Source organism: Pseudopodoces humilis, chromosome 4, assembly GCF_049639895.1.
Source record: "Pseudopodoces humilis isolate 2021_Gansu_Grassland_sample_001 chromosome 4, ASM4963989v1, whole genome shotgun sequence".
NCBI lineage: Eukaryota > Metazoa > Chordata > Aves > Passeriformes > Paridae > Pseudopodoces > Pseudopodoces humilis.
This window is the reverse complement of record NC_142203.1, coordinates 24,036,056-24,180,234: the sequence shown is the minus strand read 5'-3', so window position 1 is coordinate 24,180,234 and position 144,179 is coordinate 24,036,056. Positions and strand designations below refer to the sequence as shown.

At 37.0% G+C, this 144,179-nt stretch overlaps 1 protein-coding gene across 3 annotated transcripts; it reads left to right on the top strand.

The window, feature by feature from the left end:
• Positions 1–27,555: 27,555 nt before the first annotated feature.
• KCNN2 (potassium calcium-activated channel subfamily N member 2) lies at positions 27,556–100,023 on the top strand. 3 transcript variants are annotated; one of them, XM_005528107.3, is made up of 8 exons: positions 27,556–28,764; positions 28,946–29,041; positions 48,808–49,226; positions 73,989–74,130; positions 87,104–87,214; positions 89,585–89,712; positions 94,207–94,276; positions 96,016–100,023. In XM_005528107.3, exons 1-8 carry the CDS (start codon positions 27,556–27,558, stop codon positions 96,301–96,303), a joined length of 2,463 nt encoding a protein of 820 aa, XP_005528164.3. In that variant the 3' UTR covers positions 96,304–100,023. The 3 variants fall into 3 exon arrangements, with proteins under 3 accessions (XP_005528164.3, XP_014112553.1, XP_087910595.1); XM_014257078.2 differs by lacking the exons at positions 27,556–28,764; positions 28,946–29,041; positions 48,808–49,226 and adding an exon at positions 57,257–57,286; XM_088054469.1 differs by lacking the exons at positions 27,556–28,764; positions 28,946–29,041; positions 48,808–49,226 and adding an exon at positions 57,269–57,319.
• Positions 100,024–144,179: the final 44,156 nt, after the last annotated feature.

Genomic DNA, 144,179 nt, shown 5'->3' with positions numbered 1-144,179 from the left:
AGAAAAAAAAAAAAAAGAAGAGAGAAATTATGATCCAAAAGAATCAGTGTCTCCTGCCTCCTGCTCATTACAAAGAGGAGTTATTTCCAAGGCAGCTAAAATGTCACACAAGAGTGTAGAAAATTAATGAAGAAAAGTTTTGGCAGAAAGATTTAAATTCTTGCTTTAAACTGCCCAAATGAGACATCAGTGTACAGAAACCCCAACTGTGAACAAAATTAATGCTTCACAGCTATGCAAATTTTTAACATGCATAGGAGGATAATAATATGATTGAATAGTTCCTCTGCATTGTAATACTGCCAGTGACTGTTGGATCAAAGACAATGAAAAAAACTTGATGATGTGTATCACATTGTGATAAGCATCTATTAATTAGCACACACTTTTGCATGCCAATGTATTCATAGATTATGCATCTTGCAAGAGAGTAACAATGGGTCTGGAAGAATTGTATATGTTCAGGATTTGGTTTTGAATTACTGAATAAATGGTGGCCCAGAGTGTTCATCTGCATTAGAAACTTTCAAAACAATTCTCACCTAGGCAATACCCTAGCAAACTGGATTGACACATCAAGTATGTTGGATGGATTGCAAAAAAGGTTAATGCTTTCTTCCATGCTTGTACAGAGCAACCTGCCTGAGGGAGAGAGTGCATAGAACACGTCTGTTTCTTTTCCCCTTATGTGGTCAAGAGGCATTCAATGGGGAAAATTGTGCAGGGTGACAAAAATGAACTGACATCTTCTAGATATGCAACCCATGAGGGCCTCAAAGAGAAGTACTTTTCTCTTTGCTTCTCACTTGCTTCACTTGTGGGCTTTGACTCACTCCAGAAGAATGCAGTGGTCTTGTTACCAAAAATTGGTGAAGTAAAACTCTTTACATCAATGTAACATTAAGAAGCAGACATTCTTTATTCAGCCAGATACACAAGAGGATTTATACTCTGAAACTCTGTACATGCTGAGTACAGAAAAGGCTCCCATTTGTATACTGTATTTCACATACATTTACATTGGTTTTCCTGGAATGAATATGTAGATGATAATAGTTTCTTCAAAAATCTTTAAAATATGTTCATTCCCCTTTGTGCATGTGTTCTTCTGTCCTGGGGATCTCTTTGGTGGTCCCTGGTGGTTTGTGAACCCAAAGCCATACCTGACAGCTTGATGAACTACTTCTTCAAGGTTAGGAAAAAGCTGGTATAAGTGGGCTGGTTACTCTCCCATTCTTCTTCTTGGTTAATGTTTAACCTGATTCTACAGGATAAGCATTGTGTGGTTCCATGGGCTGGTGGTTTTTGAAGAATAGGCATTGTGTTAATCCACCAAGTGTGCAAACAGTTCATCAGTCTTAGAGGACTCCTAGAGATGGATGTGCCTCTGGAGCATGAAAACCTGCAGTGAAAACAAACTAGGGCTTCACAAGAACAAGCTGAAAAGGGTTTTGACATGTCACATTGTATGACTAAACTATTTCTACATTTTAATTCATTCATAGATGTATATGCACTTCACATACAAAATTTACCACAGTCCTGGATGAAGAAGATATGTAGCAAGATTGCTTCAGACAGGTTGCTCTTTGGGTAGTTGCAATGTCTAGTGAGCTGGAGATAAAGGGGCAGTTGTCTTGATGTAGTGGTCTGTTTCATTTTTGATAATTAAGACAATTTGAGGTGCATATAAGATCATGGTCTACTAAGTTTTTTTGATGTAATTTATCCTCTGATATCTATTATTTCAGACTTGCCTGGCCTCTCCATGTTGAAGGCTGATTTAATATATCTCAACTTAGTTTCCTTTAATTTTTTAATGCTTTTCTGAAGACGTAAGATTTTAGATTCAGCAGTAACTAGAGAAACTTCTGTTAGTGAGTATTGCTATGAAAGTCAGAGAGAATGACAAGACTGAAATTTGAAAGAAGTTTGCCAGTAGTGAGTAGCATAATTTTCTCAGCCAAACTATGGATCATTCCTATAAATGTTATTGTTTCCAACAACGTTATGCAATTTCCAGTGGAGGAGTGGGGAAAAAATGTTAACAAAGATAATTTTGTGATGATAGCAGGGACGGAGGAGAATTTTAGTGGGTTCTAATCAGAGAGATTACCTATACCATTTATTAAAGTATTTTCAACTTTGAGCTTTTCTTCAGGAGTAGAGCAGAAAGGGTGAACACACAGCTTTGTTTACTGTGGGTATCAATCCAAGTCTATTACCAGAACTAACTATAGTTGGAATAAATAAAACCATTTGTTACTCTAAATTAGAACCATCAAAAAGAAAGAAATCTATTGTTCTGAGGCATTGATGAATTTGGCTCTAGGGGTCATTGCCATCAGCAGACAAAAGCTGACACATTGTGCTGCACTGCACGTTGTGCTCCAATAGGCATGCAAACACAATGTTGTTCACTTTGCATCATTTGCCATTGGTAAAACGCCATAATCCTGAAACACTGACTGCAGAGAACTATCTGTCCTTGTGCACTTGTAAATGGAATTTAAAATTGTGTCACATGTGCCATTAAATGGAACTTTCAAGTATGTCACCCCCACAGAGCAGCTCATAAAAAAGAGTAAGGCGGGAACAGTGCTGGATTATTTTTTTTTAATAAATTTAATTAAAAGTGAAACAACAATGAGTTTGGAAAAGGAGTCATCCCTCCAATAATGTGTCAGGAAGCAAAGCACAAAGTAGGTCAGGAAACATAGGTTTTTCTAAAAAGTCGGTGCTATGCTGGAGAGGCAGGTGAGAGACAGCAGTACTGACTCTGGTGAGAATGACATTCATTGTGTCGATTAGGTCTACAGCAGAAAATTAATGACCTAAACTTGTGAGCCGCTATACACACTGGGCCAAGGACATGTCGTGAACTTTTCTAAAACTAGTTCAGCACAGGACATGAATACTGAGCTCTCCTGGACCAGCAACAAAAAATACAGCTAGAAGGGACCTTTTAAGAGTATCTAGTTCATTCTCAACCTCAGAAACTCTTCCTGAAATTTTCCTGGCAAAAAAAAATTTCTTCTAGAAGATTCTTTCTTGCATAATACATTCTGTCTGTTATGAGAGAATCCATACTATCCATACTATCATATACATCCAGGAGACATAGGGAAATACTTATTTATTAATTTTCTCATTGAAATACTTTATTAATTCTCTCATTGAAATGTAGTGTCTCAACTAAATAAATATCTCCATCATTCCTGATTCCCCCAACACCCTGAAATTTTGTTACCAGTTGTTGTTGCTCTCCTCTGAAAGCTTTCCCTTAATATAATAGTTCTTTAACTGTGGTGCTCAGAGTAAAGTGTTTCCATTAGTAAGGTTTTCACTTGTGTTAGTCCTTAGTCAGTTTGACTGCTGATAGTCCTGTTAATAACTCAGATGATGCCATATTGGAAAAGTATGAGTTGTTAAAGCCTCTTTGGTCTGTGAGTCATTCTATTCCCAGTTCCTTTCCTACAAAGCTGCTTCACAGATGTTCTTCCAGTTGAACTTGTGCAGTTCACTATTCCCACAGAAACATAACACTGTGCACAGATTATCTCCTTGACTTATCAAGATAATTTTACATTACTTCTTTCTACCAAAGTGGATGCAATCTTTTCCACTTCACACACACACACACAAACATATTAAGTGTGCAGTCTACTCAAGGGTTCAGAACCATTAATGTAAAAACTCAGTTGATAATTTTTTACAGTTTGATGGTGAAGCAATAAGGACTACCCCAACTATTATTTTCTAATCAATTCTATATTTGGTTCACAATAGCTCCCAACTGAACTGTATTTCTGCAGTAAAATTATGGAAAGATCATGAAAGGCAGACAAAACCCTCCCTAAAGTAAGAGGTATTGCATCTACTCTCTTTTGCCCATCTACAAAGCTTTCAAAGACTTTTTTTGCCCTTGAGGAGATTGTCTTAGAGGGCAATGTATTTTCCCTCTACTTGTAGCTTTTAGGTTAGAGAGACCGATGTCAGGAATGCCAGAAGGGAATTGCCTAAGAGAATTGAGTATATGATATCTTGAGGTCTATTTCATCCCAATTTTCTGTGATAGAAAGACATTGCTGGCTAGATTTTTCTTTGGCACTCTGCTAGCTTTATGTAAGCCTGATGAATACAGCCTCCAGAGACTTATCACATAAAACTCAATTATATGTGCTCCAAGAAAGAGCTGGAAGAAAGATATACTGGGTAGTTAGGGAAAAATATATTTTGGGAAGTGGAGACCCATTATTTGAGTATACATCTCATCCTTAATAAAGGATTGAGCCCACAGTAAAATCGTAGTGGAGTCTCTGCTTACGTATCTTCTTGGCAGTTGTATACTTTGTGCTTCACCAATAAAAACAGCTTGTCAGTTTGCACTGGACTCCTCTCTGCTCTGCTGTCATTTCCTACTTGCAAAGCCACCAACAAGTTTCAAGCACTCTGATTCTGAAGTTTTAAAACTGTGCAGTTTAAAGCAGAGTCCATGGAGTTGCAGGAGACATTGGCATATCCTAATCTCAGACCCAAGCTTGTGTCCACCTGTCTCTTTGCAGAGCAGTGTTGTGACATAACTCTGCACCACCATTTCAGAATGGACAATGGGTGGAAAGGGAGAATTGTGAACGATACTTTAAAGAGAAATGTTTCAAAATGCATTGAAAAGAGACATAGCAACTGCTTTTATTTGTGATTGTCAGAATAAGGAGTATGGAGAGGATAAAATTGTTTTGTTTTCCATTTTAACTGCATATGATTACTTTTTGCTTATGTCAGTGTTTTTTACAGCTCAAATAATGTTTTGTACCCACCTAGCCTTGTTGTTGCTGTTGTTATTGTTACTACCCTAGCAACTCAAGAACTTAATACTATTTGATGTGTACAGTTTAGAACCTGGACATTTGTCTTTACCAAAATTCATATTTTGATCAAGTAGTAGTTATATAACAGTGCATTTTTTGTTTTAATCCAGCTCTTGCATTGTACAGGTAGTGAAGTTTGACACCTTGTTTCCATGTTTTCCACTGCACAAACACATTAAACAAGTGCACATAGAAACTACATGACAGTTATCTTAATACTCCCAGGAGACTTAGGCAGAAAGACTGGATTGCACAGAAGATAGGCAGAGGAAGAAACCGTAGGGCAGGGTATGCCACTTCTGAAAGCTGAATATTTTCTAAACCATGTACTTGTCAACACTGGTTTCCTCTATCGGTAAGAAATATAATTTGTCTGTTTCTTCTGGGGACAAAATGGCAATTCTTATGTCTCAGTAAATGGGAATTGTAGAATATGTTATTTTCCTGCTGTAACTAAGAAATTACATAGTAAGCCATTTTGACATAGTGGGCGTTCTGGCACTCTCTTAAGAAGCTGGTTTTTTTCTGTTGTTTCCAATGTTTCTTCATGGTCCAAATGGTCTATTAATTTTGTCTAACTACCTCAATGACTGGTCTTAACAGAAAGACTGCCTGTTATACTGAAATAAGTGGAGATTTGATTTGTAAAAAAAATTTTTAAGCTCTCATCCCTACTTCTGCATATGTGAACACATGTACTTAAAATATTTGGACTAGAGATATGAGCATTTGAATACTTGGGATTATCAGCACAAGTACTGGCAAATAAGTGAACTCTTTGTGGATAACCTTATACTGATTTTTTATAAAAAAATTGCATATTTCTGCCCTTTTCTCCTTTTTTTGTCTTCTCAAACTAAACAGTGAGCAAACTCACTCTTCCTAAATATTTCTGTAACTAAATGAAAATGTTTGTTTATAATGTAAGGGATAACATGATCTTATTATTGATTTTTCAATAAATGTATTAAGTTTTTCACCCTTCTTGTGCAGAGTAATTTACTCAGGAGCTACCTAGGTTTGTTTGGCTGCTGATATAGGGCAGTTTACCCCAAAAGTGAGTAATGCTTTTCTTGCTACTATTGAGATGTAGGCTGCTATGCTCCTAGTTTGACCTGCTACCAAAAGAATGTAACTTTCAAGAGCAGCCTAACACATTAAAAATATGAAGGCTTATACCCAGACCTATAAAACTATTCAGGGTTATACCCAGGCCTGAATCTATTCTCATTTATGGCCTTAATCAAATCATAATATAATATGAAATGCTTACATCCAACTAACTGAAACTCTTGCTCACTGAAATATTTCCAGTGTATTCCAGACTTGAGCTAGAGACACGGATTTTTTCCCGTCTTTTGCTCAGGATATTAGAGAATGCCACATACCTTTTGTTCACTGTGTCAAGTCATTGTGAAAGCTAGGATCTGCTGTGAGTTATCATCCCTGGAAAGACTGCACTATCTGCATAAAACTACATCCGTAACTATGGACAAAATGTCCCAGGGCTTCACTTGGTTTCTAAAACTTTTGTCAGTTACTGCGAAATTCTTAAAACTGAATTATCACTTTCAGGAATCATATGTGAAATAAGAACAGTTTTTCTATCATTTAACTTGCACAAAGTAAGCAATTTCATAGAATATGCAGAAAAGTTTGACTAAGTACATCATAGTAGACTCTTTAGTTTACAGTTTTGTGAATTTGAAATCAATCCAGGACTACATCAGTTCCATTCTAGAAAATAATGCAAGTCTAAGGAATATCAGAAGGAGTTTCATGTGTTAAGCCCTCTCAAGCATAGTGCCAACTGGAATTATTTTGTTAAAAAGGAGCAGGAGAGTAAGGGGGTGGGGGGGAGGGGTGGATATAAATATTCAGTCTGGATCAATATTAAATGAAAACTCCAATTCACTTCTGCAGTCATAAGGTGGGAGATGTGACTATTCCTCTAGAATCTTACAGTAACAAGTGTGTTGTGGGTTGTCCTGTCTGGATGAGGGTCTTCGATATGATGCACTATGACAAACTTGATCTGTAATAGCTGTGTTTTGGGGGACTTCTTAATTTATTTTTTTGTTTGTTTGGTTTTTTTTATTTGTTTTTGTCTTTCTTTCTTTCTTTCTTTCTTTCTTTCTTTCTTTCTTTCTTTCTTTCTTTCTTTTCTTTTCTTTTCTTTTCTTTTCTTTTCTTTCATTACCTACTATACTTTTTAAAGTGCACCTACTTGAAAAAATTTTCAAAATATCATTAAAGTGCAGTACATGTATGATGATTTGAATCCTCCTCCTAGAATTGCTACCATACAGTCATATAAGAAGGTTGTTGAGTATGTTCATAGTTCCATTCCAGGGTAAATACTTATCTCATTTATATATCAACAGATAATGCAAAGACTTTCTTAGCTTCTGAGCTTGTCACAGCTTCCTTCATGTGTACTTGCATGTAATGCTTTATATACCTGAATAGAAGACTAATGATTGTAGCATAATAAATAATGAAATCAGAGACCTATGTAATATAAATGCAAAAGCAAGAGGCATCTGAGAAATCAGAATGCTAGGGCTAAAAGAATGAAGTCTTTAATTGTAAAAAATGCACCCAGCAAGTCAGGGATGGTATGAAAGCTTTGTATGAGTCTATCTGCTTGCAGAGCGGAGCTTGCTAAGTAAGGAAGTTCTTAGCAAAATTGGAAAAAATTAGATTTTGCTAATTAGAAGCAAAATCTGACATTATTTTGTTGGAATAATGGTGGTTGAGGCCTGTGTTTCTCTGTTTATACAAATATTTATTATTTACATTATGTTATCAAATTAAATTCCAAACTGTTTTAGTTTATTTTCACTTTGGGAGAATTAGCTGGGAGCAAAAATGTTTAATTTTTATCACATTGTAATGGTTTGGGGGAATGGTTGAACAAAATTGCAATTCATACCTTTAAATATTTATCTATCTTGGGCTCTACAGCTTGGATGATACTTAGTTTAATCTGTTTACGTTTGACTTTATTTTTAGGTGCAAATATCTTGGGTCAAATCCAGCTTTATTCATGAAAGGTACTGAACTCTATCATCTAAATCAATGAATACTATAAACACTGATTTTAACAAGATGCAATGAATCATACTTTCAAGTGTTCAGCCCATCTCAAGGCTTATCTCATTATGTGATTAATCAGGCAGAATTTGAATTGTAACATCTTTGCTAATGTAGCAAAATATGCACTAATGGTAATGAAAAAAAAAAAAAAATTCCAGGATCTTTTCAGGCTGAACAATGTCTTCCTGACCTCCAGCCAGTTTGTTGTTCTAGTGATCTTAGAGAAGGTGAAGAAGACAGAGTGGGCTGTTCACACAGTGGCGTAGCCAAGCTCTGTTTGCTCATGTGCAAAGATTGTATGTGGCACTAGGGACAAGCTGCCCAGGTCTTGAGACAAGAACAATGTAACTGCACTGCTTTTGCAGTTTACAGACTGTAAACAAAAATGTTACAGGAAAGTGAGATGGGACTGGCTCACAGGCAGAAAAATGTCTGGCTGTGCTACTGCAGTTAAAGGAAAAATGGGAATTATATCTTTGTAGATGATGTAAAAACATTTGTATTTTCATGAATTGACTGGGAAACATGGCTGAGAAGAAAGGTGTATTTCTGTGTGCAATACCAGGTGAGGGTCAGTGGTTAGGGCACATCCAGTACACATCTTGTGTCCTGGCTGTGTGCTGAGATAAGTTTCTCTAAGAGGCTTGTCACATTGAGGAGTGCTGAAATATGACAGGATAAAGAAACATAAATTCACCTCATCAGTGTCTGTCCCAAAATTTACCAAATTTCTCTAGCTGAATAACTTCAATGTTGTGCAAGTCTCAGCTGTAACAACCAGTTCCATGCATTGAAACTGTCTACATTTATAGCCTTTGTTATGCAGGTCTATTAACCTGCACTGAACCTTGTTTCATCCAAAGCAACACCCAAATAAATTATTCCGATGAATGATGTCCTAACTTTTCACATATTTCTCTCTCTTCATAGAGTTTCATTAAGTAAACTTAAAGTAAAGTAAAATTTCTTTGGCTTTCACATATTTATAGCTATTCACATCTGCCTGTAGAAGTGGCACACCTGTGGCTAAACATCAGAAGACACCAAACCTTTATAGAAAAGAAAACAGGAAACATTCTTTATTAAATTGGTGATGATAATAAGGTTCAATTATTTTACCAAAATGAAAAGTAATTTCTAGAGCTGATAACATAGTGTGTGTATATAGTCAATCTCAATAATTGCTAACGTATGTATTCAAGCTAATATTACTTATTTACTGAAAATTTAAAATGGGTTTGCTGTAGTTGCACCCCCCCCTTCCCTCTCCAGATTCTCAGCTTATTGTGGGTCCAGTGAATTTTGTTTTCTTTACAAATTGTGCCCTAATTATCATGACTGGAAGACAATGCTTGACTCAGACAGAAGCCTTGGAGAGCATTGAGACTCTGGGCATTTTAGCACTAATAGGGTAAGAGAGCCTTGGGCTTGTTTTTTTCTGCCGTTCACCTTGAGATCATAAGTACAGGAAACCAGACCATGGGACATGCCCGAGCTGACTGGATAAAAAATTTGTTCTTCCTAAGTCAAAGTAATATGCTCTCAACAATTTCACTTTCTCAATTTTGATCTATCAAATTAACAGATACACAACTCTAGTGAGAAAAAAAAAAAGGGAGGGGGGCTGAATATAATCAAACACATGCAAATAATCAAAATTCAACCCAGGGAATATTACATAAAAAAGACAGAATCAATTTTGCTGTTAGCCATCTCGCCTGAGTCCAATAAACACATTTTACAAAACCCTAAAGCTTTTGTTAATGAATTACAGATAAGATACCTCAAGTGAACCATAGATATTTTGTGTTTTCTTTCTTATTAGAGATCAGTCACAAGGAAAATGTAGGCAGACTCTGAAGCACTAGAACAATGTGGGCATGCCCAAGAATGGTAACATAGGGGAGCTCAAGATTGCAGCTGTGCTCTGTTGCTGTGTTGATACACAGGATACATAGGCATACAAGATGAGGGAGATTTTTATATCCCCTCCTCTCATTGTCCACCTGAAAGCAATAATGAAAATGTGATAAGTATTCACAAACATTCATCTGGGAGGCCTTCTAGGGTCTGTTCAACTCTAACCTACAGGACCTAATCCACAATTATTTTAGCTTCCTCTAAAAGTTTCCTGCACCAGAAAACACTGCCATACCTTTGTTGTACAGCTAACACATAATCTCACTTCAGCACAGAAATTAGATGTTACTACATCAGCCCCTTTAAGGCAGTGATCTGGTAGGCTTTCATACTGCACACATTGCACAAAATCTAGAGGACTGCAGTTTTCATGAAATGTAATAACCACAGACATTGCTGTTTTCCAACCACAGCTGGAAGAGGTAATGGAGGTGATGCTCTGGACTAGTATAGGACAAATACCAAAGTCTTAGACAACAGGAATCCCTGTCCCACTAAATACTATAGGCTGTATGCTTCTTACCTTTTTCTTTCCCAAAGACTTTATTCAATGACTTGGCAGGAGAGACATACAGACAGTAAAATATTATTCTGGGAGGGTTTCCAAAAGATAGGAGATGAATTTCTCATTCCAAGGCTATGATGCAGAAGGTAAGATGTTGATTCTGTTTCTGGCTGTCTTCTACATTGACATGTTCAGGAGAGGTTTTGAGTTCTTAACTGGAAAGAGATATTTGTCTCTGCTTAGTAACCTGGGGAACAAGACACATGTATATTTTTTACACTTGTGTTTATCTATTAGCTAGCTCTTATAGGTCCTCTTCGGGAATCAGTATCTGCACAAGAAAGCCTAGGTGCTCAAGGCTAATTCCCCTACCTCAAAGCGAAGTTTTTGCAATGCTTAGAACTGTGACACCAGAGAGGCTTCATGACATCACATACTAAATGTGACAGAGAGTAGAGAACACTGATACCACTCTAAGAGAGGGTTGATTCAGCATCTGTTGAAATTAATATCCTTTTACTTACTCTTAAAGGCATTTGATCCTACTGAGTATTTGATTTTCAGGTGAGGAATTTGTCTTACATACTTCAGAAAACAGAGAATTAAAAGGAAGTCTCAAACATAGTTATGTTAGGGATTTTATACAGGGTCTGGTATTTCTCCTTGCATCAGCAGTAGTTACATAAAGCAGGTAAAAGTCCAAGAATTTCACAGGCCTGCAATGGCTTTGGAAACACTCCTTTTGGTGATTTCAAATATTTTCAAGGTGTGATACTTGGATTTTCAGCAACTTCTGAAGACCAAGACACTGTTTGAAGTGTCAAGTATATCTGCCAAGAAATAATAGAACCAACTTTTAAACTCATTTTTGAAAGAAAGAAATTAATTATTTCAAGAGATATAGAAAAATTACATTCTTCAGCAAAGCACTTATAAGGAAGCACACTGATGAACTAAGCAAATTAACATGAGATATTCATATAGATATGATGGGATAAACCCCACTCACCATATTTTGTTATCCAGATCCCAATTTAATTTATGAAGAAGAGAGCTAGAAGAATTATTCAGTTCTTTGATGCCTCTGTATTTTTCAAGCACTTTCCCCTAAGTTAAAATCAAATCCTTTGTAACTCATCTGCAAAGTACAAATATTGTGGGAAGCAATTTTGAAGTAAAAATACACCTTTTTCACAATACTATATGCTGCAAAAGCTGTAACTACATCTAAAATAGATTTTTTTTTCTCTTTGGCTTAGCCATGTTAGGAAGTACAAAAAAACAAAGTGAGTACTAAACAATGTCCTATATATTTATAGACTGGCTATATATAGTCCAGCTGCAAATGCTGAAGTTCAGTTTCTAAAGTTCTTTTACTTTTCTAAAAACGCTATGAGATAAGCAACATTATTTTTATGTAGATTGCTAATGCTGCTCCTGTTAGATGAAAGACAGAGAATTCAAAGGATAAATTAATATACAAAAAATATTTGACTTCTTCCATTAACTGAGTATCTTCCCTACTGAGGTGCTTCTCTTTTTGTAACATCAGCATTTCTCAATGCTGTTCTTTCTCTTTCAATAATCCTACTGTATTGTTCCCCTTCATATAACTGAAATCAATATTGTCAGCTAAAACTGCTTCCTAAATTCTGTTCAATGAAAAGGAGTGATAGAAGGCAGTGGAATAGTAATTAAATCCTAAAATTTTAATTTTTTTTTTTCTCCCCATGACAAATGAATGTTAGGCATAAGATTCCTTTTGGAAAGGTGAAGAAAAATGTTGCATAAATATTATTGACCAGCTGTCAGTTAAAAAGTGATTCAAGGACCCTAGTCCTTCTGACCTCCATTGCTTTGGGGTTTTTAAAATTAAATCAGTCTGCAATTGCATATAGTTAGGTATAGAACTCAAGCTACTACTATAGCTTGAGTAAAGTTATACAAAGAGGAGGAGAAACCTTTATGTGTCTCACCCTTGATGAATCTATCATTTTGATAAAAATCTATATCTGTTTCACTTTAAAACAGAATTATCCAGCTAATTCAGTCATGAGGAAAGTCTTCCTATAAAACCCAAGCAAAAAAAAACTTTTTCAGTATTTATTTACCTGGATGGTTTGCTGGAGGAGTCTCTCTGCCCACTGACTAATGAACTAGCCACTTTAGCAGCAGTATTCCTGACACATGGCTCACATCCTCAAAACAGGAAAAAGAAAAATATGCTGTATTTCAGTGTATTTTTTTCATATTCAGCTGCCATTTCCCTTTCTTTTATTTATTTACAGTAGAGCCTTCATAGAACAACAGTAAGATTGTCAGGGGTGCTATGCACCCTTTTAGTACCTACAGATAAATTCTGAACATGTTTTTACATAGAAAAAAACCACAACTGTTGAAATCAATGAGTTTGAAATGCTTTGATGAAATTACCTGGTATTTTGCTTCACTAAATGATTATGTAAATTTTAGTTTTGTGCTCTTGCAACAAAATTAGTCTATTTTAACATTTAAATAGAATTTTATGATTGGGTAGAAATGGTAGTGATTATTTGCTGAAAAGACAACTTTATTTCAGAGTCCTCTACAGATTTTGAAAATCCAAATGTATTAAATGGTTGTCCCCTGTTAACACCATTGTGTTGACTTCATCAAGGAAATCCATTGAATTTTTATATAGGACATCTGCTGAAGGGGAAGAAAAAATATATTTTCCCAAACTTGTATCAATTATGTATATGTTACTACTGTATTTTAATATAGTTCTTACTCATTTTTGCAGTTCCAATGTCAGGTTTACTGGTCTGTAGTGTCACTTATCTTCCCAGGAACCTTTACACTGTATTAGCCTTTTGCCAGATATCTGGTGTTGATGTAGTCTATAGCAAGAGGTCATATATTCCGCAGTTAGCTGTTCAGCTACTTTATCCTTAAATGCATTTATAAATACTGGCTGATATTTCTTCCTTTATTTGTTTTTAATATATCCTCTTTTACTGCAAAAACAATACAGGACATGTATTCAAACTGTCCATTTTTTTCTTCTTTATGGGGTATTGGTGAAAAATCAGGACTCATGGCTTTGAGGTATTGATCATATCTACTACTTGTTTATACAGATGTTGTCCCTTCTGGTAGCCATATTCTCATGTCACTTGTTTTTGGGAATGCCCAGGACTAAAATCTTACATATAATGACCAGCTAAGCACCCAGCTCATGTCTGTATCGGCCTAGAACTGATTTTAAGTATTTTTTCTACCTCTGTCTCACCATCATGGCCAACTCCACTGGACATCTTTACAACTTGCTGTATAATTTCTCTCCTTCCCGCACCACTCTCTTCAGAACAGAAGTGTTACTACCTGTTTCCACAAATTCACTTATTTAATAATCTTGGGAGACAGAGGTGTCCCCAGCATGTGAGAGACCATGCATAGATCTCTTCTGTGTGATAAAATTTTAAATCCCGCTGAGCAGGATCGCTAATTGCCAGAATATAGAGTAAGGTTTTTTCAATTACTCTTACTGTTGAGCAGAATAATAAAATAGCCACTGCAAAGCTCTTCAGACTAATGGCTGAGGAAGTCATTTGGGACTTGGAAAACTTTATTCCAATCCCTGTACTAATGAGTGTTTAAAGTTCATTCTATTAAGTGTTTTATTTCAGAAAACCCTTTAAGTTAGTGGCTAAAGCATAGAGCTAGGACATGCACATTAAAACTTATCAAGCAGAAGGAGATATTGACCCTATTTTTTCTGAAACCTGGGCATGTGCTGAGCAGGTGAAACATTGCACAGGCACTCCTGCATCCTGTTTATCCTTTCTTCATCTCCTCTCCATTTTTGCAGGGAGTGGTGGTGAATTCTTTGCCCCAGGAAAAATTTGGATGTGGCATCTAACTTGGGTACTGTGTGGTAGCATCTCACTTCCCTGAAGTGCCAGCATCCCTCACAGAGCATTTGCCTCCTGGCTAGCTTAGGTTCAGGTGTTGCTTCTCTATTGTACATTTAGGTGATTAACTCTTCAAGTATATTATGTAAAGTTTCAAGTTGTAATCAGCAGGTAAAGAGTCCCCATTATATTAGCAGCTAGACACCCAAGAACAGTTATAATGTTGAGAAATACAGCATTTACAGCTACTGGTGATATGGTGCACAGCTTTTGAACCTCTCAGGTCGCAGAGGTCAAATGATGCTCTGTGGAGCAAGGTCTGTATTCACGAGTTAGGAGTTTCACTGATTAACGATTTTAAGTATGTATCATTTATGTCCTAGAATAATATAGTTCATAATTTTATGAAATTATTGTCAAGACATACAATATGATAGGTGAGAGATAGTGTAAACCATGATTAAGAAATCCATCTACTAGGAAATTTTCTGGAAGCAGAAACTTACAGTATGCAAGCTAATGAGCAGTTATTCAAAATAACAAATGTGTTCTAGGATATGTAATACTTGCCTACCTTGAATAAGCACCTTTTCAAATTAAATTCTAAAATTAAGAAAATGCAGTACAAATATAAAATGGCAAACTAATCCTAATTTGGATTATTTTATAATAGTTCCTTCTTTTGCCAGAGGTCTTGTGTGCTTCACTGATCTTTTATCGTTTCTCAAGTACCTGGATTATTATTACATCTTTACCCCAGTTTGGTCATACATTAGTGCTCCTTTGGCTCACTGAAAAAGACTAAGAGGACACAGGCAATTTAGTGGCTGAAAATCACCCCTTAAACACATCACTCTTGAGATAATCCAAGCATGCAGGGATTCAGACAAAATGAATGCAATGCAAAAGGATCAAGTTATAAAAAAGCTGAAATTCTCCTTGCCAAACAAGAATAATTTTATTTATATAATTGTAAAATATGGATCTTTACCTCCGCGATCAACTGGAAACACTACGGCAATAAATATTATTCCTACATGCAGGAGCTGTGGGGAAAAAATGCAAACAGTTTATTTTTTTTATTTGTTAACTGCTTATTTAAAGTTAAATGCCTATTCTTGTTTTTCATCTTGTGATCTCATTCCTTCATATTCTGAGATTCATCAGTGATCTCATTTTTTCATATTCTTTCAGTTTGTCAAAATTTGTAGGATTTCTTTAGCAAAATAGATTTAAAGGTATGACTTTGGCATAAGACATATCTAGAACATTTCTAGAACACAAAATTGTTATAAGGTAATTCTATTCCTGGAGATTCCTAGAAAGCTCTATTGTGTCAGGCATGTATACAAACCAAAACCAAGGATTGGTTTCCTGTAAGAAGTAGACATAGTCTTATGCTTTGAATCTCCTTGCCTGTTTCATTCATGAAAATGTTCACAAAATAAATACATTCATGCAATCTTTTTACACAGAAATACAAGGGTACTACAGCAGCTGGACAAACACAGTAATATTGTGCAGAGTTCTTCAAATTTCTCCTTGAAAGTTCTTCTCATCTAGCATGGCTTATTTGTATCCACTGTGATATTGTTACTGAGAAAGAACTCTCCAGTTTTCCAGGGCATCTGATTTCATTATTAAATGCCTGTTTTCATATATTTTCTTTCTTTCCGAATTAGTCTAATTCCAGTAATCTACTTTTAATGTATCTTATTGATATTATTTTAGAAAAAGTGTTTCACACAGGGGAATCACCTGAACTTGCATTGGCACTGTGACACTGTTTTCTTCAGGCCTGGAATACTTCTGCCTTGTATTAAAAAATAAAGTCTTGTACAAGAAATAAGAAAGAAAACCAAATCTGCTAGCACAACAGTAATTGGCTTCGCTTTCAGAATTCCTAAGCACTTGATATAATTGTTGATTTGGCAGAATACATCAATAAAGAAGTTCCAAAATAGCTGCCACACCATCTCCAAGAGTATGACATAGGTTGCAGAGTACCTGAGTCATATTCTTCACAGGTATAACAGAACTAAATCTGTCCCCTTGACTGCAGTGCTCTGTGACAAGTACTTTTAGAAAAACGTGAACATTCACAAGCCTCCTGAAAAGTAAACTGGGTTAATCTTTACTCATGCCTTAACAGGATAGAGGATGTTAAGAGTGAGCTCATCATTACTAATCCTGTGCTCTATGCTTGAACTTTGGAGATAAGCTTGGTTGCAACCAAAGACAAAAGCTAGGAACCTTAGGAAACTACTGCTTTAATGTAGCAATAAATGAGGAACTTTTAATATTCTTTTACAAAGTCACTTGAGGTAGGAATATTAGACATCACTGTGGGTAACTCAGTAAACAGCTTCAGTATGCTGTCACTGATAAAGATGTATATAAAAATAATAAGATGGAGAATAACAAGAATAGTTTAATAACTTGGAAGACACTGCAGCAGTGTTCTGTTCTGAAATGCTGTTCTGGACATTCCTTCTTAAGAAGGGTGTTTCAGTTCTAAAGGGGTTAAGAAATGGATAATTTCCATTGACCAGGTATAGAAAACACTTTTGAACAAAAAATTACTTGGACTTCTCAGTTCTTAACTTTTTTGAGTGGCCTTCTCTTGTAAAACACAATGTTATAAGAGTAGGTGGGTTTTTTTAAATAAAAAGGACTAAAAATAAAATGCAACAAGAACAAAAGGACTAAGACCTGTGCCTTCTTTCTCTTATCAGAAAAGTTAGCAACAAGTAAATGAAATATTAGAAACAAGATTATTCAAAATTTATAATGTGAATCTTTACAAATTACTATCTTGGTGAGTCTGATCTCTAAAGTCAGAGAGATTAGAAAGTGGATGGGGCATCAATTTAAATTTATAACTAGTGCTTCAAATAAGAGACCTTGGAAGAGGGATCCAACCTATTATCTCATATAAATCACTTCCAAAACTTCTACAGGGCACATCTGAGACCAGACAGGTCTGTGCACCCTGTCAGCCGGCTGCATACTGGAGATGCACTGGGAAGGGGCTCCTACCAGAAGCAGAGCTGCTTTCTTGCTCTACATTGATGGATCCAGCCACATCAGCCACCAGGTTTCTGTCACCCACAACATTTAAGGTCAGGCTGAACACATCCCCTAGCAAGGGGAATGGATTGTCCCCTTATCTACTGCCAAGTCCTAAGCACTATCCATATACCAAATATCTGATTAGCTCCCATCAGGGATAGGATACTCCCCTAAACTTGGGGTCTGGGGTCTGGGCTCTGCCTTCTCCTCACAGATGACAAAGAGGGGCAGTCCTGGTGCTCACAGGCCTTATCTGCTTTCTGTAGCTGAGAGGAAGGACATTGCCAGGATTTGCTGAGGACCTAGATCAAGCTTGTAAAAATGACAAGATATTTTCACTCGTAGGACTACTCTTAAAAGAGTAAGTACTTTCCACCAGTAAGACACTTTTCACTGCTCAGGAGTTAAGCTGAAATGGTATTTGTATTCTACTTAGATAAAATGTATTCCCAGAATTTAACACTGGCATTTAATTACTGTTATTCTCTCATTTTAAGAAATTCAGATATGGTGACCCTCAAATCAAGACAATTTGTATACATATTGTATTTTTGGCCAAAACATCACCTCTCCTTCTTTTAACCACACTTTTCAAACCCTGTGTCTCAGATATTTTTTTTAAACATCTGCTGTCACATCTATTTAGGAATTGCAGATTTTTTTATCCCTCGTTACCATTTTTCCACCTCACATAGTTCATCTCTATAGTTCCACTATTCCTTCACAGTGACTGCTGTCTTGTTTTCATTTACAGCTTTGCTGCCATAAGTCACTTTTATACTACAGATCAGACACCAGTAAGCAATACTGCTCGACTTGAATGGCTTTACTTGCTTAAAAAGAAATTGTTTGTGAGCATACTAGGGGGCATTTTCATGCAAGTTCACACTTTGCATCATAATAAATAGAAATTACACTCTCCCTTCCAGTGTGTGACTGTGCAATCACTTCCAGTGCTTTAGCATCCAACTTCCCAGCCTGCCTGGGAAGTTATTACTATTATTACATAAGTACACATATAGATACAAACATATTGGCAGAGTTTGTGCCCACCAAAAGCAGCCACCCTTCTGCAAACGTAAATCACTGAATTTCATTAGAAAATTACATCTATAATTGTATGTCTTTTTATTAATGCCTCCTGTATTTCATTTGCTGTAGATCTATCATCCTCACCTAGAATCTGCAACTACATTTGCCACTGTCTTTTAGGACAGCTTTCAAAAGCAAGTCTTTGGACTATGTATACTAAATATATGTTTACCTGTGCAAAGAGACACTTCTGTAGGAAGACATGAGCAAATGTTAGCCAGCATATACATTTGATCTGTGCAAATACTTGCTTGTAGATATGAAAGCATTACACTCAAAACAGTTGAACTAGACTGAAGGAGTAAAACTGAATAGCTTATTTTCCACAAAGCAATTAGGTAATTTAGGTTCACATCAAAAGAGGTTTAGGAATTCTTTTTAATCCCTGATGAAACCAGAAACTGGAAGCGGTTTTGTGGTTGCAAAAAAAAGAAAATAGATAAACACATAATTTCATAGTAGGTGCCATTATTCTCTTTATTCAGTAATCCTACTGCTAGACTAAGCCACCCATGACCTTGCAAACTTCTGCATTTGTTTGTGAGATCCAGCCCCACAGGGCAGCACAAAATGGTCTGAGCAGAGACATTCCTGTGCCACCCTTTTGGTATTTTTGCACATTGGATAGATAGGTATTCATCCCTGCAGGAGCAGAAAGCACAGTATTCACCTGAAAGTCTTAGCTGCCAGACCTCAAAGGCCTGAATGCATTCTATCATTTTTCTTGTTTAACATTAAATTTAACAGCCTCATAAGGGGATATGCAAAACCTTCTGTTCTAATCCCCTCATGCACAGAAGGAGACATGAAAAGGACATGACATGGAAGCACTGCTTAACAGCTGATTGTTTGAGAAAGCAGAGATGGGCTTTATTTATTTTTATTTTGTGAATAAACACAGACAAACTTTTTATCATGTGCGGTTTTTTTCATTAATGTCACATTTCACATTAAAATAAATTCACATCACAAATAATATTTGAGGATATTTGAGTCAAATATAAAGTATTTCTTCCTTTTTCTGTTATGCAAAACATGCTCATAAAGCACAGCTCATGAAAATCCTGGTGCTGTTGAAAAAGAAGTTGCCAAAGCCGAAGTGGCTCTTCAGAGTAAGTAAAGCATGTGTAAAAGAGACTTAAAATTATTTCAAACTAGAAGCTCCACTTCTTGGAAAAATTGTCCTGTCAGTTACGTAGCATATGCATGAGAAGGGCAGCAGGGCAAAAACTCATCCAAACTGACATATGTATATTAGCTGAATGACAAATGAATTTGATGGCATTAGCTTGTAGTGAATGCTCCTTTTCCCGCATACCTAAAAGGAGAGATGGAATGCTGAATTTAATAGGCAAGAAAAACAGTGAATACAAGTTGGCATGTTTTAAAGTATAAGCAATCCTTGAATGTCAGATTAAACTCCCAGACATTGTCAGTAATTGATAGCAAATAAGCCTCAAGCCCCAAAATTTCACTGCAATTCTGAAATTACTTTTAGGATCTAGGGTTAAAAGGGTTGTGTGCCTCCCTGAGCATTCAAATACTGATACTGCACTGAGGCAGACAAAGAAGCTTGATCATGAGAAAGTCTGGAAATGGCCAACTGGCTCCTGTGGCTCCTCCAAAGTGAACAGCACTAGATGTTGCTGTGGTTTGGTGAGTATATGCACACTGCTTTTCGAGAGGTGCCTGTTAAAGGGCCTCTCTGCACTGCCTGGTGCTGGAGGGGGGATGTTGTTCCTGTTCCTATTCTGATGAGAGTGACTGATTTTTGTCTAGACATGTGTCTTGTGTACTTTCCTGCTCAGTGACCCAATGAATCATCTCGAATTCCATGAGTAGACAATTGTCATGGGAGGAGATTGGTTGCTTCTTCCCTCACAATACAGCTTGATTTTTAGGACCTGCTCTCTGAGATGGAGTTCATCCAGGCTGGCATGAAAGAAAATAACTTTTTCTTCCCTACTGTGTTTAAGCAAAGAACACCCAGATATACCTTACATTTAAGAGGTGAACACAAAAGCTAGTTTTACTCAGACCAGCTTGAACACTGATAAATTTTCAATATTAGTAAAATTTTCTGAGAAATAACTTTCAGGTCATACTTTGTAAGAGAAACAGCAGAGATTTCATAATTAAAACAGACCTTTTCCACTTTGAACTTGATTTTGGTCTTCTGAAAAGATAAAGAATCTAACATGCTGGTCAGGGTGAAGAAACCACACTGTCCATATGTTTCACATGTTTGCATCTGACTACTCTAATGCAGAATATATTTTGAATGTATGAAGATGTATAAAATAATAATTTTTAAAAAGTATTTTTCTGTTGATAAATCATCTGGTTATCCAAACTTTTTTAAGCAGTCTACTTGTTTGACATATTTTTAAATGTCACTTTGCTAACACAGGAGATACTAATCTCATATAATGTGTTGCAGAGATATCTTTTACCCATCTGGAAGGAATTAATTTTAATTCTATAGAAATTCTATTTTCTGAATAGGGTAGGATTTCATTTGATAAGTTGCTGTGGTTTAACCCCAGCCAGCCAACAAGTCCCAGGCAGCTGCATGCTCAGTACCCCACCAGAGAGATCAGGAAGACAACGGGAAGGGTAGAAGCTAGGAAACTCCTGGGTTGAGATACAGTTTAGTAGAGAAAAAAAATCCATGTACTCAAGCAAAGCAAGAAAGGGAATTATTTCACTGCTTCCCTTGGGCAGGCAGGTGTTCAGCCATCTCCAGAAAAGCAGGGCCCCATCACGTGTAACACTTGCTTGGGAAGACAAATGCCATCAATTCAAATGTTCCTCCCTTTCTCCTTCTTCCCCCCACTTTTATGTACTGAGCATGATGTCACATAGTCTGGACTATCCCGTTGATCCCTTGGGGTCCCCTGTCCCAGCCATGTCTCCTCCCAGCCTCTCAGGCACCACCAACTTCCTCTCCAGCATGGAAGTACAAACAGCAGAGAAGGCCTTGTCTCTGTGTAAGCCCTGCTCAGCAATAACAGAAACATCTCTGTGTTATCAACCCGGTGTTCAGCACAAATCCAAAACACAGACACTATGAAGAAAATTAACTCTTCCCCAGCTGAAACCAGCACAAAAGTCTTAAGCCTTTTCACTGTAAAATTTGTTTCTTTAACTAAAACTGTCTAATCTTTTCTTCAAAAACATAGCAAACTTTCGGTTGATTAATATAGAAATAAAGGACAAAGAAAAGAATTGCATTCCTTCAGGGAATGCAAATTTTATAAAACTTCCCATCAAGTTCTGGAGTATCATATCAAATAGTTGTTTTAGTTGCACAGCTTATCCAGCCAGAACCAGCTTGAAGCAGAGGCTGTTAGAGTAACTCCCTGCTTTGATAAATGCTTCCCTGTCTTCTACCACCTCACCCAGAAGTGCTCTCAAGTAACGTAAGTGTCCTGTTTCCTTTGCATCAGGGAAGGGTGAGAAGGAGGGGTAATGTGAAAAGTAGAATAGGGGAGAAAAGAAAGTGCTGCAGACACAGATAGCTAGGAAGGAAGGAGGTGCTCTTCCTCGGCGAATGCCCTGCTCCTATTCCCAAACTCACTTCTCAAACCAGCCATCTCATAAATTAGAAAAAACGAGCACATAATCAAGCGTATATTGAGTGGGAAGGGTAACTGCAGGTAACATAAAATTGAACACTTGCTTTCATCTTTTCCCTGCTTCCATTAGTTCAGCAAGTGCATAAACTTTCCAGACCTGTTAAAGAAATTATTTCTGTGAGCAGGACCACAATGTACATTGATACTTTTGTGTACTATGATCACATCTAAAAAACCTTAGGTGTGATGATGACAGCAATAAATAAACAGACTTCTGTGAGAAGAGATTTGAATATGCTGCGGAAATTGCAGTCTTTCAGGGTATCAGGATTGAGGAAACAAATAAAAAAAAAAATCTCCCAGTAAACACAAAGAAGCAACCTTATATTTTATATGTGTTTTGAACTGGGAGGGCTACTGACTTGAAGAACCTACCATTAAAGATTTGAAAGCACTATTACACACCTGATAAAAGCAACGTCCATCTTGCACAGTTTACAGCCTAATAAGGGAATCTGTTATTAAGTAACCTTGAAGAAACCTTCCAAATAGAACAAAGACAATGCAAATCTATAGCAATTCTGTTTTTAAAGCTAAACAGGGCACTGATGATAAACTACCTATGGAAAAAACACCCCAAACCTTATTTTTAAAATATGGACAAATTTAATTTTTTTATTTAGAACCATTGGCTACATGAACCACAAATGACATATTTTATTGAGAGAAGAAGCATGGCTAACATCCACCTCTGCAAGGTATAATCTTATATTTAGATGTAACTGCTGTCTCACTGCATTTGACAGGTCAAAATGCTACAAAAACTACATTCTGCACACTGAAAAGTAAATTCTTACACTTGATAATCCCATGCACACTAAAAGTCACTGTTCTCTTGCATAGGCTGAAATAGAAAAAACTGCATTAAGTTAGCATTTCAGTAATTGTACTGAGTTATCTGAGTTCTATTATAAAACTGCACCAATTTGTGAGAATAATAAAAGGCAGTCTGATTAAACATAATTTAAGAGTCACCTGCTAAGGACCTGTATCAGCTGGCTAAAACAGTATTAATGTTGATGCATTTGGCTAGCTAAGAAATTCTTTAAAGGTGGCAGTATCCCTTGATAATGACAAAAAAGCAGAGGCAAAAAAGGAAGTCACTAGGTTTGTGTGACCTTCAAGTACTATAAAAATATCCAGAAAAGTGGAAAATATCCAGAAAGTGAATTAAGTGAGGAAATACTTTTACCAGGTATTTTTTGGAGCATATTCAATATTTCAAATATTTATAATAAAAATAAGAAATGTTTTTAGTAAAAAAAAAAAAGTCCCCCGTCCCTTAATGCCCCTTAACTGGAGGAAGGGCATATAGCAATTCTAGATATTTCTTAGGCTACATCCTACGAATGAAGACATCCCCTCTCTTGAAAACTTTTGTTACTGTTTTAGTTAGACCTGTTGTTAATCCAATGTCCTTATGTGCCATATCCTACATATCCCAGATTACAAATTAAGGTTTTAAACTAGAGTGAAGATGCATTTTTATTGGTGGTGTTGCTGGAGAAGCTGAAGAAAATGCAGATTATTCAAATTGTGTAAAATCAAAAGTAGAAACAGCAAAGCATGCAACCTCCTAATACATAATTGCATTATCTGTATGGAGTCATAGTATTTTCCTTCTCCCATTAATGTGGAACATTATCAAAAGGTCTTTGAAATAAGCATAGGTACAGCAGAGGTGGTATTCCAGTTAGGGTATATAACTACATGACACCAGACATTGCTGGGGTGAATGTCAGAGGTGTCTGGTGGGTAAAAGCCCTGACAGATGGTATGGAAAAGGTAATTTACACCATGAAAGGTGGTTCATAGTTAGTTCCCATGCCCATCATCTCAGCAGCTATACTGCAGTCATTTGGTAGGGTCTCAGAAGCATTTTTACTTCTATACAGATACCTTTGAATGATCCTATATTAATTACCCTGTTCCTGCTGGCATCACCTCTGTTTTTATTAATTTTTATTAATGTGATTCTGCTTTCACTGAATGGCACCTTACAGTGTAATATTGAGCTCTGCAATGCTTGTTTGTTGTTGTTTCTTTTTTTTAATTGGACAAGGCTTTTTCCTTAACTGCTTTCTAAAAACCCCTAAGTGCTGTGAAGAATATGTTCTAAGAATAGAATTTCATAGGCTTTTTTTTTTTTTCTATTTTGTCTCCTTTTATTTACTGTCTTTCTATATTTTTGATCTTATTATGAACGCAGAATTCTCAGTTATTTTAATAGGAGTTTGGCATTAGTAGGAGCGATAAGGTAACAGCCAGAGTAGCTTTCTAGTATCTTTTATTGTAGTCTGTAGGTGTTGAATCTCTGTTGCATGTTGCTATGTGAACTTTTCAAATGACCAGCCAATACATGTAATTTCAAATACTTCATAGTGGCTTTTAGCCTCTCAAAGATCTAATTTTTCTTGTGTCTGTTGTGTTTCCTGTCCTGTTGTTAATACAGTTTTGCTCAATATTGCTCAGCACTATTTATCTTGTTCTTGCAATTAGAGAGGTTAGGAAAAAAAATCTGTTTTTTTTTTAATATCTCCATTAATCATAATTATCAAGTGAGATCTGCAGTAACTGTTTCTCTCTTACTTTATATTAAGGTGTGCATGCACATGCGTGTAGACACACTCCTGTAACATCAACCTTTTTGGCACAGCAGAAACAGGCCCAATGACAATCAGTAAGAGCGGTTCCACCCAGTATACAATAAAAAGGTAGGAAAAAACCCAAAGCTTGATTCCAAACAGATAATATTTCTATCATAAGCATTCACTGCCACCATGTTAGCATGATTTAGCAGTTCTGAGCTGCCACACTAATTAGTGGGTGGCACAAAAGAATGTAACAATTCAGTTTGCATGAAGAATATATTTTTTTTCTGAAAAGAAATTCACTCATTCTTGAAAATGAACTTCAAAATTATTTAACAATGGAAGATAGAAAAAAGAGATAATTTCTGTTCTTTCTTAATTTTAATTGTTTTATTAATCATTCTGTAGAGAGAAAAGTTTGCCTTATTTAGCTCTTTAAATGCAAGCTCTCCAAAATTCTTAGTTTATACCTTGAAATTGTGATATCCCAGACAGCACAATGAAATTGAAGTGAAACCCTGTTTAATCAGTTTTCTAACAAGCTGTGTGATGAGTATGACCTCTTGTGTTAGACATGGGAATATTCATTTTTTTATTCACACAATGAAACAACCAAGCAAGTAGACAAAATATCTAAAAGCTTGTAACAGCACTGTCTTTGTATTTCAACAAATAAACAAGATAGCAGGAGTAGAGGTATAACATTTGAGACTTGCAACATCTATATATGAATTAGAAAAATAAATGCAATAATTTCCCAACACAGAACAAAGATATCAGATATTTTAGTATAACAGGACTTTAAAAATATGTATTTTTTCTTCTTCACAATTCAAATACAAGCTTCCATGATCAGAGTAGATGAAGTTACAGGACAGAATCTTGGTGACTTCTAAATAAAACATGGAGATTTACAAATTTCTTAAAAGGCTTTTCAAGGTTAACTAGGTCATGAGAATTTATCTCCTGGTAAAATGAAAGCTTAGAAGAAAGTACCTTTAAGCAAAATTAAGGACATGGCATGAACTGAAAAGAAAAGATGAAACCTTGCCTATCTAATCTTTAACTAGTTAACAAAACATGTATTTTTAAAGCATGCTGCAGCAAGACTTTTATTGATAGAATAGCAGAAGCCCAGGTTCCCTGGGGTTTTAATTTTCAAAGATTCCTGAAATTCATGTGTGTTTCAAAACACAGGCAAAATGGGACCAGTAAAACAGAATTACAGCACCGTGTTTTTTCAAAGAAAATGGAATATATGAAGCTGTGCTAAACAGCCTGTTCATTCTTAAAAACAAAAGCACTTTTTATCTTGGCCACTGGTACTCAGGGAAATTAGTGCAATATTGAACATCCTGATACACTTTCGTGTAACTTAAAAACTAAAGTATTTTATCATTTATACAATGAAGTATGTATGGATGTTTATTCAAAAAACAAAAAAAACCCCAAAACTTGGTTTTAAGACAAATTTTTATTTATCACAAGACATTATAATTTTGTGTTTCATATATATTCCCACTTATGAGTGCTTTTTCAAAATACCAAGCTATGTAAACATAACTAAATTTTGGTCTAAATAATTTATCTATGTTGTAAACCATGTTATTTACTATTTTAGTGAGTGTTGTTTCATTGTGTGGGTGATACAAGTGCTTGCTTTAAAATTAACAATTTTAAATTAACAATTAACAATTGTTACATTAACAATTAACAATTAAAAATTTTACAACAGAGCATATTTAAAAACTTTGTTAATGAAACTGCCTCACTCATCTTTCTAACCTACACCTTAACTAAAGGTTTCAAAGGAAATTGAACATCACAGGAGACACAGAAATTACAAGGATGCAGGCTTTTATCCTAGAAAGACTTGGTGGATTTTGTCTTTAACATTGCTGAGAAATCAAAGATGTAAGGAAATCTTCCACGCTATCAAATATTGTCTGGAGAAAAAAAAAAAAAAAGGGAAAGAAAAAATATAAGAAGAAACCCCCTCTTTATAGTCTTCCCTAGTTGACAGGAAAGACACATCTGTAACAAGGTAAATTACTTCCCGTTTTCATAATTCTTTCCTTAAACAAATGCAGAAAGGAGAATTTACCTGGTGCAGGCATTGCTCTGCCTAATGGAGCTACCAGAGCGGATTACTCAGTGGGGGCTTGGGAGGCAAAGAAAGGGGAAAAGGCAAAATGGCAGCAGACAACCAGCTTCAGGACTGTGCCGGCAGCACACGGCAGGGAGCCAGAGTCGTAGGGGAGCTACTCAGTGACACCGGTCCCGTTTCACCGTAAAGCTCCTGCCGACCCGGCGGAGCAGGTCTCCAGCCCCCGAACCAACCCCTGCTGCCGCCGGCCTCACGCCCCGGCTGCGCCTCTCCCTCCTCCGGCTGAGGGAAGAAGGAGCAGCCGGCAGACGCCGTCCGTCCCCCCACCCGTCCTTCGTGACAGGCCCGGGATGTGCCGGGGAGGGCTCCCCGCCCCGCGGCCGCGGCCCCTTCCAGCTCCCCGCGGCCCGGGGCGGCGGGCGGCGAGCGAACCCGACGCTGTGTTTTGCAGGGCGGCGGCGGCGGCGGGGCTGCTGGACAGCTCCGGAGCGCGACGAGGCGCCCATGTTCCGGAGACGGCGCAGATGTGAGTGGGGAGCCGGGGAGAGCCGCCGGGGAGAGCCGCGGCGGAGCCCCTTCGCCGACAGGCGAGGGCGATCCCGGGAGCGAGCGCGCTCCCCGCCCCCGGGGAGCCCCGGGTTTCCGCGGCGGGGGGGGGGGGCGAGGGCAGCCCTCACCTGCGGGGGGCGGGAGGCGGGATCCCCGCGGGCGGGGGGCCCGCGCCTCCCGCTGACGGCCCGGCCGCTCCGCCCCCGCCAGGTGACGTGATGCCCGTTGTTTTGGTGCGCCCGACCAATCGGACGCGGCGGCTGGATTCTACGGGGGCCGGGATGGGCCCGTCGTGGCGGCAGCAGGACGCTCCCCTGCCGACCGTCACGCATTGCGCAGGGTGCACCACCGCCCGGTCCTCCTGCGGCTTTAACGGCCCCGGCATGGACCCGCCGCGCCACTTCCCGGCGGGCTTCGGCCCCGAGCAGCAGCAGCAGCAGCAGCAGCAGCAGCAGCAGCAACAACAACAACAGCAGCAGCAGCAGCAGCAGCAGCAGCAGCAGCAGCAGCAGCGCCCGCCGGCGCCGCCGCACTGCCAGCAGCACGGCCAGGACAAGCAGAGCCTTCTCCAGCAGCAGCAGCAGCAGCAGAGCCCGTGCCTCCAGTGCAACAACTGCGCCTACTACGGGGCTGCTGCGGCAGCCGCGGGGGATAACCTGCCCCTGCTGCTCCGCGCCTCCTCGCCGCTTTCGGGCGCCTTTCGGACGCACTCCTCGCCGCTGTCTTCCGCCGCCTCCTCCCGGCACGGCAGCCAGCTGAACGTCAGCGAGTTCACCCCGTCCAGCCATGCTGGCGCGTCCAGACAGCCTCACCAGTATTCCCAGTACCACCAGTGCCATAGCCTGCAGCAGCAGCAGGCAGCCAGTCCCAGCAGCAGTGTCAGCAGCAGCAGCACTCACCATCACCATCATCATCACCATCACCATCACCACCACCAGCAGCAGCAGCGCCGGGAGAGCAACCCCTTCACCGAAATAGCCATGAGCAGCTGCAGGTACAACGGCGGCGTCATGCGGCCGCTCAGCAACCTGAGCTCGTCCCGCAGGAACCTGCACGACCTGGACTCCGAGTCGCAGCCGCTCCAGGCGCCGCTCGCCAGCCCCACTGCCGCCGCCGGCGCCGGCTCTGCCCCCGCCGCCGCCAGCCCCGCCGCCCCGGAGATCGTGGTCTCCAAGCCCGAGCACAACAACTCCAACAACCTGGCGCTGTACAGCTCCGCCGGCCCCGGCCCCGGCACGGGCAGCACCAACAACGGCGGGGGCAAGTCCAGCAAGAAGAAGAACCAGAACATCGGCTACAAGCTGGGACACCGCCGGGCTCTCTTCGAGAAGCGTAAGCGCCTCAGCGACTACGCGCTCATCTTCGGCATGTTCGGCATCGTCGTCATGGTCATCGAGACCGAACTCTCCTGGGGCGCCTACACCAAGGTACCAGCTCGGGCGGCAGCCGGTCCCGGCGCCCTCGGCCCCCGCCCCGTCCCCGTCCCGCGGTGTCCCCACGGTCCGGTGGCGCGGTGCCGCCGGCCGCCTCCTCGGGCCGGGGTGGCGGTGGGGCGGAGCGGCCCCCGCGCACGGGTCTCTGAGGAACGGCGGTGTCTTTCTCTTGCAGGAGTCTCTGTATTCCCTCGCTCTGAAATGCCTTATTAGCCTCTCCACGATTATCCTGCTCGGGCTTATCATCGTGTACCACGCAAGAGAAATCCAGGTAACGTTTCCTTCTGTGGGTCGGGGAGCATTCCTGGCTTAGGTGCGGGGGTCCGAGGCGGTTTTTGCAGGGGAGCCTTGGTGGTAAGTACTGGACACGTCCTGCCGCTTCAGAAAGCAAACGTGGTCTCTGCAAGCCTGCCGAAGTTGGTGAATGGACCTCAGCCGTGGAGACGGGCACCAAACGACGGGCAGAGAGGAGCCAGGAAGTTCTGCCTGCTAGGGGCTGTTGCCTACGGTTTTGCTATAGGATCGCTTAGCCCTCGGGTTATAACATGCTTTCTAGGTGATGCGTCTGTCATCTCCTGTAGCAGATGTACAGCAATAGACTTTTATTTCCCATTGCCTAAATTTCATGCTGTGCGTTTTCTCTTGACGGCAAGGTTAATTGTCTTCATTGTGCAAGGTATGTAATCTTCAGTGAGCTGTCTGAGATACGAGTATACTTGAGGAGAGTGTTTAAAAGGAGGGGGGACATTGATGTTTGATTTGTTTTATTTAATGCTGCAGTGTCTAGGAATGTGACCAGAGAAAAGTGTCAGGAAGGATAAGGCTAAAGGTAAGAGGAACATAATGGTCAAACCTATAGAATAAATCTCACAGATACTTTCACAAGTTCTGTCCAGGTGACTTAGTCCTAATTTCAGTTGTAATTTTTTTTGACCGAGAAATTAAATGTGGCATTTCAGCTTAACTGAACTGTACAATGGACAGAATTCAAAGTTTTGAAGGGAAAAATACCTTGCTCATAGATACAGTGCTTTTGTTTTTTCAGATTAGAGACTCGTTGAGTGAAGACTGAAATGTCAGGTTTCAAGGGCAATGAAGACTTTTCCACTGGTACCAATCAGTTAAATAAAAAAAAAGTTGTATAGTACAATTCTTCAGCGCAAAAGAATGCTGTAGTTTCAACATGAAATTGTACGTAGTCTCCTACTTAGGGTAGAAGAAACTATTGAAAGTATTGAAAAGTATTATATCTCTGAAGACTTTTTGCCAAATTGAGTCCTGTTGTACAGTCTTTGCACATGCAAAACTTCTTTTCCTGGCTCAGAACCCAGTTTTTCTGAATTAATGTCAGAGATATTGTTTAATGCTATTGTATTGAGTAAATACAAGGTGTTCCGGAGAGAGAGCAAATTTATAAACTACAGGAGTACTGATGAACAGGTTTCTTTATCAGTATAAAAATAAGTATCAGTACTGCAGTGTGGGAGCCTTCTCTGGTGTATCTTCCCACAAATGTTTCTTCAAGCATGAATAGCAAAGCTGAGAACAGGTCATGTCTAAATGTTTAAAATATTGTATGCATTTTTCAGAACCTTTTAATGGAAAATTTTGTGGAAGATAATGAAATAGCTGTAGGTCCATACAGGTCCTCCAGCTTATACTGAGTTACTCTAAGATTCAATTGTTTGTTGAGTTTTTTCAGGTAAAGATTTAGAAATTTATATTGTCTTAGGAATCAGATCCCTTATGGATCAGGAAAAAAAAAAATAATTAAAAAATTGTCATTCCATTTGGTTGTTTTTTTAATTGATTGTTTTAAAGATTTTCCTCATATACGCAGCTACATGGAAGGAGTTGTGCAATCGTATGACTTAATCACAGTTAATGTAGTTTTCAGTGCTTCCTGACAGAGCAAAAGTATAGCTGCCTGTAAAACAGCAATACCCCATGTTTTTGAATGAGAAACACCAGAAACTGCAGTAGTCATGACAGTGCCTGGAGGAGCTGCAGCTTCAAGGGGTTCTGTCATTCACATCAAAAATGAAAAGTTCTCTGCTTCAAGGAGTTTGTTAGAAGGAAAGGATGTAGTACCCTCCATAGCTATCAGATAACATCTGCTCACTTTTGAATTTAAGCATAGTATGTTTTTATGTACACACTTGACTTATAAAAAATAAGATAATGAAAGTGCAGGGCAAATGCTATGTCAATTCTATGGTAATAAAATTTTTGTTGCACTAGACACCTGGGGAAAAAAAGTATCTTTAAAATCCCTTGGCTAAGTACATAATGTGCATAATGTTCTCCAGGCAAAAGAAGATACTGTGTAACTCTGATAATGTAATGTTTTTTAAATAACCGTTAAAACAGACTGTTTTCTGAAGGCAGACGTGCCATTAATTCAAACAAACGTTCTGCTCTGTGTAGAAGAATGAATAAGGTCTGTAGAACAGAGCCCACAGATGTCTGGTTGTGTCCTGGACGACTTTTTGCACCAGCTATTTGTCAGTCCTTTTCCTGTTGGAACATTCTTTTCTGATTATTATCTGAAACATACTTAAATATTTGTTATAGTTTAAATAAGCAGCAATTCACTGAGAGAGGGAAATTTGTTCCGTAGAGCAGAAGAAGGTGTCTGTATTCAGATTGCATCTGTGGTGCTTTTCACACTCTGGTGGGAGCAAACCAACCTAAGCATAAGTAGATTTTTCAACAAAGCATGAGGCAAAAAAATGTTGGGAAATAAGGAGCTGACAGTTTAGTAATTATTACTGATGGCAGGATGAATACTGACAGAAACTCCCCATGACCTAAAATGCTGGCGAGTAGAAATCAGCTTTTTCCTTCTTTTCAGTAGTCTTTGACCTTGATTTATTGGTAGGAAGATTAAACAGCCATGCTGCAAGGATGTCCATGGAACAGTGCCTAGCATGCTGTATAGCAGGTGGCTTTAGTCTTCTATTGAAGTGACATTGCTTGTATGTTTTATTTTGAAAACAGTCAGCCAGTCAAACCAGTCTCTAGAGTTTGCCTGTCCCAGACTTGCTGCTTTTTTTTAGGGAGTTGGAAGGGAAGTTTATAAAGGTTTGCCAAGATTCTTTCCAAGCCGAGAAGTGATGCAGCAGCGTCAGACAAATGAGTTTTCTTTTGGTCTTTTCCCGCGGTCGGACCGCGGTGGTTGTGCGGCGGGGAGCTGCGGTGCCTGGGGCAGGGTGGTTCAGCACCGCGGACAGCTCCGCGCGGAGCGCCCGGCTCGGGCGGCGCATCCCGCCGGGCCATCGAAACCTGGTACCTGCGCAGCTTTCTCCGGGGCTCCCCGAGAGCTTACGCATAGCTCTGCACCTGGCAGACCAAAGTCTCCAGAAGAGGGGTAACTGCAGTGTTTAGACACGGCTAGCTGTAGGGATGCTGGGTAGTCTTTGTGAAATACTGGAACTGTTCAAATATGTTCCACAAATTCGTTTTCAGTAATGGCACTGTATTATTTATTCTGTATAACTCTAGGAGTAAAAATGTGAGCTGTTATGAATTTTAATAAATGTGAGTTACTGTTAAGAATACAATGAAATTCAGTTGAAAATGGTCGGGTTCAAATGTTAATTTGTAGCTTACTTTATCATTTCCAGAAAAGAGGATAAAAATTGCAAGCAAGTTTTATTCAGTCCTTCCCTCTTCTCGAAAAAATCCTAATGAACAACAGTAACAGAGTTGGAGTTGAGGCGAGTGATAAGCCTAAAATGTGTGTTCACTTTTTATTCCATGTTTGTCATGCCTGTAATGCTACTAAAAACATTACACTTGGGAGATAATGAAATACACATTGCTCTCTCTCCAGGCCTGTGTGGTTGTTGATTCAGTTCTTCAGAACAAGTGCTTTGTGTTTGAAAGATCAATGGGAAAAATGTAATTCATCATTATCCCAGCCAAGAACAGGTATTCCTCTGACTGTTACTCCAGTTGAGAGTTTAAAGAGTTGAAGGAGGGAAGAGCTAAAAAGACAGCATTACCCACTTATCATAATAATTTTTGATGTATTAATTATTCACTTCATGCATAAACAGTTTGTTACTTAATACTATTTTACATAATTAAAGCAGAGGCAATATGTAACATAATTAAAATTGTATTCTTTAGAACTTACTGTTCTATTCCACATTTCTCCAGTGTAATTCGATCCGTAAGTAAAATGGAATTTAAGAAAGTTTTAAGTGGCAATTTACATAGTAAAGCTATAGTTTTTCTACCTTTATTTAAAAATGGACCTCTCTGCCTATCTCTAGTATGTTTAGAGGTAGAAATTCTTTTTACCTGCACCCTGAACTGCTACTGATGCTTTCTTGTACTGCTAAGAGCAAAAAGATTCTGTGAGACTGCCATTCAGAGGTCTTTAATGTCCTTTGGTGGGCATTCCACCACAGTCTAGTATTTTTTGAGAGATGGTGGTCAGTGGAAAAATATATCCACTGGAAGGCTTCTTTAATGCTGGACTGCTTAGTGTATCCTTTCTGTAAATAAACATACTGCCTGTCCTGAATAATAGTAACCTGAGTATTGATAACCTGGGCAGTCTCGGACAGCATCTGAGCCTCTTTTCCTTCTCCCTGATACAGATGCTGTCATTCCTGCAGAAACATGAAAGTTGTTGGTAATTGTTAAAGCAAATAGAAATCTTGCATGTGTGTGTGTGTATGTGCGAGAGAGAGACAGAGAGTGTGTATCAGCTGAGGTTTTTAACTACTTTTAAAATGTATTGCTAGTTCATATTTTGATAAAACACCCGTGGAAAGGCTTGCAAACTCCAAGGTTAAGGTTAAACTGTTGCATGCATAGCAGAGCCTCACACTGCTGCAGGGAAAAAGTACCATCAGTCCCAATGGTTCTGAAGTGGTGGTAAAATAACGTGTGGCAAAATAACATGCTCCTCATAAATTTAGAATGAAACATTTTCAGTCTTTGTTACTGTTCTATAAAATTACCACAGCCAAGAGCCCAAATATCTTGCTGAAGAATCAAGAATCTTCTTTTTCCTGTGCCTGAAAACTTGAAAAAATGGAACAAGCATTATCAGGTAACAGGAAAGAGTGGTAGTAAATATATAATACCTGTTTATTGTGCAAATACATCCCATAATGCATGATGATAATAAACACAGTTTATGGGAGTTTCATTATTTTGCTGGCATTAGTGGAAAGTTTTGTGATAAAAACTGTGCGCTTGTGAGCAGTTAAGCTCCCTTACAGTTTCTTATCATAAGAAGTAATACTTATTCTACAAACCAACTTACTTATTTTTTATTTATCTGTTATTTATTTGTTTCTATCCATGACATCATTTTGCCTTCACTGGAGTGGTACATGTGCATTTTATTGGGTTGCTGGCAATCTTTTCACTTCGTGTGGCGTTCAAATTGTCTTTGCTTCATTGTATTGAAGCATCAGGAATTGCTCACAGAGACTAAATCTTCAGCTTAAGAAATTAATTAGACTAAGAGCACAGAGAGCAAGTCTGATGAAAAACTGTTGAAATTCAAGAAATAAACTCAGAGTGTTACTTAGGCTGACCTGAAATCTCTTGAGAATTAGTGATTTTTTTCTAATTATTCTAACAGATTTTGAGTGAAGCAACAGCAAAACTCATTGTGTGGCAGTTGATCAAGGATATGGTAACTTCATGTGCAGATTCAAAAATTCCCCTCTACCAATTAAACTTAATACACATTTCACTTCTGTAATGAACAGGAGAAAATCACACAGGAATCCAAGGACACTGTATTTGACAAATTAACAGCATATCTGTCAAGTTAACACTGTAGAGTATTTTTATGAAAACAGTTTCAATTCTGTTCAGTACATTTTTGATTGTGCAGATCCTGTTGATGCAGCAAACACTGCAGGTGCCCATTGTCTCTGAAATGCAGCAGTGCAATGCATATGGCATGGGAGGCAGACTCAAAAATCCTTTAATGGTGATCAGCCTTGGAAGGGGCAATAAAATTCAACATATATTATGCCTCCATTTCCATCAGGCTTTATTACATAGTAGAAGGAGGTGGTAACTGCTGGTCAGTATCACTGAGTGATTGGTCTGGCCATATTTAGAGTTATCTATTTATATCTGATGTTTTTCTGACCACTTTTTAATGAGGCTGTTAGAAGTTTTTCAAGACATAGCAATGTGTTGTAAGGTGTGAGAAGGTATGTCATTGCCCCTGGTGGAGGAGAGTGATCATAGAGAACATTTGTAACCAGAGATCAGATTCTAGATTTGTGTAAATTGTGTAGCTTAGCTGACATGAACACATACTCTTGTCTGCAGTGTTAGAGGCATTCTGCATGTCCATCTTAATGTGAAACTATTGTACATGTCAGATCTTTCAACTGTGGTACCTTCATATTAGGAAATTCCATCAGGTACTTGACTGCAGCTCTTTTTCACCTGATTATAAGTGAAAGTGTGCCAGAACTGACGAGTGTACATTAATGCTTTTGTTTGTTTTGGTTCTGGTTCGTATATGATCTACTAAATGTGGTATCTTGGGCTTTTGAGTTTGTATTGAGATGTATTTGTTTTGAGTGAAGATCAGAACAGGAATGGCTGCTGTTTAAGACTTTGGAGAATTAAACGGTTCTCTTTCAATCAGCTGTTTTCACCATTGATGAAAGTTGTCACCTTCCCTTAGCAGAGGACAAAGTACTGCTCTGAGCCTATGAAGCTCCTTTAAGATGTAAATTACCACTAAGAGAAGAGGCTGTAATTGGTCTTGTAACTAGCCTTCAGGTAAGCTGGAAATATTGATCACTGTAAATAAATTAATTTTATGAACTGAGAATAAACTATGAAGTTTTCAGGAATTTTGTGAGGAAGTTTTCACAATCTTTGTTCTATGGAAAAGAAAAAAGTTGCATATCATGATAACATGCACACACACAAATATAATTTAACTTTTGTTATGCCTTTTTTTTGATAACTTGAATGATATTACATTGAAAAACATGAATGGAAAAACTTCTGTTCAATAGATGTGATATGAGAAATACATAGTGAAATAGTTGAGGATCAAATCATTAACACATAATGAGTGCTCTAAATTGAAATGCTTTAAAGATCCAGTTAATTTAGATATTCACAAATATAGATCCCTTAGTGTGATTATTCTTTATAGAGAAATATCACAATGTATTTTTGATTTAATTGTGTAAATTGACCTTGTCCCATTATTTTAATGAAAGCCACATTAAGAAATTTCTTCATTCATCTGTCAGAAGATCAATGAAACTGCCATGAGAACACACTTTACAGCTTAGAAATAATCATTTTATAAAGGCTGCAGTCAAATATGAACATTTTATATTTTAAACTGGTGTGTCTGAGCCCAGGCTTTTGCCAGCAAAAGTGTTCAGTAAATATCATGCCTAAATATTTTCTTAGTTGCAGAGTATCACACATTTGTAACTTACTGATTCATTCACTTCTTCCTGCTTGAATGGTCCCTGCAATTGTGCCCTTCATCTGTGTGAAAACAATAGTTACTAAGGATAGTTTTATATTGACAGTTTATAAAAGAGTGTGATTATTATACGTTCCGTGAAGGAGTCAGAGGAATGGGTTATGAAGAGCAATGTAGGTATCTTCTAAGGTGCTTCCTTATCTTGTTTTTTGTTGGAGACAGATTGATCTTTTGGAATTAAATTCCTTTTGAGGAAATTCTAAACTTTTTCATGATGGATGGAAAGACTCTTTTGTGTTCTATATAAAGTACAGCAAAAGAGTAAGCCTCAAATAACTTTAAAACATAAAGTCATGCTCTTCATCCTGTTAAGAGTGTGCTCTGGGTTTGTTTTTATTTTCCCTACAGAAACATATTAAACAAAACCTTGTGTCAAAGTGGCAGATTCTAAACTTTTATCTATACTGATACTATAGAGTTATATTGATGTATAGCGGAGAGCGGGGTTGTCTGTTATATGTCTGACCAACAGAACTGTTTATGGACTTCTAATTGAATACAATCACAAAGTTACTGAGAGCTGCAGGAGCCATGAAGGTCAATAACAGAGAGTTAAGAGTCTGTATAGGTGTAACTCTATAGTTTGTCTTCAAAACCCAAGCTTTTAAAAGGGTATATTTGAAATAAAAAATAATTGATAAATAAATATACAAGGGCTCATATCTATAGATTTTATTTTCACCTGTGGCTAAAGAGCTTCGTGATCTTTCTTATCTGTATTCTGCAAAAAATAGTATAACTGTGTGTCTTCCATAAACAGCTATACATTAGTTCTGTGGTTTGATGAGTAGGCGTAAGATAGTCCGAAAAAAAGGAAAAGTTTTTATAACAAATATTTATATTGTAAAATTATATAATTGCAAAAGACAATTACCTGGACAATTTCTCACTTTTTTCTTTTTTTTTTTTTACACATAAGGGATGTTTTTTGATGAAAGGAAGCACTGAGACTAAGAGTTCAAGTGCTGTGGAAGTAATCTGGGAATGGCTTCAAAGCTAGACTTGAAGCTCGGGCTTGCCTATCTTGTAGTCTTATGCTCAGATCAGTCATTTTTCATGTAAATAAGACATTGTAATTGCCATCCATCTATGCCTATAATTTTCAAGAATTATATGCCTGCTTCAGCAGGCTTTTTGCAGCCCCAAAAACTGCAATATAAAATTAATGCAGTGGTCCACAATATGTTCTAATGAGATACTATTATTTATAAAGCATTTTATTCCTATTAAAAGTTTTTATTCCATCTTTCATAGCTCTGTAAGTTCTGTGGCATTACTACAAGTATACTCATTCACACCTGCCCTATAACTGACCTCTTATGGTAGTGTCTTTCACTAGAGTAATACATTATGAAGCAATGCTTCATTTTCAATCACTTAACAAAACAAAGATTCATTCTAGTTGGTGAATGGTATTTCTTGTTTTGTGACATTTGCTGCACTTTTAAGAATATAATCTGTTGCAGCCAGAGAATAAATTTAATTTGATTTTAATTTAATTTAATTAAAAATGGCACCATAACTTTGATTCAGTCTGCACCATTGCATCCACAATGTAAATAAATAAATAAATAAAAAAAAATAAAATCCACATACATGAGAAATCTGAATTCAGTCTGGGAACATGGAGAAGACTGAATGTCCAGGTGTGGCTTGACAGCACAAAATAAATTAGCTCCTACCTTAAGAAATAACAAAAAGTATTAGAAAATAATGATCCTGAGCATTCATTGATGGCATCTAAGTTTAATGACATTTTCATCAAAATTATTCTCGCTGTGTTTCTGATACAGTATTAGTTACCATTTTATACCAGTCATGCACATTTGACTTCAGAAGAGGATCTGTATTTGGGAGTATCTAAATTAGTGTGATCTTTAAAGCATTTCAGTTTAGAGCATCCTTATTATGTGTTAATGATTTGATCCTCAATACCTTTGTTATCATTAAAATATTTTTTCAGGAGGATTTGAAAACTCTTGAACAGACACTAATTTATGAATAAGCTAATGTTCTCATAACCCACTTCCCCTTGGTCATTTCTCTGCAGTAGCAATAAAATTCAGCAGCTACTATAGCTAGATTGTACTAGCTTTTTTTTGTAAATTCCCTTGTAGCATACTACCCATGAATTTTTCTTGGGCTCTGCATAAGACTTGGGCTGATACAGCAGAGATTCCCATCCATCCAAATTCAAGTATAACTGAAAAGGTACCCTATGGCAGCTGCTACAGAACATGATCCTTATCTGAATTGTGTCTTGGGTAAAGTGGGTGCACAGTAAGACTACCCCATTCTTTTGTCCTTATTCAAGATTAGTCTTAATGATAAAGCCAATAATTTGCATTCTGTTGTAATTTTTGCAATATGATAGTTTAGAATAATTAAAACTTTATGTGGTATGATAGACAAGTGCTAGACCTGTATTGCCAGTTCAGTTTCAGTGTAGTTTTAAGGCCGTTTAATTTCACAATGTTTCAAAAAGATATTGATATGACTGCTCATGGCCAGCCTGATTTTCAAATTCAGTTGTCAGATAGGTAAACAGTTCTCGTTTTTTTGTTTGGTTCTCTTTATCAACAGCCATATATGAATAGACATTTGTCTATCTCCCAGCAACAGAATGGGATGCAGTGGAGTCAGATGTGAATTTTAACAGACTGGCTGTCAGCTGGCAGGACATTCTTCTCCCCCGTCATTTGGAAGTGGGAAGGAAAAGAGGGGACAGAGTTTTGTTTTATATACAGCTTGTGATGAGAGATGTCAGCTAATCCAAAATTAATAGTCCTTGCATTTCACCTGTGCCTTTTGTATGTATGTTGTGGCTGCTATGCTAACTCCTGGACGTAATTTTTGCTGCTCTGGTATGTCCCATTGAGCATAAGGGTTGTGAAAATAAAGCTTTCTGAAACATTTTGAACAGCAATTTTATGTTTAAATTGTGGACAATAACTGCAATCAGTTAATAACATTCAAACATGTTTGATGTATTTGGTTTTCAGAGATATTAAAAAAACAAGTTGCTTTGAGAACAGAACATCTTTTACCTGAGAGCTTCTATAAACCAGACAGATTTGATGAAGCTATAACATTCAAATAATTATTGGGCAGCAAAAAACACTTTGCGTACTAAGATGTAGGCTAAGGCAGTTTTTTTCTCTGAGGAAGCAGGTGCACTCAATTAATATCAGTCAAGTAAAACAGTATTTTACCTATTAAGAAATACAAGTAAATACCTGTAAAGAAACTTGTGCCTATGTTTATTTAACCTGATGTTGAAAACTTTCCTACTTAAAGGTATTTTAAGTTGATCTTTGAAGCAATTTGAAGACTTCAGCTGCTATATGGTTTATCTAGAAGCCCACTTTAGGCTTTCAAGAGGAAAAGATATTAAGTACATACCTTTTTTATTGCTCCCTCTCAAAATTTTACTTGCCAGGATGAATTACATAGACATTTGCATAAGACCAAATGCCTCTAAACACTTGGAGTTAGTGTGTAACTATGTTTATTAGGAATTTTAAATACACAAGTACTTTTAACGCCATTCTGCTTTTCCTTTTACACAATATACTTTCCCTTATTTTAGTAGTTATGCTTTAGGACAATACTTGGATTTTATATTTATATATTTGTAGTTGTTTTGAACACACACTTGAATGAAGTTGTGGGTTAAACTGTGTTTCCAGGATAGTAAAAACACTTACAGGGACTTCATGATTACTGTGATACTCACCCATTGTCATTTAAATAAAAATGTAATCAGTTTAAAAACCCCCAGCATTCAAACTTTCTCACATACCTGAACTATTTATGTACTAAGTAAACACTAGAGGATGAAATGAGAAGACAGATTCTTGTGTTTATGATGTGTTGGTACCCATTATTTCCTAAAAACAATTTCCTGTTTTAGAGTCACTGTCGTGCTCCTTTGGCAGAATGAAAGAGTTAGGTCATCTTATTTAGCCCCAGATTCAGTGTTTTCTTCCTTTAACTTCTGTCTCCCCTGCAAAAATACTGCCAGTTTCTTCAGGAAATACATCCTTTTTTTTTTTCACTGGTTTCAGTTTTACTAGTAGTAATGAAGCTGATCATCCCTGAAGAGAGTGAGGCTTCTCTCACAGTGGCAGATGGCAGAGGATTTGGGAGATGGTATTTTCTTCATGCAGTGATCCATAGAACAAATTATTTTTCATACTGAATTAAGAAAAACAAATCCTAAATGAAGAATTGTAAAATAATTACTTAAAATTAATAACATAAATATATTGAAATGTAGATTTCTTCCCAGACTTTTGCATCTGCAGGAATGTAGAATTAGAATTACTTTATTTCTCAGGTACTCAAAATGGAGAAAAAACATAGCACAGACTAGCACACAAACTATGTTTCTTGATACATACATTCTAAAACTTAGTTCTGCAAAATAGCAGTTACTTTGTAGGAAGACCCACTGTGTTCTTCATATACAAAGTTTTAGAACTGCTGCTCCAGTGCAAAGCTAAAATCACCCCATACTTTGATTGTCACTGTTTCCATCCTTTTACTACCAAGTTCAGTGTAGTAGTTGAAACAGTCCTAAAAGACAAAAAGAAATTTTTGAAGAGTTTTTTTTGTTGTTAGAGATTATTTTATTAGCAGGGTTATTTGTTCAGTGTGGTCATTTTTTTATATTTGTGAAAGTAGACCTAAGCAATCCATTTACTTTGCAACTTTCCCTTTTAGTTGTAATAAAGCTGGCACAGTTTTTGTGCACTCTTTTAGCAGGGAGAGTGCACCAGAGCATGCCAGCAAAATCACAGGGCAGTGAAGGTTGGCAGCTGATGGAAGCTCAGAAAAAAGTGTGATGTGGCTAGGTTAGGTTACTGGTAGGTTTTTTAAAGGCTTGGCTATGTCCAAATAACATTGCTCAGTCCTTAGAGATGCTCCAGACCCCTCAGCACTTTTTGGCCTCCTCTGGACCTTCTCCAGTACCTGCTTGTCTCTGTTGTACTGAGGGGCCTAGAACTGGACGCAGCACTCCAAATGTGGCCTCCCTAGGATTGCTTAGAGGGGCAGGATCACCTCCCTGTCAACTTGCTGGCCACACTGTGCACCCCACAACACTGCTGACCCTCCTGGCCACAAGGGCACAGCCAGCTCACGGTCAGCTTGTCATCCACCAAGACTCCCAGATCCTTCTCCACGGGGCTGCTCTCCAGTAGGTCAGCTCTCGACCTGTGCTGGTAACTGGGGTCCTTCCTCCCCAGGTGCAACACCCCACACTTGCCTCATTAACTTCCTCTAGCCAGCTCTCCAGCCTGTCAAGGTCTGACTGAATGGCAGCACAGCCTTCAGGTGTATCAGCCACTCCCCCAGTTTTGTTTCTTCTCTGTTAATATTCTTGCACTTCGGTGATGCTCAGAGCTTTGTTAAATCATGCTGCTTCTGTATCTGCCTGGAGGACATTACTGATTGCCAAAGCCAGGCACAAGAGTTTTTGGAAACTTCTGATGCTGGATGGAAGCCTTCTACATGTGGTAACTTAAGGAGCTTATTTTGGTAGTTCTAAGCAGCACAAGGGGTAGGATCTGAAACATTGACATAATGAAATAGCCATTAAATTAAGAATATTGTTAAAATGAAGGAATACCTTTCATAGACATTGACAAGTAGAAAGTTCTGTTTCAGTCAATTCAATTGAGTCACATAGTGGCTTATTCTGCTGAATAGCTCAAATGAATATAGTCACCCTGAGTGGTGGACTTTTATTTATGGAGCCATGATTTGTTCAAAGGTTCATAAAAAATAATTTAACTAAATATCTCTTTGTTGATTACAGATCTGAGGAAACTCAGCTGTGATTGTTCAAGCAAGATTTCAAACAGAATTATATTCAGAAATTTTCTTGTGAAATATCTGTTTAATAATGAAAGTTAAAAAAATGGTTTTGTATTAATTTTATTTACAATCTATTATTAATAGTAAGCTCATTATCTAATTACTTTGATTTTTTAAAATTTATTTATAAGCTCTTGATGACATCTTAGCTCCATCCATAATTATGCTTTTCTCAGGGGGTTCTTCTCTTTATCATTGGGAAAGAATCCTGATATCTTGGAATGTGTTTTCTACTTTTTTATTATTTTATAGTGCTTGGGTTTCTATTCTTAATACTATTACCTGCATAGAAAATTGTGGCATTATCAGGAGCGTCTTCTTTGGGTGCCTAAATCACATATATGTATGTGGAGTGACCCATATGAAAAGAAATTTTGTACATCCCAGAAATTGCTAGAGCTATAATGGTCCGTTGGTATTGTAGGCTGTTGAGGGGGAGGAGCGGGTGTTGAGCTATTTTGTAGTTTGGGATGAAGAGTACAGCTGAAAATCTGTACAGTACCATTTAAGAATATAGAGGAATGCTTCTGAATATCTTTAGAGAGAGAAAGCTAAAAAGAATACTGTCAGCATGTGGGTTAAACCAGGAGGGAAATATGGGTAGGTGGAATTTAGCTTTGTGTGCTGATGCAGAATTTAACCCTATGTTATTCATTGATTCTAAGTTCCTTTCTTTCCAAAAAATCTTCAGTTTTAGTAATGATCTGAGGAATAGATATTAAACAAAAGACACAAACCTGGTAAAAACATTGTTTAATGCACATTTGTTTTTTGAAATGGCTGTGGTTACTTGTGACCTGTCAGAGTAACCAAGATGTACTGTACAGAGGTATTTTTATGTAAAATTTTTGGTACTGCATTTCTGAAAAAAAAAGTCACAAAGACTATAAATGTCCTGAGCCTCTTTTCCACATCCCTTCCCAAGATGATAACATTATGCAGCATTTGAGAGAAGTATTTTGGGCCTGTTCAGCCACCAGGACACATGAACATGAAGTTTGCTTTACATACATGCTTTATTAATATCAAAATATTAATCATTATAGAAAACTAATTTTGCACAGAGATGTCAGATTTAAAACTGCTATGCAAATAATAATACTTGTGCTGAAACTAAGTATCAGACTTTTAAAATCTTCTGTTTAAATTGGGATGTTTGCTGTTGGGAGGGGAATATGTGTGTGTATGCACCTGTACATGTATAAGTAACAGAGCAGTCTGGCTTCCTCATTTGAATGAACTAAGCATGTTTTATTTGGTAGATAGCTAGACCTTGTGGATCAATTTCTAGTGACCTTCTAGGTAGTTTGGTTTTAATTCTGGATGTGGGAAACATTCTGGCAAATACAAGACAGCCAATTCCTCATGTCATTTTGTGGAAAAACATGTTATTTGCCTTCAGTGCTTTGTATTTGCAGAAGGAGTTTGATGCCTCATGTATGTGTTAAACCCACTAACATATCTGATCAGGGGCATTGTGCTTAGGATGAGGAGTACAGCAGCTTCCAGGAACTCCTGTAGGCTCTCCAAGGTCAAAAGGCATTTGGGTAACTTACACACCATTTGACTACATGCCTTCCAATGATGTAAGAAAGTAATTTCCATCTCTGGTTAGAGGCAACTGTGCTAAAGGCTTAAGATAGCAATCTCCCATCACAACTTGAAGATTATTTTAAATAATTTTTACTTAATGAGGTGCTGTGGGACAGTAATTTGGCTTTTTGGAGTAGTCAGACAAAAAGAGTATCTTCTTCGTCTACCATAATGTTTTTCTTTTTTTGATTGTGTGAATTATATTTTGTATACTACACACTACAGAAAAATATTGGTAAAATAAAAAAAATCTGCTAAATCATCAGTCCCAGAGCCTATATTTTGCTACTCTGAATCATTGTCCTGTCAGTTCTTTTGTAAGATTTAAGTGACTCCAATATTTAATTTGGGTTCTTAAATTAAACAATTGCAACAATTTGCTTGTAAGTAAAGTTGATTTCTTTTCTCCAAGGAATGCTTCCAGCACTACAGCTAATGCCACTTTATCACTGTTTACTGCTTCCCTTTTACACCTGTATTAATATATCCCCACAGTACAGCAGAATAGTGATACAGTTCTCAGAATTGTTCTTATGCCGGTAAAGGTATTTTTAAAACATGACTGGTTTATTTTTTCTTTGCATTCACCTACATTTAGAAAATTAACTTTTCTCCTTTTGTTTCTCTCCTTCAGGGAGTCTCTGATCCAATTTCCCATTGTGTGCAATCTGTCTATTTAGAATGACTTTCTGTTTTTTTCTTCTGGTGTTATATGAATGTAACTCTGTAACACACAAGTGTTACGTAAATATATGCATACCTGTCTATATACATATCCATCATATTTATTTTTATGCTTTTAAAGTGAGGAATTACAAATATCAAGTTTATTTGAAGTTAAAGATTGTGTCTTACATTCACATACAACATGCTAGAAATACATTATTTAATTCCAGGTGAAAATAATTTCAGAATTTTACACACAAAATGGAGACGTAGTAAAAGTATATGAGAGTTCTGTGCTTGTATAAACGTGCAGTACACTGATTAAGTTCTTGCATTCAATTTTAACTCTGAATAATTACAAAAAATTTGAAAATTTTGAATAGGCATAACATATGTGACCTTGACTGAAGTTTGGCCTTCTCTGTGAAGTGCGGGACTCAAATTACAGGAAGGTGTTTTCACTCTTTTATTACATTCTCCTTTTATTGGTAGCGTAATTCTCCATTCAGATGAGGTTTAGTATCTCAAAATTAATACATGGTTGTTACAGCCAGATTGACTGAAATCAGCCAAGAGTATGCACTTTGAATTGTACTGTTCATCTGTCCTTTCTCTTCTCCCTTCATTTATGTTCATTACTTGCTGGAGTGGAAATGCCAAGCACACAGGCATGCACTAATACTTCTGTGTCTTCCAAATTAGAAGTGAAGCTTGCATTTAGTAGATTGCATAATTGCAAGTATATAAAATGTACATGAAATCCTCTACTAATTTCTGTGTGATTTTTTTATGTCCAAACTTAATTGTTATCCACAGCATGTGGTCGAGGCCTGTTTGTGTTCTGGAGCATTTGATATCCATCATGGATATGGTGATATACATATCCATGTATAGATATGGTATGATATACAGGTTTGAACCTAGGCAAAGGACTGCAATGAGGTCATTGTCATAAATGTGATTTTGAAATGTTAATATTGTTATGAAATAGAAATGTTTTTACTAGATCTTTGACTTTGTAACATCTGGTAATTTCTGCCTTTCATTTTTTTACCTCCTAAGTACCATTATGTGACAGCTTAAGATATTATTGCTTTAAAATATTAGTTTTCTTAGAAGAAATAGCTAAGGTTAATAAAGGAGGTTGAGAAAGATCTTCTGTACCCATAAGCATAACCCATTCCACTGAGAATTGCAGAGAAATTTCGCTCTATGATGCGTGTTAGGATTTCTTATGTTGTTTGTTAGGATTTCTTATACTGACAGTGACTATGTCATCAAGTATGTATTCCATAATGACATCTCAATGTGTTTAAAATAGTCATAAAATAACATTATCTGTTATGAAAATGACAAGATCAAATTTTAATGCCTGTGTTTAACTCAACATTCTTCTGTTCTCATCTTTTAAATTGAATCAGTATTGAAGGTATAATTTTTCTTGAATTGACTTTCAATTATATAGTAATTATAATATAGAATATAGAATATAGAATTCTTTTTGAAATCTATGAAAAGTATATGTAAAAAGGGAGGAGAAAAGACCATTGCTTTGCTTTTTTTCAGCAGATTTTGAAACTTTGTAGCACTGCCACTTTGACATGTATTTGATATGTATCTTACAATTGAAATATTAAAACTATTGTAAATTTATTCCTTTCTTTGTAAACCCACACAGCATTCAAGAGATCTGATATTATCTATACTTTTTTTCAGTCACGCTGGTTACTATTAATCCGTATTCTAAGTGTTCTAAATACCTAGATTTCTTCATAACTGATGTAACACTTCTATGATCTGACAGCATTTACTGGCTAATCAAAAAAATCAAACACACTGAAGCTTTACAGTACTTTGAAAGTTGGGCCCTTCATACCAAATAGTGCATTTGCTAAGTGCAAATCTGCACTGTTTTGGTATGACAGACATACAGACAGACATAAATTGGCCTTCCAGTATCAATTCGTACATCTAGTATCTGTAGGTTGCAGAGGGACTCATAGGTAGAAGAAACTGTATGTGCTCATGGTGCATACATTGAATTCACAAGTGTTTATTCCCCTTCATTCAATGATTTTGTATGACTCTGTCTTCAATAACATTGCGGTAGAGATAAGAACTATATGCAAACATGGTGAATTGATCTTGACCAGCTGTCAGACCCCCACCCAGCCATGCTTTTGCTCTCCCTCTTCAACAGCACAAGGAGAGAAAATAAGATGAAAAAGTTTGTGAGTTGAAATAAAGACGGGGGAGATCCCTTGCCAGTTACTGGCACTGGCAAAACAGGCACAACTTGAAGAAAATTAATCTACTTTATTGACATTTAAAATAATAGGATGGCAGTCAATATACTGCCCCACCCTCCTGTCCTCAGGCTCAACTTCTTCATTCCCAACTCCTGTATCTTCTCCTGCATGAGTGCTGCAGGGGGCATGGGGAATGGCAGTCTGCCCACAACATTCCTCCCAGTTACTCCTTTCTCCTCACACTTTTTGTGCTTCCATGTGGGTCCTCTCAATGGTCTGCAGCCCTTCAGGGTAAATCTGCTCCAACATGGGACTTAGGTGGGCATTAATTCTTCTAAGGAGAATCTGCTGCTGTGTTAGCTCTCCACAAGCGAGCATTTCTTCAACAAATACCCAGCTTGCTCTGGAGTGGTCACCTCCACGGGCTTCAGGGAGTTTCCTCCTTTATTATGGTCCTTCCTCTCCATGGGTTCCTATCTGTTCTGTGCCTGGAGCACCTCCTCCCTCTTCGTCCTTCTCTGACCTTAGAATTTCCAGTGTTCTTTCGCACTTTTTTTTCTCTTACCCCTCACTGCCTGGGCCATGTTTTGCCCTGTCTTAACGATGCTTCTACTGAAGCACCACCTGCTTTACTGGTGAACTCAGCTGTGTCTGCAGTGGGTACATTGCAGAGCAACCCTGACCGCTTCTTGCTGACACCATCCCTGCAGCCATCCCTAGAGCCAAAACTTTGTCACCAGCACCCAGTGTAATAAGATGGAGAGAAAGAACATGAGGGATAAAAAGCAGATCCACAAAGACAGAAATTTATTTTGGTTTGTTGTGTTCCTTACTGTGGTTAACTTTATTCTTTTAATATCAGTTCAACTATAGTGAAGTTAATTTGTGATTATCACTTCTCTAAACAGTTTCAGAAGAGCTCTTTTATGAAAGACAAATTGAAGATATTGTGAGGAGGATGTAGAGTGTTTTTTTGATCACTAAAAAATACATACAGGGAAATCAAACTTGTATATATAAACATAAAAGAAGGAAGGGGGCAAAGAGCAGTGCAGATGAATGGGTTTTTGGTGTGTATATAGTGTTTAGTATGCTGAAAATACCTTTCTTACATTAGGGAATGCATGATGTACTTTGCCTTCTCACCCATTATTTTTGAATAATCTAATTTTAAAAATTCTGTAAAAGTTTATTTTTTATCTCTTACCTGTTTACTGAACAGCCTTGTTTAGATTCAAACTATAGTTGAAGTGATGGGAAGGTCTTCTGTCTGAAATTGTATCTTCTTTGTACATATGGGTTTTTGTTCCTCTTTAAAAAAACGTGTTTGTGAGGTCTTGCATATCTCTGCTCTCAACTAGTGACAAGTATTGCTTGATTAGCTATTTATTAAATCATCAGGCATAATTTGCTAAACAGTTTGAAATGTTTTAATACCTTTGTTCCTGGGTGACAAGCTGAAGGCCTTGATTGTACAGCAGCCAACATGTGCATTTAATTTTCAGCTGCTAGTGGACATCAGATGGCTACCTGGGCTACTCTGATATTTGGTGGCTATTATTTTTCTCATTTTCACTGTGAGATATCATCTTGAGTCTTTGTGCACTTTCTTATGTATTTTTGTATCTTACATTGATCAGTATTGATGCCTTGAAGAAAGCTTGGATACTTCTACAGAAGCTATAATAACACCTTGGCTGAAGCTTAACAGTAATCTTAAGAAATACTTTTAATTTTTAATTTACTTCTCTATTCAGAAATAAGTTAAATACTTCTCAGTTTTATAAACTTAAAGATTGATTTTCAATGGACAAGGCTTAATGGGTGCAAACTTTTTTTTGAATAAAAGATTACAATTAAAAAAAAAAAAGAGGAATTCTTGGTTAATAATGGATGAAAAATCCATTTTCACAGTTTCATGTGCAGTTTTAAAAATAGTGTATTAAAAAATTCTTTTTGTCTTGGCCAGAGTTATGTTTTCTTCCATGGTGATGTAATAATGTTGTTTTCTGAGATGGCTTTTTTTGTTTTGTTGTTATTTAGTGGTCCTTGGCAGCATAGAAAATGATGGTAATTTAAAATAGAATTATAACAATTTTTTTAATGATGTACTGAAGTTAACCTTATATTTTATTATTTCAGTTGTTCATGGTGGACAATGGAGCAGATGACTGGAGAATAGCCATGACTTATGAGCGTATTTTCTTTATCTGCTTGGAAATACTGGTGTGTGCTATACATCCCATACCTGGGAATTATACATTCACATGGACAGCCCGGCTCGCCTTTTCTTACGCTCCATCCACAACAACAGCTGATGTGGATATTATTTTATCTATACCAATGTTCTTAAGACTATATCTTATTGCCAGAGTTATGCTTTTGCATAGCAAACTTTTCACTGATGCCTCATCTAGAAGCATTGGAGCATTAAATAAGATAAACTTCAATACCCGTTTTGTTATGAAGACTCTAATGACAATATGTCCAGGAACTGTACTGTTGGTATTTAGTATCTCATTATGGATAATTGCTGCATGGACTGTCCGAGCTTGTGAAAGGTAAGGTTGTTTTTTTGTTCAGTTCTTTCTATTTGTCTTTCTATTTCTCACTCCTGTTTTGTCTCTTAGACTTTTGTTAGAAAGGGGCTCCCTAGTTCTTGATAATTTGAGTGCTGCTTGGTCTGTATTCTGTGACAGACCTTGTCAGGTGATTGGCCTCATAATGTGAAGGACTTCTGCAAAGAGATCTGCGCCCTACTGTTTACTGTAGCACTACAATTTGATTTCAGTGTGTAGATATATTTAACACAGTGGACAAATACTACAAAATGCCTTTAAGAGCAGTTAATATCCTGCATTTACACCAATTTTCATTTATTTTCTTTGTAAGATAAATGTAGTGAGGATAAGGTAGAAAAAATAGTCAGTGAAAATGCTTGGGGGATGTGTAATTTGAGTTTTATTGTGCTGGAAAAAAAAAAAAACAGAATGCAAAATGCAGTTGAGGAGTTGGCAAGGTCAGTAAAATGGAGCAGAAAGAGCACTTACAGTCATATAACTCTTCCTTTTTTCCAGTGAAAATCATAAGTGCATCTGAGAGTCAGACTTCTAATTTCAGCCGGTTTTCCAGCCTCCCTTTACCACAGACTTCAGTGTAGGTGCAGAATGAATGGTTATCCATGCTGACAACTTGAAATTTAATTTCTCAAATACAGCTTTAACAAAAAAAAAAAAATAAATGGGCTTCTAATTGGATAGGATTGCCTAGGGATATGAGATAGGTTAACTCTAAGAAGACAATTAGAATGATTCTCTATAAAAGATTTAATGCCTCGGACAGCTCTTAGATTCTGGAAGTGATTTTTCCTTCCTTAAGCTGGAAAATCATCAACATATTTAAGGCATTTCTCCCACTGTTTGTTGACCATTTCGTTTTTCTTATTCCTTTCCATGTCTGTTCATTTTAGAATGAATTTAGGGGAGTTACTTGTGACAGCTAGATGATTCAAGTCAGCAGTTAAATCAAACACCATTATGCTTTTTAAAGTTTCTCCTTGCATTCCTTTCTTTTCAGCTTGTGTAAGGAAAAATATCCAGTCCTGTAAAATAACTGTAGAAATCATGTTTTTGTAGTTTTATTGTTAAAATTGCTTTGCATCAATATTGTTTCCATATATTACAGCTAGACTAATAGTTTAAGAATATTCTGAAAATACTGTGCTAAGAATGACATATTACAGTTTCAGAATATTCCCCATAGTGGCAGTGGAGGAGTACCCTAGATTTTTACTCAATTTATAGTAGCTGTATTTTCGTTAGCATGTTCTTATTTCAGATGTAACTGACTTCTGCAAACTCTCTCCTCTTGATCTCATATTCTTCACTTCTCTTCCCACCAGTTTTCTTTCAATACAATTGCTGCTGAGGAATTTTTGAGTATCTAGTCAGGCATTTCTCAAACTGTTGGTTGTGAAGTGGCTCTGAATAACTTCAGCATCCATTGCTATCATCATTACATGTAACTGGTTGATGATGGTCATGAGGATGGTGATGATGATAGTGGTGAAATAATAATTTTTTATTAACTTTTTTATGCTCGTGCATTCAAAATAAGCTAGTACTGCTCAGTGAAGATTACTGAAAAATATTTGCTACTGTCTGATACATGTCTTTAAAACATATTTATTTGTTATACAGATTGCTGGATAAGAATGTATAATGTATAAGTAATACTAAAAATAAAAGAAACAAAGACCACCTCACCCATTTTCCAGTCGGGGGAGTGAAGACCACACTCTCACAAAAGTTTTGATTTTCTTACTTTGCTTATTTATATATAGAAAGTGACACACTTCTTCATCACTGTTGTCCTGGGAAGATTATTTGGTTAGGTACACTGAAGTTAGGGTTGCCATAAGATGAATTTTCTTCAACTCTCTGCTAAGTTAGTAATGGATTTTCCACATTTGCAGTTGCTGTCCTTGAACTGACTGTAATAGTGTGGGCAGTAGGCTGAATAGCCACAGAGTCCTCTAAAACTGAAACACAATTAAAACTGAAACATGCAACTAAGAGCAAGTTAAATATAGGAGTGCTAGGCTAATGTATCTCTAGCATTATTGTCTTCTGTTGCTGGTTCTCAGTCCAAGATTCATATTTTAAAAAAGGAAAAAAGTTAATTTTATGTTTCAGAAATATGAAAAGGAATACCTTTTGGATTTTGGAATTAGATACTTACGTCATTCATGCTAGTTGCACAGCCAGTTTTGTGGGTTTTGTCCCCAGTTTTCCTTTGTAGGAATATGTCAGTATTTTGCCAAACAAATGATGATGATTCCAGTTACTAGTCCACCCATCAAAACCATTTAGATCCATAGCCCATATAGAAGTATGTGCTAAGAAAAAGTTCTCAGAAGAAAACCTCAAAACCCCATGCATTGGAATGCTTTTAATATTCTGCCTTCTGAAGTTAAATATCCCTTTTTTGCATAGTTGGAGGCAGATACAATAGGCATTTATCATGAGAAAGGACAAATATGGCCACCGAATAATTTCTGTTCTGTGTAAAAATCATAGTCCTCAAAAGATGTCTCCCAAGGTCTTTATGGCTTTGTATTGCTTAGATGCTGAAAGTTTAGTTTACACAAATAAGGTACATTTTTTCCCAACCGCTCTTGATCTTTTTCTTAGTTTTAACTTTTTTATTTTTTTTTTGTAGACTATTTTATGTACATAAAATGATCCTGAAAATAAATTCTGTCAGTAGGAGTGTTTTCTATTCCACTTGACACTATAGATGAAAACATGATGAATTTTGATACATCAAACAGAAATTAGGAATTAGGCAGCAGCCTCATAGCTTTGGTTTGTTTTGGGGTGATTTATATTTTAAAAAATTTGATGGTGTTAACTGTTTCTTTGCAGGACTCTAGCACCTTGCTCTAATTCTGTCACATAGTAGCATTACATAAAAGTTAGCATTAGCAGTATTTCTTTGGTGTTTTAAATCTTTTAAATGATCATCCAAATTGGAACCAAGATGATGGTGGTAAGACATAATAAATTAAAACATAAAGATTTTGGAACAGATAGGAAAGATCCTCATTCTGTTCCATGTTCTCAGTCAGAAGTCACAGGAGGCTGTGTCCTTTATTGTGTAATTATGTGTGCTCAGCAAGAGCTGTTGCTGCTGAATGACAGCCTGATGTTCAGATTGTTTTTCTATTCAAAGTTAGGTTTTTATTGTTGCAGATGATCCTGGGAATAGGAAGGGAGATTGGAAACCCCACATTTTATAGTGAGGAAGGTAACATGAAAGAGCATCATTATCCATCTCTTGAAAGATAACCTGTGGAGACAGGTCATGGGTAGAGCCGGGCAAGTTGACTGTCTGAATAAAGGCTTCACTGCATTAATGGTCATCTGACTGATCACTTGATACACACTGAACTAAGGCAGGACATGTGTCTTTCTCACTGCCTTAATGACTGTATAGTTAGCTCCCAGAATGCTAATTATAGCGAGTGACACTTTGGGTTGGTGAGAAAGGTATTTTCCATTATTGCAGTTTAAGGTCATGTATGAGGACAAAATGTGGTACAGAAAATGGTGGTGGACAGCCAGCTGAGTATAAATGGACTGCTGGGGCTGCAGAGTAATCTAGATGAGGGAATTTGGGAGGTGAGGTGGGGAAAGCATGAAGTGTTGCTATATACATAATGTCTGTTTTGAGGGGAAGATTGCATTGCATAGGTTTCAGCATCTGCTTTCTCATTGACAGTAGCAGTATATTGCTGTTTGTCATCTGTAAGCTTCATAATAAAAATCTAAATTTTTTATTAGGTCTGAAAAGATTTTTGTGTTTATAACATCTCTGAGGCACATGATCTAGAACACTTATGAATATGTTACTTTCATATTTGAATTATGAACCCTACAAGCAGATTAATTTTTGCAGTTTCCCATACATATGTTGTTACTGAGAATAGATTTGTGAATGGATATCAGTTGTTTATATCAGTTATAATAGTTTGGTTTCTCAGGAGAAAGAAAGTGACTATGTTTAACAGTAAGTCATTGAAGAATCTGGCGAGTTTGCTTCTACTCTTCTGTAGAATGAGTGTCTCTTCTGTGAGAAGTGGGCTGCTTTTCTAGGTTGTGTGGAAGGCAGTCACTCTTCATGATCTGGTTTGGTTTGGTTTGTTTTTTGGAAAGGAAGAGACAATATTGTCTTCTGAATACACACATGGGTATAATGTGCCCACGTACCAAGCAGTATGAACTACAAATGCCCACACTGCGCTGTTGTATGTCCAGATCACATCATGTGCCTGGCATTTCTATGGATTTGCAGAGGAGAACTGAGAACAGAACTGGATTTTCTTCTTCCGCAGAGAGAACACTTTTGGCATTCTTTGATGTTCTATTTGTTCGTCTCTTTAACTTCTGGCAATGAATTCAGTTCAGTTTGAGCAGTTTGTTTTAGTCAGCATTTCTTCCTTTTGTCAGTTTCTGCTCTGTATTCTTTCCTTGCTTTAGCAGAAACAAACTCAAACAAAAAACACAGACATATGCAAAATCCCATCTGTGTATGATGGTGAAATCTTTTTCTGCTTTCTTCTCATTCTTGTTTTCTACAAATAAATGTCTGTCTTATTTCTTAGAAATATGATACCATTACAAAGTTTCCAGTAAGCAGCTCACACATGACAATTGGGAGGCAAATGTTAAGGATTCATTTGATACAAGCTAGTGGATACACTGACACTTTCAGTTGTAATTCATGAAGGAAAAAATGTTTCTTAGCTATCTAATTTCCTCTCAGTATGTATTTCAGTTCTTTGCTTGTCTTGAAGACCTTATCTGATGTTGTACATTGCATGCATATTTACAAGGCCACCTTTTAATGGAAATTGTTTTTTGCGTTCTCTGCAGTGCCAGTGTGAATATTCTTGTTCTTAGTTTAAAAAAAAGCAATCAAAACCCCCCACAAAAAACCCAACAAACAAGGAAACAAATCTGCCAACAACAAATCAAGCCTGGATACTTAATTTTTAGACTATTTTTAGGTTCAGAAGGTCAGAAGCAATGACATATGATTTTTATTTTTTTCAGTCTCATGACTGTCAACATGCCAGATCAAATAGTGTTTGTGTATGGACAGTGCTGGCTGTTTATCATGGTTCTTTACCTTCCCTTGGCTCACATCTCACTGGAACTAGAATGTGCTCCTGATAGTCGTGTTTCTTCAGTGGTGGCAAACATTAAATGTTAAATATTCAAAACAAAAATATTCAAAATAAGCAAAAAAAAAATATTCAAAATAAGCAATGATGACCTGTCATCATCCTGACTTGCACCTGTACTGTGAATGAATGATTCTCTGCCTAGTAGTCTTAATTCCTGGTTTTACACACTGAGTGTAGCTTAACTTTAAATATTAGGTTACTGTTTTATAGTATTTACATCTCAAAACAATTAATAACTAAAACATGCAACCAATTGCATTTTTGTTGCAAAATTTATAAACAGACCATCAGATCCATTATTTTACCGTACAATGAAGGCAACAAGGGAATCTATTCACAGAAGTACATTGGTGAATGTCTGACATGCATAACCCAGATCCAAAAAAGAGACATTGATCTAAATGAAGTATTCCTTTTCTAGGTGCATCCAAAAGGATTAATAGCTAAGTAATATGTTATTTTGCTGCTTGAAAACAAAACAGTTATGTGTATTTAAAGGGGGAAGCAGATGCACCTGTTCTAATGCATGTAGAGCTTGCTGTTCTTTTAAATTCATATTTTCCTTCCCTTTGAAAATGCTGTTTGCATATTCTCAGCAAAAGAACTTTGGGAATTAAGTAAGAATACTCTTCAGTTTGTTCAGGTTATTAGAATTATCCTTATAAATATGGAAAGTAGCAATAACTGATGAAATTTCACTGGATATAGTCATTCCTTCACAAAAATGTATCAAGCCAAAGGAGATCAGTACTTCTGTAGACCAAAAATAGCAGACCTCACTTTGAGGAAGGGAGAGCAAAAGACAAAAATTTTAAAAACAAGAAAAAAAAAAAAAAAACTACTTGCTTAATTAAAGGAAAAAGTACCTGTCTTTCAGATTAACTAGAACAAGAAAACTTTTCTTAGGTTAAATTCCCTTTTATTTTCAATGGACTTGAATGTATATCAGTTGTAGAATAGAATGAAGTGGAAAAGCTCATGTATAGTTAAAAAATAGTAAGCAAAGTGAAAACTGTTACTCTAAACAGGAAAGTGTGAAAAGAATGAAAATACAGGGCAGTACTTAGCCGCTTTCAAGGACAAAAAGGTTTGCTTTTTTTTAATTAATCTTGGATCTATAAAACATAATTAAGACAAGAGTCTCTGATCAGCAAGAATGGTTGTATGCTCTCCAAATTCTTTCAAATAAGAAAGCAATTTATGGATTCTTTTTTCATCATTGTTTCATTACTGGATCCGAAGTTACATATTCTGATCCTCATATTTTTAGATGTGATAATTGAATTTTTCCTCTCTCTTTTGGCCAGTATTTTAAACTATTCAGAATATTTTGCTTCAAAATGAGTAAAAACTATTTGCCATAGTACACCAAAAGCAGTCCTTGTAAAATAGGACCATACTGAAGCAAACATCAATGTCTTATCACTTCAAAATAGAATTTGTTGCTCCAATAGTTTAATATCTTCGAAAAGTGCACCCTGAAGTGTGAATTTAAGCTTTTCTACTTGTTTTCTTTTGCTTCTTGGACAAAGTGAGAAGTATAGAGCATGGTTATAGCTTCACTTTGAATAAGCTTCCAATATAATGACTGAACTCTAGCCTTAGATATTGAAGAGTGGCTTCTATTGGAAATTTACAGTTCAGTCCTAAAAATTCAGATTTATGAGGTCAATATGATAACATAAATAGTGTTGTGGAATTATGCAGTTCAAGGGAATTAGTGGTTTTATGGCAGGACACATGAGGAGGTTCATTTTCCTTTTCTGTGATTTTGCCCTTTTAATTTGTTGTCTCAATAGCAGATTTTTCTTGCTTGGATAGTTGTTTTTTTTTTCCTTAAAAACTTCAAAATCAGCTATGGCTTTTACTACAGCTGTTCTGGAGACAGTGATTTGCAACCTCACTTAGAAGTAGTAAATATTGGTGTGTGTCATCATTTACACTTGTGTTCCCCAAAATAGTGATATTATGCTAGTTCAGAAATCAGGCTGATCAAACTAGAACATTTCTGATTGAGGAAATAGAACGTGAGTCTACTTGCAGTTACTTTTTCTCTAAACCAGATTGATATCCAGTATTTCTTTTTAAGCCTTGTTCTGTGATAAATGAAACCCACTGACAAAATTCCTGTGGCTTTCCACAAGAGTGGTTCACTGAATTGAAGTACATTAATTGAGTATTGAAGGCATCAGTGCAATGTGTGTTGGACAAGTGTCTTGGATTGTTTAGGTTGCAAACTTCTGTGTCAGGGGTTGTCTTTGAACTGTGTTTGCACACTGCACAGCACAGTGTTGTCCAAGAATAACACTTACACATGTAATACTGCAGTACTAATAAATGTAGTAATTTCTAGTGAGGAAAAAAGGGAGCTAAACCTTTCTGAAGGCTAGTGGTGTTCAGATGAAGATGATGCCTTCATGTGTTGATAGAGCAGTTTAAGCCAAACTGTTCAGTTTTGACAAATGCTGACTGTGCTGACAGCTTGTGCTAAGAACACTGCCCAGGCAGGAATTACTCCCTGCTAACTGGTTTTCCCTGTGTACTCCCTGCCTCAAGTGGAGAAGGCTGAGGCAAGAGCTTCTATGGTTTCACTTGCAGAGGAAAATAGATGTTTGTGTCTGTTTGGTGGTGGGACCTGCAGATCCGGTAAGGTCAGTGAAGCTGTGCTCCTGCCAGGTGTGTGTGGGCCCCTTGCTCAGCGCTGTGCTGCAGTCTCACCTCAGGCTGCGTTGGAACAGCCTGACACTGAACATGATCTCTGTACTGTACTTCGTGTACGCTGCTTGTGACACAGGGCTTAAGTGTATCTTCTGTTGCCAAGCTTGACAGCAAAAGAGACCAGTCCCTAACCACTGGGAAGATGCAATGAAGGTAAAAAGTGCTCCAAGTGTTCAAGATTAGCAGGTACCTAAATAGGATAAGAACATAGAACCAAGACAAACACACAGAAATGGAGGGTGTCAGTGCTGTGGGACTACAACCTGGTTTGAAACCTGGTGCTGAATCTGTGGAAGCCAGTGGGCTTGCATTAGCTTAAAGACCTTTGATGATGGGGCTAAAATGACTGCGTCTGCCTGTGTAATCATGCAAGTCATGTCAAATTGTTGGCATGAGCCTTGGGTACAAACTTAAGTATCAGGAATTGTATAAAGGCCTGAAAATCAGTTTTGCAATGTTTTGCATTTTTGTTAGTGGGTTATTTTTTGTTAGTGGGTTATTGTTTTTGAAAAATTTATTCCATGAATTAATTAAATATTTACAAATAACTTTGACTTGCAAAAGACTACGTAAAATATGAAAATATCAGTAAAAACCACTGTATGCTGTCTTTAAAACAATAAAACCTATTCTAATACATAAACAAGAATTATTAAATCTTTAACTGCTGAACAGAAGATTTTTATTAATATTAGTGTTAATGTAGTCTTCTATGATAAACATGGTCAGATGAAAGTGTAGGAAAAGTATTCACTCAACGTGAAATGAATGGGATTCATATTGGGGGTATGCCAGACTTCATGATTGTGTTTCCCAGGCTTGGGAGTGCAATGAAACATTGTTCACCAGTGCTTGTTTTGTTTGCTGACATTGTAAATTAGGCCGTTGTTCATGTTAAAGACATCTTAATACTTATAAACTTGAGTAGATACAAATGTAGGTCCATAGCGTTGGTTTTGTCTCATTAGACTGGCTGCATTAAAAATATCTTGAGTTGTAGGCAGTTTTGGAGTGTCAGACAGAAAGATTTAGAAACATGGGACTTGAAAATTCTGTGTAGGACTGGGTAAATTTTTGATCAATTGAACTTAATTTTTCAAAGATCAGGCTTTTCTATAAGGCAGGAGTGCTAAAACTTTGCTTTTCCACAAGCAGCACTGCAATCCAAGGGTTTTCGCTTAGTGGACCTGTTCTTCAGTTTCCTTGCCTATAGTGTTGTGATCCCTCTTTTGCAGCAGTTTATTCAAGCTTCTCCAACAGGTGCAAACAGACCCTACAATTTTTACTTACTAGTAAAAGTGAAAATAATAAGTAAATATTAAAATTAAAAATAGTAAGTAAAATATCCTAAATCTTTAGCTGGAATTTAGTGGATTAGTAGACTAAACCTTAGGACACTGACTAGCCCAGTAAGACACCAAAAGAGCTTTTTCTGGCCGTGGAGGAGTGAGCTAGGCAGTAAAGGTCTATTCTCCATGGCTCCCTTTGTGATGCTGTATTCCCTCCTCTTGCCATGCTCCTTTGGTGTTTATCCAGATACGATTTCTCCAGTCATGGATGGGTGATCCTCCCAGCTTCCAGTGAGGCCAACAAGCTTGACTGGCCCTCTATTTTATTTTTTTTTTTTTCTTTCTTTAGGACTTTACCTTTCCACATTGGGAATGACCTAGAATCCTTGAGCTATAGACCATACCTCTCAAGAAGAGGGGATATAGTTCCTTTTAGTTAAAGCAAAAAATTAGTGATTATTACCCCAGTCATTGCTGCCACACGCATATCCATTTTAGAATATGATGAAACACTTAGGACTTGCTGCTTGAGCACAGCAGCTGAACTTTGATTTTATTTCTTTTATCTTTAACTCCTTTTATCTTTGGTTGCGTGTTTCTTTCATAGGAAACACCCAGCAGCAGACTAGAAAAGATACAAAGGACATGGTTTTAAAGTAATGAGCTTCTGGTAATTGCACAGTTAAACAGAAATGTGACTAAAAAACTTTAAAAGTTTGGGACTCAGGTGTTAAAATCTATATGGTTTAACCTGTAACCTGGTGATCTCCTAAATTGTTAACTTCTGCCATGAAAAATTCATGTTCAGGAAGGGGTGCTGATTGAATAACTTTCGATAAATTATTTAGGAGATAACAGTTTTGTGATATGAAAGTGTCATTTTTTTTTAAGAAGATGTTAACCACTGCCTGATCATTATCTGTAAAATCTATTATCTTTCTAATAGACACAAGAGATACCTAGCAGGAGTACCTTGTCTTATTTACAGAAAGAACCATGAGCCAGTCTGTGTTTTAGATGTCCTATATGGTCTGGATATTTTTCTTCATGAAGCAAAGCATCAGAGAGTGAAGATGCATTGTTTCCTCAGCTGCTGTATAAAAGTTAAATTGAAGAATTTTATGTAGAAGGAAGAAATAATATTTTAGTCCCATTGTGACTTAATACAGCTGGAGGGGAGAAGAGGATTTTGGCTGATCATGTTTTCTTTTTTTTTGGCTGTCACGTCTCTGGTACATCCAGGGTGGATGTAGGACATGAATTCTAAAGGAGAGAAGCTGTTCCTGTGGTCAGCTCTGGCAAAAAGTACGGCAGAGCATGGAAGGTATTTTGGTCATAATCAGTTGTGCCAGCAGGGTCAGTTGCTTTGTTTTGAATTCAGCAGTTTTCTACAGTACACCAGAGGGAGAAACTTGGCCATGGGTTTGTAACACATGCTTCACCAACTGCTGGGCTTGCAGTGGGATTGGAGAATGTGGAGTGTCCTCTGGAGCAGGTGCTGTCTGGAAGTGCAGCCATCAAGCTCCAGGCTTGCTACAGAAGGATGACATTAATCTTTATTCCTTGTTCTTCGGTCACTGCATTCTTTGTTGTTATTGAATTACCTGAATTTAACACTTTGTAGACACTCTAGTTTAATTGGCTTGACCTGAGAATTGTCCAGAATATGTTTATGACCTTAGTGTCATTTCAGGAGCTAGACACTGCATTTTTTGGGCAGGCAATAGTATATGTGGAAAACAACTTTGCAAAATCTTTTCATTTAGTAATAGCCTTCTAAAAAAACAGTGTATCTTTTCACTGCATTTCATAAAGGAGATACTTGATGTTCTGATTCCTTGAGTTAAAGGTGATCCCTTATTATTTTTTACTAAAAAGAATGCAGTGGATGTAATTGGCGAAGCTTCTCACAGTTTGAAATCAGAGATACAGCATTCCCTGAAACTGAACAGAGATTTCAGATCAAGTATTCATGCCCAAATGTCTTTTCATTTTTAACTCTGTTTTTAATCATTCATCTCTTCAGAAAATCATGATACACCTTCAGACTAATGAGCTTCTAAAATTGTAACCGTGACTGTTAAAACTTTGATGTTAAATTGCAGTCTTTTGCAGTAGAGTCTTTCCAAGGTGTTCAAAGGCAAATTATATTTTACATTTAGTTAACTGAACACCTTGATATTTGTCAGCTCTCAGTAATACCTTCTGCACTAATTTTCTTCCTTTCCCAAGCCTACAAGGATTTAAAAAAAAAAAAAAAAAAGGTGCATGATAATTCTTAATAATACTGCTTTAGAGTGGTATTTTCTCCTTACAGGTAGATCACATCAGTTGCCTTCCTTGTTCCTTGTGTGCTTGGAGGCAGAAGACCAGTCAGTGTGCCTCAGCAGATACTGTTGTCCTTCAGTGATTGTATTCCTGATGCTGTGGAGTATGATTTCGCTTGATTTTTAGAAAAATCACTTCTAGCACAGCTAATAGGCCAAGAAGCAGATGCTGTGTCCTGATCTAGTATCTGCAGGAGACACAACAATCTGTACCAGGAATTACGCATTCTATCTGTTTATTTTCTTTTTTTTTTCAAAGGAAAATAAAAATTTAGACTACAATAATATTAGCATGGTTTTAGTAGGATCAGCCCTAGCACTCTTCATTGAGGTAAGCGGCAGTAGCATTTTTGGTAGTACAGAGCACTGGAGTGAAGGTTTTAGTATACCAACAAAAGTACGCTAAATATATACAATTAAATTGTAGAGTCACAAAAGAAATAAACAGTACATTTGTTTTTTAGTGGTAAACTTCATTATTTACTGACAAAGAAGGTGTTCTGTTTATTGAAAATAGCATGAGCTAGAGAATTCAACCTACAATTCTGTTGTGACCTTCACCAAAGTCATTTAAGCTCTTTGTGTCCATGTCATGCATAGAATTATATTGACTGTTACTGCTTGATGTGATGTCCCTTTTTTGAATAACAAAATTTATTTGAACTTGGCGGGCAAAGGATTCTATTCAAGTGTGATTGCAGTGCTGATGTTTTACATTGCTTCAAATTATTGTACAGGTAGAGATGCAATCTAGATATACTCATTCTGAGAAACCAGGTGAGAGGTATGAAAATAGAGGAAACGTTGTTAATTCTGTCTGCTTACATTTTTATTTCTCATGCTTTTGGGAAAGATATTCAGAATACATAAACCATTCCTTGCTGAAGTCCTTGTGGCTGTACCACAGCTCCACATGTACTTCTCCAGTCAGGACTCCAGAATCTTGAGAAAAAATTGACTGAAGCTGTACATCATGGAAAAGAAAGACTCTACATCTCATGTATTTTCCAATGGTCTTTAATCCATATAGTTGGAATTAGTTTTCCTCTCCCCCTTTAAGGGAGCCACAACTGATTTTTTGGAACTCAAAGGATGCAATCTAGAGAAAATCAAGGGGTTTTTCTTTTAAGCATGAAAGATAAATTTTCTTTTAATCATATCATTTTTTGAGTCCTCTGATAGGTAACACTTAAATGTAGTTTAATTCTTACAGGAAAATTTTTCTATGTGTATATCTACCTATCTATCTGTCTGACTGTCTATCTGTCTATCTATCTATCTATCTCATATGCTTGTTCATATTTTTTTAACATGAAAGAATTGTAACTTCAGAGATACAGCTTAGGTATAACATGGCCCATACTCTACTCAAATGAGACAAACATCTACAGTTCAGTGTGTAGTTTTCCTTTTCCAAACCAAATATGCTGAGATCTCAGACCTGTTTATTCTTTAATGCCATGGACTTTTGCTAATGCATTATAGTGTCTTTGACCTGAAAGAAAGTTTTCATTACTCATTTAAAATGAGGGGGGAAAAAACTTCCAAATAAATAGTCTCTTTTTGCTACTTTTTGTGATGCTCAAATTATAATTTCAGATACTTTTTATGAAGCAGGGCAGCTGAAACAGTTAAAATACCAGAAAAGTTATAGCTCCCCCATCACATTTGGAGATTTTAAAAATGCTTGTGATTTTTTTTTTCAGCTGAATTTAGTTTTTCTTGTATTTGTAAAGTCTTGCAAATGAATGGAGGAGGCTTAATAGCTCCCTAAGGGCACCATTCTTGCTAGAGCTAGACTTGCTTGTACATATTACACTTCCTCTGTATTTGTCCCATCAGCAAACTCATCTCATCTCTAGGGCTAAGAGAGCACTGTAAATTAGATTTCAAGTTTGTTTAACATTTCATCTGCCAGCTTATTATTACAATTTAATGCTAGTTTATGTTGACAGCCTTCATGAAGCATTCAACACTCTGAAAGATGAATAATTAGTAACAGTTAAATCTAGTTTTCCTAGCAAGCCAGTGTAGTTACAGCCAGCAGTCCCAAAGCTGAATGTTCCCATTGTGTACATTCTCACTTAAGCATGACTCCTGATTATGTGCTTGCCTGTCTAAATCTTGACCAAGGAACTGAGTTGAAGCATGAAAGTCACACAGATAACTCACATATTTACTGAATGATTCCCATAGAATGGTGTAAATGGTGTAAACAATAGGCATTAAATAACTCCTGGTTTATTAAAGGACTCTTCCAGCATGTTCTACATATAGACTTTAAGACACATGATTCAAGTGTAGATAGTGCAGAAGGTAAGTTCTGTTGCCACACTGTCTAGAGTACTCTCCTCCATTAAAAACAGAGCAAAAATATGTGGTGATTTTTTCTGCAAATGTCATCTGCTCAAGTTCCTTCAGAGCACAGAATTGCATTCTTCCTTCAGTACTTCATTGAAAGCAGTTAAAATGCAGTAAGAAAGTCTTGAATGAAGGCCAAGATATCGGGCAACACAATGGTTTTGGTAAAAGAAAAAACAACATATCCGTAGAAAATACTCTGTCATGTTCATAGTCTATAGAGAAAATAATACAAGATCCTTTGTTTTTGGTAAATGTTTGTCATTAAAATGAGAATGATCCCTACAAAAGTTATTCTGTCCTGAAAGCAAATGGCAAACAAACTGAATATACAAGCTTTTTTTGCCTGACAAGAAAAAGGTTGGATTTTGCTCTTTTTAATGACAAAAGGTGTGAAAAAAGTACAAGGTTCAGACTTCATATAATCTCTATACTCTGATAGTATGACAGAATTTGGTGGCAACATGTCATGGCCTAAAATAAAGTAAAGAAACCATAATTGCATCTAGCCTATTTGACATATTATGGTGAAGCCTTTTCTTTTTGGTTGCATTTAGGTGGGCAACACATCTGTCGTCAAATGTGACACTGCAGAGGTCTGTATAAGCAAATGAGGATGATGTTCCTTTATTACCATCGCCAGAGTAAAGTACTACGTGTAGCTCTATTTCCTTTTTCCTAGCCTATCTGAAATTATGGTATTCTCTCAACTTGCATTTACTTTGAGGACCTTGTGGCAGAAGTCCTTTCCGTGGCTGGGCCGTGTAAACTCACTCTGCTGTGAGGCATACAGTAACGGAGCCACAAGAATGTCTTCTGTGTAGATAACCTCCCTCAATTCCTGTAAATGAACATCTCTATGTTAATCACAAAAATTTACTCCAAAGTATTTTCCTAGCCTTCTGATTGGTTTGACGAAGAGAACAACATTTCAAAAGGGAGAGCCAAGGGTTTTTTTTCCTTAAATATTGATAATCCCATGCTGAAGTTTCATACATAAAAAGTAAGTGGAAAATATTTGTTACAAGTGCTTTCTTTGTTTCTTTTCCCACACAGTAATCCATAGTTATGTTTTTATACTTTATGTTTCAGAACATTAATTGTAGTCCCCAGTACTTCACTAATGAACTATTAGTGAGATCTGGTACAACCTTCAGGTGACTCTCGAAGGTACACAGACTTTGGGTTTGGAATTGTCTGTAGAAATATTCATTAAAATCTGTTTAGTTTCAAGCAATGGCTTACAGAAGCTAAACTGTAAATACAGTCAGTCCTTTTTATAAAAGAAATTAAAATATTATCAACAATAAGTTCTATTTCGCTGATTTAAGTTAAACAAACAGCTGCAGCAGTGTTCCTGATACAGTGTCCCCAATTCTGAGGAACTCAATGAAACTTGCACTGACTGCAGGCTTCTGCTCTGATCCAAACTAAGTAAATTCTGTCTATTTTTAAAAATGTTTACTTGTAAGGTGCTGTCTCATTTGAACCAGTTTTATTCTCCAGACTATCCAGAACATACATTTTGATAAATCCAGTATTCTGTTTTTCTGTTCTAAAGGAAAGGGAATTGGCATGGGTATTTTATTTTATTTTATTTTATTTTATTTTATTTTATTTTACTTTGCTTTACTTTACTTTACTTTACTTTATTATTTTTTTATTTTTATTTTTATTATTATATTTTATTTTACTTTATTTCTTTTTATTTTATTTATTTTTATTTTATTTCTTTTTATTTTATTTCTTTTTATTTTATTTCTTTTTATTTTATTTCTTTTTTTATTTTCATTTTATTTTTATTTACATTTTCATTTCATTTCAGTCATCTGTTCCCAATGTCCATTATGTTAGAGAACTTGCATATCTTGGTAAAATTGTTGATATACTAATGAAATTTGGACAAAAAATTCCCAAACCAGCAGGCTTTATGATAATGAGCTTATACTTCATTCCTTCTTAAAGAAGGCAATACATCAGCTACAGAACTAGTAAATTTTATGATGATAAATTAGTCCCATTAGAGAACAATGCCTTCAGAGTGCTCCATTGTCAGAAAGTCTTTTTGAAGAATTCACCATAATCTTTGATATACAATTTCACCTTCTGCTGTTTTCTCCCCCCCTAAAATGCTAACTTTTACCTACTTCTGCTGTTTTATGTCAGAAAAAAAAAAAAAAAGAAAAAAAAAAAAGGTATGTTTCATTTAAAGTCTGGAGTGATTAATTCTATTTCTACTTTCTAAAACTTCTATTTCTAAAGTTTTTCTTCATCAAACTAATTCAGAATCTTTAGATATCAGTTGATTCTGATAATCTCAATTAAAAAAAAAATTCCTTCTTCTGAGAGGGCTTTAGGTATAAAATAGTAACAGGGTATCTCCAGAGGAAATGCAAAATGCAAGATAAGGGAAAATTTTAGAAGGATTAGAATTAGTTGCCAGTGAATATAATGGATGATTCACCGTAGAGCTCATTAAGAAACTCTTTGATTTTGAATGATTCATATTTCTATCATAACACAACTTTAGCCAGTGTTTTGATGGACCTCAAAAACTTTAAAAAGCAAGCTTTAAAAATAAAATTCCTTCTTATTGTGTTGACAAATTTTGACTAATTAATGATTGGATTATGTAAAAAGTATGGCTGTAAGGAAATATGCATGCATATATTTAAAAACAGGATTAAAAGGTACTGAAAAATGGGAGTTTTTGCTCAAGCTTGCTTATGTCACTTCAGTTTCCTTTCATTTTAATATATTTTACTATCACATTAACTGCAGTAGCTTATTTTACAGAACAACTTCTGATAAAGATGATACACAGAGCTACAGAAGGAGCAGCTCTGGGATATTTCTGATTTATTTCTAATATTCAGTGTGTTTGCAGTCACTGTCCTTTCTGGATCACTTGTTGAATTTTGCTTTCAAAGCAGATTTAATGTTTACTCAAAGTGTGACTTATCAAGGATTTCAACAGACATATTCCTTTTTTCATACTCTGTCTTAAGCTTTTCAGACAGTAGATCTCTCCACTGGCTTAAAGACTCATTTTTTTAATATAATTTTAAATTCAAGTATCTTCAAAAACATATCCTTAGATACTTTGACAGCCTGTACCCTAACAGGTAGAACAGTGAGATGAAGATGCTGATGTAAATCAGCTTTGTGCTTAAGAAGAGCCTGACAATGAGTTCACTCCCCATGGGCAGTGCTCTCCTTATTAAGCTGCTAAAGTAACAAAAGGGTATCAATAACTCATTTTTCCAGTGCTTTGTAGAAAGCCTGATGTATTTGCTTGTTCACTAAGAATTTTTCCCATGTTACTTCATGTTTGGATATTGATGCATTTAAGAGGCTATTTTGCTTCTTTGGGAGATGCCAGTGTTTTTGACAAAATGAAGAATTTTGGTCTTAATGCAATTTTGTTATGTCTAATTTAAGACAATTATTTTTAAACATTGATGTCATTATAGAGGACCTTAAGTTCATTGGGCTCTAGCCAGAACTTTGGGCATACTGGCTAATCAAACTGTGAAGTTGGGAGCTGAGAGCTCAGAAGGTGAAGGCCACCAAAATAATCATCAGCTGTAACAAAAAATCTTCATCCAAAGAGCTTGTCAGAGAGCTATGAAAAATTAAAACACGATATTTCTCTTTCAAAAAGAAGAGGCAAAAAATGCTATGCCGGTAAGGTATTTTATGCTGTGACCAGTTGTGCTCTGCACTGGGAAAAATACTGGGGTGTTTTTTGTGAGGACCAAAAAGTGATATACGATCATGGAATTGTGGAACACATTGTAATACATGTGCCAAAGTCCATAAATAAGGATACTTGTTCATACCATACTGTTTTGGTGCTGATTGCTACTCCTGATCCAGCAATTAATACCAACCATTAGAGCCTCATTTTGCCTCTTAAAGCTTGAGCTATATGAGGCATGCTTCTGCATATGCTTCATATGCTAATTCATATGAAGCATACTCTGCAGAGTCTGGGTGTGTGTATAGGAACTGGAAAGGCTACAGATTTGAGTTTTTAAAATCTCAAGGCACTCCTTTGAAACATGCAAACTCTTTTTATTGATGACAGAATATTAGCAAATGTTAAGAAACTAAGCTGAGAAAAGCTGAATTACTGAGCCTGCTCTGCAACATGATGAAGATAGATCTTTTTGAAGGAAGATGATCTGAATATAATAAAATATGTTATTCCAAATACTTCAGATTGAGCAGAATTTTGTACAAAGGATAATTAATGTAAGTTTTTTGAAATGAGAAGAATCGGTCACGGAACCTTTGTGACAGCTGCTACTGTTAATCCCAGCTTTCCCCTCTGAGAGACACAAAGGTATTCCTACATGCTTTACTCTCTGTTCTGTTGTGCACATTTAACTTTATTAAAATGAGCCATGTTTAGGCACCGTGAACCTGATTGTTTTTCAAAACAGATTATATGTTTAAAAAACACAACCGTAGGCAAAGCTTATTCAGGTCTCTAGGAGTTAAGAGTTTGTTTAGAACTTTTTGTACAGCTTTCCAAGAGCTTTAAGAATATTCATTATTCTGCTGAGTCACAACAAGTCACAACTTCAGTTATGCCACTGCAGGAACAAAATAGCTTGAAACTGCTGAAAAGAACACAGTGGGAGTACGAATATGCCTGTACTGGGGGATAAGTACCAAAACTGGGGCTTGAGGAGAGGTGGGTGTGTTTCTTAATTGAGGCAAGAAAAAATTTTCCTTAAACTCTGAAAACTTTGATAAGAGACATTATTATTTTCACATAGTCAAGACCTTCTGGAGCAGTAGTTACCACTTGCAGGATTATTTTTTGATATATTGGTACTGAGCTCTCCTGTCTTATTTCTACTGGATTGCTGTCTGTCACAAATTTAAAGCTTTCCCAATTTCATAATACTTACAGAACTGATTCAACAGATTCTCCTTAACATTCTTAACACCATTATTAAAAGCATGTTAAAAAAAAAAAAAAGAAGAAAAGAAAAAAGAAAGGTACTTTTAAGGAGCTTCAGCAGCCTTTTTGCTTGTAATATAATGGCTTTTCTTGGAAAGATGGAAAACCTTCCTATCTACTACAGCTGCAGGCAGGTATACTGATTTAGCACAGAATCACCTCTCTACAGCACCATTGAAGGCAAGGCCTCCACCAGTGAAGGACAAATAAAAGCTCGGCACCCTTAGTAAAAATGCCAATTAATCTGTATTTTTTTACTTGTGGGTTATCTGTTGCCCAAGCATTGATGGGTGCGTATTTGACAGCAGCTAGGGGTAATTTTATGTCTTCACCCTTATATTTAAACCATCATTTAAGTTAAAAAGTAATGATAAACTTTCTTAAAGCATACTATCTCACCCATTTGATTTTGTGTTCATTTTTCTCTGCTATGTCCTTTTGTTTTCTTTTAGATTATATTTTTCATTCATCTTACCTAGCATAATAACATATGTCAATTACATAGAATACTTCACAATTCTTTGTTTTATTAGCTTCCTGTAAATACCCTGAAAATGCTCTTATCAGAAAAATCGTGAATGTTTTTGGCTGTGGTAGAAGCAATCCAGTCAGCTGACTCTTACCCATTACTTTTGATTGAGTTCACAACTGCTACTGTTGTGAGTCAGTCTTTGAAATGAGGGCATTTGTTGTGGTGTTTTGTGCGTTCATTAAGCAGTTATTGTGACCAGAACATTTTCGCTCCTCTTCGTAAATATTTGGGAGACATCAACAGATGTCTTAGAAAAAAAATAAGGAGCAGCGTATATCTTTCCAAGCTGCCCTTCTAATCCTAAACCCATCAAGGCAGGCAAAATTTCTTCCATTGACTTCATCAGGTTTGGAATTAGCCCCACTGTTCCTTCCATGTGCCATTATGGATTTCTTCTTTCCTTCCTTTTAAACAGGAGGGAAGGGAGAAGGAATACAGAGACGCCTCTGTTACCTTCACAGATAAAATGCTGCCAGTACTAACCATCTAACTAAGACTAAAAAGGCAGTCAGTAACAGAATGGTCCGATACTGTGGGGGAGCTCTAATAGCTCTTATAGTTAGATCAATCCGTTTCTCAACAGAGCCTTGACAAGTTTCTGATTTAATGGGATAAGCCTGTTTCCAGCTGTTAATGTTAAGTCTAAAAGATTTTAAGGTTTGACAAGAAAAAACAGCCTGAATTGCCATTGCCAGAACTTTCTTCATGATTATGGTAAAAGCAGGCCATTTTCTTCCCTACAGAAATGGTCACCTTTTCAATCATTTTTAGTTCTTTCCTTGATTTGTTCAAGAAGGTAAAACCAAAGATAGCAGAGTTACCAGAGGTTGTTCATGGAGGCAAGAGTAACTGAATTGAAACTGCTGAGTGTGAATGAATGCACCAGCAGTCAAGCTTAATGTTATACTAGATTACTTCTTGCTAATCTGTTTTTATGATGAGTGTGTCTTAGATGTACAGATATGAATGTGTGATAATTATGTGCAGCTAAAAAGCAGATGTTCTACCAATTTAATGGAACTTCATTGCATACAAACAGGGAAGAGAAGCAGTACTGAAAAATCATGGTACCAACATGAAAGCTGTGAAAGCAGAAGAGACTACTGTTTGATAAGGAATTTAAAATATTTCTTTGACAAACAAAGCCACTGCAGTATTGTTGCCTGAGGATTATATTTATATTTATCTGAGATGAGTTGTAAAACCCTCACTCAGTTTGGCTTGAGAAGGAATTGAGCCATGCTATTTTTTCACAAATATAATCATTTAGCTATTTTTAGTTTAAAGTAGAGTGGTGTCAAGACTTATATATGCTGATTGGTGAGAACTGCATAGTGGTGTTTCACAGGATGATGATTGCCTGGTGAATAGTGTGTTCCAGCTGCAGCACTGCCTGCCTGCTGACATATCCCTTATTAGGAAAGAAGTGTGATAAATAATTCTTACGCCTATGTGACTTCAGCCAATGATTTTTGTACACTGCAGGAATATGTAGCTTTTCTAAATGACCCCTTATTCTGTGGCTGTGTGAGCCTGGGTATAATCATCAAAATCAAACTGCATATAAATGCATTTTTAATACAGTTTTAAATACGAGTTCATATATTCAAGTGATTCACTATCTTCCTTATGCAAATTTTTATTAAGAATAATAGGCGTTAAATATTTACATGAATATATTTGTTGTGACTAATTTCAAAAAAATAAAAATATGTATAAAATTAAAAGTCTTTATATAAATAAAAATTAATGACAAAAAATCTTCCATTTTGAAATTTGGTTGATAATGTCAAGATTTTGCTTTGTGTGAAACTGATCACTGAAAGGAAATCTTAATTTCCTTTTCTTTAATTCTGAGCTTTCAGGTTTCCTAGCTTTTCACGGTAAAGTGTTTTCCTGTTAGATTTCAGAAGTCTCAAATATAGAGTGAATGGATACTTTAGGAAAACTGCAGTTGAATACCGGAATGTGTTACATCCAAGCTGTCTTTCACAGTCCAGCTGGAATGAGGAGATGTTTATAGTGGCTTATGATGACAGACAGAGAGTGAGACAGCTCTGCTCCAGTTCTGGTGTGGCTGGCTTTTCTTCTCTCTATAATGTCCACTGGAATCCAAAGGCTCTCCAGCTCAATAGTGAAATGAGGGATACAGTTGCAGGAATGGTTTTTATGAGGTCTTCTGGTGACTTCTGGTGCCACACATTAGAGCTGAGTTTATAGAAAAACATGATAAAGTTTAACGCTGTTTCCATTTTACTATTCCCTGCATAAATGGAGAAGTTGAGTCTGATGCTGGGATAACTTTGAAAGCAAGTCTAAGGGCAGTGGGTTGATTTCTTTCCCCCTTCTTAAAACAAAGCAATTAAAATTCCTGTAGTATTTATTTTTAGCCATTTCCCTGACTGTACAAGTAAGATTATGCAGTACTGCTTTCTTAAGATACTGCTTTTCCTGCTTTGATACAGATGTAATATTTTTTTTTACCTGATTGTGGACACAGGGTAGCAGAAGACTGTCCTGGTTTTGCTGGCTCAGGATTGAGTCCCAGGTGAAAGTGACTTAGTAAAGTACTTGAAAATCAATGCTGACACAACTGTAATCTTACAAATATCCAAAGCGTGTAGACATCTACCAGAACTGCTAATTACAGGCATTCAAAAATCTTAAGTGAGGTTGCAAGAGAAATATGAGACAAGAGTAAACCAGCTTCTTAAAAATGCGGCAAAGAAATGATAGTATTATCGTGAGTGTGATACCTTCTTATATTGCTGTAATTTTACTTACAGATTTTTAGCTTGAAAAGGCAGCCCTTCAGCTTTCCATGTACAGCTGCAAAAGAGAAAGTTTTTCTGTTGTTTGTTTTTTTTTTAATATTAAATTAGGTAAATCAGGTAATTTATATTGCTTTACTGTGCTTGAGCAGTTGCAGCAATAGGGAGGACATGAAATAGCCTTTGTTTCTTAGTCACATTGAATTCATTCATAAGTACTGGTGATGATTTTTATCTTAAGCATGCAGCATTTGATTGCTGAGCTATAGCCTTAAAATCATAACTAGGTAAAATACTCCAAGTAGGAAATTCAGGAGGCCTGAGGTAACAAGATGGAAACATTTAAACAGGTCCTTGAATTGTACTAACAAATATTAATGTAGATGGCTTTAATGAATAGTTCATCTAGGGAAACTTAATTGTCTCCATGTCTCCAATGAAACTTGAAAAACTTCTGGTGTGCTTTTTAATATTTATGTCACATTTTCTAAAGAATCTATGAGTAGGTTGGCTTGTATGTTTTCTGACGTGGGTAAAGGAGGATAAGCGCATAAAGGCTCCCTTTATCTGTTTCCCATTGTCATTCAAGGCTAAAGAAAGTAGTTTTGACATTCCTTATGGGTTATTTATTTCTGGAACTTAGTGAGTTGTCTTTGAATCTTCTGTTTTCAGACATATGAAGCGTGGAAATGATCAGGTTCAAAATCCAAAGACAGGCATTAAAGAAATGTATTATAAATATTTATGTGAACATTTATTTGTATTTACCTGATTTGCTAATCTTAGAAGGCCTTAATACCTTACTACCTTTACAAAATACTTAGTACCTTTAGTACCTTCGTGGCTTTAGTACCCTTCTGTGAAGTTTATCCAGACCCTATGGACCATATCTCTTACTTGATACTCTGTAGGGATTAGCATGATAGGTACACAGGTTTTGTTCTTGCCTCCTGCATGGGACAGTTGCATCCATATATTTCACAGCTGTTACTTGCTATGTTTGTTAAGTGGAGGCTAAAATCCATAACGTTTAGCGCAGTCCAGAAAAAAAACCCAATGTCAGATTGTGTTCTGCTATATGCACATATATCTATTTATCTCTGTGGTCATGAGTTAGTCTGCTGTTCTTTTTTTTAACTCTTTTTGCCATTGTGCTTATCATTTTTCATGTCCTTAGGACCTCCAAATGTGGGCTTTTACTACATTGTTCTAGGTTTTGTTCTAGGCAAAACACAAAAACTTGCATAAAGTATGTGAGAGACGCCCCTGACACCAGGAGAGAGGAAAATACAGACAAAGTGTGAAACAGACTTGATTGGAGTGATTGCTGTGGTCTCTGGCAGTCAAAGAGCTTTCATGTTGCTGTAATCATCAAGAGCATAGGTGGAACTTGGAAAATAGTGTTTTGCAGACATTTATGGTGAATATCTCACAAGTGTGAGAATAGGGAATTTCCTGAGTGCCTGTGGGCTTGCTCTGCATTCTCGGTCTGTCATGGAGATGAGGTCCGGAAAGGAAGGAAACAGAAGCAGTTATTTCAGTTGTGGGAAGCAGGTTGTTTACGGATTTGTGAACTAATTAAATAAGTGGCCCTCTGTGACCCCTTGTGAGACACGGATTTAGGGACTGACTAAAATAATACCCTTGGGGAATCTAACAGCGTTTAGTTAACCTGAGGCTTCACAGCAGCTGCAGGAGTGATTGCAACCTTGAGTCTGCAGTGGCTGCTGCAGATAATCTCTATGGCAGAGCTGCTCTGTCCAGGGAGCAAAATTCCACCTACTTTAAGCTATTAAACATCTTTTTTTCCCACCACAGAGTGAGTGGTGACAACAGGTTTTAAAACCTAAAATGCATTTTCGCCTTCTATTAGGTATATACGTCATATGAAGACAACATTATTAATCTGAATTTGGAAGGTTTTGGAAGGGAAAAATTAACATATTCTACTATAATATTGAAACTAAGTCAACAAATAGCACATCATGAGATTTCATGTAATAGTTGACTTAACATTAAAGTGAGTTTTTGCTGTATTTAAGGTAAACATCTTTTGATGGTGAGAAATACAATGGCATACCTTTTTATTTAACTTGAACTTCTAGGAGAGGGAAGACCATAGGTTGTCTAAGTCATTTATGTGTTAGGTCAGGATTGGATTTCTGGTCATAGACTTATATTTAGGACAAGGAGATGAAGGTGTACTCTTCTGTCTAGTTGTGCACACAACCTTTTCTGATTCTCATATTTGCCTCAAACTGCAGCAACTATGGTAGACTGGTGTACTGCTACTGCAGAGTATTACCAGGACTTGTACCCCTGGTGAAGAGATTCTTTTGAAAACAAAATGATTTTTGCTACTTTACTATAATAACCAAGTACTGAATTATCAACCATTTCTAGTACTGGTGCTATTTTTATACCTTCTGATTCATTACTGTTGATGTAATTGTATTTGAGTTATATTTAATTCCTTACAGGTGCTTTTAAAATGAGATTGTATACAAAAATGGTTGTATGACCAGTTAATGCATTTTTTTCTGAGAGCACATAGTTTAACAAATGTTTTCATGATAAAGAAATTTTCTTCTTCTTTTCAGATACCATGACCAACAGGATGTTACTAGCAACTTCCTTGGAGCAATGTGGTTGATTTCTATAACTTTTCTATCCATTGGATATGGGGATATGGTACCAAATACATACTGTGGAAAAGGGGTCTGTTTACTTACTGGAATCATGGTGAGTGATTTTGTTAATTGGATATGAGATTACATTTGCTGTTAATTAATTTGAAATTAAGCCCAAAACTTTTGCTAGTCGTAAAGAAGTATTTATCTGCTGTCTTGTAGAGTGTATACTTAATCAGACCATTCCCATAGTCATTCATTCCTGGTAATGAAATGGACTTTTCTTCTTTAGGCAAAAATTTAGTAGCAGTGTAATGAAATACAGAGAAACAAATTGCACCCTGACGTAATTCATAGCTTCAGAAATCTCACTGAAGTCTTTCATTACATGTGAAGATATCATATCATCTTGATCATATTTAGGCATCTGTAATTGGACCAGTGCTAATAATGGATCTTCAGTTCTGACTTTTGTTTCTTAAAATTAATCACAAAGAAACATATTGGTGGCTAAACTCTTAAAAGGCTTTTGTTTGATCATAATTTTCTACTCTATTTCTTACAAGTCTAATAACATATTATTCATAGCAGTCCATTGCCTTAAGTGGAATTACGTTGTGCAATTTGCATAGTAAGAGCTTTTGCTACCCTTGGTACAATGCAGCAATTGTTAGGTCATGCATGCTCAATATATATTTATTAAGTGTATTTAACGTCTAGTTTTAATTTTTTGCACTGCACTATTTGGCCAAAGTTGGGCAGGGAGTAAGGCAATGTAATGCTGGGAAAATTTACGCATATCTGCAGTAAGTTAGATGTAAACAAGTTCTGGACTCTGCCTCTCTTATTTGTATCAACTTCTATGTAAATGTCCCTGTGAATGAGAAAGGCTGAATGATTGTCATATATGTACTGTATACAACAATACAATACATACTTGCTTCTGAATTTCTGCCATTGATTATAAGTAATGCAGTTCCAACATCTGTCTCTGTTAAAACAGCTATATTGGAATTACAGCTGAAAGCAAATGGTATCAAAGCATTGCCCCTTTTGAGCAGACAGGTTGATAGAATATTTATACTAAGTGTATATTTTATGTCCAGGGAGTATAAAAGGTTGAGGTTTTTTTTAATGTTTAAGGATTTTTTTAAAGTGCTTAAAAAAAATAATTCTAAAGAAACCTGATAGGTTTCAGTTTATTGACCTTTATTGATACAGATTGATAAAGACTTCCAGTATATTTTGCAAATGTGGGAAATGCATATCTCCTTAAATACAGGGTTTGCAGTGGAGTTGAAAGGTACAGGCTAAAAGCAGAGGAATGGCTCAGAGGGCTTTTTTAAAGGCTGTTGGCTGAGCTCAAATCTGCCATCTTCTGGGGTGTTTGCCTTTACTTTTTTCTGTGTTGGATAGTGATGCCAGAGAGAATGAAATGTAGTCAAAAAAATCACTAAGAAAAGGGATGGAGAAGCAGTGTTGTCACCTTGAAGTGCAGGGATTGCAGAATGAGAACAGAACCCTCATATAAAGCGACTTCCACTTCTGTGAAAAACTCATGTGGATTTATGCTTACCATTTTCATACATTGGCATCTCTTTTTTACAACTAGTAGCCTTGTAAAATATATGGATGACACCTTCATGTCTCTGATTGGGTTTTTTTTAATGGTTATAAGTTCTGCAGCTGCTCTGGAAGAACAAAGGCTCCAATCAGGATGTCATGATAATGAATTTGTGGTAAACATCTTCAGAGACAGAAAGCATTCTTAACAAAAAAACAAACCAAGTAGTTGCTGTGTTATGATAGGTAAAACAGTAGTGAAAGCCTCACCATTAATTGCATCAAAGTAATCTTTGAGAAAAAAAAAACATGGAGTAATGAGAAAAAGTCAGATGTTGGAATTAATCTGGGTTTTTTGGGGCTTGTGTTTTGTTTTGTTTCGTTTTTATAAAGGACCTGAGACTTACGAAGTGTGGCACAGTAAATATAATAATGAACTCTCTTCTAGCCTAAGCTGCAATACTGAAAAGCTTACAGGTCTTGAATATCATTCTTTAAAACCAGTTACTCTTCTGAAACTTGTACAGTAACTAATTAATGTTTGTTGTGGAAAATATAAAATCCTAAAAGAACAGACCGAGTGATTTTTATTTCAATGGGAGCAATTGATGATCTAATTAAAAGACACAGAAGGGTAATTGTTGAATGGATGTAGTAAAATAAAAGTGTATTATTTGATTTTAACAGGTAAAGTGTAATTCCCTATCATCTGAAGCAGCAAATGCATTGGATTAGTGTGATCAATGCCAAATGAGTGTTCACTTTTGGGTAGGGTCCATATTAAAAAGGATGGAAGGGGGAATAAATAGAAATACCTGTGAATACAAGAGTAGTTACATAGACCGCTGAAGAGTTAATATTGGCTTTGTGGAACTGGTGGCCCAAGGTAACCTCCTTTTGTGTCTTGATCCCTATGAAGGAAGAGCCCTGGTGCATGTCTATTCTCCCACTTCTGCCTCAGGAACTGCAGTGGAAATGGGAGTGCTCAGGCTGTACTCTGCCTTGTACTCCAGCCTGGGGAGTGGACATCCTGCAGTCTGGGGGTGGCACCGAGTTGTGTTGGTGATTGAAATTGTAACAAATGCTGCCTTGGTCACTGGTGTCAAGTGACATCTTTTAAACTCTACAGATGCGCACTGCTGGGAAATAGGAAAATCTTTACATGTGTTCAGGTTATAACAAAAGGAAAAATGCCTTGAGAATTGTTGGGAGTGAGATAGGAAAGACATTTGATTAATGTGTTAGAGAAATTGAGAAAAAGAAACTAAAAAAACCAAAACAATTCCCCAAAAAAAACCTGAACAAAAAAGGCAAACAATGAAAAATTTGAACAATTTACATTTTGATCTTGTAATGCACTTAAACATATGAAACTTTCATAAAAATACAGCGTGCTAAAAGAGGGATCAGTGCAGAGATGTTTTAAAGTCAAGCAAGTGAAACTGAACTGGATGCTTCAACTCAATTACTGATCTGTAAGTCTCATTTTCCAATGAGACTTTACTAGGCAGCAGTAGTAGACTGTGGTCCAGGTGGACTATAAATCAATAGCAAACATATCCTGTGCCCCCTGTATACCTTAGGTAGGTCTGCAAGAGTGTGATGGATGGATACACATACAGCTGCCATTCTCAGAACAGGATGGAGAGGAAATAGGGAGACCTATGGCAGCTTCACCGTGCCATGCAGCTTGTTTGGTGTGCTGTATTTGCATGTGTTTTCTGCGTACTGAGGATGCCCACCCAAGCAGATCTCTCAGATGCTCATCAGCAAGGTGATCTCAGCTACAGGTGGAACTCTTTCCTTGTATGGTTTCTAAGCAGAACTGCTTGTGTAGGTGCTGCTTCCTCTTTCTTAATGACTTTTTGTAGCTAGGGCCTTGGAGTGGTTTGCAAAATTTTCTTTGCTTTGCGAGGAGAATAGTGTAGTTAGCAAAAATTTAAAGGTGAGTAGAAGTTGATGAGAAGTGTGAGAAGGTGGGGAAAGGTGCATAACTATGGACTGTTTTTGCAATGCTTTGAATGCTTTTGCAGTTACACAAGATAAAAAATAGCCACCAATTCTTCTGACTGCAAATTCAAGGACCTGTTACAAGTTTTAAGGACATTTTTCCTTTTAGATCCAGTATTATGTAGTGAGGTGGTGCATTTGTTGTATGATGCAAAGTTTATGATGCAGAATCTTCCTGCAAAGACACCCACCAACAATTAGAAGCAGACATGTTGGCCAAACCTACATTGCTACAAATAAAATGGATAAATTGCAATTGTCCTGTCACAGGATGCAGTTGGTTGGGTATAGCTTGATGAAGTTTGCTTTAAATGAAATAGATGTTATTTCAAAGTGTCTGCCTTGCTAATGTGGAAATTACATTATAATTGCTTCTCTTGTTGAAATGAACCTCAAAGAGATTGGTAGGCCTTTGAAAAAAACCAAATAAATATGGTAAGTTTCTTAACTGTATACAATAGCTGTGGACAAGATTAGAGTTCTTCCTTGCAAAAATTTTAAGTGGAATCTTTTAGGTACGGTATTTGAAGACTGCTCATGGAGGTGAAGTATTCTTATTAGAGTAGTTGCAGTGCAGTCATTGTATACAATCTGGCTTTAGGGACAATAGTTTTTATTAGTTCCAATGGTGAATCAAAAATTAATAAGATCTCCTTTTGAATCTTCTCATGCTGAAGGTTTTAATGTCCTTTGGATATCTACATTTTTTTTCTAAACAATCGCAGTTTCTTTCCTATGAATCACTAACAAAGTGATGAGGACGAGGTGTTTCTGTTGTAAGAACAAAGGACTCTTCATCTAAGGCTTAATTGTGATGTTTGTGGAAATGATAATTGTAGGCAGCCTGGTCTTAACCAACAAATACAGAGAACTAACTAAAAGAGGAACATGGCAGTTAGAGTGGCAGTTTCTAACTGTCTTATTTTTTGTTGGTAGCAAAATCCGAACTGTATTATTTTTGAAATGTAATAGTTGCTAGATTGTACGAAAAAGAGGTGAAGAACAAGTAAATTCTAACTGCATAATTAACATTGTCTGCATGTCTTCGGGGATGAATCCTGAAAAAGAGAAAAATAAGGTAAACATCATATTTGATCAAATATAGAAATTATTTTATAGAACTTTATGGATAATGTAGGAAAAGCTCATAAATTATTGTGCATAATAATGTCTAAAACATTGTATGATTTTATAAAAACTTTTGTTTAATTGTGTAGTGTGTCGGAGAAACAACCGTTTATAAAATACAGAAATGTACTTTGAATTATACTCTAAAATCTGAAAAGGTACAATCAAGTCTAGTTAGAGCACTGTGGTCAATAGTTCTGTGGATAAGAGTATATTTCAAACATCTAGAACACTACTCAGGGAGTACAGAAAATATGAAAAGTTTTTCGTGTGAATTGATATAATCTCGTGTCCATGTCTCAGATATATGCTAGAATATCATTCAGTTGATTCTGATAATTCAGTAATAAACATAAGTGACGTCAGGATTTAGAAAAGAACATGTTTGTTCCTTCTAGCATAATACAACCTAAGTAGACAACGTATTGAGCAGAAATTTCATATGGAGAAGACAGTTAATGATGCCTGCATTCTTAGGGATAAAGCTTTTAAAAGTTGGGCTGCTGTGAAATTTTCAAGCTCCTCTACTATTGTTGCAACACAACAAATTACAAAAAGGGAAACTTTTGTAGGGAATGAAGGTGGTTTTGGATTATTTTATGTCTCTGGCTTGTTGGAACAAAATTTGTAGCTGAAGTAAAGAGTTATAAATTATCAAAAACAAGTTGAGAAGCTTCAAAACATGATCCCTTAAGTAGTGCTTGAGAGGACACCAGTCTGAAAGGTATGAGAATGGCAGATGTTCTACTCCATGTGAGTAACTCCATTTTCAAAACTAGAAAAATTAAGAGAAAAAAACTTCTTCAGAAGGTCTTTAGTTTGTACTAGTAGAGCAGGTTTGGAGTGTCAGAGGACACAGGAACTGTTTCCCACTTACGTCTAGTTATGGATGCATTTCAGTAAATTCAAAGCAGTTGTCTCATGCTGTCATTGTTTACATAGGTGTGACTGGAGATGATGACTGCTGCAGCAAAACTTCTTTGTTCTGAGAAAATGTAATTTCATTTGTAATTTCAATAACCTTACAGAATACTGCTAATACAGCAGTTTTCACATACTTCTACACATATTCTCATGAAACGTTTGTATTTACAACACAGGTGAAGAACAAGAACATCACTGGTAGCTTTCATCCTGAATTATTAAAGTGATGTTTCCCATCAGCTTTATAGGCTGTTAAGCCTGCTCACTTAATGAAATTGGACTTCAAACCTTGTCCAGCAAAAAGTTTTTTATGCATTTTGGGATTAACTGTCCAGGGTTGTTTTAGCTGTTATGACTACTGAAGGTTTACCAGAAACCCAGTCACCAGGGCATATTCAATTGTCAGGCTTTTCTCAGTTAACACTACAGTCTTTTATAGGTTTCCCTGTAGAAGAGACATTGTCTTCATGTAATAAATCATTATGTCCTGTGCTTTCCCAGGTGTCTCTCCTAGTACCCAGCTTTCAATTCTCAAGAAGTTTACCTCACCCTCACTTATGACTACCCGTTCTTACATGTGACAATATTTAATCAATTTCACATTTATATATAGCATTTAATGGTCTTCAGAATTTTTTTTTGCAACATTGCTAAAAACATTATGGACTAATTAGAAGCAAACAAACCTGCTCATCTGCTCTTATATATGTCAGAAGTTTAAATGTTGCAGTAAAATTCTAGATGTGATGCAGACAAACTCCAATGAAGACAACAGTAGACAGGCAAATATTGAATATGTGAAAGTATAAATAATACAAAGCTATTTTAGATCACCCTTTTGGCTGAGATAGCACAGTTGTTGTCCTATTACTCATCTTATTTAATTTCAGTCTTTCAAGGTTATGCATCTCTCCCCGTAAACAGTGACAAATGCAAACCAACATTTATACAGCATCATTTCCCTAGCCTCTTTCTGTCTTGTTTTGGAGATGTTTTTTTTCACTTCAAGCAACATTTTTTTTAAATTTTTTCCCCTTTCCCTGGTGGTCATGTATGTCCACCTTTGAGACAGCCAAATGAACAAAATTCCTGTTTAAATTCTTACAGGATTTTCATTTTATGCAGAGCAGCAGGAGGAATGTTGTGCCTTTTCTGGTGCAGAGCTAAATTTCCCACCAGAACCATATGTCTGCAAAGCGCACCTTCTCTCTCCCTCAGTGGATCCCAAGGGAAGTGAGCAAGAAATGTGGCAACTGCCTCCTTTCAGCTACAGGCAAGTATAGCAGGACATTTTTGTGACATCTACACCAGTAAAGATGGCACTTCACTTTCAGTCCAGTAAACCAAAGATGCCAGGTGACTTTCAACAGAGACACTGATACATAGTGCTGCTTCCCTTCTCACCAATAACACCCTCCGGGTGGTTGCAGGAGCAACTCAATTCACTGTTGTCTTGTAAAGGTATTTGAAAACCTTATCAAAAAAAAAGGACCAAGTGACAATGCCAGAGGCATCTACTGAGGGGACTACAGGGTTTCTCTACTGACCTTTCAGCTGCTTTCAGTTCTAACTGAAAAAAAAAGCAGCCAGAGCCAAGCTTTATTTGCCTTAGATAAACCCTTGGTTGAGGAGTTGAAAGCATTTCTCTGGCTATCAGTAAAACTGGGTCTTGGATGAGAACGTTAGATGTGCATGCTGGACTGCACTTAAAGTCTGAGCCCTTCAGTTTTGCAATCACTGTTTGCAGCGCTGTGAACCTTCAGTCTTAGCACTTGTGAGCAGTAGTAAAGGCATGGTCTTGATCCAGATTCCATAGCCACATTTTCATTGTGTGCTGTGGGAAGCACCAGCTTTTTCCCTGCAGCTGCCATGGCTGTGTCAGCTGTAGTTTACTGTAATGTAAAACTCTAGTAACTTTTGGTTAGTCAGCTTTGCTATGGTGATTCTGCTGATACCAGCAGAAAGCTCAGTGTGGGTTGCATAAGTGAAGAGGACAGAGGATTGTGATTGTACTGCAAAAGGCATCTCAGCTGGTATGTAGTGAGTATATTGATGAATAACTTTGACCAGGAAGAAAAAGGCAAAATCAGGTCTGGTATGATATGCACACTAAAACTGGGTAATACAGACCTACCACCTTTATTAATTCTGATTTATATTCCTATAGCTCTTCAGGACTCCTGATCCTGTTGGTACCAGTACTGTATAAAGAAAATAGAAATATATAGTCTAAATTACTGAAGAGTTTTCCATTCCCATAGAGCAGTTAGAATTGAAAACATGGAGGAATTGTGTAGGATCAGAACAAGTGATCTTGGCTTACCACAGTCTGTCGTACCTTCACTGGTTTTGCTAGGCTTTGTAGTAAGTAAAAGCCTAAACAAAGAAGGAGAAAGTTTTAAAAGAAAACTATATATTAGATTTATATGTTTCTAGGAAGCTTTTACTAAGTAAATAGATGATGCAAAGGATCTTGTCTGAAAGAGCTTATTAGAGCTGAAATCCATGAGGAGTCACAAAACATTGCAACTGAGGGCAAATGTTCTGTATATGATGCTATAGAGAAGGGACTACATCAACACAGAGCAGAATAACATTCTAAGAATGACAGGTAAAGAAAATAACCTTTGCAGCAGTCTCTGAGGTGTCTAAGACATAGTTTGCTTTGTTAAAGCAGTTGAAAGGAGGCTTGCAGTAATTCAGAACTAAGTGCCAAGAGGAGGGACTTTGCAGAAGATGGGGAAAGTTGCAATTTTTGATACCTGAAAGTCAAAGACATCACGAAGTAATAGTCATTCTTTTTTCTGAGGGTCATGTTTAAAAATTTTGTTCAGTTGCTAAATTTAAAGTATAATTTAAAATACACTTAATTTCATCTTTCTTCTCTTTCCCTTTTCAAATAGCACAGGCTTGACATCAATGTCTGATGATGTAATTTTTCCCCCCTCAATTTAATCCATCCTTCCATTCAATTTTTTTAAGGAGTATCAATCATCATTTAGGCTTATGTAACAGAGAAAATGATAATCCTACTAGTGTTTAACAACTGCCTAACCATATATGAGTAAAATGCCAACATACACTTCCACTTACATTTCTATCAAAGAAACTCACTTTCTAGGCATCAAAGAGGACTAGAGAGGAAAATGGCTTTCACAGACTGTTGCGTGCCTGCTCGAGCATTTGAACTTTAGGTATCATTCTTTGTCCTTAACAGGAACAGCATATTTAGAATTAAAGATACAAAGAATGTCCTTAAGTTGCTTGCAGTCACATCAAATTGTTTTCATAAGGGACAACAGCTAAATAGATTGTCAATCAAAGTGAGTTCTGTCCTGTGTAAATGGTTGTGAGCCTAATGCTAAAGGTTGTACTGCTCATAAATGCAAATTCTACATCAGCATCAGAGATCTGATGCCACTGTGAATTCCAGAGTTTGTTGATTTGCTCAGCTGAAAGACTGTGGATGTCGTTCTATTAGGAACGGCGAGGAGAGAACGACACAGACTCTCAAGGGAGTCAGAACAGGAGAATTCCCTAGTTTATTACTTTAGACTTGTTTTATAGACTGGTTCGTGGAAAGTACAGAAAGGAAATTCTTATTGGTTAGTAAATCACTACATCACCATCATTGGTCAGTGGTGTACAACACCCTCTGACTTTCTCTTGCCAAGAAAACAAGAGACAGACAAACAGCACCTGCAAGGGCTGTTTTCTGTCTTTGAGGATTGTTTTGAAATCCTCCCATGAATTTCTCAGGCTAGCTCTCAGGCAGGACTGAGAAGCTATGCGGCCTGCAGTTTCTGCAGGCTCCCTGCAGCTTGCTCCAGAGCTAGCATCCACATGTGGATATGTTTATTTTCAGACTTCTTAATTCTACTGTAAACTAATATGCTACACTTCATATCAAGCAAGAAATACTGTACATTCAGGATGAAATTCATCTTCTGATCCTTGCAAATAGGAAATAGGCATTGCTCAGCTCATCACCTAATCTTGCCTGTTCTTAAAACTGTGATCTTTAGGGGCTTCTCATGCTTTACTAGATAATTTCATTCATTCAGGTTGTACATGCTTTCAGGAATAGAAGAAAACAGAAGAATTCAGGTACATCGGCTTTTAAAATGGGTGATTGCTGGCAAATGCTGGATCACAGTGTACTTGAACACCATCAAATTAATGGATGATTAATTCTGTTATTACCTGTTTCCACTAAGTGGAGCAAATGAACAATGTAGTCAGACCTTAGCCTTGGCTTATCAATTTGCTTACACTGCATGTGTTGTAATAATTTCTGTCCTAAGTGCCCTTAAAATCAGGCTGCTTACCAAGCCAAAACACACTGCAAGAGCTCTGTAATGCAGGAGATGGACAGGCAGCTGATTAAGGAGTGTGAATTCCAGATAGAATTGATACATGTTTTGATACCTGAAAATTCCTGCCTTTTTCATTTTCTTCATCTTACATATAATTCTCCTGAGCAAGGGCTTGGAGCAATGATTTATTATTTACTTCAAAACTAGATTAAAATAATGATGTTGAAAGTTATAAAATGCAGTAATCAAACATAAGACTTGGTAGAATTTTATTCTCTAGAAAACGCCTCCTGCAGTTGAAATAATTATTAGTACTTTTACTTAGTTTGGGTAATTTTAATAAGCAAGTAGCTGATGCATTACGTAGTATTGGTATAACAAACTGGGCATATAAGCTGACCTACTGATTTTTCTGTGAATCAGCATATTTGAAAAACATGGCAAGCATCAGACACACAACACTACCATTTTTTTAAGTAACTATATTGCTTCCATTTAATTTCTGTAATTTTGAATCAGTCTCACTTTATTAGTACTTTTAAGGATGTTGAGCTCTCTAGGGGAGCCATGTAATGCTACAGGTTGCTGTAACAGAAAATATTAATTAGTTTCTTATAGTTCAAGTGGAATTTTAGTCTATGTCTTAAGCTGCTATGAGTGATTTTTTTTTTCCCCTTCATAGTAGTGTGAAATGTAAACATGCAGGTAGTATAATACTTCCTGCTTCTGTAGAAATACTGAAAGAGCTCATGTTCATGTCCTGAGATCCCATCATATACCACAAAACCAAGAGGTTTAAACTGGATCTAGAGTACCTTGCCAATAAGCTGTTCTGGAGATGAGGAAGATAGCTGTACATACACATCATAGAGGTGGTTGTCACAGCTTGCCAGTGACAGTATTGCAATGCTGCAGGCAGTATATTTTATATGAGACATTAAACTCCCACTTATGACAGCATTTGGCCCTTACAGCTGATGTGCCACATGGAAAAAGCATGGGACTTAATCACAAAGGCTGGAGTGATTTTGCCTCAGACCAAACTCTTTTGACTGCCACCATTCCTCTAGCCTTTTTGAGGGGTATTGGAAAAGAGCTTCTAGTGTTTCTCTCCCCCAGTAAATTGGCTTAAACAGGTGTTTTGTGCCAGTTGGGTCTATATTAATAAGCTCATTTCCATCCTAGATTTCTTGCTGTGAGCAGGCAGAACTCCGGTTATGTCATTAAATCAACATCTGGCTCTGGTTTTCCTGACATACTGAACCAAAAAGTGTCTGCTTTTATCTTCATTTCCTTGCTATTATATGGGGTAATTTATTTGCCTACAGAGAAGTCTTCTGCATATTAGCATTTCCCTTGACAGGAAGAAGACCTAAAGAGCACTTTTTCTGTTTTCTGGGGAGATAGGACATGTTAGAGTACCTTCTGCCTTGTGCTCTTTTCAGAAGGCTCATGGGCTTCTGAAGTGCTTAGCCTTAAGCTGTGTGGGCTGTATTCTTCTTTTTTAACTGTTAATGGTGTCTGGAAAAGTAAAAGAACTTTTAGCACCATTTTGATTCATGGAGAGAGCAAAACTTCAAGTAAATTCCCATAAACTTCCATCATCAAAGACTGGACAATAGAATAGAAAATAGGAAAGGCTTAGTATTGAGGACAGGAAAGAAGCAGGAAATGCAGCAAAATTATGAGGGACTCATCTGAAAGATTGCTGAGAGTTGAGGATGGAAGATGAGAACTAATTGCAGAAAATGAGGTGCTTGAGAGGAATTGGATGGGTTTCTTGGAAAAATCTGCCAGGGAAATGGAGAAATTATTAATTGAAGGCTTTCACAGAATTCATTGTGTGCTTCAGTAAGTACACAGAGAGACAAGATCCAGATTTTTAAGGAAACGTGGAAAAGGGTTTCCAGTGAGTTAATTTATTTTGCAGTATCTATGTGTTTATTGATGGATTTTGTATTTTGAAATTTTTACTGAATTTTCTGGAGAGTGTAAGGCAGTTACAGATAAGGGGCATAGAGAATAAATTTATGGAAGAAATACAGAATTAATAGAAGAAAGCTCTCTGAAAGAAAATGTATTAAGCTTCAATGAGAAACAATGAGAGATTGTTTTAATTTTGAGAGGAACTGACGCAAGTGCCATAAGAGCTACATTGGAATGAACCTGCAAGTTAAACGTAGCCTCATGTATTTAATGAGATATTTATACTTTTTTATAAAGGGCCTGTAAAAATTTGTTTATTAAAACAAAATATTAAGGTAGCAGAATTCATAAATAATTTAAAGGAAATTATACTTCTAGATGTGTATAATTGACACTGCTTATTATCTGTCTCATTTTAGCCTCCTTTCTGCTTCACTTGCCCCTTAAAGAAACGTGTAAATTTGTGATGCTGATAAAGGCACTGTCATTCCCAAGAGGCAGGCACCTTCTGGAATTAGCCTGTTGTGCACTTGCATGCTCATATGTATACATGCATGTGCATACGTATCTACAGCACAAATTAGAAAATTGGTATTTTCTCCATCCAAGTTTAGAAGGCATGGTCCTGTGTATGTGTTCTATTTTATATGGTAATAAGATAAGCAGAAATAATATAGGAAAAGATCACTGACAGACTCAGAACAATAGGGAAATATACTAAAGTGAATAAATATTAATGTTACTATTATTTTTAGGCCCTACAGAAAATCCTAAGAAACTTTTCTTTTTTGTGTGCGTGTGCTATATACTAATCAATCTTATTTCTTCTTTAGCAGTTGCTGTAACCTTGAGAAAATTTTTACGAACAGGGTACTCTGTAACTAACATTCTTGGCTTAAAAAGTTGTTTTTATAAACCCCTTTATTTATGCATTATAAATGGTATGTGCTCAAATTTTCAACCCCTGAAGGAGAAAAATGAGCATAACATTTAAATTATGCCATTCACTAATTATTTTGGTGCCTTGACAGTTTACCAGCCTGTAAATGATGACTTTTCATAATACTCTGAAATGAAATAGCTGTAGCATGTTCGCTGAGTTTACCTGGGATGAACCACCTGATGCCTGCCATACTTCTACAGGAAAGGAGAAGTTTCGTCTAAAAACTCAGCAAAATGCAGTAGTAACATCTTGGGGGTTTGTTTTATTGTTTTCAGGGTGCTGGGTGCACTGCACTGGTGGTAGCTGTGGTGGCAAGGAAGTTAGAACTTACCAAAGCTGAGAAACATGTGCATAATTTCATGATGGACACCCAGCTAACTAAAAGAGTAAGTCACACTTTATATTCACATCTGAAAAGGAATACTGTATATTAATTTATTTCTGCATTTGCTTTTAAGTAGTCTTCTGCTTGGTACCCTTGTTAAACTTTATCATGGGTGTTATTTTGCAAGATTAGAAATTGAATGCCTTGAGTTCTCTAAATTGAGGGCAGCTGCAAGTTGTCAGCAAACTTTAAGGATTTGAATATTGTATAGAGGGTCCTTGTAACTGGAAGGTATTTTGTGTTAATTAGTTAATAGTCTAGTTTCACAGCAGTTAAGTGCTGTGAAACTAGGCTATTGTATTAAACCAAAAGCTTTTGTGTGGCTTATGAAAACTTTTTTTTTGTAGCTAAAATAGGTGAAATGATAGATAAAAACAAAAATTTCAAGCTATGAGAGATATTCTGAAGTAAACAACATATTCAGGATTTGTGAGTGAGGCAGTCTTTCCAACTGCTTTTCATACACAATGGTTTATTTAACAGCACACAGTACTGAAGGGCCGTGAAAGATGTTTGTATATATTATTTTTAGAAGAGACTATTTTTTTTACAAAATAGAAATCATTGGTATTTGTAGAAATATTTTAAATGAAAGAAAATGCAGCAACCAAGGCAATAGAAATCCTTTGCAGAAACAAACAGGTCAGTGTTGAGGGAACAAGAAAATGAGTAGTAGCTGTACAGTCCACTCAACTTGTTTAGTCTTTGTTACTGGAAAGAACCAATGTGGAGACAAAGGTCCTTGTAATCACAGTGGGAACTCAGCAGAGTTTCTCCTTACTGAGGGTGCTGAGGGATGTCAGTGCCCGAGATGGAGACAGTAGTTCTGCTCCAGGTCAGGAGGAGGCTGGATGCCCATGCAGCTCTGCACTGCCACAGGTCCTGTGCTGCAGAGAGCCCTGTCTTACCCCCACGTGCTGTGTTTCTCAGAACACTGCCCTGGCTATGCTGGCTCTCATTTCTGTGCTGCTCACCACTGACCGCCTGTATCTCCTCTTAGGAGTCACAATGAGGAAAGACTAAGGATGAGTGGGAAGACAGTTCTTATATAGGTATAAAGGGTGTCTGACAAGGTACCTTTCTGAGCTTGTTGATTTACATTCCTGTTGTGGTCAATTAAGGTCTTGTTGATACTAGACCACAGGAAACAATTTGTCCCTTCCTAACACAGGTACTTTTCTAGCGGTATCTGACAGCTGAGCCCAAACTGTGCCTCAGAGATTGGCCAGATTTTGAGTCTGGTCTTTATTTATGCCTCTTGAAGTTTATTTTGTTCATCCGTTTTTCATATAAATCACAATGTTAGCCTAATATTTTATCCAAGTGGTGCTTTCATAGCTTCAAACTCCTGAAACTCAAAGCACGTGAAAAGTGAATCAAGCAAACAAATCCGAGATGCAAATCAAATCACAAATCCTGCAGATGCTGGAGAGCTTTCCTCACAGCCTGAAGATAGCCATACCTTGTGGAAATGCTACTTAGGGATTGTGAGGAGGTCACTAAACCATGGTTGTGTTTTCAATGAAAACAGGACAAGGTTCTCCAACACTTAGCCAATCCAATCTCCAACAATCTTAGCCATTTACTTAGCTCTGACACTGCAGTTACTGGCATGATGTAAAGCTGGAGGGAGAGAAAATAAAGATGAATAATTACGACAATTTTTCTTTCCAAGTAACCTAGTCATTCGGCCATTAATCAACATTGCATTCAAATTATTTATATGTTTTTAAGTGTTCTTGAAAATTTTGTAGGGTTTAGTAAGAGAACTGTAGGTGCTCTTAACTTCACATTTTATGGAAAGCCTCATTTAAAAAAAGTCAAAGTACTTTTTAAATAGAACTCTGCCCACATTAATTGACAACATATTTTTTTCATCTTCTTGGAGAATGTTATTAAAAAAAAAAAAAGAAAAAAAAATAAAGGGAAAAAGTGCTCAAACAGCTCTGGAAGTTTAAAAGACTTAAATTGCTTAGAGAACTTAGTAGTGCTAACCATAGAACAAGAAAGAAAGAAAGGTTATAGTCCTATTGAATACCCCTAATTAACATACAGATAATGCATTAGTATTTTTTCACTGTAATTTATATTGCCATAAACACCAAAGAGTTCCAACTTTTTGAAGAGGAAAAATTATTCTGGATGCAGAAAGATTTGATCCAAACATCACATCTATATTAAAAGGAAACTGCTCTGCAGTCCCCTTAATCCTGTTGTTGCTATCTTCCCTCAGTGCTGCAGCTTCATGAGGTACCCACTTCCCACAGTTAAGACAGCATTTCAAAAGCTTTAGGAATAGCTAATAACAGAATAGTGAAAACATAACACAATACTACTTTTGTCAGCCTGGTGTTTTTCTTTTTTTAAACAGGTGAAAAATGCAGCGGCCAATGTACTCAGGGAAACATGGTTAATTTATAAAAACACAAAGCTGGTTAAAAAAATTGACCATGCAAAAGTAAGGAAACATCAACGCAAATTCTTGCAAGCTATTCATCAGTAAGTACTATTTTGCTTTGTTTTTCCTCTCAAGGTGTTTTCTCTGTTAGTTTCCTTCTCTCTCAGTCACTCTTAGTCCCATCCTGCCCCCTCCCTCGTCTCCCCCCACCATTCCCTTCCCTTCATAGAAGATAGAATCTGGAGGTTGATTTTCTTTCAGAGTAAGACAAAGGTTTTACTGTATTACATGTTTACAATAAAATAAAAAGGTACACTAACAGTTTATGCCATATAAACTGGTCAATGTTTTTCAGAAGTGTCTCACGCTTCTTGAATTGTCTAAGACTTGTTTTTGTTTTTTGCCACTGAGACTATCTTTTGTTTTTATGCATTTGCTTCCAGGTAGAAAGATGCAAGCTACAATAGAAGAAGGAATTTTTTAAAAAAAAAATCTTTGTATTAGATGCTTTAATATTTTAAAATCAGAATGATGTGACAGAAGACAGTATGTATGTAGTGTTTAATGAAAAGAATATTCATCAAGTATCATTTCATGGCCCACCAGCATTTAGTTGCTTCTTTCCACTGTATATTCTCAGTGCACAAGATCAAATGTTGGTATGTCAGCTATGACCCCTGCCATCTGTTCTAGAAAATGGGAGTGTGTGCCAATAGTTGAGTCCATTGAACACCTCTGGCATTATTCAAGTGAGTTCTTCCCCTTTACTTGAGGGTTTGAAAACAAGCCTGAGACCTAAAACTGGTAGTAGGATTAAGCTGTGCCATGGTATTACCAAACTACAAGTGTTTATCTAAAATTTACAGTATGTATTTGTCATAAAGCACATCCAAATGAGCAGAATTGCACAATGGTTACTATGGGAGGAAAAACCCCAGAGTTTTGTCCTCAGGAACCAGAATTCTTTTGAGGAACAGTCAGGATCTTCTTGTCTGTTCTATCTGTTATCCCCAGCCATCCTGAGGGAGCCCTTTGTACAGCTGATGAATATAGTTCCCATGAGTTACAGGGAAAATGTAGATAAATTAAGTTTAATTTCAAACTGATGGTTTCAAAACTTTTGAGTGTAGGTCTGTACCTGAGACAACCACTGAAGAGATGTGAGGGAAGCATCCATGATGAAAAGAACATCTATGCAGTGTCTTGCAGGAGAGACAGGAAGGAAAGGCTGGGTTTACTCATTTCCTATTAGTAAATTTAGACTAACAATCATTCTCTCTCTCATAGCAATGTTTTAAAGCAGTAGGTAGCTAAGCTTAAGCTAAGAAATATTCTGTAAGCCTTGATTACTGTATTACACTTAGCAAACTTTCAAGATAAAATGTTACTGTGTCAGTGTGGAAACACTTTGTGGAGTAAATAGACAACAGAAGTTAAGGTGTTTTTATGTGTATATAAAAGGTATATTTTTATATAGCAGTTTGGCTATCCTGCTTAGCTTAAAGGATTGGGAGGTGGAGGGGAGTGGCAGGGGGTCTGGGGAGAGGATGGCATGTCATGTGCATCCTTGCTGGACTTGAATCCTTGATTGTAAAGGTTAACATTAACAATTTAACTTTACTATTTATTTTGTGTGTGTGTGTTCGTGTGTCTGTGTGTGTATGAGCACATATGTTCAGAAAAGAATCTAAAAAGCACAGCAGGCTCGATCTCCAGCTTTTTATATCACTTGAGCTCAGAAGAACTTTGCAGGATATAAAGTATGTTCTGCCCCTCTCTTAAAAATTAGTTAATCAGGTGGGGTGAAGAAGGTGGCATCAGTAATTTTTTTCTATTTGTGTCATCTAGATTGCACAGCTATCTTAATCATTTCTCTTTATCTTTTACCACTTTGCACTACAGGTCCAAAACTTTTGTGTTCAGGAAAACAAACAAAAGATAATTTTTTTCAATATACTGAAGAATGCACCATGGATGAAAACATTGCACTACCACTTTTCTTTCTTCCTGTAGCTGAATTGATGGATGCAAATTAATTTTTCATCCCTTTGCATCTTTGCCCTTTTTCTCAAGTGACTTACGGATACCTTTCCGTAGTCTTGAGTTTTGTTCGGTCCCCCTCCTTCACCTTCAAACCATTTCACTGGACACAAAAATAAAAGGAGTGGCATTTCAGGGCCAGTTTTATAAAATAAACCAGACTAGATCATGGTAACAGTCATGGTCACAGCTCTAAAATGTGTTCAGCTGGTCTGGGTGTCCTGTTTCTCATGCACACTAGAGAAGATGAAGGGAAATCATATAAAGGCATGCTATGTATTGTATAAATAAGAGAATCTACAGCGAATAGTTAATGGTAAGGCTTGAAGATATTGCACATTCCTTTATCATGAATGCAAGTGAGTTAGACTCCTTCTGAGGCAGCTACTGATCAAAAGTTGCAACTCCCTAGGAGTTTCTACCTGCTGAATCGAGCCCACTGTGCCCATATGGTTGTTTTAGTATATTTTACACTTTGTTTTCTTTTGTTTTGTCTTTTTTTCAACAAAATGAAAATAGAGCTCGGAAGTAAGTTGTAAAAGCTGTTCCTTTCTAAACTTGCAGAATTTACCACTGTCTGCATGCAGAAAATAGAGTTTTTATTTGTGAACTTCAGTGGTCTGATTGCTGCCATGGAAACGTGATCCAGAATCATGATCTTTTTCTGTGATAAGTGAAGTTCATAAAATCCAAATTTTATCTTAATGAATTATACTATGAAAGTCTGTTGGTTTCCTTTAAATCCGGCTGCTGCAGCTAAAGACTTGCCATATCTGTACATTCTTACAGCCTGTGGTAGGTGTTGGGTTGGTTACCATGAAGAATTATGATGTTGGTGTCAAATGGTACTTGTACTACTACAATAATAATGAACTTCCTGGAATTTTAAATTTAAAATACTGATTGTCAAACAGATGAATCAATGAATCTTAAAAAAAAAGCAGAAAACACATAATTCTGCAAATTATTTGAGAGAATGGTCACCAAAACACTGGGGCTGTCAATCTCCAGTGAAATAATTTCCTTTGAATAATTACTCTGTTCTGACACTGTGATGATATAATTCTGTACCTCGGAGACTCCTTCATATTCTTTGCTTTAAAAAAACTCCACCTTGTAGCCTCTGAAAACACCACTCCTACAGTCTGCGTTTATGTTGCGTTCTGAAAGAGGCTTCCAGGGGAAGAAGACCATATGACATTTCAGTAACAAGCTCCTGGAATGCCAGTTTTATATGATCAGTTCATTTCTACCTTAACAGAGTTATTTCCACTTAAATTTTAAAGATATTTTTAAATGACATTTCACTCTCTACAACTTACTTTCTCATACCTGTTAGCCTAGATATGAAAGGAAATGCTTGTGAACTAAAGAAATGAAAGAAACTTTCTGGTTTGGGAATACCTTCATTAAGGTTTTCTTTAAACTGGCTTTCTAATACCATCACTGAGAAATGGGCACTAGCAGCCCACCTATCACAAAATGCTGCCAAACTTAATTCTATTTGACAGCTAACCAAATTGTTATTTTGGTTGGCCCTTGGCACACTGGTAGACTGAAATGGTATCTTATGACACATTGTTTATAAATTGATACCTTGGTATCAAAACCCCATTTCCTGCTCTAGAACAGCCAGAAAAGTCATTGAAAGTCCAAGTATGCATCTGTTATGAGATTTTGAATAAATGAATCATACTTCAGGAAGAAATTGTCTGTTTGTGAAAGTCAAATCTACAAACCACTCCTCTAGTAGTTAATCTGGAAAACATGGGGTTTTTCTCAGGGAATATATAAGAAGGGTCATATATCTTGCAAAAAATGTGCATAACCAACAACAATGCAGATAGGTATTTGTCAAAGAAAAACATGTACCCTTGCTGTTCCCATCATAGTTTTTCAATGCTGTAGTTTAAATAGTGCTTTGAAAATGAATGATGTAAATTTGAAATGTAATCATATTTAGATACACAAATTATCTAAGAAAACCAAATGTATTGGCAAGCATGTTGGTTATTTAGCTGCTGGACAGATGGAAGTTCTGTTTCAAGTAAGGAGAAACTCACTTATCACTGTATGTTCATCAGGTTCCAACACCTGCTAACCCAATCCATTTCCGACAGAACAGGGCTAATACCTGTATCTAGTCATGTAGGCATGGGAAGATTCTTGATTACTACAACAATAATGACAAAAAACTGTTGTTCTATGTTTCTTCCTATATCTACTTGTCACGATACTGAGGCTTTGGGGAATGTTTTGGCTTTCTTTCATGTAGTCTGGATAAATTGTTATCTTCCTTTTTGAATTCAACTTTGACCATGGCAAATGGTATTCTCAAGGACATCACATTTCCCTGCTCTTTCCTTTTTTGCGGTGTTGAAGAAGCATGCTTCTCATTGTAGCAGGCACATGACCGATTCTGACTCTACACAAAGTAGTCAAGGCATTGTCCATGCAGTTATTTGCTCTCGTAAGTTTTGTGCATGCTCTCTCGAAATCCTAGTATGATGTCATACAAAAAAAAAAAAAATCTGACTTAAAATTCCACTTTGTAGATTAAGAAGTGTAAAAATGGAACAAAGGAAACTGAATGATCAAGCCAACACTTTGGTGGACCTGGCAAAGGTTAGTAGGCATTTACTGTTATTTCAAGAGTTTTTAAGTGAGAACGTTATGCATTATATGTGCAAATATTGTTAACAAGGTTGTTATTGGTAGCAAATGAAAATACGTTTGTGTTTTGTGGTAGCAACTACTGAAGGAAACATCCTGATGAAAGTTTGAGTGTGCCATATTTATTTATTTTTTTGTACATTTGAAAAAGACTTCACAATTGAGAGGCTGATCCTGAGAGCTCCTGAGGTGACTGCGGTGGTCATGGTAAATGCTGAATTGTGAGTGGGCTGTAGTGGTGTAGTGCTGTGTAGTAAGAAGATTTGCCGTGTGGTGATAGTGATTGTGCCATGATGGACCATAGTAAATAGTGTCTAGACTGAAGTTAGATGTTCTGCTTTCCTGGTCCTGTTGTCTTATGCAGCAGTAACTTTGGACAAGTCAATTTAGAGCTGCATTTATTTACGTTTTATAATGAATAATAGCTGCCTACTTTACTAGTATATCATAAGGCTTTGAAAATCTTCTTTTAACAATTTGAGTTGAGGCTATTCAGTTATGAGCTGCTTGCTTATTGTTGCCAGAATTTTTCATAAATATATAATAACTAGAAAGATAGAGGTCTGACTGATAGCATTTTGGATTTCTCATTAGATCATAATACTTAACAGTTACTGTGAGCTTAATTTGAGGCTACAGTAGAAGCATTAATGGGCTCTTCCTAAGGGTTTCTTTTGCACCTCTTCATTTACCTCAAAATCCTCCTCAGTTTCAAGTGCATCAAAGCAAACATTAAACTCTACACTGTTCATTCCCCTCTTGCTTCACAGAACCACCTGATAACTTCTGGTGAAAATGCAATTCACTCTAATGCTTCTGCAACTAATAAGGACTTTTAATATACTGTTTTGTGTAGACTGCTTCACTTTCAAGGCTTATGCTAGCATCGTGAAACAGGAGGCGGAGCAATGGTTTATAACACACCTGATACTGAAGTGTTTTACCGTTCAGGCAGTCATTCAATTAATTTTCCTTTCCTTTGGATGGTTCATAAATTTCAGCCAGTTTTTCTACTTAATTACATCCAGTTTTAACTCTAGTTTAAATAATCTGAAGCCTTAGTTTATAAGAGGCAGACAGTCAGCCATTATTTTTAACCAATTCTAAGTCTCCATGAAATTACACATTTCAGATTTCATTTTTACTGAGCATTGTGTCATTTTAAAGTATATTCTATATATTTGCTGTAATTAAACAGTGTTTTGTAGAGGCCAGATAGATTGGAGAGTGCAAAAGTCGAAAAACATGCAACTGTTTTACCGTTTTTACTCCTTGCACTACTTTAGAAAAACAATCCACTCAACTCATCTTACTGCCAGTTCAAGAAAATCCACTCAGTTTAAGCAGCAAGCTAGAGAACAATGTTTGTGCTTTTCTTAGAAGAATGAAGATATTTAAAACCAGAATCAAGAACAGTTAAGGATGGAGTACATAAGTACAGCCTTCAGTTCCCTGGTAGCTTACACTGACTGTTCAAAAAGGTTAGCCTGGAGCACCCCCAAGCACCCAAATTTCCAAAAAAAGTCTGGTCTTTAATTGATTGTGACTTTGATGTGTAAAGTGGTACTAAAAGGCATTACATTTCTGCTCAAGAAATCTAATAGAAATTTTAGTCTACTGTAATTGTAATGTACTTGTTACAATACTTGTAAGGTCTCTCTAAACCTTTACTTAAATCCTTCTACTTTCAGACTCAAAACATCATGTATGACATGATTTCTGACTTAAATGAACGAAGTGAAGATTTTGAGAAGAGAATTGTTACTCTGGAAACTAAACTGGAAACTTTAATTGGTAGCATTCAAGCTCTTCCTGGGCTGATTAGCCAGACAATCAGCCAGCAACAGAGGGAATTCCTCGAGGCTCAGATACAAAATTACGATAAGCATGTTGCCTACAGTGCTGAACGATCACGATCTTTGTCAAGAAGAAGGAGATCATCCTCCACAGCACCACCAACTTCATCAGAGAGTAGCTAGAAGAGAATAAGTTAACCGCAAAATAAAGACTTTTTGCCATCATATGGTCAATATTTTAGCTTTTATTGTAAAGCCCTATGGTTCTAGCCAGCGTTATCTGGGTTCTGATATCAGAATCCTGGAAACCTGAACACATTTTAGGCCAAAATGAGTGAAAACTCTTCTTTTTTCCCCCCTCCTCCTCTCAGATGCACAGTGAATGCACCTAGTATTGCTATATTAGATTGTTCTTCCTGTAATTTCACTTTTTATTCATGCACTTCAAACAAGCTTTACTACTACAATACATAATCTAATATAACAAATACGTTAATTTCTGCACATAGTTACCTGATTATTTTGACCTAACAACCAAAAAAAAGATCACAATCAAAAGAACTAATTACGAACTTTTAAGAAACTAAATTGAAGCTTAATAATTATTTCTCAGTATGAAAGCTGTCTAAACTTTGCTTGCAGTGGAGGGGGAAAAAAACCAATATTAATCTAACAGTGTGCTGTATATGCATAGTCATTTTAAAAGGTCACTGACAGCTTTGATTTCTGAAGTGATTAATTCAAAATATGTTCTAGAAAATAAGTCTCAGAGTAAGCTGTGGGTTTTTAAAATATTGTTAGGGCTTTTATTTAACGTGCGTTGGTACACACAGAAACATACATAGATAATATATATATACATATGTATTTATGTATATAGAATTATTTATGCAATGCCCATGGCAATGATCTTTTAAACTGACTATTCGTAAAGCTACTGGCATGCAAAAAGCACAGGCAAAGTCCTGTTTACTTATTCAGAGTCTCATAAGAATGCCAGGTAAGTTTGTCCAGATCAAAAGCACCACTTTCACCCAGAAGTCTCCTAATAATGCTATTTGGGTTTTGAAAGTTTTAGGTTGCTACTTTCTCCACTCCTTTCTTTGTGTTTCTGGAGTGAATGACTGACACACAGACTTACAGTGTACACAGTTATATGATGGCAGCACAATGTTCTGTATATGTTATGTTTGGGCAATCCCCATGGTTCCTGCTATGCAGTCAAGCTTAGCAAAACACTAGCAATATTTCCAAAATCTCCTGTAAAAAGCCAGCTGTAGACTGGAGTTACAACAGTAGGGTATCTATAGTACTTTATTTTCATGCATAAAAATAAGGTCTCCTACTTTATTAAAGAAAAAAAAGAAAAGAAAAAAAAAAAAAGAAAAGAAAAAAAAAAACACAAAAACACAAACAAATCACAAAGCATAGTCACCAGTAGGCACTGGTGAAAAGGTTTTGACTGACATTTCTCCTGGTTTATGCTCCAGAGTAGCAAAACTAGGTAAGTTTAAATGTTCAGTACATGCAACTTGCATTCACAATTCCTAGTTATAAACAGGAAATTATTTGACTTTATGAGACATTTTTTAGTACTTGCTATTTACGAAATATGCCAGTCCAGTCTGCCTCTCCCCCAGTTTACAGACAAGGGTGATATCTATAGCTAAACAAGTAGACATGGCTGACTGTTTCTAATGCTATGTCTGCCTAGAGGTAACCAACTTGTTCGTTGAAGGAAATGCACATTGCTCCATGAAACACTGTGACTTCTGGTCAGCAAGGACAGGCAGGAAAGAGTAATGCAAGAAGTCAGGGCAGAGCCCTTCTGGGCAAGATAGAAGAACTGTTCTTTCCAGCAACCAGAATTCCCCAAACCAAATACATAATCTGAAAAACAGCAGACACTTTAGACCTATTCAAATTGAAGGATCTTCCTTTTCTGGTGTTACGAATGTATAAATGATGAATGTATAAGTGACATCCAGAGGTATTGCATGCGTATTAGAAGGTCAAGAATTTCTCCAACTTTTTATGTCCTTGAGAAAGATGGTGACTTTGCAGTATTTTTCCCCCTGGAACAGGACAGTTGCATGCCTTTGGCGTGCCTTATTTACAGTCTGTGGTATTTTGTGACTGGAAATAACAAGCAGTATGCAATGTAATTGCAGTTCTGCATTTGTTTTTATGGAGTTCATTTCCAAAGGAAAAGATGGATATTATAAAGTCCTAATACTTTTCTAGTGCAGTCCTTAACTAGATGAGATTGTGAGTGGTCATAAGGCCAGTAGTGATTAGTAATATTGGAATTTAATAGTCAAGTTTAAGAATTCTTTTTTTCTCCTTTTTTGCATTTAGTTTAGAATACTTCTCTTGACATTGAATGTGAAATACACTTTCTGTAGCTTGAATACATTCCTTTTTCTCCTGTCAGCTTGAACTAGCTCTTTCATGGTTTACATCTTTTTAATATGTGTATAACACCCATTTTTTGCACAACTGGGTTTTTAAAGAACTGTAGTTCCACTTTGAAAATTCTTGTCAATATGTCAATTTTAATTAAGATCCAGCTATAAGTATTGAGCTGGCTATTTCTGATATGAAAGAGCAGCTGTCAATCTTTGACCTCTCAATTTCTTTTACTCACTAGGACTCAGAAGCCTGAACTTAATATTATTGCCACAGCTTTATGCAATGGTGACATGCATCAGGATTATTTCCATCAGTAGCATTCTGTAACAACCTGCCAAATTATTTTGGATTCCTTTCTTTTTTTTTAAAGCAAAAAAAAAAAATTATGTCACCATGTAATACTCCAGTTCTACATCTTAATTTACCTTCAAGCTCACTACAGATTCTTTATCTGCATTTTCAGCACATATGATTTTTTCTTGTACTATCTGATTTCAGCACTAAGGTGCTGCATGGGGATATATTACATAAAAGGACAGATATAAACTTTTATTCAGGGGAGCACAAAGCACTCTTGGTTTGATTTTCTTACTCCAGACACTAAACTCCTTTTAGTCTTCCCTTGTCTGACTTTTGTAGTACCACAGATTCCACTAATGGCATTTTAGTTCCAAAACTTTAGCTCTATCATTGTCAACATATATGATCACTAAAAGGAAAACATATTGTTATGACAGATTGTGGAAACTGTATATTTAAATGTAGACTTCTCTTGGAATCATTGTTTACAAATGACAAGGAGTCTTTACCATATTTACCATATTACAATTGTAAATCTTCATGCACCTCTTGCCTTAGTTTCACCAGTAGGAAAATTCTGCTTTCAGTTGCTATTAAACCTTTTCGCTACATTCCAGACACTGATTCCATTTGTGTTTCTTGGGAGTCTAGTTGCCAGTCTGCTTTTTCAAAGACACTGAGCAAAGGTACCTTGCTCGGAAGGACTGAAATGTAAGATCACAAATAGGCCTGTTCGCTATGCTTAAAATTAAATGCATTGATTTAACTAGTACTTTTCACTTACATTTAGGTTTATTGCAGAATCAGAATAATAGCTTCATATGTTTTACCCTTGCAAGTGCTCTGCAATTCTTGATTCTGTAAATCATTATGTATTTTAAGCCTGCACATCTTTCCAGACAGACTTGTGCAACTCAGCTTTTCTTTACCTCCTGCTGCTCCATAAGGATGTATCTAATATGGAACAATTTACTATCTGAAAGTTTGGCATCAGCTTAGGAGCTCTAAATGCCTTCTGGAGGTCCATACCTTGTGAGCTATTTCAAAACTACGGCTCCCCAGACTGAGTTGGAATCACTGTCATCATTAGAGCAAAGATAAGTGATAAGCATACTGTTTTACAAATTGTAAGACTCTTTCCATGTCATATCATATGTAAACATTCAAATTGATATGCACATTAAGAGCATATCTAAGCATAAAAGAATAAAAGGTGTTCAATGTGTCTAAAATTCAGAATAAAATCTGTAACCCTTACAAATACTAAAAATTAAAATTGTTTGAATTTTTTTTTTCCTTAACTATTAGTTATGAAAAATTCTTACTCATTTATCCACAGGTTAACACAGAAGGTTTTTGTGTACCTTAATAAGTGTATTCTCTCCATCTTCCAAATTTCTTGTTCACATCCATTCTTTTTTTAAATCAAACTCCTTAAAGTCTTTTTGCCCTTTTATTAATAATTATTAAGGGGTGACAAAATAATTATTAAGGGGTGACAAGCAATGAAATAGAGGGGAAGGTATGAAGGAACAAACACTTCTGTGTGTCATTTTCAGAATTCCACCTCTGCATCAGTATATCTAAACACTCAGGTAGAAATGGGCACAAATTTTAGCCAGCGCTCTTAGCTACCCAGGTCTGAGCCAGCCCTAGCCTGGGAAGAGCACTGCCATATCTGAACAGTTATGAGGTGGAGCTTACATGCACTCAAAGCCAACCATTTATTTGTGTGGAAATTTATGTACACAGAACCTTATATGTGCATAGTAAAATTAACCTCCATCTGTCAATTAGGGCTTACGAATGTGGTCCTGTATCTGTTGGCACAAATTCAGAGAAAACTAAGCTATAATGTATATTAGCCTTTATATTCTGAACCTATTAAGGGGTATCAGTAAAATCTTAATCTCTCTCCATGACTGAGAGAATAAAGAAAAAGAGACACTTAGAAGATGGTTTGCAGTCAGGAGTGCATAGGATTAGCTCTGACTTGCCTAAGTGCCTCACTGCACATCAGCTTTGGTCCAGAAACCACAGGATTTTGTTCACTCCAGAAAGAACAGGTTTCTCTCACTATAGAGGGAGTTAGCACAGCACTGACCAAGTAAGTCCCGTCTCTCAAGAGAAGCCCAGTGTACAGGATGATCATAATAAGTAGGAGAGGAAGATTGTGTTAATTTTTGCAACTCTGCTCAAGACTTATGGCTTAGCACAGCATCAAGCCCAATGTAGACACTCGATTCCCTGCCAAGAATTGCTTGCAGCTGGACAGTACAGCACATGGTCGGAGCAGGTGCAGCATGGTCTGGGCTAGGGTATGTAGACATCCTAAAATGGAGTCAGTTACCAGAATTAGCATCACCATACTGCCATGTATTAGACTTTGTTACAGTGATATTGCTGAAGATCTATTAGATACATAATTCTCAGGCTTTTATATGAACATTCCCCTGCAGAGGATTGCAAAGTTTTTCTGCACATGGAAGGATATACAACACAGTGTCAGTGAAAGAAAAACATAAGCCACAAACTTTAACTGTTGCAAACTAACACAGCAACAAAATCAGATGGAGAACTGAAGCTTTGTGCTGACTTCCCTTTCATTCAGATTCACTTAAACCCATTAGTATCTTCAAATATTTAGGAGAATCTATACTGTTTTCAATTATACATGAAGCGAGCTACAAGCTTTTAGTTAGATTAAAAGCTTCTGCTTTAAGACTATGCCCATTCTGACCTACTGTTCCCTTTTTAACCTGAATTTCAAAGTACCTTGAGTCTAAAGAGGACATGCATATTCTCCTATGTGGATTACAGCAGAGTAGGTCTTTGAACAAAAAAGCTTCTCCAGTCCAGATAAATGACCAACCATCATCATTACCAGGAATAATAACGCAGTTAAACATTCGAGTAGACAAATTGACCAGCTAAAGGCTTCAGAGCTTAGAAAAGGTTTAAGTGAAGCCTTGCTCCAGATACGAAGTTCATGGGGATCAATGACATGTAAAAGACTGTGCAATTATATCTCCTGACAGTGAATTATAGGGACACACTGTATGTGTTTAATACCAGCTTATCACCTTATATGGAGAAGTTCTCAAAATGGGAGTAATATGAAGGCTGATCATCACACAGAAATAAAGCAGGATTTTTTTTAACAAAGAACTTCAAACTCTAACAGAAATGTAGAGAAGATCTGAAAGACTATGCTATCTGAAAGATTGTGCTAGATTGTGCTAGACTATTCTTTGCAAAGACAGGCTCCTAGCCTCCATAGGCTTACATAAATTGCAAGAGATGATGTTTCAAGTGGTTTCAAGCAAAAATCAAACAAAAAGTGTATCTCAGGAATAGTTCGGAATTTACAAAATATCACTGTATTTGTGCTCAGTGCCACAAATCTACACAAAATTATATGTGTCAGATCAGTTTTCCTGATGGAGGACTTAGAATGTTAATTACATGAGCATGACATGCATGTAGGAGAGCATGAAATCTATCTTGGAACCACTCTTTAACGTAACCGGCAGTTTCAAACAGTATGGCACCCTAGTAACCCTCTGCTCTGTGCTTATTCCTACAGCAGCTGCTGAGCACTGGGAAATGTGGTTGCCTCTGTCAGCATCTGTGGCATGAAACTGCCCAGACTGATCTCAAAGGAGGTGGCCCTGGGGCACTTGAGAGGTCACTGGCCCAGTGCCTGTTACTGGAGAGAGGAGAGAGCAATACCCCACCTGAGGGTGGCCATGGCCCCTCAATAGGGCAGCAGCCTGTAACCTCTGTTCTTCCTCCCACACTGTTTCACTACATTCTTCTGTTTCTTAGGTGGTCTAATAGAAGAATGTTCTTCTTATCACACATGAAACGTGATGTCACTTGCTGTGACAGGCTATGCTACCGCTGTGAAGAAAGCACAGGGTCTGCTTCTCCACTGTGGGCAAGGATGATGCTGTGCCACTCAGCATGACTCTTTCAGACCTGTTTTCATCCTAGAAACCAACAGTACTCCACCAGCATCAGTTATCAGGATTCAAGGGGAGTAAACCTTAGAAAAGTGTTCTGACATGGCAATGAGATTTGGAATCTTGGTTTCTCAGTAGTTAAACATTAGATCTAATTTTTTTAAAAAAATTAAAAATAGAGAAGAAAAAAATGGCACAAGAAGAGGTGTCAGTTAGCTCAGACTGTGCTGGCTGGAGTTCAGTCTCACCTGTGCTGCATGATTATGAGACAAAAGACTTGTAGGTTGACTCCCAACCATGCAAGTTCAGAAAACAGTCCCAAGGCTGAAATGTGTTAGCAAACCACCTAGTTTCACTAGCTTTCTTTGAAACAGAGCTTTCAGCCAGTGTGGCTAGTTATGGTGAATCAAACACATCACAATTCTGGTGTTTTCAACATGTTTGTAAGCATGTTTTGCTGCAGAGCTCAGCACTCCTGCACTGACTTGTGGCTGCTCAGCTGGCACTGCTGCCCAGCCAGTTCCACAGACATGACAGAAAACATCTGTGCCCATTGAATTCACCTGGTCAGCCATACTGCAACACCTTCCACTGAGCTCAGGACATCACCCCCACTCAGGTCTGCAGAGAAAAAGCTTATTCATGATTTCCCAAGCTTCTTTGGAAAATAATGGAAGAAGAGCTGGAAGAGATTCCTTCCTTTCAGACTTTTTAGTTGCAAACTACACACAGAAGAAGCTATTCAGTTGTTGAAAGCACAGTGGTAGGAATTTAGGTCATATTTCTTTAGTTATCAGGTGCATAAAAATGAATACAAAAATTGTACATAAGAAATAGATTGCTTTTACAGAACTTATATATTCAGGGTTATATTTCCTGCCTTTCTACCCTGTTTTATCCAGCCTTTAAAATGCCTTTAGTAATTCAGCTGTACTTATTTTCAATTTGAGGCAATTACTGTAATACAACAGCATGAATATATGCATTTCCAGAATTGCAGATACTCTTTTCAGTTGAAGGGAAACAGAAGAGAGATGGGCAAAAAGCAAGTAGGCTTTTCAAATAATTTTTGCAATGGATTTCAGAGAGGGAAAAATAGGACAGAGAGGGTTTGATCTTCAGCCTCTCTATTAGTGAGCTATGGATACATCTGAGTTCTCCCTTGAAGGCTGTGCCCACATTGGCCATGGAGAGGAAATAGACCATATCTGCAGACAGTGCAACAGAGCCTGGTGTCTGGTAGCAGTATGAGGGCATCTCTTTGTTGGCTGCATTTCAGAACCTCTACTTCCCCATCATCAGCTTTCTGCTCAAAGATCTGCAGCTGTAGTACACAATATTCAAAAAGGACTACACCAAATACAACAGCAAGCAAACAAACAAAAAAACAAAAACAAAAACAAAACAAAAAGATACTTGGAGAAAATATTTTTTACGTGTATATGAAACAGCCAGAAACTCATTGGTGGTATTTGAATGCAGAATTCAGGATATGAAGTTCTACCCCCTGCGACTCATGCAATTTGCCCTGCAAGGAGCTACAGAGTAGCACACCTCATACTTCTCAAGTTTCACAGTTTTTTTGAACAGTTCTGGCTCAGTTCAGCTGAGTGCATGACAAATGCAAAAGGCTGAGCAACACTGCTGGATACAAAGCAGCTGCACAAATGAGCCCAGCCAAGAGTGTGGTGATTTGATTTTGTGAATGAAGAAACATTTTCCCATGACTCTGTTTAATTCACTTATACAGAGCCAGAATTTTCCCTGCATGTTCCAAATTACTTCAAAGATGACTGTCAGAAAGTCTTGATAGAAATAAATTGTTTATGTTGTAAGCCCTGGTATTTCTGCTAGATAACTCTCATATGGAAGTCTCTGACAACAATGAAGTTATTTATCTAAAGTAATTTATAGGAAATCCAACTGTTTTCACTGAGATTTGATTTTTAACCCATCAGGGATGGATGTACATTACCCACACCTGTAAATAGACATTTCCTTTTATTTTCAGGCAGGTGAGGGGGGGAGGAATATTTGAATTAACCCCAAAGCAGGGTAGCAATGACATTCATAGGAAAAAAATACTTTTCATTTCTGGAAGGTTTAGCTGCCTAATTTTCTCTGTGTCCTCAGAGGATCGAAATATAAAGATACTTAGAGCAACCACCAGCAAGTAGATTTCTTCTCTTGCTCCTTTACAGGTACATGCTGTAATAGCTACCCATTCATCAACTTCATTATTTCAGAGACAGGATGCTCTCCCTGAGAAAGCAGGAAAACTGGGCTCAGATCTCTATAGAAAGTAGTAAGTACATTCTTTCCAACAGCCTGTTTCTTGTTTTATTGTCTGGGAAGAACCCTGGGCAGTTTGGTGCTTAGCTTCTACCTCTGTGAGTCAGTCGGATCTTTGGCAATCAGGCAACACTAGGCAAGTGTAACATTACCAAAAAAACATGAAGCTGTTTTTGGTGGGTTTGGAAAGCCAACTCGACAGAGAGCAGGTCCATGATGCAAGTGCTAGACACCGCTTGAGAGTTAATGTCATTGTTAAATACCTACCTCATGTGAGGTTAGTCCTGGTTTCTTCCTGTCCCCAGTGTGGTTTTGTGGGAAAGAAAAGGTGAGGTTAAAAAAAAAAAGCCTACAGCATTGTTAAAAGAGGAAGCAAAATTATAATTACTTTAAAAGTTCTTCTCTAACAGAAAGAATGAACAAAAAAAAAAATTCCAGAAATAGTGGGATCAGTCTGCACTTTGGAGATTAACCCCATAAGGAGCCAGAATTAAACATGGGCAATTTCACCAGTTTCCCTATCAATTTCTGTGCTTTTGCTTTCTGATATTTAAGTACAACTTACTTTTTTCCCTTAAAGTATTTTTGCTTTACTTAATGTAAGGTATTTACACATTATTAGTTCTTTTCCTTCACTTCAGTAACAGAAGAGTACTTCTCTGGATTTTGTTAGAGGTGTACAAAATCACATTTGTTTACACAACTATGTTCATCTTTGCAGCTACCCTTGATCACTCTGCCTCAAGCTATGTGACATCTACCAGAGAATTAAACAGAAAGCAGCATAATAAAGCAACAGGCTCTTGAAATCAGTAGGTGGAATACACTCTTCTCTGTTTTCTTTTCTTTATTTCTAGTATTGTGGATGATCTGTAATGACAATAAGGCAAAAAAAGTTTATTCTGCTTAGAAAAGATTGGGGTAGTCTTGTGTTTAGGGTGTCACTGAACACAGTGAGACAATTCCTAGTCTCACTCAAATGCATTTCAGTCTATACAAGTTTAAAAGCATGGGGAAACCCATCCACCAAGTTTGCCACATGAAACTATCATGGAATTTCAAGGTTTCAATCTAGAATGGACCCTTAAACCCATAGGCCACCTGCTGCTCTACCAGTATTTCTTCCAGCAATCTCTTGGTAGCTCTCTGCTAAGCATGTGGAATCTGCATATCATATTTCAAAAAGACACAACCTTTCAGACACATTGCCTGCAAATCCTTGACACATAACCTTGGCATTCAGGGTCACACAGGATAAACAAGGAAGTGCACAACTCTCACATAACCAGAGCTTTTGTCATGACAGTTCCTGCCTTTCTTTCTTGTTATTTTTTTGTTTGTTTGTTTTGGGTTTTGGGGGGGCATTTTGGATTGGTTTTGGGTTTAGTTTTTTGGGGGGTGGGAGGTTGGGTTTTTTTAGTTGTTTTGGGATTTTTTTGAGGGGATTGGGTTTTTTCAGTTAAAAAAGGTTGCTATGTCAGTATATTAATTTTATTAGTACTATTTTTAGCTAGACACATAAATACAGAAGCAAACCAAAATTTATGTACGCATAAAGAATCATGCTTTTTCCTCTCAGCCCACATTTACCATGATGCTTTGATTTCTTCTCCGTATAATGTGATATTAACTATCCATTCTGTTTTTCAGTGTGTATATGTTCACTGGTATGGTATGACACCTCAACCCACCCTGCCTAGAGATCACAGAATCACAGAACACATGAAGGCTAGTAATGAAAGGGATATAAATAATGCCTTTGTCTTTAGCCTGACAACAATGAAGTCAAAGATTTTAAGTCCTTCCTCCTATTGTCCACTCTACCAGATACCCCAAATTTGTGCTTTCATAGGAGAAGAAAGCCCATACCATAGTAATTCAGTCCTAGATAGTTACATTCAATCAACATATCTTCAATAACTGTGTATTTAGGTATTTTATTACATACACATAACTAAAAAATAAAGTGTACAGATATTACTAATAATTCTCAACCTTTTATGCATATCTTGGCAGTCATGCCCATGACTTACTATTTTGCAAAGTCCACAGTTTTTAATCACGAAATGTACTCCATTCCATAGGATGCACATTACACTCATACATGCAAGAACGAAAACAGACCAAAATTTTTCTCCCAAAAAGCAGTTAGCATTATTTCTTCACTGGAAATAAAACTTTTAAATATTACTTTGGCACATCAGTTATCAAATTTCCTCTTTAGGACTTTCTTTCCACAAGGGCTTTTACTAAACAGTACAGTTCATTAAACCTGAACACCTGTCCAGATTTTATTTGACACGGATTGAAAAAAATATAAATTTGACTGGATGATGCTGTGTGAAAAATAATTGTAGAGAGATGCCAATACATAAATCAAATTATTGGTGAATATATAGAACACCCTGATTTTCCTAAACCTAGTAAATCAACTTTAAAGTCTTAATGCTGTTAGCAGGACTTAGTATTAGTCTTTGTACACAGTTCTGTGGTCACACATTTCTTGGTGTAAGTTTGAGAGAAGTACTGACTTCCTTATGTTGGCCTTAAAAGACTCCAGATAAAGCTCCAAAATCCATATACCAGTACAGAAATAACCAGCTTAGTTTTAGAGCTTGGAGAAGGCATTAGCTTTTATCAAATTTCCTGATACTTCACACATTGTAGTATTTGTAAAGTGCTTTTCATATCTGAACAACAGCACACCTTCCTGAATTCTGAACATACTGTCTGTTTAAACTAATTATTATCTACATTTTGTGAACAGGTGAAATTGCTGTCAGTAGTGCAAACAAAAATACCATTGTCCAATTTGATCAGCTTCAACTTCAACATAATTGGCTGCACCCTCTAAAAAATTAAAACTGAACTGTAATTGCATCATCTGCTACTGTTTTTGCAGATCCTGAGTCTCCAATCTCTTAAATGTGTTATGTTTTACTTGAGGCACTGTATGCATCTCATTTCATAGAGATGTAGTAAAGAAGATTAGAAGAGATAGGGTGGATAGTGGTTTGTTATTTTTTTCTGCAAAACAAATCCAGAACATCCAGCGCTGCAAGAGGCAGGGCTGCTTAGTACTAAAACTGATAAGAAAGACAGACATCCTTTTGCATGATCTCCTGAAACGGGAGTCTTCTTCTGTCTGCCCCCAAGATTAGTTGCAAGAAGGGGAAAGATCAGCAGTCCTTCTAGTCGTTTCAATGAATCTTGGAGAGAAACACTTGACTGAGGAGTAAGAGAAAATAAAAGGAAAAAATCAGACCATAGTGATAAGGTGAAATTAGACATGAAAATAAATAGTTCTGCTATAATTATTGTATTCTCTGATGGTGAAATGGAGTTTCTCTCAAATGTGATTGAAAGTCAAGATGGTATAATCAGCTCCATTTGTGTTGCAGAATTGTTCTTTTTTTGAAATATGTCAATGCTAAAAGGAAAATATGTAGTCCATATTAAGGACATACTAAGCAAGTATGTTAAGTATCCTATTGCAAAGCAAATTCAAATATCATACTGCAAAATAAATATCAACTGCAGTCTCCCTTGTAAATAGCAGTCCTCTACTTCTCATATGAAGCATAACTTTGGCAGCTGGAGAGCACGATGCAAGGCTGACTACAACCAAGAATTAATGTGAAGATCCAGTGATGGCAAACAAAACATGGAACAACTGTGCTTGTTTCTCTTGTGGCCTCCTAGCCCCTGGTATATTGGTGTCACGGGCAGCTTTGGCCAGTATCACAAAGCTCTGGAAACACTCAGCTTGTGCTGAGTTTTTAGCGCCTGACACCAGTATAGAATATGGTATCCCAGACTTATTTCTTTCAAAATTGTACAATATCAACCAAAAACTTCTTTTAAATTTAACTGAATCCTATTTAAAATTAACAACATTGTGTTTTCAGTTCCTAAACTCTTTGTATCAGAAGAAATATAGACCACAATATTTAAGGAGATCTTCCTTTTTCTCTGTGAGTCCTACGTGAGATTATGAAGAAAAAGGTAACTGAGTGCTTTCAGACATGAGGCCCTGGAGAAGGAGGAGGTAGGGAAAAGGAGGAAAGTAAAACCAAAAGAGATTCATCATAGCACTACAATTCTGAAATTGCACTTCAAAAAGTATGGGCCAGAAATATTGTATTTCTTATGCAGGAGCAAAGATTACATATTTTAAAATATATACTTATTACTGAATGCTATTCTATCTTCCTAAACAAATAAGTCAGTCTAAACTTTTTGAGAAATTATATTTCTTGCCATGATTACACTGGAATAAAAATTCATTTCTGGCTGCACTGGCAGTGAGTTCCTTTGGGAACTGTCTTCTGGCATAAACTAGACTTTTTTTTTCCCCAGTACCACTAAATAGTGGAGGATCCTTGTGAAGTGATAAGCCTTTCACAGCTTTGCAGCAGGCAGCTGGAGTAGGAAGCACATACTGAGTCTATTCTTCCTTAGCACAAAGCAGAAATATAGTCTCAGCCCCATGCAATTTTATCTTGCTGCTTTAAAGATCTGATCAGAGGCTGATGCAAGTAAGGACTTTGGTTTAGTCTTATTGTTGTCATAAAGACAGTGTTCAGCAGCCTGCAGGAATACTGTGTGCCCCTTACAAACACGTGCCCAACAATAACTGGGTGTGTGGGAGGGACAAATGAAGTATGTATCTGGATTTTGTTGTCTGGGATGATAGCAGTGTTTCTGGAATGATCTGCATCTTCACAGGTAGATGCAGCAGTTCTCTACAGATGTGGGATTTCAGTAGATACCCCTGTTAGTGACACAGATTCTGGTGCTGGGATTACCTAATGAACACTAGTAGTACATAATAGTACTACTTTTATATTACTATTATTACTAAGTAGTGAACATAATGGCTTCCACACGGGTGAACTGCCTGAACTACTGATCTAAGCTGAAGCCTTCACACCAAAAACAAAGAAACCAACTAAATAGCAGATCTCAGGAGTGAGTAATATATCTTGATCCTTTACCTTTGGCCATGTCATGAAGCTTAGACAAAACCACTAAGTTTTGTTTTGGCTTCAGCTCTCAGCATCCTTTCCCTCAAAAGCCACAAAAGTAGAATTAAGGACCATCTGGCTGGACAGTTAGTGGAAATTTTCTGGAGTATTGAGATTTTGCTGGCTATCATTAAACCATTGATAGCAGCCATTTCACTCTCCTTTGTAAATGTGGAAGCACTTAAGAAAATTGAATAAAACAGCATGACTGCTACTTTCGGTCAGAAAACTGTGGAGTTGAAAAGATTTAATTTCTTAAATAAAATTATGTCTTTTTGCACATAAAGTGCTGAACAATCTGGAATTATTTTGTTTTACCATCTAGAAGGTCTTTTATAGGTTTGTGATGAGTCCATGGAAATCTCCTGTTTTATGATTGAGGTCATCAAATGTCAACATGACTTACTTTTCTGAAAGCTGGAAGGAAGAGAGTTGTTGAAAAGAGAAGGGAGATGAAGAGGCTCATTAACAAAATGCAGATAACATGACCATATTCTGAACTGTCTTCAATCTATGATAGGAAATCCTGTTGACCAAGTATTGTTTTATCTTTTCTTTTACCTACAGGCAAGGTTTGTGTTGTGCACAATGAAAGGATTGAGAACACAAACATAGAATCAGAAAACACCTATACCCAGGAAGCCTAACTCTTTTTTAATGAAATTTGGGGAGGGTGGAGGGGGACATGAATAGTGAGGGGATGTTCATAATCATAAAGTTCAAGAACTTTCCCTGCTACTCAGAGCATAGCCCCAAGAAGCACCTAAAAATAACTTTTGGCTTCACAAATCCACAGTCCTGCAGCACACATTAATTTCTGCCAATAGACTGAAATTCCATGAGCAGTTGAACATGAGAAAACTTATTATTGAGAGCACAAGGCTGTCTTCCAATAGCTTCCTGTAAACCACTTACAACAGTCTTCTGGACTAGAAAACTAAGCCTGGTGGAAGATTCAAGTGCTTCTTTAAACATAGCATTAGCAGCATATCCATTTGGGGAAGGGAAAACTTAAATTAGATTGCTATAAATACTGTCAATCCCAGTGTCATAAGAGGAAGTTCAATTATCTTAGACTGGTCCCAAATTCATGTTCTGAAAATGAAATGATGAAACACCATGTTGTGTTGTTTTTTTTTTAATTAGCCATTCTGTCAGTTGCTCTGAGGGAAAGCTCAGCAGCATAAGAAAGCAGGAGTCTTCTGTTAAAATGCAGCAGCTGTTTGTAAGGGCTTGTTGAAATCACCATGAAACTTGAACTGTATTGGAGGCAAGACTGTGAAACAAAATAGCCTGTAATGAGCAGCTGTGCCTGAGGAGTTCAGCTTCAGTGCCTTTAAACTGCCAGCTCCTCACAGAGAGCTTTTTCCAAGCTCAAGAGCAGATTCTCTTGATACAACGGTCAGAGGAATTTTTAAAACTTTCTGGGTCAGAGACCTCATTTATCTCTTGATTTCTTGCTAACCCACCAGACTTTCAAGCACTGATAGCATCCCTCTCACTGGTAAGGGACTGAAACAGCCAACTCAGTAACTATCAGGGAGACAACACTTGATCTATTTTTAAAAATATAGTATTGCTTACAATGAAAGTTAAACCACCTTGTATTCCATTCTCTCTGCTACAGAGAACAAAGTCAAGAAATTCCCCAAGTGTTGCTTTTCCTCAATGAGTTGAAAACAGGAAACTATTAACATGGCAAAAGGATTGCCACATTCTGAGCTTTTTTTTTTTTTTTTTTTCTGGTTCCTGTCACAAAAGATTCACACAGAATCACAGCACGCATTACTTTTCAGAAGTTTTCAGATATGTGATTAATAATTTTACTCACAGACCATAATATTGGCTTTGTAGTACTGGCAAGAAATTCATTTTTATAAAAGAGTGTTGAAAATCTAAACTGGAGAAATGAGAAAAGGAGGTCAGAACTCCTTAATAAGACATCTTCAGAGATATGATGCACCCAGCTCTCAGGAAGAACCACCCAAGAGCAGCTGTTGCATTCTGAACAGTAGCTAGCATATCTGAGACAACTTCTCTCTTCTGTAACTACTGGCACATCTAGAACAAGTGCAGCTGCGTGACCTATTTAAAAAAAAAAAAAATCCAGAAAAATAAAGCCATCTCCAGCCCAAACAACAAATTTTTGCACAGCAAAAAAAAATATCATGTGAGCACAAATTTTATGTAAAAATCTCTAAAATTGTGGGTTTACAAATCTGTAAAAGTGAGTTTAGCTGTGTTTGGGTAGGGCAAATTGGCAGTTTGGTGTGTTCAAGAGGATAACGTTTAAAGGAATATGAATAAACTGCTGTAGGCCTGCACAGCCTCCATGACTCTAGCACTAATCCTTTACACTTTTCCAGCTCATAACTAAAACTGCAGCTCGTGATTGCAGAGGATGGCACAGAAACACTTCGAGGGTGCATAGCTCTCTTCCTGCATCTCTCATAAGCTCCCCAGCCTTTTGTCCCTCCATCCAGAAGGAGGGCAACCAACTAGACCTGCAGAACTCCTCAGAGAAGAGGTTGGCCTGCTGTCTGCACCCATGCTGGCAGTCTTGCACCTGTCATTTGTCACAAGACATGACAGGACAAGGCAGGGTCACCAACATGAGAGCTGCATCTGCTCCTGGGTGGATTTATGGGAAGATGTCACTTAGACAGGTCTGTCAGAATCCAGATTTGTTTCACCACAGAACCCAAAGCTAAAAAAATCACAATCAAATAATATAGATAGCACATTTGTAAAGGAAAAGAGGGATTTATTTTATTTTTTTTTCCTAGTTCAAGTCAAATCTGAGTTCATCCCTATAAACTCAGAGGAGTGAGTGTAGTATGCTTCTAAACTCTGAGCTTTCTACTTTCTTGGTCATTTTGGTACTACAAGAGGTTGAAAAGAGAGGGGAGGAGAGAGGAAATGGAAAGATGGGAGTTCACCCTTGGGAACTGTCAAGATCCTTTGAGTATAATTTAAGAGGTGTTTTCTCCATTTACAAGATGTCTCACCCCAACAATTCACAGCATTTCACACTCAGTTCTCACAATATTGCACTTTTCTGCCAATGTGGGTGTCTCAAACTCACATGTACCATACTGAGTTAATATGATATACAGCACTAGGGCCAAGGGAAAGTGTTTCCTCTTTCACATACACCCATAAAGCCTCCACCCCCACCACTGCAGCTGCTCTGTTTCATCCCTTTCCGTTGTTTGGCTTGCTAGAATAAGTAGTGCCAGAAGGAGGTATGAAAGGGAAGGTTTCAGAGGAAGATTGTGTGGCTGCCACATTCATTTTTGGAACTAGAGAACAGACTCAAGAGGAATGGGGACAGTAAATCACAGATCTCCACTGGTGGCACGTTACACTGGGATCAAGGCAGTCAGCAAAGACAAGGTTAAGAGTTTTCCATTTCTAATACTTTCTGCAGTTGTAATGTTCTGTTGACAATGTGATTTCATAACACATGTTTATTCTGCTTACTTCTAACTGAACACTTGAAAGAATTCAACTTTGATAGTCTGGCTGATACATTGCTATTTGCAGTATGTTTTCCTGGTCCATAATCCAAAGTCCAGTTAGTGGAAAGATGATTATAAAAGAGAACCCATGAAATTATGAGCCTGTAGCTATATAAATTTAGAAACTAACTGAGACAAAGGGTTTTTTTTAAACACTGTAGTATGCCAGGGCCCTGTGAGGAGGGGGCACTACAATCTTCCACTGCTTCTTAATTGCCTGTGTCTCTGGTTGGCTCAGCCACAGCGCATGCTGGGGTGAAATTCCCTGTGTTAACAATTTTGTTGTGAGAAAGAGCTGTGTGACGACTCCTGGAGCACCACTCACCCCTTGGCTCAGGAGATCCATTAAAGCTCAGGGTGTTGCTCCTTGGTCACTGCTTGAGCCATCCTGCAGATACACATTTCCCTCTGCCTGCCTTTGTCAGTGACTGGTCAGTGACAAAGATTGTCTTAAAAATGAAACAACTTTTGAACCAGAGGTGCATCAAATATTAGTATCACAAAATTATCTGGAGGATATATGAGTCTACCCATTCTGCAATTGTTTTTCTTCTTTATTTCAGGGATGCCCACCCCAGAATGTCCTGAGCAGCTGCTCTCCTGCCTTCCTTGCCTGTTTTCTTTCACAAGGCTAAGACAGTGTACCAGAGGCAGAAATCAGGAAAGCCTGATGGATTCCTTCAGAATTTGTTCATGTTTGGGGGGGGGTGGCAGGTGGGGAAATCCATGAAGAGCATATATATCTTCTCAGTCACCCTGTAAAACTGCATGCCAATCATCCCGTGAAGTCTGCGTGGGATCCCAGGGTTGCTAAAAAAGTAAAAACCAGGACATATTGGAGGATAATTAACAAATTATATCTGTTTCAGGGAAGGGGTGCTCCTCACATATTTGTTTAGCTCTGCTGCACAGCAGCCCCTAGGCATCAAATTATTGGAATTTCTGTTCTGTTTTCAGAACATGTCAGAAATCTCTGAAAACACTCTCTGAGAAATGCTTGCAATTGTTTGAGTGAATTAAGTTCCAGTTTGGGGACTTTCATTTCTTCAGCTTCTGAGGTTTGTCTAGGAAGGAGGGTTAGGCTAATCTGGAGCACTTCCCAAGTGCTGTTGATTTAGATCAGACATTTGCTGCTTTGCTGTTCACTTTCATATAGCAAAAGAAAAAATAAAATGTTTTCTGGGACACTGATTCTTTGCCCTTTAGTTGTGATATGAAAAAACAATTTTTTGCTGAATAGGAGGAATAGAAAACCCTCATTTCTCTTCTTTCACGCAACAGCTGTATTAAGATACTGGGAATTATTTATTTAAACAATCTCCAAAAAATCTTTACAAATACATAATATCACATCACCAATTGGTGAGTTTCTTAAGAAAGTTGCCATGTATCATTTTAGCATGTGAACTATGTAGCAAAAAACTTTCCATAGGAAACATTTCGGTTTTTTGCTTATTAAAAATGTGACACTGTATTTTATAATACACAAATTTTCTGCAAGTTACTGGCATAAAAATGCAGCTACTCTGAGCTATTTCATCTTTCAAATTAAACCTTCTATTTTACTCTAATTTCCATCAGGAACAGAAATTCTTGCCATGCAATGCTAAATTTTCAAACAATGCAGCTCTTTATGTATAAACAGTGAGTTGTCTACATGCCACTCACACTTGCATTCCAGAAAAAAAACAGTGGTTAGGATTATACTAGTTTAACAGTGCACATGTTGCAATCTGATTCTGTCATATATTTTGAATTTTTCACCTTTTGGGCAAGATTCTGTTTTCAAAATATGATGTATATAGACAGGAATCCAGCTGTCAGCAGCACTGGAATCTGAGGTCTGTCACAACTGCACTTTATCCACTGCTATTAAAAGCTGTCCTTAGTTTGATAGTTTCCGTATCCCTTCCCATACCATCATATCCATTTTCCTTTAACGAAACCGTCTCATCTACTTCCATACTCTGCCCCAACTGACCTGCCTTCTCAGCAAATTGCTCTAAAAGGCCCCACCACACTACTGCAAAAATGAACTGAATCTACCTTTCCTCCAAATTTACATCAGCTCTTCCAAATGTATTGACCATGACTGCCTTCTAGTTATTGTTCTTTGATAAGCAAGAGTTACTCTGGAGGTGTTTTTAAAGCATCACAGTGATTACAGAGCAAGAGTCTTTGGCATTGCTCCTAGCACAAACCATCGTAGTTAAAAAATTAGCTTCTCGAATGTGTTTCCAAGTAGTCATGGGGATTTTTTGAGGCTGCACATTTCAACCTCATAGAAATTCTGAAATACAAGATAAGATTCATAAAACAAATCCCCCAAAAGGCCAAGACAGCAACTAGAAAATTATCATGATTTTTAATATTCCTGAGCATATTTGTTAGTCTAGTCAAACTCATTCTGAGAATCTTTATTGCAATCTAAGGCTAATTGAGTGGCTACAGAACTAAATCAAATATTATCTCTCTACTGCATCAAAGCATTACCTTTCCTCACTTTAATTAGTCCCAAAACTTTCATAAAAAGGCAAGACAAATAATATCTAGAATTAAAACTACTGATAAAGTTTGTTCAACATGCAGATAAAGCAAAGTTGAATACAGCATGAAAAGTCTGAAGAAAACAAGCATTTAAAAATTACTTTTTCCTTCCTCAACCTATGCTTTTAAAAAAAGGATACAGATAGGAGCCAGGGATTTTTTTTATTGTTGTTTTGATGTTATTGTTTGTGTATTTTTGTTTGGTTTTTGTTTTGTTTTTTCTTCAAGTGCTGAATGTAGAATGTGGTTGCAGAGAGCAAATTACTGGGGAACTTTTCCATAACTTTCTACAGATTTCATGGATTATGTAGAGTCTCAGGACCACTGAGAACCTGTTTTTCTGGTCAGAGATAGAATACCTGTGGAAATACACCCCAAAAGGAGTCAGACACCTGTAAGCTTGTAGGGAAAGGATTTCTACATGCAAATAAGATAGACATATATATTTTTCTTTGAACAAATACCCTTTAACTTTGAAATCTGCCACAATCAATCTCCTTCCCCAGCAGAAAAAAAAAAAAATACCAAAAACAAAACAGGAAAAATAACATAGGAAAAAGTAAAACAAAAAATAAAACAACTCAGATGCACTTTTTTCCATACTTACATATATAGTTTCTGCTTGTTTTTTGGCATACTCGCTACTCTTTTCCTTTGTGATTATAATTTACTATTGCTATTTCTATCAGAAACTACTATTTCCTTTTAAGAACCAAATCTCCTAGGAAACAGGTAAAAGCAAGCCCCATGCTGAGTTTCATCGATTTAACAGGAAACAAGCCCAAGGCTTAGGTCCTTACCATACACCTCTATATAAACAGTTTCCTGATCTGCGCTGTCTGGTACAGATTCACTCTTTGCAGAGATTGGTGCTGATCTTTTCCCAGTTCAGTTTCTAGTCTGTGCTGAAAAATTGCTTAGAATTGCTTATAGGCCTCCCAGACATTAAGATGTTAAAACTGAGGTGACTTGATACCCAAACATTTGTCTTTTCCCATACTAGACTGCATACATGCAGAGCTAGGCTTAGATGTTGTTACAAATGGGAGTGTTTGAGATTGCTTAAAAAATCATCAGTAAGGGTATGAGCAAAAGTCAGATGTTATATTTAAGTGGCAAAGCATGACAAGATCGTTGGCAAGATTCACTGTACTACTTACGGGACAGCTAAGGCACAAGGGAAAGTTAACAACAAAACCAACAATATCCAGGCAATCAAACAGAAATGAAATGAGAAATATCTAAGGGGAAGGGGGGGGAGGGGGCGGGGGGAGGTGTTTAGGGGGGACTGTGTGGGTGTATGTGTGTTTAGGGGTGGGTCAGTGGGTGTGTCAAAAAACAGGGCAAGTAAGGATAAAAAGGCTTAAAAGCTTAATAACTTTCAAACTTAACAATACTTTAACTTAACTTATATCTTAAGCCTAGCAATTTAACATAGGAAAAATGCTTAACTGATACACAGCTTATAACTTGAACTTAATTTATAGCTTAACCTTAACAACCTAACAGAGGAATAACACTTAACAGCATTTAACCTAAGTTATACTTCAATGTTGAACTTAGCAACTTAACAGGAGGACATTTAGCAACACTTACTTTAGCTTATAACTTTTGTTTAACAATTTAGAAAAAGAACAACACTTTGCAGCTTTTAAGTAAGCTTATAAATATAACTTAACTTTAATTACAGGTCTAACTTATTTCAATATCCAAGGTACTTAAGCATCTAAAAAAGCAGTATTTCTCTCAAATTTGCTGTGGCATATGCACAAGGGCATGTGTGCAGACAAAAATAGGCAGTGCAAGCAAGGTAACCTGCAAAAAATTTCCCTCAGAAGTCAGTGAAATTCTCACTTTGTATGCTTTTCCATCTCCCAACAAAGGGATCCAGCCTCGAGGAGTGAGGCCCAGGACATGTCGAGTTTCAGCGATCCTCCAGGTGCAGCAAACCTGAGGGTTTGCTGGCTCTGAGAGGTGTCCCACCCCGAGGGAGATGGCTGGCTGAGGCTCATTGTGATCCAGGAGCTCAAAGGGCTCCATTCTGGGCCACTGTTTATAGGGCCACAAGAGAGTGGGCTTTAGTCACATTTCATCACAGCAATAGTTTTGATTGGCACTTTCTTTGAAAGTGTAAGAACAGGAATGTAATACCATTCAGGCCAGAGGAATATTTTCCAAGGCTCATCATAAGGAAATAAGAGCTTGTTAGCAATTCCTGGGAATAGACAGTGTTTTTGATAAGCTTGGAAAGAAAGAGCTGAGCCCAGGTGCTCTTTTCAAGACCAAGGCCTAAAAAGAGTTTCTCAGATCACATTGCTTAGAAAGTGAGGGGACAATGAACCACCACAGAGATATAAATGCCAGCACAGATGAACTTAGTACTGCAGGATATTTCCTGCTCACTACCTTCAGACATATGAAAATTAACAGGTCTTTCCTGGGCCTGAGCCTCTGCTGTGCTTGAAGACTACTTAGATTATGAGCACAGATTTCCACTCCCATCTGAAAGGTGTCTTTAGTATTGCATGCTGCATTTTTTGCTGCTTGTATAAAATGTGTAAAATTAGCTCAAATACAAGGTATTTTTCACACCGTCAATCATCATTGTAAAGACCAAACATGTTGTGTTAGGTTTATGGGTCACAGGAAATCATCCTGCATCATCCTTCTAGACTAAGGGTTCCAAAAAGCTTTGTAATCTTATATAATTCAGAGAACATTTTAAAATAAAAATAAAGAACAAAAGCAATGCATTTTTAAAAACAAATTCGTACTAGTGAACTAGAGGCCATCCACTTTATAACTGCATGAAACCAAAATTTCACCTTTTCTAAATACGTTTCCCATTTGCGGAAGAGTCAATACATTTTCTCTTTCAAGGTGGGATAAAATTAGTATGTGAACATCAGGTTGGAGTGAAATGATCTAGATGAGATTCTGGTGGCATTGAATCCATGGATAACAAAGGTATTTACAGTACAATGCTTGGAACACAGTCCCTTTAGCTCTTGAAGTCCCAGTGCTGGACCCGAAGAAGTTGCAGCCATGAAGTTCACTGTCCTGCTGTGGTATAAACCATTGTGGGTAGATCACATTCCCACAAAAATGTCAGTTTTGCATAAGCAGGCTTTGGATTAGTTTTATCCTGGCTAATAAATGAAAGACAAAGTTTAGCCTGTTCTGTTTTCTTTGCCACATCATTTGACAGGTTCTACAGAATTGTGGTCCCATGCCATGCCCAATTTAGATTTTCATTCATGAGTGACTTGAGTTGGTACCGTGCCCATCCTGTTTTCTGATTGTGGAAGCAGCAGTAGAAAATGGAAGAAAGGTTTATAAGACAACAAACCTGACAAGTAAATTAAGTTCCATGTGTAGCACATGCAAACTTATTGGGAGATAAACAACTCTACCGTCTTCATTAAATGCCTCTTCAATGGTTTTTCATTTTGTAACTGTACCAGTTCTTTTTTCTTGAGCCTTCTCTGTTGCTGCTGGAGATGAATAGATCACACGGACACAGCTCGAGGTGTGGTGAAAGGAAGAGTTTATTTCTTCTCCCAGGATTTATAGGTTTCTGACCATGGCCAGGGATTGGATGGTCAGGATAACACTTTCCCAACCGCACTGGCCGTGAGAGATGTCCATCACAAGGCGTGTATCAGAAAGAATGTACACATCTCTATGTTTAGAGTTACTGTCCTGGGAAAGTCTTTAGAAAACCATGTGAGCAAGCTCAGAAGCTGAGTTTTCAAGGCGACACTTCTCCTTTAACATTAGTCAACACAAGACTGTTATTTATACTGAGGGAAACTAACCACATCTTCATGGCCTTGCACTGTTAAAATCAATGTCTCAAATGCTGTCCCCCTCTGCCACAAGTGTTTAGATGCCTGCATTCAAGGTCATCTCTGCCATGGTGAAATGGAATTGAATGGAACTATGGGAAAACAGTGTTTTCCTTCCTGGCTTGGGAGCTGCATGACAGCCCAGCAGACCCTGGCCACTTTGACCTGCTGAACTTGGCTTCCTGGCTGTGCCTGGACCATCCTCTTCAGTGGTGCAGCTGTGGTGGCCACAGATCCCTTGGCCATCCCTAAGCCATTCTCTTTTTCAGGTTGTGATGGGTCTGTACGTGGGCTGATGAAGGCGTAGTCCTGCCAACCCTCTTGACACCTTCAACACTTGCTCCTGGCTCTTTAAAGAATGTCAGGTCCTGATTATATCCTAGACTTTTCAATCTTTTCTTTTGCACCAGAGTTAAGCAGTGATGCTCATTTTATTTCATCTATTTTCAGCTTTGAGATTGTGTGCTTCGGTTGCTCCTTTTAATCTCTGTTCCAGAAGTCTCAGGGGAGATTATCTCTTTTTATTAGAAGTTCTCAGTAAATTAGCATTTCACACTACTTACAACAGTAGTTGTAGACTATGTAAAGTTAATTTTTTCTAGTTAGGGAGATAACAAAACATTTTTGCATTAAAACTTTTTCCTCTCTAATTGGAAACTGACAGTCACCTGGAGACAAGAATAATTACTTGGTTTCCAGTTAATTCTTTTCATAGAGAACACTGAATTTCTGGATTTTTCCTTCAGCATATGGATAATTCATAACAGTTTTTAACCCCTCTGATGATAACTTACCTTTGGATGTTATGACACTCAACATACTGTAAATGCAGGTATCATGAAGGCAAATACTAACTCAAGTACATGAAATGTCTGTTTTTCCAGTATCGTAGCCTGAAAATGAGCACCATTCAAATCCCACAGCATAATTCACCTCTAAGTAGGTCTCTTTGCTTATAAGTGTTCATTTAGTGCTTCTAGCAGTTTTCTCACAATGCTTAAACATTTTTTGCTGTTCTTTAATGTCTCATTATCATCTCTTACAGGGTTACTCTTCTTTCCATGGCAACCAAGTCACCAGTACCACTGATCTCTCGTAGAATAGTCAGTAGTCTCAAGACTAATCAGTGCTTGAAAAGCAAGCTAAGCACTGCAGAAAGTGATATTAACCAGCTTTTCCAAAGCATCCAGTACAGAATTGATTGCACCTCTATGACTTCTATTCTGTTTTTTTATCACAGTAAACAACTCAATTGTGGAACAGTTCTACCTAGTTTCCTATCTCTCCATTCAGGAAGGCAGGAAGCTAGATGGGTGATGCAGAACTCTCCAGACCAAAAGACATTTTTTCGTCTTTCTTTTATTTTTCTTGTACCACACTATTATTTTTATCCACATAGGAGTTGAATTTCCTTTAAAGCTCAACATAGGGCACAGGTTAGAAAACAGTAGCACTGAAATTTAGGACCCAGCAGTTAAGTGCTGAAATTGTGGTGCTCGTCTTCATGGCTCAACAGTTATACAGGGATTGTAGGAAGATTTGAGAAATGTGGTCTTGACCTTTCTGCATAATAAAATGAACATATCAAAAATATGCCAGCAACCAAAACAAAAAGATATTTCTTTTTCCATTCACATCTTCAAAGATGCAAGGGAAGAACAGGAGCTAAATGGTCCCACAGACCATGATGCTTATTTAAAAGGTATACTGATGCCTTCTCAACACCTGGTCTTGTAACCTTATAGCTTGTCAACTCATTCAGATCTTCACTTTTGTGAGATGGCTCTGCAGCCTCTTAAAGGCTTAAAAACTGTTCTTGTGCTTTCCTGAAGGGCTTTGGCCATCCCTTGGCATTGGATACTTTCCTGAAAGGACTAGTATTGGCCATAAGGTGCAGCCATCTGGAGGTGGCAGTTCCTCAAGTTACAGCTGATTGCAAGTCACTTTCCTCTTTGTTCAGCTTTCCTTCTTCCCTATACACTTCCTAACCCTGACACTGTCTAGCTGAATAACATGCTAACTTAAATTTTTCTTCACCTTAAAATTGCTGTTTCATAGGGCATATGTGATAAAAAATGGTTTTCCATGCCCTGGCTGTGTCATTTGGTTTAACTGATTAAGGATATACTTCTATTTACATATAATTCTTTCCACCCTTCTTCCACTTTCTACCTTTCCACTCCATTCCACCACTTTTCATCATGAATTTCACAAATCTCAGAAAGAAGTTTTCTTGCTATTTAAAGTGCTCACATAAAGTCTTAGCAGGTTCTTACAGCCCCTTTTTTTCATGTGTAGACTTAAACTCTTCCTCAGTGAGGTGCTTAGAAGTATTATCTTGAAGACCTAGTGAGTCAGTATTTCCTTTTTTATGACACCAGCCCACAAACTACCACAAGGTCCTATTATAAAACTCTGTAACTCTTACCTTGTCTACCAACACAGCAGCTCATATACTGATCTTATTGAATATCACATTTGTCATGGTTTAGGGCAAGTTTGAGAAGAAACCTCCAAATGGGGTCCCTCCAAAAAGAAAATTCAAGTGGCCCCTCCCCCAGTTGGTTTGGGAAAATATTTCCTTGGAGAAAAGTGGAAATAAACTGTTTATTTAATAAGCAAAGTATTCACAAACATAGAAAAATTAATATTAAACAACAAAACCTCTCACAGTTCTGAAGGGATGGCAAATCCCAAAATTCCTTTTCATGTGGTGTAGCTCGGCTCACTCAATCTCTTAATTGATTTTGGTTGGCTCCCAGTCTCTTGACTGGGATTCCAGTCCCTCCAGCGCTGGAAAATGCTGTGTCCTGGCCCCAGTGGACCCCAGGTTTGAGCTCCTGGTGTTTGTCTGGGTTTTCAGTTCAGAACAGGTTTGAACAATTCCAAGAAAAAGCAAAACCACTGTCCATGGAACTTCTCTGCCTCAGCTAGCTAAAAACTAACTAAAAGCAGAGGAGAGGTCTGTCCCACTGTCTGTCCATGCTGCAGACAGCACAGTGCAGGAGCAGCATGTGGGGGAGTGAGTGCAGTTTCTGAAAACAAACTCCGCACTTCTCTCCCCGCTTTGCTCTCAGAACCAGTCTGAAAGGTGCGAACTCAATATCCAGCATAAACAGAGCAGACAATTGGGTATACAGGCATCATAAAGTCACCCCAGGACACCATCTCATAGCTTGTTGTAAAAACCTTGTGTTGTTTTATTCCTGTCTGGAAATCCTGGAACTCCAGATCTGGATTCCTAAAGACTCCGTGTCTTGACCAATGTGTAGGACAGCACAGCTATAGAGAAGCAGATTCCTCATGAAACAAAACAATTCATATTGTTGGTATTACTGTAGAATAAGATTTCTTTAAAGTTTTTTTTTAAATCCATAACCAATAGAAAATACTCATGAATATCCATGAAGATCTTCAGGATACTTACCTTTGGCTACATAAAAAGAAGATTAAATTCTGAGAACATATAAACATCTAAGAAAGGGAAATGAACAAAATTACTGTGCTAACAAGACTTCACCACACAAAAACAAGGAGTAAAAGGACGATGGGGCATAAGACTATTTTGTTTACTTTTTAAAAACAGTAAGGCCTTCATTCTCACATAAATACTACTGAAAGTTCTAGAGACAGATCAATGAAGAAAATAGTCTAATGTTTGTCTCAATTTTTTGATATATTTAGTCAAATCACATATCTGTAAAAACTGGGAAGGCAGAAAATATGAATTTCAAAATAGCAATGCTATTTCTGGATAGTTCTGGAAGACTAAACAGGCTGGAACCCAAGAAATATTGGAAGAAGAGGAAGAAATTCCTTAAATTAAAATGACTACAGGCCTGAAGTTGTTTTTCTTGCTACTCGTAATAAGAACACTTTTCTTCATAATGTGCAGGTAAAGGATGTTGAAAAGTCAGGAGAACCTCAGCAGTTAAGCAGCTAAAAAATTTATTCTGTTAGCAATGGTAAATTGCAAATGTGTGCACATGCAAGGCCATGGGTTATTATAAAAGGAGTAGCACAGTAGCACTTCCTTTACAGAGGAAAAGGAAGTCACAAATTCCAACTAAGCAGAATTACTACAGCTGTATGAAAAACAGAGCATTTATTTCTAGGATATTCCCTTACGGGGATATAGGAGCTATGGAGCACATAAGAAAGAAAAACAAAAGGACAGGTTTAACAAGAATTTTGGACAAAGTTGATCTAACAGCAAAATAAGAAAGAGCTGTTGATCCTGAAATATCTATGTCTGATAATGCAGCTATTGAGACAGGGTGCGGGTTTAGAACCAGCCACACTGCTAAAAAAAGCGCATTTCTCTACCATGTTCCTTCCACTTTCTTTTAAAGAGTACTGCTGTAACAAAACTGAGAAGCACCCAAGTTTCTGTTCTGCACTGTCATTTCCTTGGCAGATGCTACAGAGAAGAGTTCAGGACTCGGTGCTCAGACAGAGAGGCAGAAAAGAGGAAACACTCAACCCTCATCTATCTTGTCCCACAGGTTAAGTCACATGCTCAGGCCTGAGTCACCTGTTCCTCTGCTCTCCTCCATATCCTCTCTCATTCATGCAGCCCCCTCCTTCTCAGAAATTTAGCCGTTGCCAGCATCTTCTTCAGCATTTCAGTTTTCAACTTACTTCTCACATTGCAGTCAGACCTATGTATGAAGCACTCATGGTTTGCATCTTGCAGCTCTTTCTTTTGCTTCCCTTGTTTACTAGAAACACTGAAGCTGTCCACAGAGTAGTTTGCTTCTCTCTGTACCTTCATGCCAGTTGCGAGCAATGTGAGCCAACAATCTGGGCCCCTCCAATGGCTGCAGTCAAGCAGAGCTCAGGTCTGGGATGAGTAGAAAGGAAAGCATCCAGTTGCTTAGAGTAGGGAATATGTGGAAAGGCACATACAGAAAACTCAAAGAAGGTCTGAGAACTGCAGAAATTGCAAGATTCAGGATGGAGAAGAGTCCTTTGCTGCTCCAAGGCCCCAGCATCTCTGAAAGGATAGCCCAAACCACAGCCTATGTCATTCAGGATTGTGTCTCTTCCTCAGGACATACCATGTTACTACTACTAATTTTAAGAAACTGAGATTACTGTAGCTGACTTCTAGCACAAGGTGACTTACGTACAAATTAGTATGCTTCTGTATATCAGTGATATGCAGAATTTTCCCTTCAAATACTAGGAGATAGAGATTCCTTTATTTATTATTTTTCTTTATGTAATAAAGCATTGGACCATGGGAGTGAAAACAGATGTTGGGTATATCCCAGCAGTAAAAAGGAATGTGCTATCCTGTGCTTGGGATTTAAATTTAGGTTGCACAGAGCACTACTTAAACTACTTAAGCACTACTACTAAAAAAATTTGTACTACCAGGGTAATAAACTAAATGACTTCTAAAATCTTTCTCATGAAGTTACGATTATCTTTTGATCTATTTTTTTCAAGAACCTAGTCTTTGGTGTGCTCAACAGGCCATGCAATAAATTGGGAAAAAAATAGAATAGACTTAAGAAGTCTATTGCTGCATAACCAATGTTCTGTTACTGGTTTGATGTCACCAGGGAATTCAAAGAAGTCCTTAATACAAGGAGAAGTCACTAGAGAAAAAGGCAACAGTCATTATATTTTGCATTCTAAGTTATGTCACCAAACTTCCAGAGGACCAATCTTTTCTTTTTTAAAATGTAACATCCTGAAGGAAGTAAGTGAATTTGAAACTTTAGCTTTGTATGCTGGAAAGAGAATAAATAGTGTATGACCAATTAAGCCCCAGGTAAAGCTGAGAGTAATGCCCCCAGCATTTTTAAAGGAAAGACTTAGAGAGAGATTGTTATCCTAAAAGTCAATGTATGAGCTCACACCAACTTCAGAAAGACCCTCCTGGATACCCAACAAGACTTGTCTTGCAAGACTGGCGCTAAGATATTCCACACACATTTTCCACAGCAGACTAAATATCATAACCAATCTTTCAGCATTTTTTTTCCCCTGAGGTCATTTCTACTGAGAAAATAACTATTCCACTTCCATGATGAGAACCTCTGTGATAGGAGTCTTTTAGCAATTTGCTATTAAAGCTTATCTTTGTACTTAACAGAAGTTCAGAGCATAGCTTCTTCATTTCCTCCTCAAAACTATGTCACATCTACAACTATTTTTGTAAAGAAAGCCCCCAAATCTTGTTTCTACTGCTTTTAAGGATAATTTTGAGTACACAGCTACTTGTTACTTGAAGGTTCAAGTGACCTTCTGAACCTCAAGCATGAGCTCCACTGCCTGCTGTCTGAGCTCTGTCTCCTACAGCGACTCATCTCAGCAGACTGAGGGGCACAGGCTGGCACTGCACAGCAATACGTGGCAATTTGGACCACAGGCTCCACACACACAGTGGCAATGCCTCAAAATATTCAGCTGTCTGCAGAAACTGTTTACCTTTACTCCAGTATTCCCTGCATTCAAATGAGAAACCCAAAGATTTCCTACATGTATTTAGATTACAAAGGATGGTTGTGTTCTTATAGCAGGTTCAAGGACAAGCATGGGAGCCTTGAAAAACCTGAGTTATCAAACATTCTCTTTAAAGAATTTTTTTATGTAGACAAACACTAAGCCTCTCCTATCCTTACAGCACATAATATTTTGATTATCCTATCTACCCTAGTAGGGTAAATAACTAGGAAAGAGCAAAAAGTGGTTTATTCTCTATTAGGTCACTGGAATGTATTTTTTCAAAAATCTTCATCCACACATTTATTTATGAGACAAACCATAACCTTCTACTCAGACAACGGATTAAAAAATTAGGTATTTTTATTCTTTTAAATTTGAAATAACAGGGGAATAAAAGGCATTTTTTTTCTTAACTACCTTGTTCTCAGATGATATGACTAAACCAAGTTTCCATCTGTCAGACTTTTGCTGTTTAGGATGCAAATAATAATTCAATATATCACAAGAGCAGTTTCATAAAGATACTATAGACTCCTAAAAAAGTTCTTTCACCCACTTGAGACAAAAAAATTTCCAGAATGTTTGAGAAGTATCTCACTCAGAGACTGAAAACACAAGAGCTGTGGAGGTTAATCATATTTAACCAGGTGCTTCTAGAATTGAGCACATCCATTAACCACAACTACTAGAAGTTAAGAATTATTTAAGTAGACATAAGGCAGATAAGGTTCTGAACCCCAAATCTGCATAATTTTCATAAGAAATTAATTTTATTTTCTCCACAGTATCATAGTAGAGGCCTAAATGCAACATAACAGAAGTGTATGAGGGCATTTCCTCATCCAGAAGACTTTAGTGCGAAACAGCTGCACTGAACAATTCTCTAGATGTAAAAACATGCTTTACACTTCCAGTGTACAGATACACTTACACTTTATAGATAAAGGGCATTAATTATCATTTTAGCCATTCACTCAAACAGAAGAGTTTTTGTACTTTGGTAGGACTCTAGATATTCATGCATTGCTGAAAATTGCTGGCACTGACTAATCCTTGCATTTGCCCCTGATTTTCCCTCCTGATGTGGGAAAAGGAGAAAAGCAAAGTCTAGTCTCTGTGATTAGTTAGAGCTTACTCAGCATTGTTTTCACTCATGAGCAGCTGTTTTCTGGCCCTTTCTGCCTCTTCTGATTGCAACCAATTACGTGAATACATAGGTGCTTGACTGTCATCCCTTCTACTAGAAATACACTTGCCATTAAGGCCATGGTAAGGGGGACATATATGCTTTTATATATAGGGCATGATAAATAAGTAGTTCAATTAAGGTGAAAAAAAGATAAATTTGAGTAATTTCTCGGTCCTCTAATTATCAGAGTAGAGTAAACAGGTGATACATTTCTGGTGCAATTATAGATATTCAAAGTGTGTAGGTGTTCATGTAGAAGCTGATGAGGACTGATTTGAATTAACTGAAAAACAACCACTGGTCAGACACCACAAATAAATTCCAAGAGTGTATTGTGTATGCAGAAACTGAAATCAAACTGCACATTTTTTACTCAGAATAAATTTTTAAGCTAACTTTTAGAACACCTTAACCATTACTTTATTGTAATTGAAAACGAGGTCTTGAGATTGATCCAATTACTTTATGCTCAGAAAATTTTAAAAACAACATTGTGGATGATAACAAATTCATTTCTAAAGAAAGATCATCTGAAAATCTTCATAATTAAAATTTCTTTAAAAATTACCTGGAGATTAAAAATATTTAGTGCAGAAAAATCCCTGCTGTCCCTAATTTGTCATTGAGAGGGGAGAAGAAATAAAGGTTGAGCCAGATATTGACAATTTTTTTCCAAGACTTTTTCTTATATTGTTAAAAACTGCTATTTCAATTAGCTGTGCACTTGATGAGAGGAAGTGCTTTAAGGTATGCCTGTATCCTGCCAAGTCATAGCTGATAGCACAGAGGCATGGTGCTCACTCTGCTGTGCCAGTGAAACGCTGCAGCACGTGCAGGTAGCACTCTCCTTGACTGAATGAGAAGCGAGAAAGAGCCTGCAGTCTTTGCTACACCATCCTGGATGGTGTTACTGAATGTTTTCTATTGGACAGACATGATCTGATGGACAGTTTGCACTGGTTTTGCTCTAATTCCCAAATGAGAATGGCTTCAAGGTGTTTCATGAATAAATCCTATTCAAAAGGTTATACCTGTGTCATGGGGACATACCCTACTGTTCTTCATAGAACTACTGCTCACTTTTTCTAAAAAACTCAGTTGAAGGAAGTTAAAAAGCTTTCATATGTGGACTCTTTCTTTGAAGGAGATAAGGTTCACAGTGGTTTCACTTGTTCACTGATGTTTCACTTGGATTTTGGATACCCTGAATCTCACATCACTATTTTTCACTTCAAGGACAGTGAATTATTCTACTTGTAGTAACTATAAGACATCTGACTTTCATCTTATCCCATTTTTTTCTCTCTTTCTCACCTGAGGGATCCTTATAAATCCTTTCTGTTACAAAACAAATCCATGTTTCTCTCCTTAGGCACTATAACTAAGCCTTCCTCTGAAGGGGATATTAAAACCCTCTGCTGACATCAGTGAGATTCCCAGCCTCCTAATGGAGGTTGTGCTGCCAAGACAGAGCAGAACAGCATTAATTGCAGCAAGCCAGACCTGAGCTACAAAGGAGATGTCAAATCTGTGTTTTGTATTGAGCAAGGTACTAAAACCACACTAAAAAAGCACCAAATTTGGCAAAGATATGGATCACTTAATTTCTGTTAAAAGAAAAGAGTTCCTTTTGTCTTTAACAGCTGCAAAAATAGCAAACCATGTTATATGTATATCTAATAGTCCATGTTGTCAGGAGGCACAAGTGAACATTAGACACTTATCACAGTAGAACAATGTTGTTGGCCTAACAGGAGCTGATCTTTCTGATTCTTTCACCGGTTAGACTCTTTCTTAGGCAAGTATTGTGAAAGAGGCATTTGGTTCCTTATCCTTTTTGGTCTCAAGCACATTATGACTGGGAAAGGGCAGATTTTACAGGGAATGGAACCTCTTTATATGATCAGGAAATTATACTTGAACTCACCTTATGTCCTTTTGGTACTGGATGCCTCTGGTGCATTTCCTCTGGTGTTTCATATTTTTTTCTAAGTGTTCAGGTATCATTTTAATTGTTACACTACAACCTCCTAAGAAGATATATGGAAGGACAGATTATCCATAGGTTTTATCTTGTAATTCACCATTTGATTCTGTCCAACTGATGCCAAACTGATTTTTTCCATTTTGTTTTCTTATATAGTTTTATGTATGTTTGTAGCTCTGTAGCCTATATTACTGTATAACCACATAGATTGATTGCTAAAATTTCCCCTACTCTGTTAGACAGAAAGGCAAAACGCATTCCTAAAGCCTCCAATACTAATCTTGCTTCCTCTGGGAACCAAGGTTAAAACAGCTTCTCAAGATGCTTCTTCATAAGCTAAGTTTAGTTTAGTATCTAAAGGGAGAGTTTTAGAGAAGAATCAAACCAAAGGGGAATTACCTCATCACCTGTGTCCCTAAATGGGGATTCTTGTCAGTTATGCTAATTTACTAAACATATAAAGTTGTGCCTGCCTTATGTTATGGTGTGCATCTTCAGCACATTTTCATTGTGTATTTCTGCATGTTGTGCATCATAAAGGATCCTTTATAAAGGTAACTGCATTTTATCACCTCATTGTGTCTGGCTCTGATTTTAGGACCAGGAAAAGCCATCATAACCGTGTTTACAATGAAACTACTCTAGAAGTTTTGCAGTAAATAGTTAGGTACTATTACACTCTTTTCTGGATATCACTAGTGAAAAGAATTGCAAAAGAATAATTGTCTATAATTTTTCTCAGAGATAAAATAGTAATAATGTTTCATTTTATGCAGAAATTATAAAGTGCAACGCATCTATCCCCAGCATATAGTTGTGGTTTGAGTTTCTTTTAGTGTAAGTGTATCATAAAAAAAAGCACATTAAACATCTAATATATATATTTTCATTATTGTTCTAAAGGAATCATTCAGCTGAATCACTGCTGAGTCAAACTGTTAACTCTAAAAATACAGAGGTATTCAAGTAAGTTATATATAGGACAACCACTTATGAATTATAACTATCAAGGTTTTATAAAAGATAATACGTGAAAATAGTGAATTTATATTTACTAGCAAATTATAGAAATTACCACAAAACTGGGTAAAAGGTTTGCTTTAAAATAAAATTCTCTAGGTTTTGTAATTAAGAATTTAGAACTTTGGTAATTCTCCATGCCCCCTTTTTGTTTCAGTAGTCAAACATCACTGAGTAGGCTTCTGTGCACTGCAGCTGAACAGCTGGGATAATAACACCAAGTCATACACAGCCTCTGCTGTAGTTCTGCTATTCATACAGTATGTTGAGCTCTGCTCACTAATGTCAAACTTCCTCAGTGAAGTGTAAAAATCATTTTAGTGGACTATTCCTACGTTATGTAAAATACCTATCCACTTTGAAAGTTATTCTTACACACTGCTACTTTTATTAGGTAATTTTTGATTTGAACTGCAATATTACACAAGAACTCAACAGTGGATGGGATCCCACCCCAGTTGCCACTGAACTAGGTGCAAAAATAATGTGTGCCCCAAGGAATTTTAAAGATAAGGTTTTTTCACTATTCTCATGGACAAAATTGCCAGATTTCCTCTATCTGCTTATCTGAGAATTTCTTAGCTTGCACAAATGGGCACAGAATTAGAAGAGTATAGAAAAATATAATTCTAAAATATTAGACCAAATGACAAAGGATAAAGGGTATGAGACATACAAGGGATAGCTCATAACTGTTCATCACCCTGCATGTGGAATGCAGTCTCGGGAAAAATCCCAAAATACAGGATAAAAAACTGTGCAGAGCCAGGTATACAAGCAAAATGTATTCTCTGGTTTTGTACGTGATTTTCATCTCTGAAGTCTTGATTTTTTTTGGTTTTTATTTAGGGTAATACTTATTGTAATATTTATGGTCATTTCAATTCATCAGCAAAAATCAACATTGCACATAAGCCAGTAAATTTGAAGACTTACTTTCACACACAGAAAGACTGAGACTTCCATGATCTCTTTCCAAAAGATGTTAATATTGTAGGAATACTATAAATGCTTATATACCCTTAAACATATAAAACACTCTTAAACATAATTAAATAATGGCATAGAGAAGAATATGTGCCAGCTCTAAACTGTGTATAGTGATAAGTCATACAGACAATAGATTGGTTAAAGAAAACTAAGAATTTTAGAGGCATACTTGAAGCTCAGAGACCCTATTCAGATGTCAGGTCATGATTGTTTCTTTGGCCTGTCAGATACTATTTCTCACAAAAGTATTAGGAGAAGAAGGATTCTTGGTCAAAACCTTTCTGTTGAGGTATGAAAGGTATTTAGAAATTAAAGGCTGTCCTTTTTTATTTTTGAAAAAAATATCAATATGAATATTAACTCATTAGTATTATATATATATAATAGTCTTATATTATAATATAATATATATATTATATATATAATATTATAATATAATAGAGTCTTTGTCATGACTCTCAAAGGTTTTTCCATAGGCATTTCATACAATAGATAAAAGCACCTTTATAAACTCTTCTTTTTCAGCAACTGAAGGCATCCAGAAATTCATTAAAAACAAGGGACTGCTATTCCTGCACTTGTATGTGTAGAGCTAAGACTTCTGTATGTTGTAGATGGATATCAAGAAGAAAAACATTATTAAAAGCAATGACCCACAGAACACCTACCCTTCACAGACCACAGTTCCTAGCTATCTGAGTGTAGTTCTTTGGTGACTTTTATGGAATGCCATGTTTGGATGACAGAAGACTGCAAACTTTAAAAAAAAACAACCTAACAACACAATGAAGTACAGCAAAACACACTATTGCTAACTTAAATACAATTCTCTGATGCCTTAATGCCTGTGTATATACTTGCTATATGCTATGTCCATACAGATGACTTTTCTGTGCATTTCAAAATTGCTATAATTTGTTTCTAACAGCTAGAGGCAGATTAATTTCACACAATTTATTATGCAAAAACATGATGAACCAAGAAAACCAGCAATTTTTGTGTAGTGACTGTAGCAGAGAAATTAAAGAGAGTGGTACAACTCTTGAATTTTGCAGTTGCAATAATTAATTTAGTTAGCTCTTTGAGCTGCAATCTTAAATTTAAATACATACTTATATGATGAAAGGGTACACTACTTCAGGCTGTCATTTTTGTCAAGGCCTCCCTGAACACCGCATGCCATGTAGCAATTTCATTTATGTTGGTAAGAATCATCAATTTGGAAATACCCCAAGAGAGAGTAAATTAGTCCACTAAGATGCTTCTATTGTTGTAAGTGAATGCAATATTTATTAGCATTAGCAGATGTAATACTTACACAAGGAACAACAGTGAGCAACAAGTCATTAGATTGCATAGATTGCATTCTAAAAATAGAAATGAGCTTGAACTGAAAAATCTGTCATTTAACAACCTAAATATTAGTAATGTCTGATTGCTAGACTTTGGGTTAATTTTCTTTATAAGGGAATCTTTTTAGCAAGACTGTGTTATATTTTTTGATTCAAATAATTGACCAGGTTTCACACTGCAGAGTTGACCTGAAAAACAGGTAGAGATAAGGACAGCAGTGTTTATATCATAATATTTGAAATATAGTTCAGTCTACATCTATTCTTATGGATGTCATTGAGGTCATGTCCTACTAGAAAGGTCATGTCTGTGTTGTGACATATTTATTGTTATCTTTCAGCCTCCACAAGATTCAGAACTGTTTGCCTAAGGCTTCAGACTGGTGAAATAACTCGGTAGAAGTTTACATTATGCCTACAATTACCAGTGAAAGATTTGTTCCAGATATCATATTTGCAAAGCACTGTGATACAATCATAGATTTAAATTATTTCTAGATATTTTATTGAACTTTCAAGGAAGTACCAAATTTAGATATACTAGAAAATATATTTAACTTCTAGCTGAGTTGTTTATCAGTGAGGGTGTTGTCTGGGGATACCACAGGCCTACATATCATTTTGACGTTTGCAGGGGACAAATTTCAGTCCCTGGGCACAGTCATATTGCCATAGCCTGGTCATCTAGCCTGCTGCTTTTGCAAAGTTATGGCAGGACTATATAAGAGAAAAAATGGTATCTATCTACCAGTATCTTCCTTAAATGTTTGGGAATTTCTCTGCTAGTGTTTATTCAGAGCTAGTTTGGTACCCTTTGGTTCACTTATTTCTTCAAAGCTGCTTTGCATAGAGAAGATTTAGGTTCAGAGTGCTGAAGGATGAAGAGGATGTTCTTTGCAATGGTAACCAGGTAATTGTTCTTTACTGGCTTTCCTCAAACAGAAAGAAAGGTCATTCAAAGATTAAAATGAAAAATTAATTAAAACAATGTGTCTTGTTTCCCAGGCATGGAGGAATGTTCATGATCAATATTAAATGAGTTACAAAATATTTTTTACAAGTTTTTAAGGAAAAGCACACAAGTTTTTAAGGAAATTTTCAAGAGAAAAGGATTTTGCAACATGTATGTTCTGCACTCCAAAAGGCATATGAAATGCTTCAGAATGCTATTTTCATTCTGTTTCAGACAGAAATTGTGAGGTAAAATCTTGGTCTTCTTTAAGTTTTTTGTTCTTACAGGTACTTTAGAAATGTTTGCAACTTTCTACAAGTTGGTTTTTTTTTTCCTATTTATTTTCCCTAGAAATCAATCTTTTAATTTTAAAGTGCAAAATATAAACGAACATTTATAGGGTTTTTTCAAAGTAAAATAGATCTTGTTTATTTGTCATTCAGGATGATATTCCCCTAAAAGTTGGTTAATGCAAGGAGTCAAAAATAAAGATTGTTTGACTTATTACCCAACCCTGCAAAATAATGACTGTACAGGGAAAAAGGGGAAAAAAGGAAGCCTACAATTTTCAGAATGCAAAAAGTCAGTGATTATTTTGTTCAGAGGCCTGCAAGTATTTCAATGGGAAGGCAATGAAGGCTGTGTGTAAGAAGTGAACCTACACCTTTTTTGAGAGTTCAGAGTACTGAGTCTCCAACTCCACCAAACAATCCGTGTAAAAAAAATTTTGGTTTTACAGATGATTTTTTTTCATAGAAAATCATAATCTGTTCCTTCTAAAAAAGTAGTGATTTTAGAAGACTGATGGGAAAATGTTAATTTCTAATGTTTAATATAGTTAAAAAAAATTTGTCAGAAGCAATACTTAATGTATTCAGAATTTTCTCTGCAGGATGTATTCTGCTTTAAATGAAAGTCAGACCTGTTAAGAACATGTCTCTATGGATTGCACACAGAGAAGTTTTCCTCCCTACTGCTACACCAAATTACTGTAAATTGCCCTTCAGTTGATGGTGGCTTCAAACTATTACAAAACATTTAGAAAGTATGATCCCCATTCAGTAGGGTTATTACACACAGTTTGAATAGGTGTCTAGCAAACAAAGAGGAAATAAAGATGTGGGATTGACAGAAATTATCACAGAATCAGAGAATATGCTGAGTTGGAAGGGGCCCACAAGGATCATCAAGCCCAGCTCCTGGCCCTGAACAGCACCATCCCCAAGAATCATGTGCCCAAGTGCATTGTCCAAATGCCTCTGGAACTTTGTAGGGCTGGTGCTGTGACCACTTTCCTGGGGAGCCTGTTCCAGCCACCCTCTGGATGAAGAACTTTTCCTACTATCCAATCTAAACTTCTCCTGAGTCAGCTTCCATCCATTCCATCACATCCTGTCACTGTCACCACAGGGAGCAGATGTGTACCTGCCCCCCTCTTCCCCTCATAAGGAAACTGCAGAACCACAGTGAGGTCTCCCCTCAGTCTCCTCCAGGCTGAACAGACCAAGTGCCCTCAGCCACTCCTCACACGGCTTCCCCCCAAGGCCCTTCACCATCCTCATGGCCAGGAGGTGGAGGTGGAAAGGGAAGTGAGGCAAAGCCCCTCATGTAAGGCTTAGGGGGAGCTTCTGTGCCTTTGAGAGAGACCCCAATGCTGTCACTGACAGGTATCAGAAGATTTCACTTTGAAACCATCAGGGAACCAGAATGACCTAGTGCTTGCTGCTTCCCCCTAGCAGCCCTAGCCACTGTCAGGTGGAACACTGTGGCAGTCTTGCTCATACTCCCAGCTCTGAAGAAATCAGTCCTACAAAATTCCCTGGGTTGAACAGCACAATTGAGCCTTCACCACCTCATGACTGCTTACATGATCTGATGATGAAATGAGGCATGAGAAGAAGAAAGGAAAATTTAAGAAGAAAAAAAAAAAAAGAACAAGAGGTTACGGTGCATTTCAAGAGGCCAGTATTGGGGATGAAGCTGGAAGTTCTTCAAAGTTGAAGCAGTCCAAGGGAATATATGTCCTTAAGAAACCTAGCTTTAAAAAAAAAAAAAAAATTAAAAGGAATTTAAAATTAAACCCAAAAATGAAATACATGCAGAAGACAGACGTAAGGAACACAAATATAAAGAGAAAAAGATGTAAATGCAGCAGACACTGTAAAACAGTGAGAAAAAGAGCAACCAAGGAGCAACAAGTCAGGCTATTGCCCAGTAAAGATAGGAAAGAAATTCCATTTTGATCAGGATCCTTGTATATACATAAAATCAACTGAGCTGTGAAAATTACTGTAATTTGAATCAAACTGCAAAAATTATTGCTGGCTGTGTTGACTATGTAAAGAAACCTTTCTTTTAAGCCTTTTAATCAGACATCAGACTTTGGGGAGTTTAAAGAGGCCAGAATAGTTTTCCAGTGACTTTCAGAGTATTTCAAGAATCATTTTCTCCAGGTGATTTAAAATTATTTAGCAGCGGTTTTCTTTCCAACCAAAATAATTATTTACATTATGATACTTGTCTTACTGTGATTTTGTAGGAGGGATTTTAAGCTACACTGAAAGCACCTGAACTTTAAAACCCTTTTGATGCATAAAATTTTCCTTCCTAATTCTCTGACTATGACTAATTTCCTGATTAAGCTTCTTTCTTAATTTCCAAATCATAGCTTCCATCACTGCTTCATTGTAAACTTCTGTTGGTTGCTAGTGTTTGTTAAATGTGTTAATCAACTCTACAGTGTGCAAATTACCTGAAAGTCACCATCCAACTCAAAACAAAATTGCCCACTCTGCGTGCTTTCAACCTTAAGCCAAGGCTATGTGGGAGAAAAGAGGAAAATAGGAAATTGTATATCAGACACTTTTTGTGGAAAGGTAGATTGACATCAAATTGTGTGGGCTTTTCTTGGTACAGCAACATAAAGACCTTTAATTAACCACTTTAACACATGCTATGTACAACTTAGTTTTCATAATTGTATTTTTTTGTGTTTTATTTAAAGTAAGGAAAAAAATAATTTGATCCCTCTCTAGATTATTTAGCTTCTGATTCCTTTTCAGTGAGGAAGGTTTAATAAAAACAGAATAGCAAAATTTCAGGTTTATATGGTGAAGGTACTTTAAAATGTATGAACTTGGAACCAATAATCACATTTGATGATCAAAGTCGATACCTGATTTCATTTACTGAGAAGCAGTCATCAAATTTCATCAGAACACCCATCAGGCTGGTAACATTTGCAGCCTTCCAAGCAGAAGACAACACCCAGGAGACCATTTGTTAAAGTGGCTCTTGTGGGCTGGGAAATTTCAACGTGCTTCTCTTCTTGCACACATTTCACAACTGCAGAGGCCTCAAGAAAGCATTTTATGAGAGAAAACATCACCCCTTTTAAGTAAGTGGAGAGAGTGAAAATAAACAGATATTTCTGGAGCTCATCTCTGCAATTTCCAGCCATGCCCAGCACACTCTGGAGGAAGCACATGGCAGCAAATTAATTATGCAGGTAGCTGAGAAGGGTAGCATGTTTTTATAACTAGATATAGATTTTTGTAAGGTTATTCTGTGATCACTAAATGAAAATGAAAAGAGTTGCTGTAATAAGTAGTGGTCTGAAACTAGACAGTGGTTCAGATAATAAAAAATAATAGACATTCATAGGTAACATTTCTACAGACTGATTATTACAGTTTGAGTAGCATCCTAAAGTAAAAAATATGAAAGACTAAGAATTGTATTACACTGAAAATTGTATTCAGTTCAAGAAGTACGCATAGCTATGACATACCTGGAATACATATATAGACTTTAAAAATATTACATTTTTCCATGAATCTGCCATATGTCCTATTTCTTCTATATTTTCCTCCATAAGTATCACAGAGGAAGGAATGTCTTCAGACATCCTGGGATTTCAGGTTATGTGGGGAGGGAGAAGCTGACATTAAAGAGCAAAAAACAGAGTGCCCCACACCAAAAATTGCAGTTCCAAGTAAAGGTAGTACATGGCATACATGAATTATTTTAACTGAAGTCCCTGCTTGATCCTGCAACTGTAGGATGCCCTGCATAACCACTTGGAAAGTAAAGTTTAAATGATTACCAATGTTTTGGCAACAAGCAGGAGGCCTTGCTGAGTCTAGATAACAAGCACATTTAAATAAGTTAATTAAATTCTTTAAGGCTTTTTATAGAAAGAAAAGTAGGCAGCACCTGAACACTGTAAAGTCAAAAAGTGGATACAAAAAACCAAAAACATTACAAGGCTGTCATGAGAAATCTGGGGAAATCTAATGCTGATTTTATTGTACTGAAGGGAAGAAGATTAGAAACACAGTCTGGGAAATTACATCACCTAGGCAATCATAGGCTTAAGTAACTTGTTTTAATAAGTCTAATTATAAGGATCTCTAGGCCTATTGTCATATTCTTGGTAGCTGAGTGACATCACTTTAAAACGTGTTCCACTCAGAGGAGCACTTTAAACGTGTTTAACTTTAAACATGTGAACCCTTTAATTGTAATCAGTGGAATTACTGAATGCTTACTGTCAAGGATATGTTCAAATGCCATGTCAAATCAGTCTTCTCATTGCTGTTCAGTAGATTGAACAGACCAGCGCTTTTGAAAGAAAATTCAACAAAACCAATTGCATGGCTGAGTGAAAGAACAATGGGAGGTTCAGTTGCCAGTGACATGGCTTCTCTTAATACTTTAAACCACAATACCATGGGACTATTAGTGCCTGCAAATAATTCCTAGGCTGCTCAGTATAATGCTCTAGAGTTTATTTTGACAACAGGAAGCTCAGCTTATTAACTGATAATTAGGAGAGGAATACATACATATTCAGAGTTTTGGATTAACCTTAGTTATGATGCTTGACCAATTTACAAAGAAAATGGAGGCAGCCAAATGAAAACCCAGAATCTCAAAATTACAGAGTCATTTAGTTTGGAAGGGACACAGTATCACTGAGTCCAACTATACACCTGACAATGCCAGCTCCACCACTAAATCATATCCTTAAGCACAGGTCTTTTAAATACTGCTTCCTGGGCAGGAACTTTTAATCAGTCGAAAGGGCAAAATAGGAAGCAGAGCTCTAAAACTGGGGAATGTGCTTCAAAATAAAGAGGGACAATTTGTCAAGAAACAATGTCAAAATATTTTTCTCTTCAATACCATTCTTAAAGAGGTCTAATGAGCTCAGGAAGCTAAGACAACTGCTCTGTATCAGCATTACTTTGAAACTAAAAATGACAACACAGTAAAGACAAGTCTTCACCCTAAGTACATCTCACAATCTTCTATGCCAATACACTTTACAGCAAGACTTCAGCATTCTCTTGTTTATCTTTCATATGTTTAGCATTGTGTGATGGCCAGCAGGTAATTGAGAGCAATAATGGCCATCAAGTCGCATTTTTATTATGTACAGCCTCAGAATCTGAAATACCTGTTTTCCAGGATTTCTGTATAGATTACCTCAAGAGAGAAATGAGGCACAAGCATTAAGAAAAATATTACTTTTAAAACAAAATAATATCCTTATTTGGTGCTCATATACTAATCTACTGTTTCAAAAATCTTCCCTGCTGTTTCATGTGCCTGACAAATGTCTGTATGGTTATTTCCTGACCCACAGTAGCTGATGAATAGAGAATCAGTCTTTCAGCAACACTTCCTCTCAGCTGGAGACAAAAAAGGAAAAAACTTCAGGAAGTGCTTCCACTCACTATACAAGTATTTCCTGTCCACTAGCAAAAAGCAAAACAGAGAGAAGGAATAGAAGACACCAAAGGACAAAAATGTGGGGAAAGAATCCACAGGTTTTCTGAGGTTTTGGATTCTCACTATTCCACTGGAAGCAAAGATTACTATCAACTACAAGCTTCTACTGTTGCTTCATAAATCCTGCTCACACTGGTAAAACATCTACCATGGTGAATATGGCAGAAAAATCAAACCACTTAGAAAGATACCCACTTAGCTTTAAGCGAGGAGGTCTACTCTAATGGTCTCTACAATTGTATAATTTTTAATTATACAAAGAAAAACCATGATGACAGACGTGTGAGTATGTGTGAGTGTGAGAAAAATACTGCTATAAAAAATGTCTAGGCAATCAAGAAAATTACTTCTGAAAACTCCAGATTCTTAAAGTACCAAATGAAAATGTTGGTTCCCCTTAACAACATAGTCTAAACAGTACTCAAAGGTGTTTCTATTTTCAATATGTGAGTGATAGCAAGTAATGCAACACCTTAACATATAAATAATGATGACTAATTGCTGGATTGTTCTGTGACATGGAAATCGAGTCTAAGACTAAGAAGTCATATAGTGAAACAGCAGAGATGTGTTATCTCTATATCAAAATATTTAGCTACAGAGAGGAAGTGGAAAGAAAGTGAGTGAATTAGCAGCTTTTACCAAATGATCAGTGATCAAAGCTGATTGGTTTTCCACTACTTTGTGATAGTGCAAATTTTATTGTACAAAACTTCTTTTTGCCAGTAATACCAAGTCTGAGTCTGATAGCACTGTGAATGATGACAGGATCTGTCTGGGGACCACACAAATCTCCAACACTCAAGAAAACTTATCTCCTCAAAGTTGCTTCTTGGTCCTGATAGGAGATGAATAATTTCCAAGAAAAAACACTTTCACCAAGTAACTTCATAAAGAACCAAGTTGATTGTCCCATGGAAAGCACCAGACAGTAACAGCTCAGCCACTTAAAGTCTTTGTGCAAGCTGTTTTAGAAAAACATTAAAAGTTACCTCTAGCAAAAGAATATTGAAATTAAAGAACTGGAAAGCTATGGTTACTTCTCCTGTTTTACAATTATTTATATTTACTCTTATTTCCATTACTTCACTCCTTTCAGAGTTCTCTGTCTTCCATTTGTTATATGTAGTTTTTTAGGAATAGGTCCACTAGTCGTCAAGTGTGGGTGAAGAACCTTCTATTCCACTGGTGTTCCACCAGCTGGCCAGGCTGAAGCCAGCTCTTGTGCAGAGGCTGTGTAGCTGCACCAGTGACCAAACATTTGCTGATACACTGTGATCACGACAAACCCTCTCTGTCAGAAAGCCTGCTGAGCCAGCTTCCAGGCAGGGCTGGGCATGCCCATCTGGCACAGGAGTGGCAGTAGTTTAAATATTCTCTCACACATTTCCATGGGTGGCTCCTCTGCCTTTCTTCCTGGGGCAGCTCTGAAGAACTCTGATACTGTCAGGATGAGTGCTTCTGCACACCTCTAACTGCTCTGTAGGGATTTGCTTTGGGTAGCCCTTATAGTTTTGGCAAACCTGACTTCTAATGAAAGAAATTAGTGTGGGTTTGAGCTATGGATAGATTTTTTTTTGCCTTAAGCTATTCCTATATGTAAGGGAGAAAACTCTATACTTAGACAGCCTATTGAATCTGTAATATGCTATTTCATCTGTTGATAAAAGATCTTTTAAAAGAGGGAGAATAGAACCAAAGTAAAAGAAAGACTTTGCATGACACTCTTCAGCTGCTTACCTGAGTTTGGTACTATTTCAGGAAGAAATTAGTTTTATATGTCCAGAGGAACATTTGATTTCAAGACAGATACCAAAAAAATTGCCTGATCTCATCCAAAGGCTATTTACCTTCTAATCATCTCCCTTCTTTGCCTCTAGTCCCTAGTTTGTCAAAATTTCTCTTGTGCTTGGAAGAATGCCTGCACCAATCAAGATGATTGGCCTGCAGACTATATTCCCACTGCTCCTTGGGGAAGGAATTTGATCACACTCTCTGGCTGTAGACATGCAGTTGCTGCCTCTGCTGACCTCAGCTGTTGTCATGATCTGACTAATAAAATCAAAACTATCTTTATGTGAGAAAGCTTTGCAGTTGGACAGAGATTAAACACACCCTTATCAATGTCTCCAAATTAAATTTTCACATCATAATTCTTTAGCCCCAGACCATTCCCTAGTAAATGTACTGGGCCAAATTAAATTTCTGAATGCACTGCTCAGAATTGGTTTTTTAGTATCATAAATATTAATTCTTTTATTCCTCATGCCAAGTCTATGATACCACAGCTAAAAGTATAAAGTATGTTTCAGCTCATCAATTGTCTATAACAGAAAATTCTGTGAAAATGCAAGAGAAAAGGTACAGTGAAGCACTGAGTAAATCATCTGTTGTAGAAAATGTTCTCTTTATAACACAAGTGAATGGGGTGCACAAGTAAATATGCATTTCTGAAGTGAAATGATGTCATGCTTAGAGAAGTCACATGGCAAAGAGTAAGCAGTTCTGTAATGAAAGCACATGCTCTTTGCAGCCTGTAGTGACAGTAAACTGATGACAAAAACCCAGCCAGAAAATCTGGACACAGCTCTGTGGACCAAGTTTAAGAATAAACCATGATGTAAGAAATATTGAAACTGGCAACACAATACAGTAGAAACTGTTCAGTGGGGAAAAAAAAAAAAAAAAGAAAAAAAATATAAATAATTTCTTAGGGAAAAAAAGGAGAAATTAAATATTAAATGAAACATATGAATCTCTAGTATGGAAATATAAAGATGTGTATGAATCTTGGGAGAACAAATACAATTTGAAGAGCAGGAATGGCTGGAATAACAGCCTTATGTTAACTAATGTGGAATTAGTCCATACCACTGGTTACAGCAACTATGTAACAATTTCCTTTAATAAAGATTTGACTTAAGATGTGGTTTATGCTTGTCTTCCCTCTTCACCCTCCCATCAAACTTTAAACAAGAGGAAACACAGTAAAGGGAGGGAAATTAAGAATGAAGTATCTGGAATGTGTCCCTACAAACACCTGTATGGCAGCTCCTGACATTTTTCATTCATAGTTCAAGGATTAAAATCAAAAGTACTGAAAATCAACAGGACTGATGGCAAATTTTCAGGTTCACCTCCTTCTACTGAAACAAATCTATTAATAAAGATTGACAAGCATTTCAATTTGCCTTCTTATGCAGCAGGGACTGTTAAATATGTTTATGAGGTGCTTCAGATGTCACAAACTTCTGAGTTTTGGATACACCAGTGTTACTAAAATCTGGGAAAAGTGAGCTAATAGCTGTAGCTGTAGTATAGCCTGTGCTCATCTTCTATGCATAAACTCTCTTTCAAGGAAGAAAAAAAAATTAAGAAAAAGAGCATTTTTAGGGCTTGTATTTCCCTTCTTGGAATTTCAAGCAGGTTCTCAGCTCCACTGCAGAAAGTGATGGACTGCCTGTGTGACAAGGCCAGGGGGCAGCTGGCTTGGTTCTAGTGACACCACTGCTCTCCATGACTGCAGTAGGTACACTGTGCTTCTCATGAATTGACAGCAGCTGTCAGGAGGACAAATAAGCCCAAGTTGGTTGTTCTGGCTCTACAGTCTTTCTCTACTTGTAAAAGTTCCCAGTTTTACTAACATCCACTTCTAAAGATAGAAATATTGCCTTTACAGCTTTTGAGAACTAGTTCTTCTCTGGCATCACTCTTAAGCAGTATTAAATATGGAATAGAATATTAGAATATACAGGCTGGTTTTGGTGGAGGTGTAAGACCCAGCTCCTACAAACATAAAATACTGAAAGTAATGAGAATTTGTGAATGCGTACTCCTCTGCAAAATGCTTACAAGCATGCCAATTAATTCACAATTAGACCTCTTATTGCAGGAGAACAAAGTCTAACATCATGAAATTCAATATGTAAAATTACAGGGAGCACAATAACAAAAGTACAAAAAGAAAATACAAAAAAGAAGTACAGAGGTTTTTCCCATTTGGCACAAAAGAATCTCTACCTACACTCCCCTAAGGAAACATTTATTTCTTTTACACCAGCATGTATTCTTCTATTTTATTTGCTTGTATTTTTGGCATATCTAAGCTGCCTTCTGACTTTTCCTTAGTAGTACTTTGGTCTGAGAACTTAAATATTTTTATTTCTTCACTTAGCCTTTTCAAAGTCAAAACTGGCCATCTTTAACACACTTGTTGTTCTGTAAGGGTTCATATTCTTAAAAAATATTTAGTTCTAAGCCCTTCATATCAACAGGTTACCATGTTTTAGGATATGGTGACATAGAGCAGCAGTGCTGATTATCCTAATTTCTACAATGTCTCACCTTCACTTGTTGCTTTTTAAGTCACTGTTTAGATATTATCTGAAGCAAAACAGCTCCC

Excerpts from the sequence above, each read along its gene's own strand:
- KCNN2 (XM_005528107.3), top strand. The coding sequence starts at position 27,556 with ATGCCCGTTGTTTTGGTGCGCCCGACCAATCGGACGCGGCGGCTGGAT. Across the intron at positions 49,227-73,988 it reads ACTGTCCGAGCTTGTGAAAG|ATACCATGACCAACAGGATG; the intron begins GTAAGGTTGTTT and ends TCTTCTTTTCAG. Across the intron at positions 89,713-94,206 it reads TTCTTGCAAGCTATTCATCA|ATTAAGAAGTGTAAAAATGG; the intron begins GTAAGTACTATT and ends TCCACTTTGTAG.